Here is a 143,932-nt window from a genome sequence, read left to right on the forward strand (position 1 = left end):
TTCCCAAGAAGACTCATGGCTGTACTAGCGCAAAAGCACTGTAAGGTCCCACCTGCTGATTGGCTGTCCCGCCAAGGGCGTGGACTGGAGGAAAAGGCCCTGTGATAGGCCTAAAATTGTGCAGGGATAGTGCACTGGCAGTGACGCGATTGCGAGGGGCATGACCCGGTATCAACAGAGGAGAGGGAGAGCAAGACTAGCTCTCATTGGACTAAAAAGCATGCGATATGGAAAGCACATGCTAAATGGACGGCGAGATGGGAAGGGGGAGTGGCTAAAGGTCCTCCAATGGGGGACCGTGGGGAGGACCCAGACGTACATCAAAAGTGAGTACCAAATCCTTCTTCACCCTTGAGGATGATGTCAGGATCCTCTGGGTGGATGAGGGTTCTGGGATATGGCATCCTCCTTCCTGCACCGCCAGTCCAGATGGTGCAGAAGACTGTGTCAACCCCTAAAAAGGGGGAAGTCCAGAAACATGTGACCACCGTCATCCTCCTGGACCGCTGAGGAGAGGGTTTCGGGGGAAAGGGCTAGGCCGAGCCACCAGGAATCACCCCTAAGCACCGTGAGGTGACACTGGATTAGGTCCTGCACTGCAGGTCCGAGAGTGGGCGATACCACATTGCTCTCTTGTGAGAAAACTGGGAGAAACCTGAAAGAAAAAGGGGAAAGGATTTATTGAAAATGACAGGGTGACCGGAAAAGACTGATCTGGGATCAGACCCAGGTCTGCCTCCTACTGACACTAAGCTTAAACTGTTGAGATTTGTGCCAGTCGATGGGTGTATACTGCTGAATAGCTGCTATTTTCCTTTACTTGCCTAGTGTCAGCCTCCTAGCAACACCAGCATACACCCGTGGTTACCGGAGTCTCTCAATGAAGCGATAATGAAATAAGACATGCGTTATCAACATCTCCTCGACTTATCAGTCACCTGGCACCCCCATTCATATTTGAGAATGGAGTGAGAAAGTTCTTGTGTAGGGCAGAGTAAGGGAATTAGCTGCCGGGTAAAGCATTGTTCAGGAACAGGCATCTAGAGTGTATGGGGGGCTTAAGATCCAGCTCAACACTAGCTTCTCCCTATTCTAAATTGAATATTGTTCTGTTGAAGTCACTTTATTTGGACTCATTAAAAAGGTCAGGACACACAAAGGACACTACACAGACATCGCTGCATGTGCAGCAGGACACTAGATCCATGCTAACATAGCTTTGGATATTGAAAAATGATCCCTATTATTTTCAAATTAAATCCCACTGATTAAATTTTAAGGAAATGCATATTGGAGAAACCGTGGTAGCCTAAACCTTGTGTGCGCTGAATTTTTCTATCTTGATGGAGTGACTTTTAATAGAACATATTAAAAAGACTGGAAAAGGGAGAGTTTAGTGTTTATCTGTATCATACACCCGTACCCAGACACAATATAACGCAGCGTGATGGGAGATCATTGACCAAGATCAATACTGTTGCCCTCACTACAAACTGTTTTGGATTTTGGCCAGCGTTGCTCTATTTGTCATTTCAGACTACTTCATATTTTTTTGGTTGCCTTTTTAATTCAGGAGTTCAGAATTGCTGGTAGTTGTCGTGACTATTATCCCATTTCTTATTCATTATTTCAGATACATTGATGACGTCCCTTTCAGAAGATCCTGGTCCTTGGGCGCAGTTTGTTATATACAGTCATGGCCAAAAGTATTGACACCCCTGCAATTCTGTCAGATAATACTCAGTTTCTTCTTGAAAATGATTGCAAACACAAATTCTTTGGTATTATCTTCATTTAATTTGTCTTAAATGAAAAAAACACAAAAAGAATTGTTCTAAAGCCAAATTGGATATAATTCCATACCAAACATCAAAAAGGGGGTGGACAAAAATATTGGCACTGTTCGAAAAATCATGTGATGCTTCTCTAATTTGTGTAATTAACAGCACCTGTAACTTACCTGTGGCACCTAACAGGTGTTGGCAATAACTAAATCACAATTGCAGCCAGTTAACATGGATTAAAGTTGACTCAACCTCTGTCCTTGTGTGTACCACATTGAGAATGGAGAAAAGAAAGACCAAAGAACTGTCTGAGGACTTAAAAAAACAAATTGTGAGGAAGCATGAGCAATCTCAAGGCTACAAGTCCAACTCCAAAGACCTGAATGTTCCTGTGTCTACCGTGCGCAGTGTCATCAAGATTAAAGCCCATGGCACTGTGGCTAACCTCCCTCGATGTGGACGGAAAAGAAAAATTGACAAGAGATTTCAACACAAGATTGTGCGGATGTTGGATAAAGAACCTCGACTAACATCCAAACAAGTTCAAGCTGCCCTGCAGTCCGAGGGTACAACAGTGTCAACCCTTACTATCCGTCAGCGTCTGAATGAAAAGGGACTGTATGGTAGCAGACCCAGGAAGACCCCACTTCTTACCCCGAGACATAAAAAAGCCAGGCTGGAGTTTGCCAAAACTTACCTGAAAAAGCCTAAAATGTTTTGGAAGAATGTTCTCGAAGAATGTTCTCTGACCCCTGGACGAAGCAACTTCATGCGAAACGCGCGTTGGGTGTGGTGGACTCCTGGTTCTTGCTCCATTGGTCGGTAAATATGTGCTGGTGTGTCACTTAACATGCCAGATAAGTATTTGTATAACTGATTATGCTTTTGTGGGATACTTGTTATATGTGGCTCTATGTGGCATATCAGCCCTCTAGCGTCTTCACAGAGGAAGAGCACTTTAACTCTAATGCCACCTTTTCGAAGAAGCAATCCTAAAAGTTAAAACGAGCAGAGTCAAATGCAGAGGCTCTTTGGAAGTCCGACTTCCAGCGCCAGTTTGCAAAGAGGGATGCAGGATCTTTAGGACAGATATTCCATGTGACAGTGCAGGGGGCTCCATAAAAAAAAAAAAAAAAAAAAAAGTATATTTTTAAGGATTCTAGACCAGGGAGTAAAATAGCTGCCATCCGGTCCTATCCCGGCTCCCTTGGCACTTACCGCTTCATCAACCCCCTACCTGGCTTCCTGGCTCAAATTTAGTCCCAGCTCCGGCCTTCTACAGGGCTAGGCCACCCAAACACTTGGCCTATCAGCACGGTCCTTTCTCCCTGGACCCTTGCCTCACCGAGCGGGAAATCTGCTGCACCCACGATCCGGCATCATCTTCACGCCGTCTGCAGCATCACACCACAGCTCTCAGGCTCCAACCTGCATCCCTGTGGCTCTGCTTATCTTTTCTTCCGGCCAGGATCCAGGTCTGTAAGCTCTGTCACGGTGGGGGCGGGGGGGATGTCAGCTCATCCCCGGAAGCTCTCCCCTGGCACAGATAAGATGAGGGAGGGAGATTAAGAGACTATGTCTAAGGGTACCGTCTCACAGTGGTACTTTTGTCCCTACGACGGTACGATCCGTGACGTTCCAGCGATATCCATACGATATCGCTGTGTCTGACAAGCAGCAGCGATCAGGGACCCCGCTGAGAATCGTACGTCGTAGCAGATCGTTTGGAACTTTATTTCGTCGCTGGATCTCCCGCTGTCATTGGTGAATCGGTGTGTTTGACACCGATCCAGCGATGCGTTCGCTTGTAACCAGGGTAAACATCGGGTTACTAAGCGCAGGGCCGCGCTTAGTAACCCGATGTTTACCCTGGTTACCATCGTAAATGTAAAAAACAAACAAACAGTACATACTCACATTCCGGTGTCCGTCAGGTCCCTCGCCTTCAGCTTCCCGCACTGACTGAGCGCCGGCCGGAAAGCAGGGCACAGCGGTGACCTCACCGCTGTGCTCTGCTTTTACTTTACGGCCGGCACTCACAGTCAGTGCGGGAAGCTGACGGCGAGGGACGTGGCAGACACCGGAATGTGAGTATGTACTGTTTGTTTTTTTTTACATTTATGATGGTAACCAGGGTAAACATCAAGTTACTAAGCGCGGCCCTGCGCTTAGTAACCCGATTTTTACCCTGGTTACCCGGGGACTTCGGCATCGTTGGTCGCTGGAGAGCTGTCTGTGTGACAGCTCCCCAGCGACCAGACAACGACTTACCAATGATCATGGCCAGGTCGTATCGCTTGTCGTGATCGTTGGTAAATCGTTTAGTGTAACGGTACCCTAACTCTAGGGAGTCTCACTTCCATCCTCCTCCCATCGTAGTACACTTCGCCCGTTCCTCCTGTAACAAGAAGTTACCCTCTGGTCAGACCTCATCCCTCTGCCATAATTGCAAACAATCTGTCTTCCCAGGAGCCCCCCCCCCCCCCCCAACGCTCGCAAAACAAGAGAGTGGCCCTTCCTGAGTGGGTGACCACTATCTCAGTTGGTAGTTGACCTAACCAAAGTATCTCACACTTTGGTCTCGGTTTTGGAAAGGCTTCCTAATCCTGCCCCTGCCGGCGGGTCACAATTACCCTCCTCGGATGCGTCGGCTGTTAACCCCTCGCATACCCAAAATTCCAAAAAAGCGCACCCGCATTAGTTCACCGTCCAGCACAACATCTCCATCACCGTCCTCCAGCTCTCTCCCTCATCAGACGCTCCAGAGGCGCTAGAGTCAGACCTACGTTCTGAGTCAGATTCAGATCTGGACTCCGCACAGGTCTCCAAACTGCATGGCACAATGGATAGTTTAATTGTCCTCGTTAATGAGATTCTTAACATTAAGGACTCAGAGATTGCTCCCTCTGAGCAGACTGTCTTTCAGGAAAATGAAGCACCCTCCCCGTGCCTTTGCCAGCCACGAGTTCAACAGGATCTTTGCAGTGGAATGGCAGTACCTAGACAACCGTTTTGAGAGACGAAAACACATGAGCATCCTGTATCCTTTTGAACCTGACCTGCTTAACAAGTGACAGCGTCTCCTTCGGTGGACCCTCCGATCTCCCAGCTGTCCACAAATGCTATACTTCATCTGTCTGACGGTTCCTCCTTAAAGGAACCCTCCGACAGACACATTGAAGCTCTGGCCAAGTCCGCCTTTGAGGCATCGGGTTCTTCCCTCTGCCCGCCCTTTGCGGCTCACTGGGTAGCCAAGGCAATCTACTCTCCGCCTGGGCGAAACATGTCAGGGTATCGTCGATGGTGCGCCTGCAGATGAGCTGGCAGACCAAATCGGCCACGTGGGAAAATACCTCTTGATCGCATCCCTCGATGCAGCCGCCTGTTCAGCCCCTTCCTTTCCATGGTTCTCGTCTCTATGGAGAAGAGCTGGACTAGACAATTTCCAATGCCACGGGAGGAAAGAGTACATCTCTACCCCAACAGAGTCAAAAGTACACCCCGTCGCACAGTTCTTTTTCACTCCTTTCGGAGGTTCCCACCACCACCACAAAGTAACCCCCGACAAGACATATCCCCAGTGCATCAAAGGAAAAGACCCTCTTTTAAGCCAACCTCAACCTGGCGTTCAAGGTTAGGCACCAACAGAATCTCCTCAGCATGACGGGTCATCCCCAAGTGGGAAGTCTCTCACAGTGGGCGGTCTCCTCCTTCAGTTTTGGGACGAGTGGCTATCCGCAGTAGACGACACCAGGGTCCGACACGTTGTCTCCTATGGATAAAAGATAGTTTTCTACTCTCCCTCGATTTCGTTTTTTTTTTGAGTCCCGTCCACTGAAGAATGCCTCTCTCATTCCGGGTTTTTTCAAGGTCATCAACTCCCTCCTCAAGGCCGGCGTTATCACCTCCGTTCCCACACGAGAGCGCTTCTCAGGTTTTTATTCAAACCTGTTTGTGGTTCCAAAAAAGGATGGCTCAGCTTGTCCCATCCTGGACCTCAAATTACTAAACAAATATGTGCGTCTGTGTCAGTTCAAGATGGAGTCCCTTCGATCCTTAATAGCCTCCATGGAGCCAGAGGAATTTCTCTGCTCGGTGCATATTCCCATTTTTTCCCCCACACCAGAGATTCCTTCAATTTGCCATTCAGGGTCTTCATTTCCAATTCACAGTGCTGCCGTTTGGCTTAGCCAACACCCTCAGAGTTTTTACGAAAGTAATGGCAACAGCGATGGCCATTCTACACAGCAGGGGCCATCCTCGTCATTCCCTATCTGGACGACATCCTCCTCAAGGCCGCAACCCCCTCGGAGTGCAAGGAGAGTCTGCAGATCACTCTGGACACTCTTTCTCGTCTCGGTTGGATTGTCAACACCGTGAAGACTCTCTAATCCCAGTCTAAAGTCTTGTTTTTCTGGGAATGCTTTTCGACAAGCAAAGATTTTCCTACCCAAGGAAAAGTCTCTAGCACTTATGCGCGGAGTTCGGTCCCTCAGAGGCTGCTCTCGCCGCTTCTGCATGAGCATTCTAGGCAAGATGGTTGCTTCAATGTAAGCCGTTTCATTTGCTCAGTTTCACACACGTCCACTCCAACTCTTCCTTCTGACGAGATGGGACAAGTCGACCTGTTCCCTGGATCGGTTTGTCTCAATCCACCCACGGATAAAGCAGTCCCTGAAATGGTGGGAGTGTTCCCAGTCGGTCCATCTCGGGAGGTCTTTTCTTCCCATTCGTTGGAAGATAGTAACAACGGATGCCAGCCTTCTTGGCTGGGGAGCAGTATTCCAAGATTTGACAGTCCAGGGTCAGTGGTCATCTCAGGAATTATCCCTTCCGATCAACATTCTGGAACTCCGAGCAATATTTATCGCCTTGCTTCATTGGCAGGATCTTCTTCACGGATATCCGATTCGAGTTCAGTCCGACATGCCACTGTGGTGGCGTATGTCAACCATCAAGGGGGAACTAAAAGTAGGGCTGTGATGTCAGAGGTCGCTCAGATCCTGTCCTGGGCCGAGCAGAATGTCCCAGCAGTTTCCGAGGTGCACATCCCAGGAATCGAAAATTGGGCGGCAGACTTTCTCAGCCGAGAGGGTCTCGCCGCAGGCGAATGGTGGTCACTGAATCTGTCAGTCTTTCACATGATCTATCTGAAATGGGAGACTCCAGAAGTCGACCTCATGGTGCCCAGACTCAACCACAAGGTTCGTTAGTTTGTGTCCAGATCTCGCAATCTGCTAGCGATCGGATCCGATGCACTAGCGATGCCCTGGGCACAGTTCTCCCTTCCATTTCCACCTCTACAACTGATCCCCAGGGTAATTAAAAAGATAAACGCGGAGGGAATACCCTTCATACTCATTGCCCCGGCTTGGCCACAAAGATCCTGGTATGCAGAGTTGGTCAACCTTCTAGCTGACACGTCGTGTAGACTTACGGACCTTTTGTCACAGGGGCCCCTCTTCCACCTGAGTTCTCAGTCGCTCAATTTAAGGCATGGCTGTTGAAGCCGCAGTTTTGAAGTCGGCTGGGTTCTCTGATCAGGTCGTCCAGACCATGATTAAAGCAAGGAAGCCTTCATCCTCTCGCATCTACAACTGTACATGGAAAGCATTTTTTTGCTGGTGTGAGTCCCATCGGATCGCTCCAATGGTTTTTCACCTCCCACCCATTTTGTCTTTTCTGCAGTCGGGTCTGGAATCCAGACTGTCCCTTAGATCTATTAAGGGACAATCTTTGGCTCTGTCCATTTTGTTCCAGAGGAATTTGGCGATTGGCCAATAGCTCAAAACACTCATTCAGGGAGCTGCTCACTCCGCTCCCCCCTACCAGCCCCCAGTGGATCCCTTGGGATCTTAATTTGGTACTCGATGTCTTACAGGATTCTCTTATCTGTTACAGTCGTGTTGTTATGCTCTCTACTTCTCCTACAGCTTTCTCACCAACTGATTAGATTTCTGCCAGTTAGGGGGTATATACTGCTGGGGAGGAGCCAACCCTTTTTTTTGCATAGTGTCAACCTCCTAGTGGCAGCAGCATACACCCATGGTTTCCCGTGTCCTTCCCAATGAAGGCTCCGAGAAAGATTTTACGGTGAGTACCCAAAATCTTACTTTTTTTTTTAAACACCTACATTTTGAAGAGCAACAGAGGAACGGCAAAATACAAAGTTTTAAGAAAAAATGTTTTAACATTGCTAGATCATGGACAACATAAGCATTTAGTAACACAGATGTCAGGAAACTTATAAAGACTAAGCGCACATATCAAATATATACATTTTAATGTTGAATTATATACAGAATAAGCCTTTAATGGCTTGACAATTTCCAAATGCAAGTTGTCTGGCAATCGGATCACAGCTTCCACATTAGACAAACCAATGTTTTTTGTTTGTTTTTTTTTAAATACAATAACTGATATCGCAGCAGTTTTACAATAAAAAAAACAGCAGTTTTAGGTTCAATGGTTAATCCGTCCCAATAGAAAATAAATATTGGTCAGCTGTACAATACGACTATATAGAGAGATCTAGCAACTCATCTCTGAATGGGGATTACAATGTTTATCCTGAGCACATGCTGATGGACGCAAGCCGATAACTGACTGCATGAGGGGCATTTCCCCAAAAGTACTGTACCAAAAGAGAAGAGCACTAGATTTTACAGCAGGTTACTTAATAGATACCGATCCGTGTACGAGTCACACGGCAGCATTGAGAAGCGCCCCCCTCCATCCCAAACACTTATTTTCCTTTTCAGGGGGTCAATCAGGATAAAATAAAAATCTTATTTATGTTCCAGAGTTATTGCCAAATACATCCAATGGAAATCTGTGACTAATGATTTAACAAACATACACATATCTGTGAAAAAATAAAATGGTCTTGATATTCAGCTTTTTTCGGTTGCTCATTAAATGATGGATATTAAAAAGGGAGTAAAAATGCCAAGAGAAAAAAAGTGTCTATATAAGACAACAGGTTGCAGCCCTTTTCCAAGGTATTACAACAAATGAAACAGGTGGTTTATCAGATGAAAAAAAAAAAAGCAGCTCCGATGCACTCGCTCAGTTTTGAGGTTTCTTTTTCCTTATAAGCCAAATCCAAAACAAAAATCTGCAAAACAGTACTGTGTGAACAAAGGTTATGTCTTAAAGTGACAAAATGTTGCCTTATTTTGACCTTAGGCATATAGCGATATGTATCACAACTGCAAGAAAACTGTATACTATAGAAACACCAGAGGGAGAGACAGCCTCAACATCGGCATATTACATCGCGTGGATCCAGTCCCATAGAGAACAAGAGTCTTTACACCTCTTCATGTTTGATTCGGTAGAGACAACATGTAAGATTACCACATATCAGAATAAAGTAGGGGTTGTGTAAAATCAGGAAAGCAGACCAGTCTTCAAATGCTAAAAATCACAAGTGAATCAGAAGTCTGTTCTTCATATGTACAAGAGGCATGGAGCATAAGTGCAAACAGTTTGGAAAATTGGAAGTTTTAATATGAACATGGACTTGAAAAAATGCCAGGAGATGCTACTTTACAGCAGCTGTAGTTTTTTTTTTTTTTTTTTTTTAACCGTACCAGTTGTCACGCTGGTTTACTTGTAAGCCTAAATACTGTGATGACGATCTTTAAGAGTCCAATAGCTGAGAGGTTACTATTAAATGGGGGGGGGAGAGGCAGGAATAAAAATCACATTGTCTACACGAAAGGCCCAATCTTACAGGAGTCTGAAAACTGTGGAGCTCTGAGCATCTCTGCAGAAATCTGGGACTGCAATATACTTGCTCCTCAATGTTCAAATTACGACAAAGATGTCATTTCAGAATATGAATTTTTTAAAATTATGCGCCAATGTGCTTTATTTCACAAGACCAATTTTCTTTGCTTCCGTTTCGTATATTAGTAGCCTCCACATTTTTACTATGAATACTTCTGCTTCTTCATCTAGCACCTGTGGGACAGGAAGAGAAAAAAAAACAAACAAAAACGGTTACACAAAAAATAGAAAAAAAAATCTGCAAATAAGGAATAAATAATTGCCATTAACAGATTTCTAAACAATTATGAACTTAAACATGTGCAATCATACAGGGAAAAAAAATACTTACCATGGCAACATCGTCTAGAATGCTTTGAGGTGAACTGTGAGCCATTACCTATCAAGTGAAAAAAAAAAACACAGCAGTCAAATATCCATAATGTAATATTAGTTACCCGACTTCCCCAATAAACATTTCATAAGAACCTTTGGGGTTGAAACTAAGGGTGCTTTCACAATTACAGATTTTGTAACTAAACGCCCGCTGATCGGCAAATATTCATCAATCAGTGTTCGCTTAACAGTCCATTTATACAGGCGGAACAAGCATCAGATGCAAACTGGGTGGTCTGTAACAGGCCGCTTGGTGCGCACAGGCCGAATCCGGTTTATATAGGGACATGTGCAGCCGGGACTGACTCTTTTGGGCGAACCTAAAGATCATGTCACCACACAAATAAGCATGTGGCTGATTTATCAGGCAATCGGCAGCCTGTTTAAACTGCACGGTTATCATAAAACTATAGTTATGCACATTAAACATTAACAACCCTGATATACAGATAGGTCAGCAATATTAATTAGCGGGGTGTCATCTGATAATAAAAGCCAATCTGCACGATCCGGAAGTGGATAGTAGATCATGTGATGAAGAGTTGGCGTTCTTTATATCCAGCGCCTGCTGGAGCTGCAAAAACAGCTGATTAGTGGGGGTGTCGGGGTGTCAGAACCCCTACTGATCTGAAAATAATGATTTATCAATAGCACAGTGGAGGAAAACTTTTGTAATGACTCTGAAAGGTTGAACTTCAGTAAAGGTTCTACCCAATCATTTCTTATTACAGAACAGGACGTATATGAAAGGCCAGTCAATCATCAGAGACTTAGTTGCACCTTAGGAACAATTTAAAATCAAATTCAAGAAAAAAAAAAAAAAACAACTAAGGGCCAACATTAACATTTTGATATTAAACCATTGTACAGTATTATCGAATAACCACAGTAATTTACTTGGGAATCTCAGTACTAAGACTTGGCAATAATAGAAAACTTATGCAGCGGAGATAAGCAGCGTTCCTTCACAAGTTATCATGCAGTAACAAAACTGTCAAAAAGACAGCTGTGGAGAGTACAACTCTAGGTTCCAAAAACAAGCGGACTCTACAAATTATTAAAAACAGGATTTTAGGTTGCTTACCGTAAAATCTTTCTCGGAGCCTCCATTGGGGGACACAGGAACCATGAGCTGTGTCCCCCAATGAAAGGCGATAGAGAAAAGAAAAATATCCAAGGCACTTGTAGAAGAGAAGGAGCAATTGCTTAGTTTTACTTACTTTGGAACACACAAAATCTACTAGGGTAGCTTCTTCTTCGCCAATATATTCAATGATCTTCTTATTAATCCAGGGCCTAATTCTTCGCTCCATTAATGTCTAAACAGGTCACAAATTAAGAGAAATTGTATCACAAATTATTAAAAGTCATCTGTATAACCAGGACTGAAAATACTTGTGAGCGAACGTGCACTGATAAGGTGTTATCAGGATATGCTTGTGTGCTAACCGAGTGACTTCACCGTGCTCGGAAAATATGTTTTGAGTCCCAGCGGCTGCATGTCTCGCCGCTGTTTGGAATCCGCAACGCATGCAGGGATTACCTAACAGACAATCCCTGCAATGTGTTGCGGCTATCGAACAGCAGCAGGGACATGAACATATATTTTGAGCATGCTACAGACACTGTTAGCACTGAAGCTCGCTCGAGTAACACCTTGTTCGAGCACATTTGCTCATCACTACTTGCCAACACTCTTGGGATGCAATAGGTTCAAGTACAGGTGCTTCTCACTAAACTAAAATATCAAAAAGTTAATTTCAGTTCTTCAATACAAAAAGTGAAACTATATTTAGAGTCATTACAGAGTGATCTATTTCAAGTGTTTATTTCTGTTAATGATTATGGCTTACAGCCAATGAAATCCAAAAAGTCATTATCTCAGTAAATTAGAAATCCAAAATGTTGGCCTACTGAAACATATGTTTAGCAAATACACACAATACTTGGAAGGGGCTCCTTTGGCATCAATTATTGCATCACTGCGGTGTGGCATGAAAGCGATCAGCCTGTGGCACTGCTGAGGTGTTATGGAAGCCCAGGTTGCTTTGATAGCAGCCTCCAGCTCGTCTGCATTGTTGGATCAGGCAAGTTTCCTGGCCAATCAAGCACAGTGATACTGTTGTTTGTAAACCAGGTATTGGTACTTTTGGCAGTGTGGACAGGTGCCAAGTGCTGCTGAAGTATGAACGTTCCATCTCCAAAAAGCTTGTCGGCAGAGGGAAGCATGAAGTGCTCTAAAATTTCCTGGTAGACTGCTGCGCTAACTTTGGTTTTGATAAAACACAGTGGACCTACACCAGCAGATCACATGGCTCCCCAAACCATCATTGATTGTGGAAACTTCACACTAGACCTCAAGCAGCTTGGATTGTGCCTCTCCACTCTTCCTCCAGACTCTGGGACCTTGATTTCCAAATGAAATGCAAAATTTACTTTCATCTGAAAACAACACCTTGGACCACTGAGCAACAGTCCCGTTCTTTTTCTCCTTGGCCCAGGTAAGACACTTCTGGCGTTGTCTATTGGTCATGAGTGGCTTTACACAATGAATGCGACACTTGCAGCCCATGTCCTGTATACGTCTGTGTGTGGTGGCTCTTCAAGCAATGACTCCAGCAGCAGTCCACTCCTTGTGAATCTCCCCCAAATTTTTTAATGGCCTTTTCTAAAATCATCCTTTCTAATCTGTGGTTATCCCGGTTGCTTGATCACCTTTTTTAACCAAACTTTTTCCTTCCCCTTAACTTTCCATTAATATGCTTGGATGCAGCACTCTGAACAGCCAGCTTCTTTAGCAATGACCTTTTGTGGCTTACCCTCCTTGTGGAGTGTGTCAAAGAATGCCTTCTGGACATCTGTCAAGTCAGCCAGTCTTCGCCATAATTGTGGAGCCTACTGAAACAGACTAAGGGTACCGTCACACAGTGCCATTTTCATCGCTACGACGGTACGATTCGTGACGTTCTAGCGATATCGTTACGATATCGCAGTGTCTGACATGCAGCAGCGATCAGGGACCCTGCTGAGAATCGTACGTCGTAGCAGATCGTTTGGAACTTTCTTTCGTCGCTTGATCACCCGCTGACATCGCTGGATCGTTGTGTGTGACACCGATCCAGCGATGTGTTCGCTTGTAACCAGGGTAAACATCAGGTAACTAAGCGCAGGGCCGTGCTTAGTAACCCGATGTTTACCCTGGTTACCAGCGTAAACGTAAAAAAAACAAACAGTACATACTCACATTCTGGTGTCTGTCCTCCGGCGTCTCAGCTTCTCTGCACTGTGAGCGCCTGCCGGCCGGAAAGCGAGCACAGCGGTGACGTCACCGCTCTGCTTTCCGGCTATGGTGCTTACACAGTGCAGAGAAGCAGAACGCCGGGGGACAGACACCGGAATGTAAGTATGTACTGTTTTTTTTTTTTACGTTTACGCTGGTAACCAGGGTAAACATCGGGTTACTAAGCGCGGCCCTGCGCTTAGTAACCCGATGTTTACCCTGGTTACCCGGGGACTTCGGCATCGCTCCAGCGCCGTGATTGCAAAGTGTGACCACAGTCTACGACGCTGGAGCGATAATCATACGACGCTGAGACGTCACGGATCGTGCCGTCGTAGCGATGAAAATGGCACTGTGTGACGGTACCCTAAGGGACCTTTTTAAATGCTTAGGAAGCCTTCACAGGTGTTTTATGTTAATTATTCTACATTACTGAGACAATGAATTTTGGGTTCTCGTTGGCTGTAAGCCATAATCATCAACATTAACAAATAAACACTTGAAATAGATCACTGTCTGTAATGACTCAATAGAATATATGAGATTCACTTTTTGTATTGAAGAACTGAAATTAAATTTTTGATGAAATTCTAATTTAGTAAGAAGCACTTACATATGTTAAGCATATGTACAGTTTATGAATGAAGAGCCCAGTTTTAATCCACATTAAAACGGGTTAAATCATTTTTTTGAAAGACAAAAACAAAAAAAAGTGCTATTGGCTACGCTTCAACCTATACAATTATCAACAAGTGGAGGAGTAATCGAACATACATGGTTTTAATGAACTAAAGAGGATTCAATATAAACTTTTAATTTATTATTTTTTGATCCAATTCTCTGCTCCTTCAAGCTCAGGAGTCCAGTGGGTGGACCTAACAATTTTATGTATTTATGGTCAAAATGACCTTGTTGTTAAGCCCGGAATAAGATGAGATCAGTAAACTACACAGAATCTTACCCCATAAAACTATACATCAATAGGTTCTGTTCCTCCTGCCTTATAATATGCCACTGGCAGATTCATCAAGTCATTTAACCTGTCAGCAGGATTTAGGCCAATAAACTAAAGGCATGGCCATAATGGCGCTGTGCTGGCGATTAATCTAATACCTGATGTGAAGGGACCCGCTCAGTGGCTGATGAATACGACCCTTGTGAAGTTTTCATAAAATGACAGTCTTGTCTGCTTCAGGGTGGTACGTGGGGGCAGGGTCGTCTTTTGGTTATCCGCCCCCCATCAGCTGCCTCTGCTTCTTGTACAGGTCACTGATTGTTCAGTGACCTGCCTTCTTTTTAAAATTCTGTGCCGCCATCAGAGGGTGGCGCATTTCCAGTGAGAGTTTGCGTCCTGTGTGCCTGATTTCAATAAAATGGTGCCAGATGCGCAGATTGAGAATTCCGCTTTTTGAAAGATTTACTGAGCTGAAACCTCAATCTGCGCATACGCCACCTCCGGCGCCAATTTTATTGAAGCCTTGCACACAGGACACAGACTCACACTGCACACGTGCCGCCCACACAGTGATGGCACTGCAGAGATTTAAAAACGAAGCAGGTCACTGAATAATTAGAGAACTGTACAAGAAGCAGAAAAGGCTGATGGGGGGCGGAGACCCAGAAGAAGATCCTGCCTCCATGTCCTGCCCCAAAGCACACAAAACGTCATTTTATGAAAACTTCACAAGGTGCGTATTCATCAGCCACAGAGCGGGTCCCTTCACATCAGGCATCAGATTAATCAGCATCTCAGAACCATTATGGCCGTGCCTTTAGTTTATACAGCCAAATCATGCTGACAGATTCTTTTTAAAGCGACCGGATCTGTTAGGGCTCAGGTTTGTCCTATTGCTATATTACTGCTGGTGACTTGCCTTGCAGAGGCGTGTCACAATCATTATTTAAGGGGTATTCCTATCACCAAGATCCTATCCCAATATGTAGTAGGTGTAATAATATTAGCAAATACCTCCAATTAGAAATGTTTAGTTCTTCTGATTTGTCATGTCACTTACCCCATGTGCAGGGAATTGCAGGAATCCATGGTTACGAACAGGTCAGAGTAAATTAGTGAGATGCTAGTGTTTATAACTATGGATACCTAAGATATCCTATGTGCAGGGCATGATAGTGATAGAGAATCAGAAGAACTATACTACATTTCTAATCAGCGGCATTTGCTAATATTACACCTGCTACATATTGAGATAAAGGGTATTTCTAATCTCCAACATTCTAAGTAAAGATCAGATATTTAAATATGTTGAAGTAATATCAAGCATTGCTAAAAGGGACGTTTCACTAATCTATTGTATAGAAGGACCCCTACTCAGGATAAGGCTTAATGAGTTGCACAGTATCAGTCTGTCGAAATGGCCGTCACGTAACGGTGATGTCATACGTATGACCGGACATGTAGGAGTCCAGTTCACAGTAGAGACTGAAGGCTTCTAACCACATAAATTGTGTGCAGAGTTTTGTAGGGCACAAACTTCATATAACGGTCAATAAAAAGGCACTCACAGTGTCTACAATGGACCAGTCCAGAGGATAAGCAAACAGCTCTGGTTTAGCAGTGGGAATTTTCTCTATGAGACTCTTGATATGTTTGCGTTTCTCTTCAGTGTTTACATTATTTTTGGCAGCGGATTTGTCGTCATCGCCATAATCCAACGGCACCAGTTTCCTTTTTCGAGGTACCTCATCGCTATCTTCGTCCTCAAATTTGTTGAAAACACTATCTACTGGTAGTTTCTTCCTTTTAGTAGCACTTGTTTGGCTGGGACTACTGGAAGCGCCTATATGTGAAAGCAGGATAGTAAAAGATTATAGAATGCAAGTATCGCAGAAGAAAAATAGCCAAAGCGATTATTGCTGTTATTCTCTACATTTGTAGAGACAAAGCACAACTTGTTTGATAAAAAAAAAAAAAAAACTAGCTTTAAGTGTAACCGTTTTAATTTTGTACATCAATAATTCACGTGAAATAGGGATTTTTGTGTACTCACCGTAAAATCCTTTTCTCCTAGCCATTCATTGGGGGACACAGACCGTGGGTGTATGCTGCTGCCACTAAGTGATACAAAGAAAGTTAGCTAATCCCCTGCAGTATACACCCTCCTGCTGGCTCTCAGCTAACCAGTTCGGTGCAAAAGCAGTAGGAGATCAATAACATATGAGCGTATAGCATGTCATATTATATATGAGAGTATAGCATGTCAGATTATAAAAACAAGCATAAGCTAATAACAGGGTGGGAGCTGTGTTCCCCAATGAATGGCTCGGAGAAAAGGATTTTACGGTGAGTACACAAAAATCCCTATTTCTCCTTCGCCTCATTGGGGGACACAGACAGTGGGACGTCCCAAAGCAGTCCATGGGTGGGGACAACATCAGATCAGACCCTGTGTAACCGCTACTTACAAGTATGCCACCGAGGCCTGCAGAGTCCGCCTGCCCAGACTCACATCTGTGGAAGTGTGGGAATTATAGTGCTTCAACAATGCATGCGGACTGGACGAATCCGCAAGCTTGCAGGCGTGCCTTGCCGGCGCCTGGTGCCTAGAACCCTTGATAGACAGGGAGATAGGCTGACATCTAGCATGGAAGGACTCCTGGATGGTGAAACGGATTCACCATGTTATCATGGCCGATGAGACGGCTAAACCCTTCCTGAAAACATCAGGAAGCCTTCCTCTACCGTCAGGAAGCCCAAATAAAGCGTCCAACAGTCGGAAGGACGCCGTCCTCGAGACGTACCTACTCAGAGCACTCACTTTGTCCAGAATATGGGGAACTCATTCCATTTTGTGGACTGGTGCCGAAAGAGATGAGGGAAGATCTATGCCCTCATAACAGTGGTAATACATTACCACCTTGGTAACAAGGGATGGGGATGGCCTGAGGACAACCTTGCCTTGAAGGTAATAAGGGAAAAAAGCCTGAAAGAGCAGAGCAGCTAGCTCCAAAGACTTGTCAGAGTCAGGATATCGCAGAGAAAAAAGGGCGACTTTCCCTGATAGTAAAGTGTGCCCGGATGAAAAGGAGTCTACTGTAAGGCTCCTAGGATCATTAAGGTCCCAATGATCTAAAGGTATGCGATAGGGAAGAACTACGTGTGAAAACTTCCAGTGAGAAAGTCCCTACTTGCAGTTTTGCTGCGATAAGGCGGGAAGATACTAGCTACGCAAACAAAAACTGACGTGGTCAGTGCGGATCTCGGGGGATCACTGGGGCCCCTTTCTGCTTCCGAAAGGCTTTCGGAAGTAGTGGAAGGGGAGGAATGGAAACTGGTACCACGGCAGAACCAGAGCATGGAATGCGATGGCTCTTGGATCTCGAGGCCGAACCACGAACACGAGTACATTGGCATTCAGTCTGGACGTCATCCGACCTACAACTGGAGAGCTCCAGTGAAGGCAGATGGAAGATCTTGGGGAGAAGCTCCCACTGACTTGAGGCGGAACCCTGACGGCTGAATTTGTTTGCCACCCAGAGTTCTACTCCGGGGATATATACTGCCGAGATCACTGAATGATAGCTCTCGGCCCATCAGAGAATGTGAGGCACCTGACCATGGGTACCTGCTAGATGATTGAAGTATGGCACCACCGTGGCATTATCCAATTGAATTTGGATAGGGTGACCCACCAGAAGGCAGTGGACCTGCTGTAGGACTACCGTTCGGATCTCCAGAGCAATGATAGGGAGAAGACTGGCATTGGTAGTTACGAAGGACCATTGACCCGGGAGAAAGGCCCTGGATGAAGAAGGAGCTCAGAGACTATCGCCTGAAAGTCTGTTTGACTTGCTGAAAACTAGCGGAGCGAAGGAAACCGCTTCCATTGTCGTCACCATTTTTCCTCAGAACTCTCCTAGCAAATCGAATGAAATGAGGGGGAGAGTAATCAAGCCCTCAGAACTCTCCTTGCGCGAGCTCCCTATTGAAGGGCCATGACCTTGTCTCGAGGGAGAATTACCATCCTTCTAGAAGTGTGCAGGATCATTCCTCAAAAAGGATATCTGCTGGGCTGGAAATGAGGAGAACTTGTCTAAGTGTAGCTGCCAGCCCAGGTGAGGGTATAGCAAGTGATATAGACGAGTCAGCGAAGTCCTGGAAGGGCGGCTAGACAGTCGACCAAACAGGGCAGGACGAGCACGCCTCTAGAGTGCAAGAGAAAACAGGATATCCGCCATGACCTGTGCGAACACTCTGGGTGCGGAAGCAAGGCCGAAGGACAAGGTCGTGACTTGAAAATGCTGTTCACGAATGGAAAGGCAAAGGGATTTTTGAAGAGGGTAAGCATCCCGAGTGTCGATGGATGCCGGAAACTGCACCTTGTTCTGTTGAAGTAATGACTGAGCGGAGGAACTCCATCCGAAGAAGGAGGACCATGTCAAAGGTTGTTAGAAGTTTGAGGTCCAGGGTCGGTCTTACATTTCGTTCCCCTTTTTGGAACCAAGATCCCTTAGATCTAGACTGTGCTGGACAATCCTTATACAATCCTTTGTCAGTCTCCCGCTCAAAAGATTTAATTGGCCAGTTATTACTGGTGTGAATCAAGGTAGTTAAGGTCTCCAGCCAGGAGACCATTGCTCTAGCAATCCATGCGGCGGCTAGGGAGGATAAAGAGCTGAACCCGAAGCCGCAAGAGGGGACGAACCAGATTTGCTATCTGACAGTCCATGGTATTTTTAATTGATGACCCATCAGGTAGGGATACTGGTAGGTATACCACAGGAGATTCTACCCGGTTAATATGCCCTGTGGCGGAATGTGCGGCTGCATCCAGCAGGTCATAGTCTCTTGCCATCGCCGCTCTCTTTTGACGGTACAGAGATAAAAATTAGGAACCCTCGATCCATCAACCTTTTAATAGTGAAGTGGAGAGGAATTGTCCGCCTTCTTGCATCATCCGCTAAATGGTGGTGATGCAGAGGGGGGTGCTCGTACGCCAAAAAAGGGTGCCTCTACATCCACATAGTTCAGGTCTCCGGGTGGACAGGACAGGTTGTCTGGCGTTAGGCCTGGATGCAGAAGAGGAAACATGGAGGCGACACTCCATGTTCTAGTCTGTTGATTTTGTGGGGAGATCGGTGCCCTTTAAAGGACCAGTCGCCCTTAAAAATCAGGCCAGGCATGGCATCCCACGTAGAGGCTTCTGTCCAATGAATCGCTTATCCGAACTGAATGGCAAATGCTCTACGAGGGAGTTTAGTCTCCTTATGAGGGACACTGCGTAGTCTAGAGCAGAACCAGAGTCTTCGTCAATGTACCGAGATTGGTTACTCTTCTCTGAAGCTCTGGCAAGTTCAGGCAATATCCAATCCATATTCAGAGCCTTGTTGTCATCAAATCATTGGTGAGGGAGCAGGAAACGAAAACTTCCGTTTTCTAGATGCCTGTATGTTTCTAGACGCCTGTACATTTCTAGAATACTTGCGGCCCCTGCTAGCCGACGGCTCCCATGTAGGATAGGGACCATGTATATCGGTCCTGCGAGCACGCCGAGCCACAGAGGGTACACAGATGGATTCAATCTCTTGGTCAGAGAACCATGGATTGCGGTCAGTGACGAAGTCCACTGAGGGGAACTAGAGGATAAGCTGGGGTTGGCGGCGGAGGGCTCCTCGGATTGATCATGCGCCCTTAAGACCAGTGAATACTGGTCATGCGCCTTTAAGACCAGGGAATACTGGTCATGCGCCTTTAAGAACAGAGAATACTGGACATGTGCCTTTAAGACCAAAGAATACTGGACATGCGCCTTTAAGACCAAGGAATACTTGTCATACGCCTTTAAGACCAAGGAATACTGGTCGTGTGCCTTTAAGACCAGGGAATACTGGTCGTGTGCCTTTAAGACCAGGGAATACTGGTCATGTGCCTTTAAGACCAGGGAATACTGGTCGTGTGCCTTTAAGACCAGGGAATACTGGTCGTGTGCCTTTAAGACCAAGGAATACTGGTCGTGTGCCTTTAAGACCAGGGAATACTGGTCGTGTGCCTTTAAGACCAGGGAATACTGGTCGTGTGCCTTTAAGACCAGGGAATACTGGTCGTGTGCCTTTAAGACCAGGGAATACTGGTCGTGTGCCTTTAAGACCAGGGAATACTGGTCGTGTGCCTTTAAGACCAGGGAATACTGGTCGTGTGCCTTTAAGACCAGGGAATACTGGTCATGTGCCTTTAAGACTAGGGAATACTGGTCATGTGCCTTTAAGACCAGGGAATACTGGTTGTGTGCCTTTAAAGGGACTGGTCAGGTACTTCCTTACACGGGTACGAATGTAGAGTCGATGTGCCCCTTAAATGCTTAAAAACCGTCGCCCCAGTGTGAGCCGGCCGGGTGGACCAAGATTTGATAAAATCTCACAGAGCGAGAAGCGCCAATTCGGGGGGGCGGAGCCAGGGATACGATGTTGAATAGGCCCAAGCCGGGGCCTAAAGTTCTGTAGCCGGCGGGCGACACCAGCGGGGCGTTCGAGGCGAGACTTCCAGGATGCGGCCTACACATTGGCTGAAGCCGGGGGCTAAATTTTTGCAGCCGGCCAGCGCGTTACCTCAGCGAGGTGGGCCACAGGAAAGTGGCTGAGGCTGCCTGTCAGCATGTGGATATCCCTCTGAAGATGGATCCACTCACCATCGGTGCGCGTCCCGGCATGGAGCCGCCGCGGATGTGGGTTTCAGCGCTGTTCTGTGCAGCGTGGACGGTGCAGGGATAAACCTCAATCCACAATCCCCTTGTTAGGGAGGTGGAGAGGAACCGTCCGCCTCCTTGTGCCATCCGCTTTCACATTGGTGGGACAGTGGGGGCTGCTCGGACACCATAGAGAGGGGCCTCTGTACATCCACAGAGTTTAGCCCCCGGGTGGACAGGGCCAGTTGTCCGGCATTAGGCCTGGCTCCAGGAGAGGATACATGGAGGCGACACTATGTGGTCGCCTGTTGCTGGTGTGGGGAGATCGGGAGCGTGAAGGAACCGTCGCCCCTGAAGTGAGCTCAGGCATGGCTTCCTGCGTCGCAGGAGAGGGTACGGGGAGGTATACTCGGCATGCTCGCCTGTTGATGGTTCGGGGAGATCGGAACCTTGAAAGGAACCGTTGCCCCCTTCACTCCGTTAATTTAAAAAATAAAAATGTACAGAAAAGTAAAAAATAAAATAAAAACGTTGGGGTCTGAAACAGATCTAAGTGCCTCCTACAGACACTAAGCAAGAACAGGTTAGCTGAGAGCCAGCAGGAGGGTGTATACTGCAGAGTAGGAGTGAACTTTCTTTGTATCACTTAGTGTCGCCTCCTAGTGGCAGCAGCATACACCACGCTCTGTGTCCCCCACGGTCTGTGTCCCCCAATGAGGCGAAGGAGAAAATAAGAAACATTGTAATACATCTTCTTATCAGATATATTTGCTTCAATCTCCTCCTGGATTGATCGATCAGTCTCCAAACTTTCAGTTCTCGGATAAAAGAGCTTCGCAATGAGATCGGAGATGACAGTTGGTGCTCAGATAGTTCTATGGAGAACCTTAAAGGGACCTTCTCATTTAGAACCAGCTGTTAGTCAGTTTCTAGGGCCAGGTTACAGCCACCACTCTATGTGTAGATCGGTGACTGAAATGACGCCAGCTGTATCACTATGACTGAAAGCCTGAGGCTGCCGGGGGAAATAAAGTTAATGTCCTCTAGGTAGTGGGGCTTTCAGTATCAGAACGCTATTAACCTGCAGACTAACCCATTATCTGCAGGATAATACAGTTCTTTTTATATCACATGTTCCCTTTAAATATACTGTAAATTACAGGAGAGCTTGAAGCAGAATGTCTGTCGACCTCTAGCTCCTTCCCTGGCCATAGAATGTTACAAGCACAAACTGTCATCTATCTGCACCGTATACACATTTTACCCATGAATTGAGAGCGAAAGTTCAATCCTGAAAGACAAAGAAGCAGATGCCTCTCATAAGATATATTACAAATTAACAGTGAATATTGAAAGGCGCTAATGTAGTGGAAAAGTTATTAGCTGCAAATAGAACACCATCACGAGGTTGTCAATAGATAAATCAAAAATAATCATATAATATTTGTGCTTTAAATACCTCCCATAAAGAATGAACTACCGTATTTTCCGGCGTATAAGACGACTTTTTAACCCCTGAAAATCTTCTTAAAAGTCGGGGGTCGTCTTATACGCCGGGTATCGCCTTGTACGCCGGGTGTATATGGTGGGGGGGGGGGGGGGGGGGGGGAGTGTCCTGATGACGACGAGGGGGCGTCTCACAGGAAAGTGAGTATCCCCCATTACCTCATCATAGCGCTGCAGCGTGGGGTCTCTGTGCTGGGAGCGGCGGCTGCTGCTGTGCTGTGGGGCGGCGGCTCCTCTTCTGCAGTGTGGGGCCCCCTCGTCGTCATCAGGACCACTCTCCCCCCCCCCCCCCCCCCAAAAGGCACATTCACCGGCCCTATAAGACGACATAGGGTGTATAAGAAGACCCCCGACTTTTAAGAAGATTTTATATTTTAACTGGTAAAGTTGGGGGGTCGTCTTATACGCCCAGTCGTCTTGTACGCCAGAAAATACGGTAGGTTTTAATAGAAGAAAATCACTAAATATAGATGCTGGATATTGCGTAAAAATACCCTAAGGAAGTATCTATTGAAACAATCCTACAGGGTAATCAACAAACAAATGAATAAATTAATCACAGTTATAAAACAGCATAAATGGCACTGTGAGTCACTAGTTAATATAAAGTTACAGGATTAGCTATACACTCATAGGTAGCCTGATATAGGATGGCAGGGTGGATTACCTTTAGTCCACTTGATGCAAGCACTAGTGGTAATCCCCACATGTACTTATGCAGGCTAACAGATGTAAATCATTCAGCTGAGGTGAGGAAAACTAAATCTCTGAGCACTAAAAAATACTCGGAGGACACCCGAGCATGCTCAGGAAATCTCGAGTAACGAGTATATTCGCTCATCACTAGCTAGCACCTTTACCATGTCCAATGGGGGATAATCGATGGATGACTACCCCTTAGAATATGCTTGCAGCAGCTCACCGGTATTTGTAACAGCTCTAAGTTGTATGTAGCAGCTCGCAGTTGAAGGAAACCAAGCTTTTCTGAAACATGTAGGAAGGAATTGGTCCCAATTGTGCATCCTACTCCTGTCGGTCACACACGTCACAAAGGTTCTGCTGGTTATGCTCAACATCGCAGGTCTTTACCACACTTGCGTACCGCTAGAGAAGAGGCTGGGGAAGCGCTGGCCACCGGCCAGGACGGCACCCTGAAGAATCTCAACTGAGAGCTGCTACATATAACTTAGAGCTGCTACAAATACCAGTGAGCTGCTGCAAGCATATACTAAGTGGGTCATCCATCCATTATCCCCCAATGGACATGGTAAACGTGCCTGCATCAAGTAGACTAAAGGTAATCCACCCTGCCACCCTATATCAGGCTACCTATGAGTGTATAGCTAATCCTGTAACTTTATATTAACTAGTGACTCACAGTGCCATTTATGCTGTTTTATACCTGTGATTCATTTATTCATTTGTTTATTGATTACACCGCAGGATTGTTCCAATTGATACTTCCTTAAGATATATTACAAACTAGCTTACTTTCATGGGTTCTTCTAATTTATGAAACAAAAGTTAAAACGGTGGTTTTACTGTTTAAATAAAAAGTCTAGAAAAAAATATTAAAATAAAATACAATTAAAACTATTATATATAGATAGAATTCTTTCTATCTCTGTAAATAATAAGCATGTCATTGTATATTGTCTATGGAGGGGAGTTAGAACTCTATAATATAAAGTAGATTCAACTATACAAATCTGTATACCGTTTAATTCCTTCATATAATGTTGGACCTATCCCCCCCTCCCCAACACTAAAAAAAAAGAAAAAAAAAAGTGCTGATGTCAAAGACTGCACACTCACTTTCAGCTGTCTTAAACAGAAGAAAGTTCTCGCACTCACCTAATTTGAGGCTGAGACCTATTTTTGGTCGGTATTCCTCTTGTGGTAGCTGCTCTGGGGAATTTTCATGGGGAATAATAATACCACACGGAGACTCATCCCCTGGGGAGTTAGGGGTGGCATGGCCACTACCAGAAGAGACAGATGGGGCAGAACTTATAGGCCGCATGGTGGGCTTAAGGCAGGGTTTTGGCTCAGGCTCTTCCTCCTCCTCAATAGGTTCCTCATGTTTCTCCTCTTTGATAGGTTTCTCCTCTTCCTCCTCTTCAGACTCTGGTTGTGGTTTAATCTGTGGTGGTTGTCTTCGCCTTTCGGCTTCTTGTTCCATCTGCATTTAGCAAACAGACATGGATATTACACAGTGAAATTACTAAGCGTTCTCTGAATATGTAAGATTTCCAAGGTCATTTAACCCCTTATAGCAAAAGTCCTTGCTAAAAGTAACAGAAACAGCATTTTATCATTAAGCTACAGGTACATGTGAAGAAAGAATTAGGTTAAAGTCCTAAAACACAAATTGTAGCATCTACCTATCATTAATTAGCAGGGAAGTTAATATTTTAGCCCCATCCCACCTTCGGCTTACATAAGACAAAAAAAAAAACCTTACTAACACCAGGTCAGCAGACAAATGCACTAGCACTTGTATAGTGCTGGACAACCCACCAGATTTAATAGTATGGGTGTCATCAATAGGCTGTAAGCCAGACACTGTGCATAACACCCATCTGTGTGACTGGCACCCTATACAAGCCTCATTTGTGTGGAAACCACCCCTTTCATGAATTAGTAGGTCCTGAATAGCTGTTTCATCAATATTATGCACCTGTGCTGCCCCCACCATTATCATGGGGTCTGCTGCATCCCATTAGTTGATTGGCATTCTGATCTGTTGTTGGTAATGTTGTCTCTCTTTCTGCGAGCCCATTCCCACCTTCCTAACAGACCCATTTTTCAAATCCGACATTGTACTTCACGTTAGTGGTTAATTTACGCCAATACAAATTTCTTTTATTTAATATCAAAATTAATTCCAAAGTTATACCGATAGGGAATTTAGATTGAGAGCCCCATCAGGGACAGTGTTAATAATGTCTGTAAAGCACTGAGGAATATATTGGGGCTATATAAAGAGATTGTTATTGTTATTATATTATTATTATTATCAGGTTTGGAGAAAATTCAGAAAAAAAAAAAAGATGTGTTTAATACAAACCCGCTGAAGCTCAGCATCCGGGTCTGGATGTCCCTCTGCTAACAGCCGCTGTCTGATTTCTTCTAGCTCTTCTTTCTCTCGTTTACGGTCACGTTCATCTATCTCAATTTCTTTTTCCCTGTCTCTTAATCTTTTCTGGAGTGCGCTACCTCTGCACAAAACATACGCAGCACATTAGTAAACTCATCAACATAACAATTCTTCTTACATAAGTTTTGATGTATATGATACGTCTCACTGTATGCCTAGACAGTGGAATAAACAGTAACCTTCATTCTGAGCTACCGTATATACTCGAGTATAAGCCGACTCGAGTATAAGCCGAGGCACCGAATTTTGCCACGAAAAACTGGGTATGCTTATTGACTCGAGAATAAGCCGGGTATGCCTTGTCCCCTCATCACTGTCCTGCTATGTGTGGCTTACCCGGTCTTCTAGTTGTAGGGATGGCTCGGCGTCCTCCCCCCTTGTAGGCATGGCTCGGCGTCCTCCCCCTTGTAGGCATGGCTCGGCGTCCTCCCCCCTTGTAGGCATGGCTCGGCGTCCTCGTGCGGTCGCTGCACGTCCCTGCATCTTCGTTGTCCGGGTGCGGCACCTCTTCCTGAGCCGAGCGGTCACATGGTACCGCTTATTAAGGTAATGAATATGCGCTCCAGGCCTATGGAAGAGGAGACGCGTGCATATTCATTACCTTAATGAGCGGTACCACGTGACCGCTGAGCACAGGAAGAGCTGCCGACGCTGGTACAACAGAGATGTAGGGACGTGCAGCGACCGTGCAAGGAGGGTGAGTATGATGTCACAGCCGCCGGCTTCTGCCACTGCTCCGCGGCTCCCCCTCCCCTGCTGGCTTTATGGACAATGACTCATGCATAAGCCGAGGGGGGCGTTTTCAGCACAAAAAAATGTGCTGAAAAGCTCGGCTTACACACAAGTATATACGGTAAATAAAACTTTCCCCTCTATATATGTAACAAAGTGCCGTAGTGTCATGAAAACATAGAACTTTAGTTTGTGTGCCTTCTCAAATCATACCATACATGCAAAAATAAAATACCTATAATACTTGGGATCATCTCTGTCATCATCATAATCTTCTAAAAATTCCTTTAATCTTTTTGCTTCTTTTGCCTGTTAGGACGGCAGGAATGAAAAAAAAAAATCAATTTTGAAACGAAAGGAAGGAATGGATGGAATCGACTAAATACGTGGTGGCACATCACAGAGCAACATACCATATCTCTGCGTTTTTCTTCCTCTCGCTCAGCTTCCTTTTCATAATCTCTAGCTTTTTTCCTTTCTCGGATCTCCCAATTTTTAAGACGCTAAAAAGGAAAAAAAAAAAAAAGTTTACAGAAGGATATTTTGCAATGCAATTATTAAAACAAAAGGGAACCTCCTTAAACATTTACCTCTTGGTAAGCAGCTTCCTTTTCTCGCAGTTTTCTTTCTAGTTTTCGTCGCTCATAGGTTTCTTCTTCATCTTCCTCCCGGTCTCTTTTTTTCTCTTTTTCTCTGTCCCTTTCTCTGTCTCGTTCCCTTTCTCGTTCACGCTCCCTGTCTCGGTCCCTGTCTCTACTTTTCTCCCTGAAAAAAAATATCCAAAACAAACAATTTATTTAGCTATAAAAGATTTTTCTTTATCGCTTCATTGGGGGACACAGGACAACCATGGGTGTATGCTGCTGCTGCTAGGAGGCTGACACTATGCAAAAAAGGAAAAGGCGTAGCTCCTCCCCGGCAGTATACACCCACCGACAGGCACCAAGCACCTCAGTTTGTGCTTAGTGTCTGTAGGAGGCGGACCTGGATCTTCAGATCCGCTGCTAATCTTGATTCCTTTACAGGTTTTGTTGTTTTTATTAACGTTTTGGCTTTTTCTTTTCAGATACACCATTCAGGGATTCAGGGTACAATCTTCCACCCTGCCTCCCCAGGAGGGCGGCTGAGCGAGCAGTGTGGTGTCGTCCGCATCGCAGCTCTCAGACCGCCGGCAGGACATTATCCCCTGTCACCCTCCCAGGTGCTCCAGGGTCTTTATGGTGGCGGTCCTTGCCAAACAGTCCTCCTCACCCCTCTCCTCGGAGAGGGCTGAGAGGAAGACGGTGGTCACCAGCGGTGACCCTCCCGCTTGTTTTGGGGTCGAGGCCGTCTTCTGGACGAAGGATTCTGTTTCCAGCGACCCCTCTCTCATTGGGCCCCTGGTTGATCCTCTCTCCCTCTACCTGTGGAACGGGAACATGCAGGTGCCAGCGCTTCAGCAGCCGCTCCCCCGCAGAAGTATTTCCCTGTCTAAATGTACAGTGCTTTCACACAGTCACGGACGGTTTTTTTACTTTCACTTTCACCGCTGCGGCCGGCCACGCCCCCTCCTCGGGCGTGCTTTTTCACCGCTCTTTTCCTCCTCCACTCAGAGGGGCTTTTACATCCCGGGCACACCCTTCCCTTTCGGTGCGGCCCTATCAGGAGCCTTGGCTTATTCCTCTCAGTACAGCACCGCCCCTTCTCCACTGGCACTTCCTGCTTCAGCAGCTCCGTGCACAGGAGACATCGTGTGTTGGGGGACACGGACAACTCTGCTCTGCGGTGCGGTAGGATTGCAACGCTATATTGGCCCCTCCCTGGTATTATCCATACCACTGCAGGCCCTTTAGTCTTTTCTGTAGTATAGTGCTGCAGAATATCCTTATGTCCAACTCTTCTGTAGCCTTCCTTACAAAACCTACCATAACTCACTACGCCTGTGCTCGTAAGATAAAGTGGTCTGTAGGCCAATCGTCGCCTCTCTGCCAGTCCTGCAGTCCTCCTGCCATGTCTGCCCCGCAGGAAGCTTCTGACTCTCGGGATGGGGGCGCTCCCCCTCCCCCTGAGTGGGCCGTTGCTATCTCGCAGTTGGTCTCTGATTTGACTAAGGCATCTCAGTCCCTGGTCCAGGCGCTTGAATGTCTTCCACAGCCTCCTTCAGCCACCAGCGCTCCGACCGTCTTCCATGGCGAGTCGGCCGCACCTGACCCTGAACCACAGGGAGACAAATCAGCCAGCTGCTCTAGAAAGAGGACTCTGGCTATTCGTCTGGTTCTCCAGGTCCCTCCGCAGCGCTCAAGCTGCTCTCCTCCTCCCAATTCCCCTCTTCGGAGGAGGACATTGGGTCTGATGTGGATTCCCAGTCCGGTTCGGACTCCGATTCAGACCAGGCTTCTAGCATGCAGGCTGTCGTAGATAGTCTTATTTCGGCTATATCGCTAACCCTCAAACTAAAACAAGACGAGGTTTCCCCCCAGGATTCCTCTGTCTCCTTTAAGAGGGTGAAGCGTCCCTCTCGCTCCTTTCCTACCCATGAGGAGTTTGAGTCTACCCTGTCTAAACACTGGGAACATCCTAAAAAACATTTTTCGGGTAGAAAACATCTAGACGTGCTCTATCCCTTTAGCGCCGATCTTCTCTCCAAGTGGGCTGAATCTCCCAAGGTCGATCCACCGATCTCCCGTCTTTCCTCCAAGACTGTTCTCTCCTTACCGGACGGTGCGTCGCTTAAGGACGCATCGGACAGACAAATTGAGGCGCTGGCCAAATCAGCTTTTGAGGGAACGGGTGCTTCCCTCTGCCCCAGCTTTGCTTCCACCTGGGTGGCTAAGGCCATATCTGCCTGGGCCAAGATTCTCCGCTTGGGCATTTTGGCTTTGGCCTCCCCTACCGAGCTGGCTGACCTCGCAGACCAGATTAACCATGCAGGGAAATACCTTCTCACTGCCTCCTTAGATGCAGCAGCCTGTTCAGCCAGGGCAAGCAGCAACAGTCGCTATTTGCCGCATTCTTTGGCTCAAAGCATGGAATGCAGATGCTACTTCCAAAAAGTCTCTCACCAACTTGGCGTTTCAAGGTTCCAGGCTTTTTGGCGCTCGTCTGGATCAAATTATCTCAGACGCGACCGGGGGCAAGATTACCTCCCTCCCCCAGTCCAAGCCAAAACGCTTCTTTAACCCAAAGGCTCCTCGAACATTTTGCCCCTTTCGTCCGTTTGCAGCCTCAGATTCCTCTTCGCAACAAGAGCGACCCGCTACAACGGGTGAACGTAGAAAACCCTCTTACAAGCCAGCTCCCATGTGGAGATGCGGGGCTCCACCTCCCAGGTCTTCCGGACCTCGTTCCAACAGATACCGTTCCAAGTGACGGGTCGCCACCACCTGGGAGTCTTTCCAGGGTGGGAGGCAGGCTTCTTCTCTTCAAAGACACCTGGCTGTCAGTGATCAGCGACGCCTGGGTCAGAGAGATTATCACCTCCGGGTACAAGATCGAATTTTCTACCCTCCCGGAAAATCGCTTCTTTCTCTCTCGCCCCCCAAAGCAACCGTCCTATTTACCTGGCTTGCTTCAAGCCATAACGTCTCTGGTCGCCGGAGTCGTAGTTCCCGTTCCTTCCGAAGAACATTTTTCCAGGTTCTACTCGAACCTTTTTGTAGTCCCAAAGAAGGACGGGTCTCTTCGCCCTATCCTGGATTTGAAGCTTCTGAACCGCCACGTCCGACCTCGCCACTTCAGAATGGAATCCCTGCGGTCAGTGATCGCCGCCATGGAACCCGGGGAGTTCCTCTGCTCGGTCGACATCCAAGATGCGTACCTTCATGTCCCCATCTGCGTACGGCATCAGAGATTCCTTCGGTTTGCTGTCGGGGACAATCACTACCAGTTCACGGCTCTCCCCTTCGGTTTAGCATCTGCCCCCAGGGTCTTCACCAAAATCATGGCGGCGGTCATGGCCCTCCTTCGTTCCAGGGAGATCCTCGTTATCCCCTACCTGGACGATCTGTTGATCAAGGGGTCCTCTCGTCTAGACTGTGCCCACAGTCTCCAGGTCTCCCTGGACACCCTGACCCATCTCGGCTGGATTATCAACCGGACCAAGTCCTCTCGGATTCCATCCCAACGACTGTCCTTTCTGGGCATGGTGTTCGACACGAACTTAGCTCGGGTCTTCCTCCCAGAGGACAAGTTCTCAGTACTCCTCAAGGCGGTCCGCCTTTTTAAACGCACAGTCCCTCAGTCACTTCGTTTCTGCATGGGAGTCCTGGGAAAGATGGTGGCCTCCATGGAGGCTTTTCCTTTCGCCCAGTTCCACACCCGCCCCCTCCACTATTCCTCCTATCCACCTGGAACAGGTCCTTGGACTCCCTGGACCGTCCCGTCCACCTTCCTCTCCAGGTCCGTCAGTCCCTAACCTGGTGGACGCTGTCCTCTCTCCTGAGAGAAGATCATTTCTTCCCCTTCAGTGGCAGGTCATCACCACCGATGCCAGCCTTCTCGGGTGGGGAGCAGTCTTCCGACAACACACGGCTCAGGGCCGTTGGATCACCCAGGAAGCTCTCCTTCCCATCAACCTTCTGGAGATCAGGGCAATCTTCCTTGCGTTAATCCACTGGCAGTCTCTTCTGTTGAATCTTCCCTTCAACATCCAGTCGGACAATGCCGCGGCCGTGGCGTACTTAAACCACCAGGGCGGGACTCGCAGCGGCCAAGTAATGGCAGAAGTGGCAAAGATTCTTCGGTGGGCGGAACGCCACGTTCCAGCCATATCAGCCGTTCATATCCCCGGGGTCGAAAACTGGGCAGCCGACTTTCTCAGTCGCCAGGGCCTAGCAGCGGGCGAGTGGTCTCTCCACCCCGCAGTCTTCAATCAAATTTGCCTCCGCTGGGGTACGCCAGACGTCGATCTTATGGCGTCCCGGATGAACCACAAGGTCCCTCAGTTTGTCGCCAGGTCCCGGGATCCTCTTGCCGTTGGCCATGACGCCCTGGTAATTCCATGGTCCCAGTTTCAGTTTCCCTACCTGTTCCCACCCCTCCTCTTGATTCCAAGGGTGGTAAAGAAGATCAAGTTGGAAGGGATTCCAGTCATACTGATAGCGCCGGACTAGCCAAGGCGGCCGTGGTACGCCGAGCTCATAAACATGCTCGCGGAATCTCCTTGGAGACTCCCGGATCGGCCAGACCTCCTCTCGCAGGGACCTCTCTACCACCAGAGTTCTCAGTCGCTGCGTTTAATGGCATGGCCGTTGAGGCCGCAGTCTTGAAAAACTCTGATCTCTCTTCCCAGGTCATACAGACCATGATCAGAGCCAGAAAACCGGCTTCTTCCCGTATCTACCACAGGTACTGGAAAGCGTTCTTTCGGTGGTGCGAAACCAATGAAGTTTTTCCAATGTCCTTTTCTCTTCCAGATCTTCTCGGTTTCCTCCAGTCTGGTCTCGATTCGGGCTTATCCCTCAGCACACTCAAGGGACAAGTGTCCGCTCTGTCGATTCTCTTCCAGAGTGACCTTTCCTCCATTCACCAGGTTTGGACTTTTCTACAGGGAGTTGCGCATATCGCCCCTCCTTTCCGTCCTCCCTTGGAACCTTGGGTCCTTAACCTGGTCCTTGGCGCTCTTCAGGCTGCTCCCTTTGAGCCTCTTCATGACGTGCCCTTTTCCCTTCTCTCTTGGAAGGTCGCCTTCCTCATTGCTATTACATCCTTCAGGAGGGTCTCCGAGTTGGCAGCCCTGTCATGTCGTTCCCCTTTCCTGATTCTTCATCAGGATAAGGTCGTTCTGCGACCGGTTCCCGAATTCCTTCCCAAGGTGGTCTCGGCTTTCCACATCAACGAAGACATTGTCCTTCCATCATTTTGCCCTTCTCCAGCTCATCCTTTGGAGAAGTCCCTTCACAAGCTTGACGTGGTCAGGGCCATTCGGGTCTATCTTTCTAGAACAGCTCCTTTCCGTCAATCCGATTCTCTCCGTCGTTTCTGAGGGTCGTCGGAAGGGCTTTCAAGCGTCTAAATCCACCATTTCGCACTGGATTCGCTCGGCAATTTCAGAATCGTACCGTGTTCATGAGGCACGTCCTCCTCTGGGGGTGTGAGCTCACTCCACCAGAGCTGTTGGAGCTTCTTGGGCTGTTCACCACCAGGCCTCCGCCTTACAAGTTTGCAAGGCCGCAACCTGGTTGTCTTTGCACACGTTTACGAGGTTCTATCGGGTTCATACCCAAGCCTCGTCCAATGCAGGTCTTGGTAGGAAGGTACTGCAGGCGGCGGTCGCACACCAGCCGACCTGAGACCTTTTCTCATTTCCTTTCTACCCACCCTTTTCCGGGACTGCTTTTGGACGTCCCATGGTTGTCCTGTGTCCCCCAATGAAGCGATAAAGAAAGAGGGATTTTTGGTACTTACCGTAAAATCTCTTTCTTGGAGCCTTCATTGGGGGACACAGCACCCTCCCTACTGGTTTGTTCTGGTACCGTGTTTGGGGCCTGGAGACCTTAGTTGAGTTGGTACTTTTACTGTTATGAGTTCTGTCGCTTCTCCTACTGCTTTTTGCACTAACTGAGGTGCTTGGTGCCTGTCGGTGGGTGTATACTGCCGGGGAGGAGCTAAGCCTTTTCCTTTTTTGCATAGTGTCAGCCTCCTAGCAGCAGCAGCATACACCCATGGTTGTCCTGTGTCCCCCAATGAAGGCTCCAAGAAAGATTTTACGGTAAGTACCAAAAATCCCTCTATTGCAGAAGTTTCTGCAACTAAGAAAATCTATTACATGCATCTGAATGGATTTCTCCTGGTTTTGTTCTAATGAATGAGACAGAAGTTGATATTTCTGAGGCAAGTATGCGAGTATACTTCATTTCTTGTACTTTTAACCTTTAATCAATACTAAAAAAAAATGCACAAACACATATAGGGATTTTTGTGTACTCACAGTAAAATCCTTTTCTCCGAGCCATTCATTGGGGGACACAGACTGTGGGTGTATGCTGCTACCACTAGGAGGCTGACACTAAGTGATACAAAGAAAGTTAGCTCCTCCTCTGCAGTATACACCCTCTTGCTGGCTCTCAGCTAAGGCTACTTTCACATTAGCGTTGTGCACTGCACATCGCAATGCGACGTTGCAGCGCACCGACGCATACAGTGAATGCGCCGCACAACGGGGACAGCGGATGCTGTTTTTCAACGCATCCACTGCCCCATTGTGAGGTGCTGGGAGGCGGGGCGGAGTTCCCGCCGCGCATGCGCGGTCGGAAAAGACGGGAACAACGCACTAAAAAACGTTACACGCAACGTTTTTTGGTGGCGACGGTCCGACGCAACAGTCGCACGACGGTTGCGACGTGTGGCAATGCGTCGCACTGCATCGCTAATGCAAGTCAATGGAAAAAAAACGCATCCTGTAAGCACTTTTGCAGGATGCGTTTTTTCTCCAAAATGACGCATAGCGATGTGCAGTGCACGACGCTAGTGTGAAAGTAGCCTAACCAGTTCAGTGCATAAGCAGTAGGAGATCAATATCAACATATGAGAGTATAACAGTTCAAATCATAAAACTAGCACAAACTAATAACAGGGTGGGAGCTGTGTCCCCCCAATAAATGGCTCGGAGAAAAGGATTTTACGTCGAGTGCACAAAAATCCCTATTTCTCCTTCGCCTCATTGGGGACACAGACCGTGGGACGTCCCAAAGCAGTCCCTGGGTGGGGATAACATCAGATCAGGCCCTGTGTAACCGCTACTTGTACAAGTGCGCCACCGCGGCTTGCAGCGTCCTCCTGCCCAGACTCACATCTGCAGAAGTCTGGGAATTATAGTGCTTCAAAAATGCATGCAGACTGGACGAACCGCAAGCTTGCAAGAGTGTTTTGCTGACGCCTGGTGCCTAGAACCCAAGAAACCACGATAGACAGGGTTGGAGATAGGCTGACATCTAACACGGAAGGACTCCTGGATGGTGAAATGAATCCACCAAGCTAACATGGCAGATGAAACGGCTAAACCCTTCCTGTAACCATCAGGAAGCCTTCCTCTTACCATCAGGAAGCCCAAATAAAGTGTCCAACCTTCGGAAGGATGCCATCCTAGATACGTACCTACTCAGAGCACTCACTTCGTCCAGAATATGGGGAACCCATTCCGTTTTGTGGACTGGAGCCGAAAGAGATGAGGGAAGGATGATGTCCTCGTAACAGTGAGAAAACGATAACAGCTTGGCAACAAGGGACGGGGGATGGCCTGTGGACAACCTTGCCTTGATGGTAATAAGGAAAAAAGTCTGAAAGAACAGAGCGGCTAGCTCCGAAGACTCGTCAGGATGACGAGATCGCAGACAAAAAAGGGGGAAGTTCCCAGATAGTAAAGTCTGTCCGGAACAAAAGGAGTCCACTGTAAGACTCCCAGAACCATTAAGGACCCAAAGATCTAACGGTATGCGATAGGGAAGAACCACATGTGAAAACTCCCTGAGAGAAAGTCCCTACTTGCAGTTAGCTCCACAAACGAAAAACCTGACGTGGTCAGTGCGGATCTCCCAGGATCACTGGTACCCTTCCTACTTCCGAAAGGCTCTTGGAAGTAATGGAAGAGGGGTTATGGAAACTGGTACCAAGAAGAACCAGAGCATGCACTGCAATGGCTTTTGGATCTCGAGGCAGAACAATGAACTTGAGTACACTGGCGTTCAGTCTGGACGCCATCCGGTCTACATCTAGAGTGCTCCAGTGAAGGCAGATCTGATGGAAGACATCCGGGTGAAGTTCCCACTCACTTGAGGCGGGACCCTGACGGCTGAAGAAGTCTGCTGCCCAGAGTTCTACTCCTGGGATATGTACTGCCGAGATCACCGAATGCTAGATCTCGGCCCATCAGAGAATGTGAGGTACCTCGGTCATGGCGCCTGACCGTGTGTACCATCTAGATGATTGACAGCCGTGGAAGTATCCGATTGAATTCGGATGGGGTGACCCGCCAGAAGGCAGTGGACCTGCTGTAGGACTAGCTGTACCGTTCGGATCCCCAGAATAATGATCGGGAGAAGAAGACTGGCATCGGTAGTCACTAATAACCATTGAATCGGGAGAAAGGATCTTCCCTAGATGGGGTAGGAGCTCAGAGACTACCCTCTGAAAGCCTGTTTGACCTGCAGAAATCGAGCGGAGCGAAGGAAACTGCTTCCATTGCCGTCACCATTTTTCCTCAGAACCCTCCTAGCAAATAGAATGGAATGAGGGGATGAGTGATCAAGTGCGCAAGCTCCCTGTTGAAGGGCCACGGCCTTGTCTCAAGTGAGAATTACCAACCTTCTGGATGTGTCCAGGATCATCCTCATAAAGGATATCTGCTGTAGTGGAAATGAGGAGAATTTGTCTAAGTTTAGCTGCCAGCCCAAGCGAGAGAGGGTATCGCAAGTGATATAGATGACTCAAAGCAGTCCTGGAAAAGCAGCTAGAAAGTCGACCAGATTAGGGCAGGACGACCACGCCTCTAGGGTGCAAGAGGAACATGACAGCCGCCATGAAGGGCAAGGTCATGACTTAAAAATGCTCTTCGCGAATAGAAAACCAAAGGAATTTTTGAAGAGGGGAAAAATAGGAATGTGAAGGTAAGCATGCCGAACGTCGATGGATGCCAGGAACTCCACCTTTTTCCGTTGAAGTAATGGCTGAGCGGAGGAACTCCATCTGAAGAAGGAGGACCTTGTCAAGCTTGATAGAAGTTTGAGGTCCAGGATCGGTCTTACTTTTCGGTCCCCTTTTTTCAACCAACATCCCTTAGATCTAGACTGTCCTGGACAAAGCTTCCACTACTGGATGGGTCTATAGGAAACATGCCATCCTTTGTTCCTGCATGGGAAACGCTCCCAACTTCTCACCGAATAACCAACCACTCTGTTAAGGGAGTGGCGTCACAGGCTTTTTGAACGCAGAGTACGCTTCCATTCTGTGAGCTATAATGCCCTTCTGAGTGTAATGGCATTTGCTGCTGACAGCGCCGGGCAACTTGCCACATCCAAGAGGCGTGAACCACAGTCTCTCTCTCAAGAGATTTGATTGCCCAGCTGTACTGTCTACGGGAAAAGGTTACTGTTGTGAATCAAAGTAGTTAAGGTCTCCGACCAGGAGACCATCGCTCTAGCAACCCATGCGGCGGCTAAGGAAGGGTAGAGCGCTGAACCCGAGGCACAAGACGGAATAAACCAGATTTGCTATCTGACAGTCCATGGTATTTTTAATTGATGACCCATCGGGCAGGGATACTAGTAGGTATACCACAGGAGATTCTACCCGGTTAATCTGCCATGTGGCAGAGTGCGTGGCTGCATCCAGCAGGTCAGGAAAAAACAGTCTCTTGACGGTGCAGTTTTAAAATGATGAACCCTCGATCCACCATCCTCTTAACAGGGAAGTGGAGAGGGATCGTCGGCTTTCTTGCATCATCTGCTAAATAGTGGTGTTGCAGAGTGGGGTGCTCGGACGCCAAAAAGGGTGCCTCTGTACATCCACAGTTCAGATCCCTGGGTGGACAGGGCTTGTTGTCTGGGGTTAGGCCTGGCTGCAGAAGAGGCTACATGGAGGCGACACTCCATGTGCTCGTCTGTTGACGGTGTGGGGACATTTGAAGGGACCCGTCGCCCCTAAAAATCAGACCAGGCATGGCATCCCACGTCGTAGGGGGGTATATGTGGAGGGGACACCCCACGTGTTTGCATATTGGCTGAAAAGGGATAGAGCGCTTGAAGAGGCTTCTGTCCAATGAATCGCTTATCCGGACGCTCCCTGTCCGGGTGAATGGCAAATGCTCTACGAGGGAGTTTAGTCTCCTTATGAGGGACACTGCATGATCTAGAGCAGAACCAGAGTCCTCAATCTAGAGATTGGTTGATTATATAAATAGGTGAATCCATCCTTTTCTGAAGATCGGGCGAGACCAGATCCAAGGCAATATCAGATCCATACTCAGTCTTGTTTTCAGCAAATCATTGGTGAGGGAGATCAGGAAATGAAGCTTCAGTTTTCTAGGCGCCTGAACGTTTCTAGGCGCCTGAACGTTTCTAGAATACTTGTGGGCCCTGCTAGCCGATGGCTCCCATGTAGGAGAGGGACCATCAATATCGCTCCTGCGAGCACTCTGAGCCACAGAGGGTTCACGGAGGGATTCAATCTCTTGGTCCGAGAAGCCAGGGATTGCGGTCTCTGGGATAAGCTGGAATCAGCGGTGGAGGCTCCTGAGCTCATTGAGGGTGACCGGCTTAGGACCGGTCATGTGCCTTTAAAACAAGGGAATACTGGTCATGTGACTAAGACTAGGGAATATTGGTCATAAGCCTTTAAGAACAGGGAATACTGGTGCTGTGCATTTAAGACCAGGTAATACTGGTTCTGTGAATTTAAGACCAGGTAATACTGGTCATGTGCCTTTAAGACCAGGTAATACTGGTCATGTGCCTTTAAGACCAGGGAATACTGGTCGTGTGCCTGAAAGACCAGGAAATACTGGTCATGTGCCTTTAAGACCAGGAAATACTGGTCATGTGCCTTTAAGTACAGGTGAAAAATGCAGGGGGAGAGAGCAGTACTTCCTTACCTGGGTATCTGATGCTGCAGTCGTTGTACCCCTTTAACGCAAAGTCATCGCCCCTGTGTGAGCTGGCCGGGTGCACCGGGAGTTGCAGAGGTGGTAAAGTCTCGCAGAGAGCGAGAGGCACCAATTCGAGAGGCGAAGACACAGACTCAATGTGGGCGGAGCCTTGTGACTTCCATGAATAGGCCCAAGCCGGGGCTGAAATTTCTGCAGCCGGTGGGTAGAAGTGAGGGGCGTTGGGAGTGGCCAAGAAAAACGAGCGCTCCCGTGCCAGGCGAGAAGCGCTAGAAAAGTGGGCAGAGCCGCCTTAGCGCGCTCTAGTGTGGGCGCGGCTTCCAGGATGCGGCCTACACATTGGCCGAAGCCGGGGTCTAAATTTTTGCAGCCGGAGCGTTACCTCAGGGAGGTGGGTCACAGGGAAGCCATGGCTGAAGCTGCCTGTCAGCCTGTGAATATCCCACTGCAGAAGCCCACCGCTGACTGGATCCACTCACCATCGGTGTGCGTCCCGGTATGGAGCCGCCGCGGATGACTGGGTTTCAGCCCCGAGGAAAGCGCGCGCACTCTACTGTTCTGCTGCAGGTCGGGTATTGCAGCGTGGACAGTACAGGGATAGAGGGGTAAACCTCAATCCACCATCCCTTTGTTAGGGAGGTGGAGAGGAACCATCCGCCTCCTTGTGCCATCCGCTTTAACAGTGGTGTGACAGTGGGGGACTGCTCAAACGCCAAAGAGAGGGTGCCTCTGTACCCAGGGCCAGTTGTCCAGCAATAGGCCTGGCTGCAGAAGAGGCAACACTCCATGTGCTGGTCCGTTGAAGGTGCGGGGAGATCGGTGCCCTTGAAGGGACCCGTTGCCCCTATGAATCAGCTCAGGAGTGTAATCCCACGTCAAAGGAGAGAATACGGAGAGGCGACTCTCCATGCTCGCCTGTTGATGGTTCAGGGAGATCGGAACCTTGAAAGGATCCGTCGCCCCATTCGTACGTGGAAAGATTAAAAATCAAAAAGGTAAAATAATAAAGAGTTTTGGGTCTGAATAGCAGACCCGTGCGTGTGCCTCCTACAGACACTAAGCAAGAACTGGTCCTCAGAGCCAGCAGGAGGGTGTATACTGCAGAGGAGGAGGTAATCTTTTTTTTGTATTCACTTAGCGTCAGCAGCATACACCCACAGTCTACGTCCCCCAATGAGGCGAAGACGAAAAGGAGTCTTGAGAAGGAATGACATGATCTGGAGCCAGAAGGGAATCATGAAACATAAGGATTAGTGATGAGCGAATATACTCGTTATTCGAGATTTCCCGAGCACGCTCGGGTGTCCTCAGAGTATTTTTTAGTGCTCGGAGATTTAGTTTTTAGCACCGCAGCTGAATGATTTACATCTGTTAGCCAGCATAAGTACATGTGGGGATTCCCTAGCAACCACCACATGTACTTATGCTGGCTAACAGATGTAAATCATTCAGCTGCGGCACTAAAAACTAAAACTCCGAGCACTAAAAAAAATACTCGGAGGACACCCGAGCGTGCTCGGGAAATCTCGAGTAACGAGTATATTCGATTATCTCTAATAAGGATCAGCTGTTATTTTGTAGCCTTAAGTATAATAAGCATAGATGTACCTTGATCGGCTGCGATCTTTACTATGATCTCTTCCACGGTCTCTATCCTTTTCACGATCTCTTTCTCTATCACGATCCCGGTCTCTGTCTCGCTCTCTCTCTTTGTTTCTGTCACGATCCCGTTGCTCTCTCTCTTTTTCCTTCTCACGCTCTTTGTCTTGTTCCCGTTCGCGCTCTCTTCTCTCTCGCTCACGTTCCCTCTGCCTTTCCCTCCGTTCTTTCTCAAACTCTTGTCTCTCCTTTTCCTTTTTGCCCTTCTCCTCTTCCAGTTTCTATGAATAGAGATACTGATTGTTAATGCAAAATTATCTATAAAAAAAAGCAACAAACATTTAAAATAAAAAATTGATAAAAAAAACGACAATTAAAATGTGTTGCAAAAATAAAATATAAAAAAGGCACAAGACTAGATTCCGTGCAAGAAGTATTTAGCTACAAGGACCAGCAATCTCCAACCATGGTTTCTAAGGGATCCAGGGCTCACGGTAAAGCAGCAATTCATATCCCAGAAGGAGAAAAAAAAAAAAAGACTAGAAAAATAAAAGGACATTGAATACATTGTGGCTTAGCTACAAGGCGTGACTACTGAAGTGTTTTAGTCCCAGTAACAATTTTATTACTGAAGATGCCACTAAAAGAAGAGCAGCATGAACGGTGAACCTTTCACCTTTACATATACCATTGACCTACATAGTGTTAATCTGCAGGTAAATAGTGTCTACATTTTGTTAGCCAGGTGTACTGAAGCACCGGCTTGCAGGGAGGAAATCACTACATTGTGCACACACAATGTAGAGCAGGTTGTCAATCAAGGTGCAAGAGCGCAATAACAACAGCGAGCTCAATGTTTAGTGAATAACTTCTCCTTTCACCACCCCGACAACTGGAAGAAAGAACAGCTGCAGGGAAAACAGCTTCATTTTCTCCCTGTATCCATTGCTCCAGTAAACCAGAACAATTTGATGAGAACGCCATTTACCTGCACATTACTACTAAAATTGCAGGTAAAATGTGGTCTTTCAAAATGACCGGTTCTCTTTAAATTAAAAAAAAAAACAAACAAAAACAAAATTGGACTTTGATGCACAGACAGGAAGCAAGTCTGACCGGAACTTGGCAGCCTCATATATGCCTATGAGGAAGCAGAGGTTTGGTTCAAGAGACCTGCGGCTTGTCTGTGCATCATGGTCCAAGTACTGATTGAGAAACCTGGCTGTGTGCAACAGGCCTTAGTCTAAATAGCTGGTGATGAGGTAGATTAGATGTCACTTGTTCAGAGACATCTTTTTTGGATAGTACTCCAATAAAAAATAAGTAAAATTGCAAACATGAAATGCTGCTTTAAAGAGTAAAATAAAACACAAGAAAATAGAGAGCGTGTACTTGTCAACATTTACAGCTTCAAGTACGCCATCTGAGACCAAATTCTACTGGGAAAGATTGGTGGGCATATGTGGATTTAAAAAAAAAAAAAAAGACGCAAAGGCAACATTTACCTACAACAAGACTAGGAATGTCGGCAAACTTACAAAATGTTGGTTTAGCTCTTCACAGAATGACGCTAAACATAAACTGCAGGAAGGTTGGAAATCAGGTGCGACATGGAATCTACAGGGAGGTATCCACTTGTTCCATAGTATTGGCCAAAAAAATATCAATTATTTTATTGTGGGTAAAAAAAAATAAAAAGTGTGTCTATGCCCCAAAATACCTTGAACACACTGGAAATAAAGACATCCACAGATCATATATCCATCCTTGTTAGCAATTGTTTTGAATTAACTTACAGATGATGTGCTAGGACATGGCTCTCCAACACGGGATTAACTTTGCCTACAAGCTATGATTCTGGGAGGAAGAGCAAGTACATTTTCAAAGACAGACAAGACCATTCTAGGTGCACAAATGTCTACGCATCACAGTTCAGATCTGATGGCAATTTACCAACAAATGAGTTTGCACCCCTTCAATCTCATGTTTTGTTTTGTTTTTTCAGATAATTAAAACTACAAATATACAAACATGGCATTGTAAAAAGAAAACAAAAAAAATACATTCAAATAAAAAAAAAATCATTGAAAGATATCTTACCTTTACAAATGAGCAGTCGTTGGATCCCGGGAAAGAGTATGTACAGGTAAGGGGGAATAGAGCAAGGAGGATACAGACAGGAGGGAAGACATTTACAATGCAAATGCAGGAGGTCATGACTCAGTGAGATTAACCCTGCACATTTTAGCAGTACAAGCATGACAAGAAATGAAGGGGGAAAAAAACAAACAAAGTGCATCACACTAAAGGGCCCTATATAGTCTGTATTGTGTCATTGCTACTTTTGTAACTGAACTGTATCATCTTTGGAAACTTACCTCTTCCAGGCATTACAAACTGTAAAAGTTACTCCACCAGGGTTAATACTTACATTTTAATTTCTAGAAGATCCAAGTTTCATGATGATCCAAATATCACATGAAAGGGATTATAATATATTGTATGTGTAAGGAAATAACGCTAGATCCTCAGCCTAGTAATGTACAGTATATAGGAAGCCAAAAATAGTTAATATTTAAGGTGTAGTTTTCCTTGCACTTTGTTAGTATTAAAAAAAAGGGGGGAAAAAAGTGTAGGGAAAAATAGAAATCACATCACGCATAGACAGAAGGTGGAATGCAATAAGAAAAGAGGGGGGAAAAAAAAATCTTACCTTCTGATCTTCAGATTCATCAGTGCTGTAAATGGACACCCCCTACATTACTCATACCCTGACAGCCATAAGGGGGCTGCAGTGTTATTTTACACATCCCTACCAAAACATGCAAAGGTTCACTGTGCTACATAAGCTGTTAATAACCACAACACAGCCTTTACACTACTCTACAACTTAAGACAAGGAAAGTCTGTGTACATAGATTAAACCCAATGCACTTTCGTAAGATAGAAGCATACATACAAAATAGTTGTGCAAAAGGTTTACACACCTTCAATGTGACCATAATAAAGCCAATTAGATTAAATATAAAAACTTCTAAAAGCATAAAATACTGGCCGGGAATGAAAGGATTCACTTACAAAAGATCTTTAAAAAAAAATACAGTGCAGTAGAGATGCACAACTTATAGAAAATTATCAGGAAAAACTTAATAACCAAGCCAGTTGCCACTTTGCACATTTTTTTTCAGAGGGGGTATCCGAAAAATATAGTAAAAAAAACAGGAGCTCATACTTACATTCTTATTCCATGTTACTTTCCAAGCTGAGTTTCATCTTGCATTAGTCACCATATGATCTCTATCATAATGGTGGGGGTCAATGAATAGATTAGCTTTATAGGGAATTTACAAATCTTCCATGCATCTTAACTGTGGCACATTTGGAAACCACTGATCTATTTTGATTTTTTTTTTTATAAAAGCATATAGAAAGCTTTTTATACTCATTTAGCGCTTAAAGTGTGATGTTGGTAAGGTATATAGTGGTGAGGTGGCTACAAATATTTTAATGCTCTTTTAGTTAGCTTTTTTTTTGGTTGCTGAGAGCACAACTGACAGCAACAGCGCATTACAATGGTTAATGCCAATTACTACTTAGGAAAGATACACAATGATGAATTTCACTGTCTACATTTATCTTCTCTGACATATTAGGCGTTAAGCCTGTGTTAAAAAAAAAACAAAAAAACTATGTGGCTCTGGAATCTGTAGGGAGCAGGATTTATCAGAAAGAAGCGAAAACAAACGTTACCTTGTGTGTATCTCTGAATTTACTGATCTCGCGTGATATCAGGTCTCTCTTGTCATCTTCCATTTCTATGGCATTTATGTCTTCCTGCTATAAAGAAATTTATAGAATTTAAGTACTTAAGACTTCTTATTTCTATGGGATGATAGTTAGGCTAGGACTAACACAGTGATGGACAAACTGAGATGCCCAACAAATTGCAAAAAATACAGCAGGTTTTGGCTCTCTAGTGATACAAAGGAGTTTTGTGAAATCTTATTTCTCGTAGCTTTCATTGGGGAGGACACAACTGTCCCTCAAGGAAGCAACCAAGAACTATAACCAGCAATAATATTCATTGTAGCATTGCATCACCGTGTTTCCAAAGTAGTCATAAAGCCCAAGACCTTAAAGTGGTTGTCTGATCTTAATTGGGAAAATTGCAAAGTGCTTGAAAAAACAAGACATTTTTTCAATTTGTTAATCAAGAATACAGTGAGATTTAATTTCTCTGACACTTCATCGGGAGACACAGGAAACCATGGGTGTATGCTGCTGCCACGAGGCAGAAATAAGGCCAACTCCTCCCAAGCTAACCAGTTTTTGCTTAGTGTCCAAGGAGGCAGACCAGTCTCTACAATTGTGTTGTGTTTTGCTAATGATTTCCCTTTTTTTCTTTCAGATACAGCTTGTGACATCGAGCAACAGGGTATAACTTACCCCGATTTCCAAAATAAGAAACAGAACAGTGTGTTGCAGTCCACATCGTAACCTCTCTAGTCTGACAGGCACGACCCTATCTCCCTAACACTTCAAGCGTATCTTGGGGCAGCTAACGGTGAAGGTCCTGTCTCCCCCCACCACCACCAGCAGCTTACTCCTCTGGAGTGGGCCAGGAGGAAGACTGTTCACACCCCCCAAACTCATGCAGGGTCAACACCGTCTTCTGCATTGTTCAGGACCACGACGGTGTGAGAAATTCCCTATTCCAGCAACTCCCTCCCTCACCCAGGGGCTCCTGATGTAGTCTTCAGGACAGTGGAGAATGAGTCGGGACCACGTTTGGAATCAGGTTCTCCTCCCTTCCACAGTCCCTCTTCATGGCGGTGGGGGCTTCTCAGGATAGTGCTGACCTCAGACCCTCAAAGCGAATGTCAGAAAGATTTTGCTTAGTAAATTACAGTGTCAGTTTGGTGCCGTTATACCGATTAAAATGATACCTTGGTTGGTTAAATCTGTCCTGTGGTGGTTGTTTAATCTGTATTTGCAGTTTCCAGTTAAAGAGAATATCCGGGACTTCATAAAAAAGGCATGTAGTTGCTAACACAGACAACCACCTGTCAGATGTACCTGGTGCTGGTCATTGACAGCTCCTGACAGATTCAGCTACTCCCTGTCAGAGAAGCAGTTTCTCTTCCTGTTGACAGGACAGGGCAGGACTACTGGTGTCATGCTGATTGACTGCCGGCTTCCCCCAATTAGGCAGTGGGGAGCCGGCTGTCAATCAGCATGACACCAGTAGTCCCGTCCCAACAACAGGTAGAGAAACTGCTGCTCAGTTGACAGGGAGTAGGTGAAAATGGCAGGAGCGGTCAATCATTGGTGCCGGGTACAACAGGCAGGTAGTTGCCTCTTTTAGCAACTATATATTTTTTTTAAAAGTCCCATATATCCCCTTTAATGAGATTATCGTGCTTCAGGGCAGCCTGTGGGCAGGGCTTTATATGGTACTCTGTTCACTTATGACAGGTCACTGATCCTTCAGTGATCTGCCCCCCATTTTACATAATGCATATAAAATAGTGCTGGCTTAGAGAAAAAAAACCAAAACAACTTCAACTAAATGATGCCGGCACATGTGCAGTAGCATTCCATCTATCCATTTTGCTGCAGCTCAATTTTTGTTCTTCCAACAAAATAGCGCCGCTTGTGCAGTAGCATCTATCGGCAAGCAATAGATGGTAATGTGCATGTGCCCCAGCGTCATTTTGCTGATGAAATTTTTTTCTAAGCTAACAATATTAATTGTAGTATGCAAGATAGGAGACAGGTCAGTGAAGGATCAGTGACATGTCTAAGGATGCAAATGTAAGCAGAGCCCACTGGCCGCCCAGAAGTATGAGAATCTCAATAACTTAAAACCGCCAGGGTGTTTTGTTTCTCCGACCACGAAGAATCTGAAGGAGTGACCCTGCAGAATGAGTACACTCAGGAAGTTGTGTCCAGAGAGGTTAACGTTTCTAAAATCTTTTTTTTCATTCTCTCTTAAGGATCCCACGGTTTCTTCCGCAGCCTACAGTCACCGTTAAGTTAATTTCCCTGTCCTGACAGGGTGCACCATAGCATATACAGGAGTCTCATACCTGTTCCTATGGACAGGTCCACAAATCCACTAGCGATGTGCTGTAGCCTGATTAAATAAAGCTAGCGATATGTCGAGGCAATATGTCACCAGACCCCTACCAGTTATTAATTTTAGACATTATGACAACCGCCTTTTTCTCTGTCCACCTCCTAAGTGAGTCAGATCCACCTGATTCCCTAAAGCCAGCTATGGAGTGATTACCAATGCGTCCATCGTCTGGCACTCTGTCCATGCTCTGCAGTATGTCAGACACCAACCTATATGTCCAAAAGTTTTAGAGCGGCCTTCTCGTATGGCATCAACCGTTTGGTGCTCCAACAGCTTCATGACCACCGCTGTGGAACGGTTACCCATGCCGATTACCGCCTGCTCACTGTCCACTTTCTATATAGTGTCAGACCTACTAGAATCCATTTTCACACCTATATAGTATAGTGGTTGTCTTTCCCATCAACCGTCTAGTCCTCAACCCACAGATTTTTTTTATCCGCAGAAACCGACTACCTCGAGACTTTCAACAGACGGTATTACAGTCAAGGTTCAAGTCAATATACAGGCTTCTGTTCCTCATGGGAACGGATCGCTCTCATCCTGCAGATCCTGTATCCTTTTTCTAAGATCCTTGATGTTTTCTGACACGTTATCCCCACACTATTGTCCTCAGGTTCAACACAGCCCCACCTGGACAGTCCACCATCTTTGTTGGGACTGCCGGGTACCTCTGCGCTTGCAGGGACAGCCCTCAAGACTAGCCTCACCAATTTTAGTCGAGCAGGATTGTCTGTTTGCCCATGTTTCTGTGACAGGTTTCTCCCTGGGGCTCATGCAGGCATTATTGTGCCATCTCTGGATCAGACCTTAGTTCTCACCTCTCAGACGAAGCATCTCCTGACCGGGAGGAGCCTGCCCCCCACCCCTCTTTTGACGTTCCTGATCAGTGGTAGGCAGTGTCCTTGGATACTTGCATCCCAGGTTAAAGCTCATGACAGATGGAACTACCAGGAGTCCTCCCCTCAACCAACCTTTCGAAGTTCAGTGTCCGCCCCATCTGAAATAACCGTGACTTACATAATCCCCAGGGCAGTAGTGTGTTTTTTTTTTTAAATTTATTTATTTTTAAGGCCAAACTCAATGTCCCGATAATCCCCATGGCTTCACTCCTGGTGTCAGCCTCAGACTGGGCCGGGAGTCCCAGTATCCGTCCCATGGACGCTCCCAGATTGTCGAGAAAGGACTTAACAGGTTTCCCTCTTGTACAGACCTTTCTTTTCAGGGTCCCTTCTTCTTCTAGTATTCTTATCTTCATAGTTCGTGTCATGGCTGCAGAAACCGAAGCCTGGTAGACAATAATAATAATCTTATAATAATCTTTTTATTTATATAGCACCAACATATTCCGCAGCGCTTTACAGTTTGCACACATTATCATCGCTGTCCCCGATGGGGCTCACAATCTAAATGCCCTTTCAGTATGTCTTTGGAGTGTGGGAGGAAACCGGAGTACCAGAGGAAACCCAAGCAAACACGGGGAAAACATACAAACTCCTTGTAGATGTTGTCCTTGGTGGGATTTGAACCCAGGACCCCAGCACTGCAGGGATGCAGTGCTAACCACTGAGCCACTGTGCTGCCCTAAGACAGCTTGTAGTCTTCAATGAGGCTCTTTATACCATAGAAACAGCGAGGCAATTACCTTGCTTCCGCATAACCGTCAGGTCACACCACTGTCCTATTTTTCTTCCCTCCTTCCTGGTTTTTTCTACAGTCAGGCATCGACACCATTCTGTCCCTCTCATCTTTAAAGGGCCAGGCAACCTTTATATCACCTTCCAGAAGATCTGGGCCCTTGTCCAATATGGAAGTCCTCCTTCCTTCCTAATGTGTGGCTTATATCCTCGTCCAGAAGTACTTGGCTCTTCGTTCCACATGGATAGAGGGGTCCTATGCTGGTCCCATCTCTCCCTTTTAAAGTGGCTGCTCAATTTCCTTCCTTAGTTACTACGTACTTCTTTCCTCTCTGGCATGGCCTCTTCTCAACCGGAATCTCGCCAGATCTGCGACGCTATATTTCCAGGAAAGGACTCCTCAGATGTTCGGACTCTCCTGTTTGTGATTTCTGAAGGAGGTCGACCCATTTCATAGACCTCTATTGTCTGGTGCACATGTTTCGTACCGAGTGAAGAAAACAGGATTTTTGGCTGCTTACCGTAAAATCTGTTTCTTAGAGCCTTCATTGGGGGACACTTGAAAAATGGGTGTATGCTGTGCCACTAGGAGGCTGATACTAAGCACAAAAAAAGATAGATCCTCCTCCGCACTGTACATCCCACCGACTGGCATTAGGATAATCAGTGAGAAAGCAGTAGAAGAAGCAACAAGATAAAGAGTATAAACAGACAATCAAAGTATCAGTAGAACACAGAAAAAAAGCTGATAAAAATGGGAGGGTGCTGTGTCCTCCAATGAAGGCTCAGAGAAACAGATTTTACTGTAAGCAACCAAAAATCCTGTTTTCTCCATCGCTTCATTGGGGGACACAGGAACCATGGGACGTCCCCAAAGCAGTCCATGGGGAGGGAACAGCCGAAGCTTTGTTCAGGTATGAGAACTCACCACTGCTGCCTGCAAGATCCTTCTGCCTAGGCTGGCGCCCGCCGAGGCGTCGGTATGGACCTTATAAAATATGGCGAACGTGTGGATGGAAAACCAAGTTGCCGCTTTGCAAAGTTGTAGAGCGGAAGCCCTATGGTGCACCGCCCAGGAAGCACCCACTGCCCGGGTAGAGTGAGCCATAATCCCAGGGGGAGGCACTCTGTTCTTGACCCGGTAAGCCTCCAAAATTGACGTTCTGATCCAGTGAGCAATCGTAGCCTTGGAGGCCAGCAGGCCTATTCACACACCATCTAGAATGACAAAAAAGTAGTCAGTCTTCCTAAATGGGGTGGTCCTAGCCAGATAGACCCTCCCCACCCTGACCAGGTCTAGCCTGTTCAATGAATGCTCCAGAGGATGAGCCGGAGCAGGACAAAAAGAAGGGATGATAATATCCTCGTTTAGGTGAAGAGCGGACACCACCTTTAGAAGGAAGGCGGAGGCCGCAAAACCACCTTATCCTGGTAAATAACCAAGAAAAAAGGGTGATAGGGAAGGGCCGCCAACTCTGAAACGCGCCTAATGATGGCCACCAGAAACGCCACCTTCCAAGACAGAAAGGACAGGGAAACCTCTCGGAGCGGTTGAAAGGGAGAACTCCTCAGGGCCTCCAGAACTAGATTGAGGTCCCAGGGGTCCACAGGTGTCCGGTACGGGAGAACCACATCTGCAACGCCCTGAAAAAAAGTTCTGACCTGAGAGAGGGAGGATAGATTCTTCTGGAAAAGAATGGAAAGTGCTGACAACTGGCCCTTTAGCGAACTAGGGGCCAGACCAGCGTCAAATCCCAACTGGAGACATGCCAGAAGGGGAGGGAGAGAAAAGGACATAGGCAGGATGTGATTAGACTCACACCAGCTGAAATAGGCTTTCCAGGTCCGATAAACCCTGGAAGATGACGGCTTCCTAGCATGGATCATGGTGAGAATCACCAGATCTGAAAAACTGGACGCTCTCAGCACCACGGTTTCAACAGCCATGCCGTTAAATTGAGCGACCGAGAATTCTGGTGGCAGATTGGTCCTTGGAACAGACGATCCGGTCTGTCTGGCGTCTGTCGTCACCACCTGCCAGTGAACGGAAAGGAAGGACCGGCCCTGGAGGATGAAAGGGGATGACAGCCACCAATTGAGAGACCGTTTGACTAGGGAAGAGTCGAATCAGACAAGCCGGGGACAGAACAGACCTGTCCAACTGCGAAAGGATGGCCAGCTGAAGTGGTCTGGAATGGAATTGCGCAAAGGGGATCGCTTTCGACGATGCCACCATCCTCTCAAGGACCTTCATTGCTGACGGAGAGAAGGAAGCCGGGGACATTAAAGAAAGCTAACTCCCTTGCTGAAGGATTGCTCTGGGTGTTGAGGATGACGGACAGGCTCTCCTGGGCCTGAGAAAAGGACGGAGCCTTGATGAGGATGTCATCAAGGTACAGGATTGGCACTAGGCCTCTGATCCTCAAAATGGCCATCAATTCTGCCATGATTTTTGTGAAGACCCTGGGAGCGGTTGCGAGTCCAAACGGCAGGGTGACAAACTGAAAATGGTCCTGCTGTACCACGAAACGCAGGAATCTCTGATGTCCTGGGAAAATCGAGACATGGACATAGGCGTCTTAAATGTCTATGGAGCACAGGAATTCCTGCGCCTCCATGGAAGCAATCACTGAACAAAGGGACCCCATCCTGAAATGTCGCAGGCGGACCTATTTGTTCAGTAACTTCAGATCCAGGATGGCCTGAACTGCGTCATCTTGCTTCGGCACCACAAACAGGTTTGAATAGAAACCTGTGACGCATTCTCGTTCTGGCACAGGGATGCGCTGGATGCAGAGAAACCCGGAACCAAAGGACAGATTCGAAGAATCGATCTCGGGGCAGCGCAGCGAACACTATTTTGTATCCTGAGGAAACAACCCACGCGTTCTCTACTAAGGCGAGCCAGAAGTCCCTGAAAAAATAAAAATTAAAAAATGATGAATGCCTAGCTTGGGAGATACGCTGGGCTCTTGACACGAGTCATGCCAAGGAAGATCTACCAGGTCTAGGCCTAGTGGATCTACGACGGGTGTTACGGGAACGCCAGGAAGGGATGGGTTTGAAGGAAGACCTTTTCCTATCCTGTCGAGCCTGCGGCCTCCGCTGGTGGGGAACATCCTCCGTCGCCGCGAAGCCACGAAAGGACCGAAACTGCCGCTTCGGAGGAGGCCAGCGAGGTTTGGACTGGGGAAGGAGAAAACTCGTGCCTCCGGTGGCCTCCTTGATAATTTGGTCCAACATGGAGCCAAACAGACGGGAACCCTGGAATAGCAAGCTGGTAAGGGACGACTTTGATGACAAGTCCACCTGATAGGCATTAAGCCAAATAGTCCGTCGGATGGCCACAATGTTGCTGGATGCCTGAGCTGCGCAAGATGCAGCATCCAGGGAGGCAGATACCATGTACTTGCTTGCATGAGAGATCTGGTCGGCAAGATCGGCCACTTCCTCCGGACGAGCTCCAACAAGGATGCCCTGACGAAGTTGTTTTGCCCATGCAGCCTATGGACTTTGACACCAAGGTAACGGCAAAGGTCGGGCATAAAGTGGAGTGGCCGCTTCAAAGGCTGATTTTGTGAAAGATTCAATGATCCTGTCATTGGAATCTTTGAGGGATGTTCCATTAGAAAGCGGGAGGACAGTGTTGGTGGACAGTCTGGAAACTGGCAGATCCACGGCCGGAGAGACTGTCCAGTTAGCAATGAGCTCCGAAGAGAAGGGATAAAGGATGCCGAGGCGCTTCCCTCTTTGAAAGCGTCTGGTCGGGTTCTCCCTTTCCCTGGCAAAAACCTCGTCACATTATGAGGGGCAAAAGCCTTGGGAGGTGGCTTCGACCATCTAAACAAAACCACCTGATTTACGGGTTCCGTAAAGGTATCCTTAACATTAAAGGTCTGGTTGTTCGCCACAATGAGACTTTGGACCATGTCTCATGTTAGAGGCTTGGTCCGAATCCAGGTCAGAGTCATCCTCTGAAAGTGCGTCCGAAACCGCCTTGCCTGAGTCGGGAGAGGAGGACCGGGAAGAGACAGTCTGTCGAGAGGGACGAGGGGAGGTAATGGAGCGGGAAGAGGACCTAGAACGACATGCCTGTCTGGATCTCTTGCGGCCAGTGTTAGGGGGCCCCGACGGTGAATTCTGAGACCCACTAGCTAATGCGGGGGCCGAAAAGGGCAACGTGTCAAGCACGGACACCATGGTCTGAGACACCTTAGTGAGATCCACCACGGACTGTGACAGAGAGGAAGCTCACACTGGGATAGGGGCCTCACTCTCAACTGGGGCAGAAGGGGGGCTCCTGGACGGTGGGCACCGTGGGGTTACTGCAGTCCTGACAGAGGGGAGAGGACTGACCTGAAGGAAGCTTGCTTTTACACAAGGAACATACAAAGTGTCTGACAAGAGCAGAGGAAGAAGAGGAGAAGGCAGCAGGGCGAGAACGCTCTCCTTTGGGATTAGGCATGATGAGCAGACCCACTAACTGGTGCAAGAAGGTTAGGGGACAGGAAGAATGCAGAGGAGAGTGTCAGTCTGCAGAGCAGAGCCACTCACGGTAATTGCAGGCTGCCTCCAGGCTGTAGGACTGAAAAGCTGTAGGACCCACAGGAAAAGGGTCACCATCCGGATCTCAAGCCAGAAAAAATGCCCGCAGGATAGCGCAGGGACCAGGTGGATTCACTGCAGGGACACTCGCTGCAGGGACGCATGCTGCCAAAAAAACCCGCTCTGAAGCCGGAAGAGGGGGGCGGGACCAAATGCCAGGTCCAGGAGGAGAAAGATGGCGCCAGCTCCAAGCATGAAGATATGGGGGGGGGGGGGGCGGAGTTAGCCGCAGGGCGGAAGAGTGCCGGGCGGGAAGTGCAGGGAAGAAGGGGCGGAGCCAACTCCGCAACTAGGGCCAAGAGAAGCCGGGATATAAATTACAGATGGTGACCGCCGAAGCATGGGGGAGCGGCGCGGAGGTCCCAAAACGTCACACAAGGTAGCCCCAGTGCCCCAAATCACCCCCAACCCTAAAATAAAAAAACTCATCTTTCTGTTTTTATCTTCTTTACTTGGATCTTCTCCTTGTCACCTCTGGAAGGGACCTGGGGGGAGAGAGCGAAATATCTCCCTATCCAGGAAAAAAATCGGACGTACGAAAATCCAATGCTGCGCCTCCACGCCTCCTCAAACTGACACTCTCTGGTGGGCGAGTGGGTAGGAGACGGGTGTCAGCACCGGATCCGGATCACCTGAACACTCTTCTGTGTTAGGGGGTTTGGGTCCTGCCAACTAGACTTATGAGGATACGGGGTGGCAGTACACGCCATTCTCATAGTCTCTACATGGGAGTACAAATGTGACTTCACACTGTATCCCACCGAAGGAAAAGGGAGAAGATCCATCTGATAAGGAACGAAGAACATTGAGGTAGATATGGGTCTAATGAAAGACCTGTGTCCCCCTCCTACTGACACTAAGCTAAAACTGATTATCCTAATACTAGTCGGTGGAATGTACACTGCGGGGGAGGAGCTAACTTTTTTTGTGCATAGTGTCAGCCTCCTAGTGGCAGCAGCATACACCCATGGTTCCTGTGTCTCCCAATGAAGAGATAGAGAAAAGACCGATCTCGCTTAGGATCACGGCCCTCCCCACTTGAGGAGCTTCATGGGCTCTTCGCCCTTGGACCAGCTAGGCTGCTTCCTAGTCTTTGGTCCACATCTTCTCTTAGTCCTACACAGTTCTCACCTATGCTTCAGTGATCGCCACCCTGGACAGGAAGGTTCTGCGTGCAGCAGTGGACCGGCCTTACATTTTGGCATAGCTCGTTCTTCCCACCCTAGGGACTGCTTTAGGATGTCCCATGGGTTTCTTTGTCACCCAATGAAACGATAGAGAAACGATTTTGGGTACTTACCATAAAGTATTTTTTTCTGGGAGTCTTCATTGGAGGGACACTGCACCCGCCTTGTTTTTACCATTGTTGGTTTAATTTAGAGTGGTCTCCTTTTCTACTGCTTTCTCACAAACTGCTTAGCTCTCTGCTAGTCAGTGAGTGTAGACTGCAGGGGGGAAAAGTTAACTTTTTTCTGCCTAGTGGCAGCAGCATACACCAATTGTTTCACATGTCCCCGCAATGAAGGCTCCGAGAAAAAGATTTTACAGTAAGTACCAAAAATCTTCGTTTTGATGTTTACTGCTCATTGCCTAGGTTGTGAGCCACCTTTGCAGTATATCAGGTGGCCAGTATTCTAGGCAATGAGGGCTGCATTTACAAGCTCTCCATCTGCTAAAGAGTTTGTAAGCACTAAGATGAAGCTGGGGTCAGACGCCTGGAGAGCACCTTTGACTTCGGATTCCAGCCAGCTTGTGTGCTAATGTGCTCCGGCAAAGCTGCCTCTGCTTGTAGTATGCAAGAAAGCACAGTTTGGACCAATGGGGCAAACATATCTCTGGTCCATAGCATCAATCCAACAACGCCTTTATTGCAACTAGACTTTCATTTACAAACTATATAGTCTACTTACTGACAATTCTTCCTTTTTGTCCTTTCTTTTCTTTTTTGGATGTGACTCCGAGTCCAGAGATGGAGCATTCAGCTCACTGGCATACTCTTTTATTAGCACATCAATTGAACTTCTAAAAATGGCATCACGTCTTTTTGTTTCTTCATCAAGGTCATCATCTTCATCGCCAGTTGGTTCAGGACGGGCATTCTAAAAAAAATAATTGACAAGGCCACATTTGTTTCTCGGCCTACTAGAAGGCAACAACTATTGATCATCTCCACGTAAGAAAAAAAAAAATATTATATATATATATATATATATATATATATATATATATATATATATATATATATATATATAGACACACACACACACAGTGGGGCAAAAAAGTATTTAGTCATTCAGCAATAGTGCAAGTTCCACCACTTAAAAAGATGAGAGGCGTCTGTAATTTACATCATAGGTAGACCTCAACTATGGGAGACAAACTGAGAAAAAAAAAATCCAGAAAATCACATTGTCTGTTTTTTTATCATTTTATTTGCATATTATGGTGGAAAATAAGTATTTGGTCAGGAACAAACAATCAAGATTTCTGGCTCTCACAGACCTGTAACGTCTTCTTCTTTAAGAGTCTCCTCTTTCCTCCACTCATTACCTGTAGTAATGGCACCTGTTTAAACTTGTTATCAGTATAAAAAGACACCTGTGCACACCCTCAAACAGTCTGACTCCAAACTCCACTATGGTGAAGACCAAAGAGCTGTCAAAGGACACCAGAAACAAAATTGTAGCCCTGCACCAGGCTGGGAAGACTGAATCTGCAATAGCCAACCAGCTTGGAGTGAAGAAATCAACAGTGGGAGCAATAATTAGAAAATGGAAGACATTCAAGACTACTGATAATCTCCCTCGATCTGGGGCTCCACGCAAAATCCCACCCCGTGGGGTCAGAATGATCACAAGAACGGTGAGCAAAAATCCCAGAACCACGCGGGGGGACCTAGTGAATGAACTGCAGAGAGCTGGGACCAATGTAACAAGGCCTACCATAAGTAACACACTACGCCACCATGGACTCAGATCCTGCAGTGCCAGACGTGTCCCACTGCTTAAGCCAGTACATGTCCGGGCCCGTCTGAAGTTTGCTAGAGAGCATTTGGATGATCCAGAGGAGTTTTGGGAGAATGTCCTATGGTCTGATGAAACCAAATTGGAACTGTTTGGTAGAAACACAACTTGTCGTGTTTGGAGGAAAAAGAATACTGAGTTGCATCCATCCAACACCATACCTACTGTAAAGCATGGTGGTGGAAACATCATGCTTTGGGGCTGTTTCTCTGCAAAGGGGCCAGGACGACTGATCCGGGTACATGAAAGAATGAATGGGGCCATGTATCGTGAGATTTTGAGTGCAAACCTCCTTCCATCAGCAAGGGCATTGAAGATGAAACGTGGCTGGGTCTTTGAACATGACAATGATCCAAAGCACACCGTCAGGGCAACGAAGGAGTGGCTTCGTAAGAAGCATTTCAAGGTCCTGGAGTGGTCTAGCCAGTCTCCAGATCTCAACCCTATAGAAAACCTTTGGAGGGAGTTGAAAGTCCGTGTTGCCAAGCGAAAAGCCAAAAACATCACTGCTCTAGAGGAGATCTGCATGGAGGAATGGGCCAACATACCAACAACAGTGTGTGGCAACCTTGTGAAGACTTACAGAAAACGTTTGACCTCTGTCATTGCCAACAAAGGAAATATTACAAAGTATTGAGATGAAATTTTGTTTCTGACCAAATACTTATTTTCCACCATAATATGCAAATAAAATGATAAAAAAAACAGACAATGATTTTCTGGATTTTTTTTTCTCAGCTTGTCTCCCATAGTTGAGGTCTACCTATGATGTAAATTACAGACGCCTCTCATCTTTTTAAGTGGTGGAACTTGCACTATTGCTGAATGACTAAATACTTTTTTGCGTGCGTGCGTGTATTATATATATATATATATACACACATATATACACACACATACACACACACGCACGCACATTTTTTACATTGTCTACAATAAATGAAGGTAGAGTCAGAAATGCATATAATTTAAGTAACCAACTTTTTTTATGCTGCTCACCCCATTAGAAGACTTTCTGCTTGCTTTCCACTCATCCAATTGAGCTTTTGTCTTAGCGTCTACTTTAACAAGTAGCTTCTTTTCACCAATCTGTAAGTCATGGAGTAACCGCAGTGCTCGAAGGGTAGATTCAGGCTCTTTATACTCACAAAACCCAAAAGCTGTATGGGAAAACAAGAAAAGGAAAAGATTAACGGTTGTAAAAGGATATCATTTCTTATATTCACTCAATGTGAAAAGCTATATGTACAGCACGGCAGCAGAAGGATAAGAAACTAATTACCCACATATGGTAAATCACAAAAATGAGTACACCCCTCACATTTTTGTAAATTTTTATGAGACAACACTGAAGATATGACACTTTGATACAATGTAAAGTTGCCCGTGTACAGCTTTTATAACAGTGTAAACTTGGTGCACCCTCTAAATAACACAGCCATTAACCCCTTCACCCCCAAGGGTGGTTTGCACGTTATGGACCGGGCCAATTATTACAATTCTGACCACTGTCCCTTTATGAGGTTATAACTCTGGAACGCTTCAACGGATCCTGGTGATTCTGACATTGTTTTCTCGTGACATATTGTACTTCATGATAGTGGTAAAATTTCTTTGATATTACCTGCGTTTATTTGTGAAAAAAATGTAAATTTGGCAAAAATTTTGAAAATTTCGCAATTTTCCAAATTTGAATTTTTATGCAATTAAATCACAGTGATCTGTCACACAAAATACTTAATAAGTAACATTTCCCACATGTCTACTTTACATCAGCACCATTTTGGAACCAAAATTTTTTTTTGTTAGGGAGTTATAAGGGTTAAAAGTTGACCAGCAATTTCTCATTTTTACAACACCATTTTTTTTTAGGGACCACATCTCATTTGAAGTCATTTTGAGGGGTCTATATGATAGAAAATACCCAAGTGTGACACCATTCTAAAAACTGCACCCCTCAAGGTGCTCAAAACCACATTCAAAAAGTTTATTAACCCTTCAGGTGTTTCACAGGAATTTTTGGAATGTTTAAATAAAAATGAACATTTAACTTTTTTTCACACAAAATTTACTTCAGCTCCAATTTGTTTTATTTTACCAAGGGTAAAAGGAAAAAATGGACCCCAAAAGATGTTATACAATTTGTCCCGAGTACGCCGATACTCCATATGTAGGGGTAAACCACTGTTTGGGCGCATGACAGAGCTCGGAAGCGAAGGAGCGCCATTTGACTTTTCAATGCAAAATTGACTGGAATTGAGATGGGACGCCATGTTGCGTTTGGAGAGCCACTGATGTGCCTAAACATTGAAACCCCCCACAAGTGACACCATTTTGGAAAGTAGACCCCCTAAGGAACTTATCTAGATGTGTGGTGAGCACTTTGACCCACCAAGTGCTTCACAGAAGTTTATAATGCAGAACCGTAAAAATAAAAAATCATATTTTTTCACAAAAATGATCTTTTCGCCCCCAACTATTTATTTTCTAAAGGGTAAGAGAAGAAATTGGACCCCAAAAGTTGTTGTACAATTTGTCCTGAGTACGCTGATACCCCATATGTGGGGGTAAACCACTGTTTGGGCGCATGGGAGAGCTCGGAAGGGAAGGAGCGCCGTTTGACTTTTCACTGCAAAATTGACAGGAATTGAGATGGGACGCCATGTTGCATTTGGAGAGCCACTGAGGTGCCTAAACATTGAAGCCCCCCCACAAGTGACAACATTTTGGAAAGTAGACCCCTAAGGAACTTATCTAGAGGTGTGGTGAGCACTTTGACCCACCAAGTGCTTCACAGAAGATTATAATGCAGAGCCATAAAAATAAAACAAAATTTTTTTCACACAAAAATTATTTTTTAGCCCCCAGTTTTGTATTTTCCCGAGGGTAACAGGAGAAATTGGACCCCAAAAGTTGTTGTCCAATTTGTCCTGAGTACGCTGATACCCCATATGTGGGGGGGAACCACCGTTTGGGCACATGGGAGGGCTCGGAAGGGATGGAGCGCCATTTGGAATGCAGACTTAGATGGAATGGTCTGCAGGCATCACATTGCGTTTGCAGAGCCCATAATGTACCTAAACAGTAAAACCCCCCCACAAGTGACACCATTTTGGAAAGTAGACCCCCTAAGGAACTCATCTAGGTGTGTTGTGAGAGCTTTGAACCCCCAAGTGTTTCACTACAGTTTATAACGCAGAGCCGTGCAAATAAAAAATATTTTTTTTCCACAAAAATTATTTTTTAGCCCCCAGTTTTGTATTTTTCCAAGGGTAAAGGCCCCGTCTCACTAAGCGATTTACCAACGATCACGACCAGCGATACGACCTGGCCGTGATCGTTGGTAAGTCGTTGTGTGGTCGCTGGGGAGCTGTCACACAGACCGCTCTCCAGCGACCAACGATCAGGGGAACGACTTCGGCATCGTTGAAACTGTCTTCAACGATGCCGAAGTCCCCCCCCTGCAGCACCCGGGTAACCAGGGTAAACATCGGGTTACTAAGCGCAGGGCCGCGCTTAGTAACCCGATGTTTGTTTTTTTTGGTAACCAGGGTAAACATCGGGTTACTAAGCGCGGCCCTGCGCTTAGTAACCCGATGTTTACCCTGGTTACCAAAAAAAACAAACAGTACATACTCGCCTTTCGGTGTCCAGGTCCCTTGCCGTCTGCTTCCTGCTCTGACTGAGATCCGGCCGTACAGTGAGAGCAGAGCGCAGCGGTAACGTCACTGCTGTGCTCTCACTTCTCACTGTACGGCCGGCAGTCAGTGAGAGCAGGAAGCAGACGGCAAGGGACCTGGACACCGAAAGGCGAGTATGTACTGTTTGTTTTTTTTTACATTTACGCTGGTAACCAGGGTAAACATCGGGTTACTAAGCGCGGCCCTGCGCTTAGTAACCCGATGTTTACCCTGGTTACCAGTGAAGACATCGCTGGATCGGTGTCACACACACCGATTCAGCGATGTCAGCGGGGCCTCAACGACCAAAAAAAGGTCCAGGCCATTCCGACACGACCAGCGATCTCGCAGCAGGGGCCTGATCGCTGGTACGTGTCACACATAGCGAGATCGCTATGGAGGTCGCTGTTGCGTCACAAAACTTGTGACTCAGCAGCGATCTCGCTAGCGATCTCGCTATGTGAGACGGGGCCTTAACAGGAGAAATTGGACCCTATATATTGTTGTCCAATTTGTCCTGAGTACGCTGATACTTGATATCTGGGGGGGGGAACCACCGTTTGAGCGCATGGCAGAGCTCGGAAGGGAAGGATCATCATTTGCAATGCAGACTTAGATGGATTGGTCTACAGGCATCACATTGCGTTTGCAGAGCCCCTAATGTACCTAAACAGTATAAACCCCCCATAAGTGACCCAATATTGGAAACTAGACCCCCCAAGGAACTTATCTAGTTGTGTTGTGAGAACTTTGAACCCCCAAGTGTTTCACTACAGTTTATAACGCAGAGCCGTGCAAATAAAAAATATTTTTTTTCCACAAAAATTATTTTTTAGCCCCCAGTTTTGTATTTTTCCAAGGGTAACAGGAGAAATTGGACCCTATATATTGTTGTCCAATTTGTCTTGAGTACGCTGATACCCCATATGTGGGGGGGAACCACCGTTTGGGCGCATGGGAGGGCTCGGAAAGGAAGGAGCGCCATTTGGAATGCAGACTTAGATGGAATGGTCTGCAGGCGTCACATTGCGTTTGCAGAGCCCCTAATGTACCTAAACAGTAGAAACCCCCCACAAGTGACACGATTTTGGAAAGTAGAACCCCTAAGGAACTCATCTAGATGTGTTGTGAGAGCTTTGAACCCCCAAGTGTTTCACTACAGTTTATAACACAGATCCATGCAAATAAAAAAAAAATTTTTTTCCACAAAAATTATTTTTTAGCCCCTAGTTTTGTATTTTCCCAAGGGTAACAGGAGAAATTGGACCCCAAAAGTTGTTCTCCAATGTGTTCCGAGTACGCTCATACCCCATATGTTGGGGTAAACCCCTGTTTGGGCGCACGGGAGAGCTTGGAAGGGAAGAAGCACTGTTTTACTTTTTCAACGCAGAATTGGCTGGAATTGAAATCGGACGCCATGTCACGTTTGGAGAGCCCCTGATGTGCCTAAACAGTGGAAACCCCCCAATTATAACTGAAACCCTAATCCAAACACACCCCTAACCCTAATCCCAACGGTAACCCTAACCACACCTCTAACCCAGACACACCCCTAACCCTAATCCCAACCCTATTCCCAACCGTAAATGTAATCCAAACCCTAACCCTAACTTTAGCCCCAACTCTAGCCCTAACCCTAGCCCTAACCCTATTGGGAAAATGGAAATAAATACATTTTTTACATTTTTTTTAATTTTTCCCTAACTAAGCGGGTGATGAAGGGGGGTTTGATTTACTTTTATAGCGGGTTATTTAGCGGATTTTTATGATTGGCAGCCATCACACACTGAAAGACGCTTTTTATTGCAAAAAATATTTTTTGCGTTACCACATTTTGAGAGCTATAATTTTTCCATATTTGAGACCACAGAGTCATGTGAGGTCTTGTTTTTTGTGGGACGAGTTGACGTTTTTATTGGTAACATGTTCGGGCACGGGATATTTTTTTGATCGCTGTTTATTCCGATTTTTGTGAGGCAGAATGACCAAAAACCAGCTATTCATGAATTTCTTTTGGGGGAGGCGTTTATACTGTTCCACGTTTGGTAAAATTGATAAAGCAGTTTTATTCTTCGGGTCAGTACGATTACAGCGATATCTCATTTATATAATTTTTTTTTGTTTTGGCGCTTTTATACGATAAAAGCTATTTTATAGAAAAAATAATTATTTTGGCATCGCTTTATTCTGAGGACTATAACTTTTTTATTTTTTCGCTCATGATGGTGTATGGCGGCTCGTTTTTTGCGGGACAAGATTACGTTTTCAGCGGTACCATGGCAATTTATATCCGTCTTTTTGATCGCGTGTTATTCCACTTTTTGTTTGGCGGTATGAGAATAAAGCGTTGTTTTTTGCCTCTTTTTTTTTTTTTTTTACGGTGTTCACTGAAGGGGTTAACCAGTGATATAGTTTTATAGGTGGGGTCGTTACGGACGCGGCGATACTAAATATGTGTACTTTTATTGTTTGATATTTTTTTTATTTAGATAAAGAAATGTATTTATGGGAATAATTTTTTTTTTTTAATTTATTTAGGAAATTTTTTTTTATTTTTTTTTCTACACATGTGGACATTTTTTTTAAACTTTTTTACTTTGTCCCAGGGGGGGACATTACAGATCGATGATCTGATAGTGTGCACAGCACTCTGTCAGATCATTGATCTCACTTACATCGGTGCAGGCTTACCAGTGCCTGCTCTGAGCAGGCACTCGGTAAGCCACCTCCCTCCCTGCAGGACCCGGATGCCGCGGCCATCTTGGATCCGGGACCTGCGGCGAGGAGGGAGGTAGGAGACCCTCGGAGCAACGCGATCACATCGCGTTGCTCCGGCGGTCTCAGGGAAGCACGCAGGGAGCCCCCTCCCTGCGCGATGCTTCCCTATACCGCCGGCACACCGCGATCATGTTTGATCGCAGTGTGCCGGGGGTTAATGTGCCGGGGGCGGTCCGTGACCGCTCCTGGCACATAGTGCCGGATGTCAGCTGCGATAGTCAGCTGACACCCGGCCGCGATCGGCCGCGCTCCCCCCGTGAGCGCGGCCGATCGCGTATGACGTACTATTCCGTCCTTGGGAAGTAGGGCCCACCCCACATGGACGGAATAGTACGTCTAATGACAGAAAGGGGTTAATGTCTAAACTGTTGGCATATTTTGTGTGGCCATCATTATTTTCAATCACTACCTTAACTCTTGGGCATGAACTTCACAGGTAGCCCACTATGGGCTGACATTTTAATTTGCTAGAGTCAAGTATCTGAACACGACACATACTCAATGCAAATACGGCAGCCCCAAGCCATAGGAGACTGCCGTTGGTGTCCGACCACATCTTCAACACTGTGGCTGCCTCAGGGCTGGGCATACCACCTGGGCTGCCTAGTGCACAGTTGTGCTCTGAGCTTCAATTTCTCCATCATCACTCACCAAGCGTTCAGCGGCGACAACGACAGGAGTGTTCAGAGTACAGCCTCGGAAAAACTCCTTTGCGAAGGTATTCTGTGGATGCTCCCACTGCCAATTCTAGTGGACCAGATTGCCCATTAGGGGGAAGTACCTTCTGTCGGATTCTCGTCACATTTTGGACACCACGGGGGGGGGGGGGGGGTTTGGGGTCAAACTTCGCTTCGACAACAGAGGGACAAATGTCCACCTCCCAAGACTCAGTTTAGCTCCTTTTAAAAATTCTCAGTCTGGAACAGCAATTGCCAAGTAAATCTCTAGCCCACCAAGGAAGAAAAAAAAAAAAAAAAGAAAAAGAAAAAAAAAAAAAAACAGTCTAAGGCTGATGGAATGCGCAAATCATCCTTTCTAATCAGAATTTTGGAACTCAGGGCAACCTTTTTGGATCTTCTTTATTGGCAGGACCTTCTCTCAAGTCGTCTGATCCAAGTCCAATCTGACAATGCCACGGCAATGGCATACATCAACCATGGAGGAACTTGAATTTGAGCAGTGATGTTAGAAGTGTCTCAGATACAGTGATGTGCTGAACAGAATGTGCCAGCAATCTTAACGGTACCAAACTCTGGTGTTGACAACTGGGCCACTGACTCTCAGCCGTAAGGGCCTCCCCGCGGATGAATGGTCTCTGAACCAGTTTTTGATAAGATCTGCTTCAGTTGGGGAATTCCTGATGTCTGTTTGATAGCGTCCAGACTGAACCACAATGTTCCCCACTTTGTGTCCAGATCTCATGACCCCCTAACGATCGCCTACAACGCACTGGCGATATCCTGGTCCCAGGTTCAAACATCTCATACCTGTTTCCCCCTCTACCACTGATCCTCAGACAGGTCAAAATCAAGGCAAAAGGAGTACCTGCCATACTCATGGATCCAGACTGGCCCAGAAAACCTTGGTATGTGGAGGCTATCAAGCTGCTTGCATACACTCCGTGGAAACTTCTGGATCTTCTAGAATTAACGGCACAGCTGTTGAAGTACCGAGGTTCGCTAGTTTCTCCAATCAGGTCATCCAGACCATGATCAGGGTGAGGACGCCTTCTTCCTCTTGAACTTACCTGTCATGATTCATTTTTGGATTTGTGGCAGCTCTGGTTCCAGTATAATTTAAATTTAGCCATTTTCCTTTCGGTCCAGCAAGGGTTAAAGTCAGTTTCCTTGCTGGCAGCTGCTTTGTTGCTAGTCAGCTGATGTGGGTGGTGACCACTTCGACAATCCGTTTAAAAGTCACATGACCATTCAGCTGGCTGTCGGTGATAGAGTTATCTATGATGACCAGCCAGGAGTAAAGAGCTCCCTGGCTTCAGTGGTGAACCTGTGTTCGTGGAGTTCACGGTCCTGGTGCCTTATCCTCTGCTGTGTGGTGCTTTACAGCAGGGATACTGCTATGTACTAATTTCCCTTTTTCTGTCTGTCTTGTTGTTGTCCCCCTCCCTGTGTTGCTCACCATCTTCAGTGGTGAGGCTAGCGTCCCTGTCGCGGCCAGTGCACTAGCCAGGGAATAGCGAGGTGACAATCAGGGACTAGGCACATGACAGCTGGGGGGGGGGCCCCACTTAGGGGAGTTTAGGGACAGGCACAGGTTGGAGTTCAGGAGGCTCCCCATCCCCCGGATCCCTACGATTAGGGCCTTCCTCACCCCTTTCCATCCCGTTGTTGGTATTTGTTGTGTCATCCGCTGGACCTAACTGTGTCGGTCATATAATTACCATAGTACATGGAAGGCCTTCTTCCACAGGTGCAGAGCCAATTAGGACACCCCTACAGTTTTTGTACTACTATCCCTTTTGGCCTTCTTGCAGTCAGGCTTTGAACCTGGCCTGTACCACAGTTCTCTCAAGGATTAGGTTTTAAGACCTTTCTTCAGAAGGTCGCATACTCTCTGTTCCTCCTTACTGGCCCCCGGTAGAAACTTAGGACCTCAACCTACTTCAGGACACCCTTTGCTAAGAGAAATCAATACTTTCCATTCCTGGAAGGTTGCCTTCCTTGTAGCCATAACCGAGATCAGAGAAAAGTCCGATCTTACTGCCCTTTCTTGCCGTTCCCCCTACCTGGTGTTCCACCAGGACAAGGTGGTCCTGCATCTGATCCCTTCCTTTCTTCCTAAGATTGTTTCCTCATTTCACCAAAATGAAGACATCATACTTCCTTAGTTTTGTCCGTTTACCTCTTATCCTTGGGAGCCGTTATTAAACAAGCTAGACCTTGTGAGAACACTACGCCTTTATCTCTCCAGGATGGCACCCTTCAGACAGGTAGACTCTCTCCTTCTCTTTCCTGACGGTTCTCGCAGAGGCCTCTCTGCTTCCAGATATGCCATTGCCTAGTGGATCTGTTTCGCCATTCTGGAAGTTTAACGGTTAAAGGACAGAGCGTGTCCACTCAGGGTCACGGCTCACTCTGCCCAGCAATGGGGGCCTCCTAAGCTATCCGTCACCAGGCATCAGCCTTGCAAAGCTGCTATGGTCTTCTATTCATACCTTCGCAAAGTTCTACAGTCCTGTCAGATGTGAACCTAGGCAGAAGGGTCCTGCAAGACCCAGTGGCCAGAGATCAGACTTGAGGGTACTGTCCTTTTGCCCACCCCTGGGACTGCTTTTGGACGCTCCATGGTTTTGTGCCAGTTTGCAGGTATATACTGCTGGAAGGAGCTAACTTTTTTTTTCCACAGTGTCAACCTCCTAGTGGCAGCAGCATACACCACCCATGGTCTCCCGTGTCCCCCAATGAAGTGAGAGGGAAAATAATAATTTGGGTACTCACCGTAAAATCTCTTTCGGAGCCGTCATTAGGGGATACTGCACCCACCCTTATGTAAAGTTAAGTTGGTTGTGCTATGTTGTTTTCAGCTATGTTCTTACCTCTTTGTTGCTTCTCCTACTGCTTTCTCACTAACTGATGGGGTGGACAATGCCGGGGAGGAATTCATTTTTTGTGCATAATGTCAGACAACTAGAGGCACAAAAATTAAACGACTGACCATTGCTTCCTAAACAGAAAACAGGTGTGTATAGGTGATTACTAAGAGTAGCCTTCTCCATATATAACCAACAAATAAAGGAGCACTCTGTAGTGCTATAGCATTAAAACATGAAACATATGAAATCTGAATTGCATTACTGCTCTAGAAAATTGGAAAAATTGTGAATACTTTGCGCATAAATTGGCCAAATTATGTGTATCTGGCAGCCACAATAAGGCGATCCTCGTTGCTGGGAACCTGCCTAATGTGAATCCTGCCGGGTACACAAATTGACCAATTTATGCTCTAGGTAATCTAAATTTTTCCAATTTTCAAGAGCAGTAATAAAATTCAAATGTAATTTAATTTTTGCATGCTATAGCGCTACAGAGTGCTACTTTTTTGTTGATTATATATGGATATGGCTACTCTTAGTATGCACCTGTACACACCTGTTTACTGTTTAGGAAGGGACAGTCAGTTTTTTATATTTGTATACATAGGCTCCATGACTGAGCATGCCACCCCCCTCAGCCTCAGGCGTTTTGAATTACAGCAGGATCCTATCTTCCCATGTAAATGTAGGCTTCAGCAAAAGAGAAGATTCACATTAGGCAGGTCCCCAGCAGTGAGAATCGTTTCATCGTAGTTGCCGGGTATACATGAATTGGCCAACTCATGCGTTAAGTGTTTTCAATTTTTTCAATTTTCTAGAGCAGTAATGCAATTCCAATTTCATGTTTGCATGCTACTTTATTTATTAGCCTCCTAGCGGCAGCAGCATACACCCATGGCTTCTTGTGTTCCCAAAATGAAGGCTCTGAGAAAGATTTTATGGTGATTAGCCAAAATCTTTTAGCATTTGTCAAATTTATACCATAAAAAATGTAATACTTTTTCAAAAATAAAAGACTAATAATTTACATTTTCACAATTGCTAAAAAAATCTGATGACTCATTCCCTTTATGGGGTGATATCAAATACAGACAAAAAAGAAAAAAACACAGTAAAGTGTGTGTGTGTGTGTGTGTGTGTGTGTGTGTGTGTGTGTGTGTGTGTGTGTGTGTGTGTGTGTATAAAAGGACCGTTATTAAAGTGCAACTGTTTTATTAATATGGAGAAAAATTAGAAAAGATTTACATACCACACTTACCTTGAAGCTTCCCAGACGCCCCTTGGACTCTTTTCCAGCTCAATACTAAACCGCATTTCTTTAGAGAGGAAAAGAAAAGAGTTTTTTACCATTATAAATCCTGATAATTATAATAGATTGCAATTCATCTTTATAATGGCATGAGTGCAATTACCGTAAGTTTTAACCAAAACATATAGTAAATATATCTCTATATCCATCATAAGTAACTGTGGGGAAAAAAAATATATATATAAATATACTTACGGCTAGTAGCTGCCTGATAAGCATGTCAGAGGCCTTATCTGAAATATTTCCTACAAAAACAGTGGTGGTCGGACCGCTGTTCTCATCATTTTCCTTATTTTTCATACCCATTAAGTCTTTCCTAGGACCCATATGTTTCCCGATCATAGGTACAGTTGGCAACAAAACCTTGAGATTGGAAAACGAATGAAAAAAAGAAAAAAGTTAGGAAAGGAATAAAAACTAACTTCTGAAATGAGCAGAAACAGATTTTAGTTATTATGGGAACCCTTATAGCACAAAGAGTCAAAAATATAGGAAAATGTAATTTTTCACACAAACTTACCATCGGATAAGCATTTTTATTGTGGTATCTATAAGAAGGACATCTTGCCAGCATAAGCAGTTGTTCCAAAGCGCAAGAACTAAAATCATTGCAAACCAAAACTCTGGATCTCTGATATTTGTTCCATAAAAATGGATGTCAGTATGAATACTGGGGATAAAAGTAAAAAGTGAACCTGTCAGAAGGACTGTGCTCACTAAACTACAGGCACTGTCAGGTTGGTCCCATTATACGGATTACAATGATACCAGGGTGATGACATCCGTCTTGTGGTTGATTAATCTGTATTTGCAAAATGCCTAAATAAAATGAATATATGCATATTATACATTGTATCATGCTACAGCGCCTGCATGATGAATGCTATTTTTTTTCTTCAAACAATAGTATATTCAGTAAGTAAAATAGGGGGCAGGTTAGTGAAGGATCAGTAAGCCCATACACACGCATATGTAAGCAGAGCACCACATAAAGACCCACCCCACAGGCTGCCCCTAAGCACCATAAATTCATAAACTGCAAATACAGATTACACAACAACCACAAGATGGATTTCATCAGCAGGTATCATTTTAATCAGTTTAACGGCACCAACCTGACACTGCAGGTTCCTAGGCACAATCCTGCTGACAGGTTCCCTTTAAGTACTCTAATGTGTATGGACAGCTTGAAACTGTTACGAAATATTTATGCATCCATAAAACCCATTAAATCGTTGTCATACACAAAGTAAACTTACGGTTGGTCCTGGAGCCATTAAACCCATTGGTACAGGAATCATTTGTGTTCCTGCAAAATAAATGTCACAAATTAGGAATTTTTGTGTACTCACCGTAAAATCCTTTTCTCCGAGCCACTCTTTGGGGGACACAGGACCGTGGTTGTATGCTGCTGCCACTAGGAGGCTGACACTAAGTGAATACAAAAAAGGGTTAGCTCCACCTCTGTAGTATTCACCACCCACTAGCTCTGGACAGAACCAGTTCAGTAACCAAGCAGGAGGAGATTAACAATATTAACAGTAGGTACAACATGTCAAATAGAAAACCATCATAGGCAACAGGCCAAAAGGGTGGGTGCTGTGTCCCCCCAATGAGTGGCTCGGAGAAAAGGATTTTACAGTGAGTACACAAAAATCCCTATTTCTCCTTCGCCACATTGGGGGACACAGGACCGTGGGACGTCCAAAAGCAGTCCCTGGTTGGGAAATATAAAGAGAGTAAACTCCCGGCACCCGCTGTCTTAATTGCGCTACCGCTGCCTGCAAAATTTGTTTACCCAGGCCACATCTGCCGATGCCTGAGTATCAACATTATAATGCTTTGAGAAAGTGTGCAGGCTAGACCAGGTCGCAGCTTTGCAAACCTGCTCCATAGACGCTTGGTGCCGAATGGCCCACAAACCACCTACCGAGTTGAGTGTGCCTTGATCCCTGCTGATATAGGCTTGCCTCTGACACGGTAAGCTTCTTGAATAGCCGACCGAATCCATCTGGCTATTGTAGACTTAGAAACGGCCGATGCACAAACAGGGCATCCGTCTGTAGAAACGGCACCGTACCTTCTGAAAGCCCTCACAAGATCCAAAGAGTGAAGAGCTTTCTCCACACGGTGCACCAGATCTGGACAAAATGAGGGTAGAACAATATCCTCGTTAAGGTTGAAAGAAGATACCACTTTTGGAAGGAAGGGCGGAGACGACCTGAGGACTACTTTGTCTCAGTGAAAGGGAGCTCAGCAGGAAAGAGGAGCTAAACTCCAAGACCCTTCTGATCGAAGTAATCGCGACTAGGAAGGCGACCTTCCATGAGAAACTGAAGGAATTCCAAAACAGTGGGAATGTTGAAAAACAGCGGAGGCCGACATCTGCTTTTGTCCCATTCGAAAAAGATTTTCCAGATCGGGTGAAGAGATGCGCCCTGACACCAGTTTTCGAGCATTAATCATGGTGGAAACTACCTCACAGAAAAAACCCGCTTGGGTCAAAACCCAGAATTCAACGGCCAAGCCGTCAAACACAGGGACCCTGAGTTCCGGTGGTAAATCTGACCCTGAGAAAGCAGATCCGGTCGATCTGGAAGTCGCTAAGGAACCTCTGCGACCTGTTGGACCAGTTCAGCATATCATGCTCGGCGTGGCCAATCCGAAGCAACTAGGATCACCGGTATCCCCTCGGCCTTGATCTTCCTGATGACCTTCAGAAGAAAGGGCAACGGGGGAAACAGGTAGGGAAAACGGAAGCGACTCCAGGGGAGGACCAGCGCGTCCACCTCGATGGCTCTCTGGACCGGGCCACAAACTCTGGCACCTTGGCATTGAACGAAGGCAGATCTGCTGGAAAATCTCCTGATGGAGAGACCACTCTACCGAGGCCAGGCCTTGATGGCTGAGAAAATCCGCCGCCCAGTTTTCCACTCCTAGAATGTGAACAGCCGAGATAACCGAGTGTTTTTTTTTCTTCGGCCCAGCGAAGGATGTGTTCCATCTCGCGCATTGCAGCTTTGCTGTAAGTGCCCCCTTGATGATTGATACAAGCCACAGCCGTGGCATGTCCGACTGGACACGGATGCGGGGTGGCCTGTTAGGAGACTATGGAACAGCCGCAAGGACAGTCGAATAGCTCGGATCTCCAGGACATTGATGGGAAGACTTGACTCCTGAAGAGACCAACTCCCCTGGGCAGTGTGGCGACGAAAAACAGCTTCCCAGCCGAGGAGGCTGGCATCGGTAGTGACCAGCAGCCAATGGACCAGGAGAAAGGACTTCCCTTGGAGGAGGGAGGACGGGAGCGTCCACCACTGGAGTACCTGCTTGACCCGAGGGGTCAGCCGACACTGTCGATCGAGGGAAAAGGGACTCTTGTCCCATGCGCCCAAAAGTGCCTGTTGTAGGGGACGAAGATGCAGCTGCGCAAATGGAATTGCTTCTATTGCGGCTACAATCTTCCCGAGGATCCTCATGCCGAAACGGATGGAACAAGGAGACTGTTGACAGAGCTCCCGGACTCCCTGCTGAAGAGCTAAGACCTTGTCCCGAGGGAGAATCACCAACCCTCGAGAAGTGTCCAGAATCACGGCCAGCAAGGAAATCTGCTGACCTGTAACGGAAAAAGATTTGTTCAGGTTGATCAACCAGTCTAGCCGAGAAAGAGTATCCAATGAAATGCTGATGCACGCCTCGCAGGCTTGGAAGGATGGCCCTTTGATCAGTAGGTTGTCTAGGTAAGGTAAGATAACTAAGCCCCGAGAGTGTAAAATGGACATGACAGCTGCCATGACCTTTGTGAACACCCTGGGGCCAGTGGGCGAGGCTGAAGGGCAAAGCCATGAACTGAAAATGTTCTCTGAGAATGGCAAAGCGAAGGAACCTTTGGTGAGAGGGAAAGATTGGCATGTCCATCCCAAAAATCGATGGTGGCTAGGAAATCCCCTTGCTCCATTGAAGAGATGACAGAAAGGAGAGATTCCATCCTGAAATGCAAGACTCTGACAAATTTGTTTAGAAGCTTTAGGTCCATGATGGACCTGACTTGTACCATCCTTTTTTTGGACCACAAACAGATTTGAATAGAAACCCTTGAACCTTTCGCTCTCCAGGACCAGGGTAATGACTCAGTCTTGGCAGAGTGATTATGGCTTGGTAAAAGGATAGTGCCCTCGTTCCTGCTTTGAGGGGATTGGAGGCAAAAAAAACGGGTTGGAGGAGAGAAAGAAAATTCTATTTTGTATCCGGAGGACACCAGATCCCTGACCCACTCGTCGTGAAGACTGCGAGACAGACATGGCGAAACAAGAATAGGCGGCCAACTACTCTGCTGGTGTCGTCTGGACAGTGTTGCAAATCATTTAGCCGAGGATCTTTGGGGCCTGGATCCCCTAGATCTGGCCTGCTTGGAGCTGGCCTTCCACGAGTGGTTGGGTTTGTACGAGGCCTGTGGGCTCTTGTCCCTGCGAGCGGGGCGCACCGAACTGGGGGAACTGGCCGTAGGGGACCACCCGTAATTGCTGTGAAAGGACCGGAATCGTGTCTGCTGCTGTCGGAGGATAGGGCGCCTAATTCTCTGCTGGGGAAATTATTTACTCTTCCCGCCAGTAGTGTCCGAAATAAGCTGATCCAGCTTTTCTCCGAATAAGCGACCGCTGAGATAGGGGAGGGAGATTAAAGAATTTTTGGATGCAGAGCCCGCTCGCCAGTCCCTGAGCCATAGTGCCATTGTTTGAGGAGGTCAGGTGAGAACAGTTTTCTGGTTTCAAGAGATCTCTGACCTGCAAAACGTTTGTCTGTCCTCTCACTATGTCACCGAACTACAGTCATGGCCAAAACTATTCACACCCCTGCAATTCTGTCAGATAATACTCAGTTTCTTCCTGAAAATGATTGCAAACACAAATTATTTGGTATTGATTTATCTTCATTTAATTTGTCTTGAAAAAAACTAAAAGAATTGTTCTAAAGCCAAATTGGATATAATTCCACACCAAACATAAAAAAGGGGGTGGACAAAAGTATTGGCACTGTTCGAAAAATCATGTGATGCTTCTCTAATTTGTGTAATTAACAGCACCTGTAACTTACCTGTGGCACCTAACAGGTGTTGGCAATAACTAAATCACACTTGCAGCCTGTTGACATGGATTAAAGTTGACTCAACCTCTGTCCTGTGTCCTTGTGTGTTCCACATTGAGCATGGAGAAAAGAAAGAAGACCAAAGAACTGTCTGAGGACTTGAGAAACCAAATTGTGAGGAAGCATGAGCAATCTCAAGGCTACAAGTCCATCTCCAAAGACCTGAATGCTCCTGTGTCTACCGTGCGCAGTGTCATCAAGAAGTTTAAAGCCCATGGCACTGTGGCTAACCTCCCTAGATGTGGATGGAAAAGAAAAATTGACAAGAGATTTCAACGCAAGATTGTGCGGATGTTGGATAAAGAACCTCGACTAACATCCAAACAAGTTCAAGCTGCCCTGCAGTCCGAGGGTACAACAGTGTCAACCCTTACTATCCGTCGGCGTCTGAATGAAAAGGGACTGTATGGTAGGAGACCCAGGAAGACCCCACTTCTTACCCCGAGACATAAGAAAGCCAGGCTGGAGTTTGCCAAAACTTACCTGAAAAAGCCTAAAACATTTTGGAAGAATGTTCTCCGGTCAGATGAGACAAAAGTAGAGCTTTTTGGGCAAAGGCATCAATATAGAGTTTACAGGAGAAAAAAAGAGGCATTCAAAGAAAAGAACACGGACCCTACAGTCAAACATGGTGGAGGTTCCCTGATGTTTTGGGGTTGCTTTGCTGCCTCTGGCACTGGACTGCTTGACCGTGTGCATGGCATTATTTGCAGCATAATGTAGGGCCCAGTGTGAGAAAGCTGGGTCTCCCTCAGAGGTCATGGGTCTTCCAGCAGGACAATGACCCAAAACACACTTCAAAAAGCACTAGAAAATGGTTTGAGAGAAAGCACTGGAGACTTCTAAGGTGGCCAGCAATGAATCCAGACCTGAATCCCATAGAACACCTGTGGAGAGATCTAAAAATGTCAGTTTGGAGAAGGCACCCTTCAAATATCAGGGACCTGGAGCAGTTTGACAAAGAAGAATGGTCTAAAATTCCAGCAGAGCATTGTAAGAAACTCATTGATGGTTACCGGAAGAGGTTGGTCGCAGTTATTTTGGCTAAAGGTTGTGCAACCAAGTATTAGGCTGAGGGTGCCAATACTTTTGTCTGGCCCATTTTTGGAGTTTTGTGTGAAATGATCAATGCTTTGCTTTTTGCTTCATTCTCTTTTGTGTTTTTTCATTTAAGACAAATTAAATGAAGATAATAATACCAAAGAATTTGTGATTGCAATCATTTTCAGGAAGAAACTGAGTATTATTTGTCAGAATTGCAGGGGTGTGAATACTTTTGGCCATGACTATGTCCTGGAACTCAGGGTGATTGACAAATACCCTATGAGGACGTTGGATCCTTTTAAAGGACACTGCGTTATCCGTGTGGGAGGTAGTAGGCTCTTCATCGATCTGCTGCAACTGGTTGATGGCTTCAATGAGGCTATCCACTGTAGCCCGATAATCTGGCGACTCTAGGTCAAGGGGCCCATCAGACTCGGAGTCTGAGTCGTGTTCATTATAAGCCCCTGGAAAGGGAGAGCGAGAAACAGAGCCATCGACAAGATGCCGAGGTGCCAGAGGGCCTGTGGGACGAGGTATGTACTCATTTCCTAGATGCCTGTGTTTTAAACGAGAACGGCCCCTGCAGGCCGATGGCTCCCCTGATGTAGGGGAATTCTCTGAGACAGGTGGATTAGGGCTCCTGCTCCTGGAGGGATCCTGACGGGATTCAATCGCCTTAGTTAAAGCCATAGATTGTGATAATGACGAAACCCACTCAGGGGGACTAGTCACTGTGGGGGTCGGTCGCGGTGGGGGGCTCCTGAGTATGCCCCCTTGGTAACGCAGCCTGACAGGAAGTGCATGAAGCAAAAAACACTGTTTTAGTGGACTTTTTGGAGGTTTTAGATGGGGACACGCTGAACCCCTGTTATCTCCCAATATACTGCAGGAAGGGCTATGTGTTTGCAGCTGAGGAACAGCAGAGCACTTTGTGTGGAAAGGAGGGGCCTGAGGGCAGTGTAGCAGAGCACTTACCCAGGTTCTGTGCCCCTGAGAAGCCTGGTCCCCAAGCGGTCAGAGACGGAGCTAACCGTTCTATGGGCTCCTGCTGAAAATGGCCGCAGAGATTAGGAAGGCGATTCTCGCAGTGTGCGAGAAGCGCCAGGCAGGTGGGCGGGACCGCCAGCGTGACACGCGGTCGTGGGTGGGGTTACCGGCTTGTGGTCTAGCAAGGGCAGAAGCCAGGGACTAAATTTTAGGTGCCCGGCCCAAAAAAGCGACCAGGCCCACGACACGCTAAGGAGCCCCCTCCCCCCCCCCCATGCAAAAAATAAAAAATAAATCACCGCCGGTAGCCTGGAGAGAGTGAAGAGCAGACCTGCCACTCTGCATGCAGGTTAGGATTGCGACAGGAACGGTGAAGGAACCCTCAATCCACCATCCCCTTTGGGGGAGGAGGTGGAGAGGGAACATCCAGCTCCCTGCAGCACCGCTGTTCCATTAGTGGTGGTGCAGTGGGACCAGCACGGACGCCATAGGGGCCTCTGTGTATCCTAAGTGTTCACTTCCCTAGGATTTCACAGGGCTGTGTCCGGCTGTAGCCTGGCTCAGAACACTCCATGTTCCCGTCTGTTGCTGCTGCGGGGAGATCGGCGCCCTTAAAGGAACAGTTGCCCCTAGTGTAGCTCAGGCATGGCGTCCCACGTTGCAGGAGAGGATAAGGGGAAGTGACACTCACCGTGCTCACCTGTTGATGGTTTGGGGAGATCGGCCACTTGAAAGGGTCCGTCGCCCCAGTCTTCCTTGTAAAAAAAAAGGTTTAAAAAAAAAAAGTAAAAAACTTGAAAAATAAAATAAAGTATGGTCTGAATAGCAGACCCCAGTGTGCCTCCTATAGACATGAAGCATGAACTGGTTCTGTCCGGAGCCAATGTGTGGTATATACTACACAGGAGGAGCTAACCCTTTTTTGTATTCACTTACTGTCATACTCCTAGTGGCAGCAGCATACACCCACGGTCCTGTGTCCCCCAATGTGACGAAGGAGAAAATAGTTATGTTTTAACAAAAAAAAGGAGCAACACAATATGATTAGATGGCAAGCACAAGATGAGTATTACCGTATTTTTCAGACTACAAGACGCACTTTCCCCCCCCCCCCCCCAAAAAAAGGGGGGGAAATAGGGGGTGCGTCTAATAGTCATAATGCAGGCTTACCTGTGGTGGTGCGGCGGCAGAGGTGCGGTATGGCGCGCGCAGGGTCCCTTCCACAGGTGAGGTCGTCCGCAGAGGCCCGGAATGCAATGTGAACAGCAGAGCCGGGTTGATCACCGGTTTATCGGTGGTGGCGGCCATCTTCCGGAGGCCGCGCGTGTGCAGATTGAGTGCCCTGCTTCCCGGGGCTTCAGGAAAATGGCCGTGGGATGCCGCGCGTGCGCAGATGGAGATGGCGGCGGCCATTTTCCTGAAGCAGAGTTTGCAGATTTAGATCTCACCTGTGGACGACCTCACCTGTGGACGGGACCCTGCGCACACCATACCGCTCATTATCCCAGCACCTCTGCCGTCGCCACACCACTGCTGCAACCCCCCCATGGACACCAGGCCGTGGGGTCGCCCACCTACGCAGGAAGGGACCCTGCTCAGGTGCACGCCGTACCGCATCACCCCACCTCTGCCGACACCATGCCTCCTGTGACCCTGCTCTGCCACCGCCAGCCCTCAGGTAAGATACTGTAAATTCGGACAATAAGACGGACCTCCATCTTCTAAAAAAAAAAATCTTTTTTTCTGCAATTTTCACCCCAAATTTGGGGTGCTTCTTATGGTCCGGTGCGCCTCATAGTCCGAAAAATAAGGTAGTTGCCGACTTCCCACAAGGATTTTCCAGTGGGATACAACAAATCACAAGTTGCAGATATTATCTGCAAGTAAAATGACATCCGGAGCCAGTTTTTCAGAATTAATTTGGATTTTATTTGTGCGATGATTGTAAGGATGAAGTCTGCAGCAAATCCACAATAAACTCATTGCAAAACCCATGTAACACAGGGAAATTTTTCAGCGAATTTTCACAGATTTAGGAGTGCAATGCACAGTATGTAGTCTTGCCGGTCAGAAAAACAAGACAAGTCTGGTATAAATGTAATAAACCTAATTAACAATAATAAGTAAATATTAAATTTACTTTAAATACTGATAAATAGTTACAGAAAAATAAGCTTATTTTCAGTACAATTAAATCCCATAAAAAAAAACGGTACGCTCTTTCAAACCCCTTCCCGACATGGTGATTTTTCATTTTTGCACTTAATTTTTTCCTCTTCTTCCAACTTACATAATTTTTTTGCCCACACAGCCATACTGAGAACTTGTTTTTTACACCAGGAGTTGTATTTTTCAAGGACACTATACATTTTACCATATAATATATTGAAAAACAGGGAAAAGATCAGAGTGCAGTGAAATCAAGCAAAGATGATTTTTTTTGACGCTTATTGTGGGTAAAAAATACTCTAGGTCACTACAATTACAGCGATTATAACATGTATAATTTTGTTTGTTTGTTTCTTTCACAGGGGAAGGGGGAGGAGAAATGGAGGATGGGAGAGAGATGGCGTTTAAGGCTGTAAAAAAATTTTTGTATTTCCTTGTGTCACCTTTTTTCCAAGATCTGTAACATTTTTATTTTTCAGTTGAATAAGCTGTAAGGGCTTACCGTATATACTCGAGTATAAGCTGAGTTTTTCCAACACATTTTTTGTTCTGAAAATGCCCCCCTCGGCTTATACTTGAGTGAGGGTCCCAGAAGATGGAGGGAAGTAGCAACGGGTCACAGGGGCAGGGGTCGGCTGCTGCGGCTAAAGAGAAATAAATATCCACTGCGCTGGCACTGAATATTCATTTCTCTTTAGCATCAGGCACAGGAGTGGCAGCCACCGGCTTTTTGCCTCCTGTGAACATGGGAGTGGAGAGAACTGAATATTAATTCTACTTAAGTAGTGGGCACACGTGACTGCCCAGCAGCTGCAGGAAGCCATTGGCAGCTGCTACTGTGCGCACTACTAAATAGCAATAAATACTCACTGCTCTCCACGCGCAAAGTCCCTGCGTGGAGAGCAGTGAGTATTCTGGCAGCTGTCGTCTCCTTGTAAGTAGCGCATGACGTCACTACCGTGTGCTGCTTACAAGTATAAAGCAGCTGCTTGAACAGGAACAAGACGCTGCGAGGGAGCACAGGAAGGTATGTAGGATGTTTTTTTTACGGGGGCCATGCATACAAGGATGGGGATGAGGATCCATGCATACCAGGATACGGATGAGGGGGCCATGCATACCAGGATAGGGATGAGGAGTCATGCATACCAGGATGGGGAAGAGCGGACAATGCATACACTGCTTATACTAGAATCAGTAAGTTTCCCAAGTTTTCTGTGGTATAATTAGGTGCCTAGGCTTATATTCGGGTCGGCTTATACTCTGGCAAGATTACTTGTTTTATATACTATTTGAGGTGAAAACATTTCAATCTTCTTATTGCATTGCTTTGGGATGATAAATAAACCCCCAAGCAATTGTAATATTTTTTTTCTCTTTATGGTATTTTCTGATAGGGTTAATGAATTGTAGACTTTGGTAACACTGGGATTTTACAGCTGGAATGATACCAAATATATTTATTTTCAAATGGGGATAAAGGATGGCGATTTCAATTATAATATGTATATATGCTTTATTCTTTAGTCCCTTTTGGAGACTTGAACCCAGAATTATCCAATCTCTAAACTGCAAAATCACAGTATTTCAGTGCATAGTCTCCTATAAAGCCCAATCACTATCAGATGTTCACAGGAGCACCATAATGGCAGGCATGGGGGACTTCAGCAGACCCACCCTTCCCCCCCATCTGCTATAGCAACCCAATAGCACCCTGCAATCGCATTGTGCAGTGTGTTTTCAATGCCACAATAGTAGATCGATGGTGGCTCCACTTTCTGCTGTTATTCAGCCATCATCTGCTGGTGTCTGCTGGGCTCAGTTCCTGAGCTTGCATCACAGAAGGAGACCCAACATTGGACATACCAGTATAAAGCCAGGAAAGGGTTAGATACCCGATCGGTCGTTGTATACCCTAGACAAATGTTTGCTTGAATTTTATGGTTTTTACCCCCAGTGGGTATAATTTTCTTTTGGCTCCTAGTGGATATAGAGTTCTCAGCTTTCTACCCAAAAACCCTTCATAAAATTGTCACTTACCAGGTGGGGGAGGAAAACCTGGAAACTGTGGTGGAGGCATACCAGGAGGGAGAGTAGGAATCCCCATAGGGGGACGGTTAAGATGCGGTGGGTATGACATATTTACAATACCAACCTGTTGAATAAATGGAAAAAGAAAATGTCAGGGTTAAACAGTAAATTAGCAACCACAAAAAATATTGGTCTGAGTAATGTCTCTACCCATAAAAAAAACTTCAAGGTTCAATTTCTGCATTACACATCTTATGGCTAATAGTAAGAAGAATAGCGAGGCCTCATTCACTCATATTCCCAAGTTTTGTTCAGTATTTTGCAAGATACTATGAAGCTCTCATGTTTTGGACTCAGCTTTTGTTCTGACTTATGATGCAAAGCACAAAATATGCTAGGGCTGATTGAGGCCTAACATTAATACCAAACTCACCCCTTCTCCCGCCAATCATTAACATTACGGGGAAAACATTACATGGGGTTAAAATGTGCGTTGTGATATAACATGTCCGATCTTTGATTCCCGTGTGCAATAAGAACAGGGGTCAGAAATAACCAGAGTAAATATGCAGCTTAATTCAACATGTACCGTAACTCTTACTACAGTCCTTACTACGCTAGAAAAAAAAAATCTGGCTGATAAATTACCCCCACGAAAATAAGTCCCTGACCAGTTACTGACAAATTGTAGGGCATACAATCCTGCTCATAGTTATCGGTACCCATGAAGTGTAAGTACATAATGTGGAATATCTCCTGAAAAAAATAATAAAGCGAAAGTTTTTTTTTTGTAGAGCACTCGTGTTAAATACAAAAAAGCAAATGATCAACAATTTTAAACAAAAAACAATTGGGAGGGAAAAATAGAAAAACATAAAGCTTGCTGTGACAATTTACATTAAATTAGTATGGAAAACATTTTGACCCACTGACTTGTATTGAGTCGGGCACTTCTGCTGCAAAACCAGAGATATAAAAAAGATCTGCGGTTTAGCTGTGGGTGAAACGCTGCAGATCGGGAGGGGGGGGGGGGGGGGGGGGGGGGAAGACTGTGGGCGGAGACTGTGCGTCTGTGTGCGGGCCTCTCGGGGGGCCTGTGCGGGCCTCTCGGGGATCTTTGTGTGTGTGTGCAGGCATCGTCCGATGGGACTACAAACTACATACATACAACATGCTACATACAACATACTACATACAACATACAACATACTACACACAACATACTACACACAACATACTACATACACCATACTACATACACCATACTACATACACCATACTACATACACCATACTACATACACCATACTACATACACCATACTACATACACCATACTACATACACCATACTACATACACCATACTACATACACCATACAACATACTACATACAACATACTACATGGGGGGGGGGGGGGACTGTGGGCGGAGACTGTGCGTCTTTGTGTGCGGGCCTCTCGGGGGGCCTGTGCGGGCCTCTCGGGGATCTTTGTGTGCGTGTGTGCAGGCATCGTCCGATGGGACTACAAACTACATACATACTACATACAACATACTACATACTACATACAACATACTACAAACAACATACTACATACAACATACTACATACAACATACTACATACAACATACAACATACTACATACAACATACTACATACAACATACTACATACAACAACATACTACATACAACATACTACATACTACATACTACATACTACATACAACATACTACATACTACACACTACACATTCATACATTACCTACAATACATACATATAACATACAGTACATATAACAGAGTAGATACTCGCCCTCACTTGTCACTTTGATCCCCGAAGCCAGTGTTACCTGTAAAAAATATTAAAATAATAAACAAACACTATACTCCTGATCCGCAGAAATCCAATAAAAACGAGTGTCCCACGACAACCTCCCGTGGAGAGCAGCAGCTTCAGCTGATGCGACCGCTCTCTAGGGGCTCCAGGAAGACAATGACGGAAGATATCCTTCTGCAGTGTATTCCTCCGCCACTGTAAAAAATAGTCCCTAGTCTCACTTGTGGCACTGCTGTGTGAGAAATTTCCCACACAGCAATGGCATAAAGTGAGACCAGTGAACTAAGGTAACCTTTCAGTGATGCACTGCAGGAGCCATTGTCTCCTGTCAGTGTGTCACTGGAGGTCTATAGAGCAGTGACATCACCCGATGTCACTGTTCTATAGGGGAGATCGTCGTGGGACACTCCTAATTATACTGCGTCAGACTGGGAGTATACGGTTTATTATTTTACGTTTTTTGGGAAGTATCGTTAAATTAAGAAAGTACTTTTTTCTGGATGTGTCTATTTTTATTTTTTTTTAACTCTTTCACTACTCTTGGATTAATAATGGATAGGCGTCTTATTGACGCCTCCCCATTATTAACCGGGCTTACTGTCACCTTACAATAGCAAGGTGACATTAACCCCTTATTACCCCATATCCCGCTCCTAACCGGGAGTGGGAAGAGAGGGGGCTAAGTGCCAGAATTGGCGCATCTCACAGATGCGCCATTTCTGGGACGGCTGCGGACTGGTATTTGTAGCCGGGGGTGCCAATATCCATGGCCCCTCTCTAGGCTATGAATATCAGCCCGCTGTCTGTGTAGCCTTTCTGGCTATAAAATATATGGGAACCTACGTCTTTTTTGGGGTGGGGGGGTCCCCCTATTTTAATAGACAGTAAAGGCTACGCAGACAGCTGCGGGATGATATTCATAGCCTGGGAGGGGCCATGGGTATTAACCCCTTCCCAGGCTACAAATTTTTTTTTCTGCTTTTTTTTTTTTTTTTTTTTAATTAAACGCTCATTAAGAAACATCGGCCTTTCTATTATATATCTATGGCTTTATCGATCTACCATCCATATATCTGGCTGCTTTCACACATCAGGTTTTTGCTGTCAGGCACAATCCGGCGAGTTTTGAAAAAAACAGATCCATTTTTTTCCGCCGGATCCGATTTTTCTCATAGAGTTGTATTAGCGCCGGCTGGCGCCTGATGGCCACAAGTTTCATCCATTTTTTGCCGGATCCTTCAGAAAAGCTGTTTCCGGCAGACGGAGAAAACATACAGAAGAACGGTTTTTCTGAATGAATGGTCACATGAATTTAATATCTTTTTACATCAAATAAGGAATTTGTTCCTCAGACATTGTGGGGGCATCACAACACAGAACAGACCCCAATCAGGACAATAAAACATTCACATTCCTTATATATGAACTGTTCCAATATTTATGGACACAACTGTTTATCACTCTCTCATATTGGTAGTTCTGCTTCACGTCACCTGTCTTATCTATGGCATTATTTCTGGGCTGTGTTGTGCATAAATATGTGATTCTTCAGATTTTGTATTAGTCTATGCCTGATGAAGAGACCTGAGTAGTCTCGAAAGCTTGCAATTTGTTACCATCTTTTCAGTTAGCCATTAAAAGGTATCAACCACTGAGGACTCTCAATTCTAAATATTTTTCAAGATCTGAAGACTCAGGTCACAGTCTCTGCGGGACAGCCCCTTGATCAGAAGATCGTCCAAGTGAGTGATTATGAGAATCCCCTTGGAACGAAGGATCGCCAAGACCGCTGACATGACCTTCGTGAATAATCTGGTGGCATAGGCCAGGCCACTGGGGAGAGCCGTGAACGGATAGTGGTCCTCCTGGATGGCAAACCGTGGGAATCTCTGACACTGAACACAAACAGGAGTATGAATTACAGCATTCTGAATGTCCACAGAGCAAAGAAATTCTCCCGGTTCCATGGGAGCGATTACAGAACGTAAGGACTGAAAAGACATTCTGAAATGACGGATCCGAACGTGACAGTTCAGTCGCTTGAGGACCAAAATCGGACGGAGCGATCCGTTCTTCTTTGGGACTACAGAATGATTGAAGTAGAACCCTGAAAATCATTGGTTTCGGGGAACGGGTACGATTACTCCCGTGCTTAGTAGGGAAGAGACGGCCTGAAGAATCCCTGGGCCCCGAGACAGAAGTCTTCATGGGCGAAGTAAAGAATCGACTTCCTGGGGGGAGGGGGGGGGGGGGGGGGGAGAAAAGTCAATTTTGTAACCGGATGTAACTATCTCTCTGACCCATGCATCGTCGACCAAAGCCAACCATGCGTCCCGGAAGAGAAGAAGCCAGCCTCCCGCCCTAGAGAAAATCCCAGGTGGGGGTAATTAGTCATGCCGAGGACAGCCTGTTGGCACGGGACCCTTAAGGCTTTGAAGAGCGACCCTTTGGTCGCCAGTGAGGAGCTGGTTTGAAGGATGGCTTCTTCCTTTCCCTTTGGGTGGAAGAGCGGTCCTCCTGGGAGGAGGTCCCTGAAGAATAGAAGGGCCGAAAGGAAGCGCCCTTTTCCTATTGAAAGAACGTTTAGGCTTGCACTGGGGAAAAGAGGTACTTTTCCTGCCAGAAGCATCTGAAATAATTTGATCCAGTTTGAACCCAAAAGGTCTAGAGCCTTGAATGGCAAGGTTAGTGAGACTTTTTTGAGGGTGGATCTGCATTCCATGCTTTCAACCAGAGAATGCGGAACAATCGGCTGAATGCAAGGAAGCAGCCAGGAGATTTGCCGGCATGGGTAATCTGGTCTGCCAAATCTGCCATCTCATCCGGAGGAGCTGCCACCAGGATACCTTGGCGAAGCATTCTTGCCCAGGCAAACATGGACACCCAGGTGGATGCAAAAAAAGGGGCAGAGGGAGGGCCAGCTGCTTCAAAAGCTGATTTAGCTAAGCACAACCAGTAGATACCGTGCTTAAGGATGCATAAATGGATAACAAAGTGGAAGACTTAAGTATGGCCTTTCTGGATATTTTTCATGTGTTCCTTCAGTCGGGTCATAAGGCACCGCTTCGTCCGCCCCACATATAGTTATCACATGGGCATCGGATCACATAGATGACCCCTGTAGAGAAGCACGAGATCCTATCCTTTATAATAAATTCCTCTTTTCCACTGGCATCTTTAAAAGAGGTCTGTAATGTTTTCCTAAAATTGGTATGGATGCAGCTGAAGCAACTGCAGCAAGGCACAAAACCTGCATTTAATTGTAGAGTGGATTTGGGTTTCCTCCTTCCACTACTAATTGCCAATGCGGTAGTAGGGGCTATGATATGGCCCAAAGATTTGGCTTTTTTGTATATAAACCTTGGGGCCCTAGGTAGATATTCTCCCACCGTTTTGTCCCCTTGTTGTACTGCCCAATGTTTTGCTATTATTTTCCTAAACTGTTTGTGGCCCGTATGGAACTGAGATATAAGTGGAAGTTGATTGATTTGTTCCCTAACATTGATATCCTGAGTTGTGGTTGTTTTAGCGGGATAGACCAACTCACTTCTTGGTACATGTTCCATATTGCGTTTTGCTTCCTTTACTAGATGCTTCGGATAACCCTTTTCCAGAAACTGCTGTGACAGGAATTCTGCCTGTTTTAAGGTAGGAGCCCGTCCACTTTATTAAAACTCATCTGAAGGGACAATAACACTACTCTGCATTCCATCCTTAATTTGCAAATACACAGTATTGGTATGGGAGTTCCCATGAGAACCGGGTAATCTGAGGTTAAATAAAGGGCGATGCGCAGTGATGGCCAGATACTATTTATAATAGGGTGAGCCAGGGGAGCGGTAACCCTGAGGAAGAAGAGCGCCGCTCTTTGAAACACGTTGGTTTATTCCTCTCCCCTCCTTTGAGCGTCCGAGCGCTCCTTACTGCAGGTGACGTCACTAGGTAGGAGGAGCCTATTGGCCATCTTTTTTTGCGCACGGTATCCAGGGAACGCTACCGGCCGGGTCTTCCCTGGTCCATGCTGCCCAGTGCCATCCGATACACACCGCACCGTAATCCCGGTGACATATACCGGACGGGTGAACACCGGTTCACATCCAGCACGGGCCCGCATTGAACTGTAGCAGCCTCACTCAAGGTAAGCCTCAAGCTATCGGCACCTTATAAAGTGATAGATTGGCTGTGCTACTCGTGGCAGGTTGTGCTGGGGCGGTGTGATTTCATCAGTTCAGGGAGGTTTTTTGGCACTGAGGATCCATAGGGGGGTCTTGTTCCATTCGCATACTTAAGTCTTCCACTTTATGTTATCCATTTATGCATCCTTAAGCATGGTATCTACTGGTTGTACTGATCTATATTGATATACAGGGGGGCATTAACCTGATTGATCCCAGCAGCTGAGGACTGCCATTTTTTGGGTGAGCGCCAGTGTTTGTTTTGTATTCTATTGATTTAGCTAAGCGTTCAATCTGCCTATCCGTAACATCCTTAAGAGATGCACCATCCGGTAGAGACAAGTCTGTCTTGGAAGACAGGCGAGAAACCGGCGGGTCCACCTTAGGGGGACTCTGCCCAACTACCAACAATGTCTGGGTTAAAGGGATAAATGTCTAGATGCTCCCTTCCTGGGAAGCGCTTTTCGGGATGTTCCCAGTGTTTAGACATAATTGCCTCAAATTCCCTGTGATTGGGAAAAGTCTGGGAAGGACACTTAACCCACTTGAAGGAAACTGAGTGCTCCTGAGCAGGTGCCTCGTCCTCCTTTAGGTTAAGAGTTTGGGTAATAGCCAAGATAAGGCTATTGATCATTCCATATCAAAAGAAGAAGACAGCGCCACACCAATCAGTGAAAAATAACTTACAGATTTAATCTGCCATCTGCGGCGACGTTTCGGTATAACAACCTTTATCAAGCACAGTCTGACACATGTTTCCAACCACCATTATATACTTCAAGCACCACCCCCCAATTCCATAATCCACCAATGGGAGTGAAGCACCATAATAGAAAATCCACATAAATACATATAAAACAGTTAAACATACAAAAATACAATACCAATACACAGACGATAATACTATGTCATCTAACAGAGATATACTTGCCCTGATCGCTAAAAAGCTAAAGAACCAGCCCTCTACAATGCAATCAACATTCCCCATATCGCATTATTAACAAACCGCAATCCTCCAATAGATCTACAGCATCCCATGTAACCAGGAGACAAGCCCACCCTCCGAATGATGTCATAACGGCCGCAGTCCAATCTGAAGTTGATCCTGAATCAGGTAAACACGGAAGTGGAGGAGATTACTGCGCAAGTCCTGTTCCTAGGTCTCTACTGCGCATGACACAGAGTATCCAGGATATAGTTCAACCCCCAGCATATTGCCAAGGTGACCGCCGTCCAATCAGGTTCTCGGTTGTCCGTCACATGGTCGCAGGAGTAAAGTAGGTTACTGCGCAGGCCCAACTTGATCTCCCCGTGCATAGAGAAAACAGCGTCCAGAGGGGTCCATATATATAACGCTACTGCGCAAATTCACCATCTTCAGACAGCGCTCGCTTAATCAGATATATCAGGACATCAATATGTGTGTCCCATACAGCTTCCATGCGCTTAACGATTGTGGATCCACAATAGCTCCTCCAAAGTACATGGTAATCCTGCACATAAGTCTATTAAAAAACTGAGACTCATGAGAAAATTGGGGATAAGACATCTGCATATTGTACAGCACGAATCACCTAGGCATTATATCTAAACTATAACATAGCATATCTACACAGATATCCCAGAAATAACCAACCCAAATGTCATAACGGTGACCCAGGGCATCCATATCATAGAGCACAACCTCCCAAAACTACATGAATTTCCCTATATATGCTACTTAACCCTTTCAATATAACCAAGTACAATGAACTAACAGGGCACATCATACGTGGCTACATTAAAAAGTACAACAGCTCCCCTGAAAAAGAGAAAAATCATAAAATAACCAAACTGGAACACACAAATCCACATTCCACATCTTGGTTACTAAAAATCGGGGGAATAATTAGTCATGTGCATTACAATAAATGGGGGGCTGGTCTAACCAGTATTGGTATAAATACAGCATATAAATAAAACATAAAAAAGGAAACTTATATAATTGTGAAAGAATATATAAAAAATGGTTAAAAACAATATACCACAAGAATACCGCAAGAAATATAAAAAGACCACTAGAGACAACAACTTTGCTGGTACTCCAGTAATCTCCTCCACTTCCGTGTTTACCTGATTCAGGATCAACTTCAGATTGGACTGCGGCCGTTAGGACATCATTCGGAGGGTGGGCTTGTCTCCTGGTTACATGGGATGCTGTAGATCTATTGGAGGATTGCGGTTTGTTTATAATGCGATATGGGGAATGTTGATTGCATTGTAGAGGGCTGGTTCTTTAGCTTTTTAGCGATCAGGGCAAGTATATCTCTGTTAGATGACATAGTATTATCGTCTGTGTATTGGTATTGTATTTTTGTATGTTTAACTGTTTTTATATGTATTTATGTGGATTTTCTATTATGGTGCTTCACTCCCATTGGTGGATTATGGAATTGGGGGGTGGTGCTTGAAGTATATAATGGTGGTTGGAAACATGTGTCAGACTGTGCTTGATAAAGGTTGTTATACCGAAACGTCGCCGCAGATGGCAGATTAAATCTGTAAGTTATTTTTCACTGATTGGTGTGGCGCTGTCTTCTTCTTTTGATATGGAATGGACTATGCAGCTGGGTTGACCCCCTGGCACTGACGTGCGCTACTAAAAGGCCCATGGAAGCCGTATGGGTATAGGGTGCGGTTTAATGACTTTTTTGGATTTCTACATGTTGTGGGTCTTGTTTTACCGGCACCTTACCCCTGACGTATAATGGATACATTTGCTAGTACTAGTGGCAGTGAGCTAGCACCTGCCTGTTTTTACTATACCGATGAAGATGCTGCTAGAATTATTTCTGATACTGGAGTGGACAATTCATTTTTGAACCAACCTTCTCCTGAGATGTTGAAAAACAGATGGGAGATTGAGAGGAAAAAACTTATTTCGTTGGAATTACATGCTGGGACATTGGTGGAGTACTATAAGGCAAAGAGAATCCCGAGGGGATTGAGGCCTAATCTAAGACCCACCTTAATGCCAAATAACACTCAATTTTGTGCCAAGTTTGAGGCCATTGGTAACAAGTACGCATTTGATATTATGCTGCTCAATATAGAGTTTTTGAAAAAGGAAATTGAATCCTATAAAACCAAGGTGGAAGAGATTAGGAAGGATCTCACACCATTGGTTTCAGCTACGGACTTTGGTTCAATTAACTCTAAGATCGAAGAGAACCTTGTGAAATATCGGACCGGCTTGGAAGACACTAAGAGGTCCAAGTGGTTCAGAGATCTTGAAGACTACAACAATGGCAGAGTGTATGGCTGGCAATTTAGAAATTCCTTGCCTAACAAAATGAAGTTGGGCGCTGGGCGGTCCAAGAATTACCCTAAGAGGTGGAGAAGACCCCAGAAACAATCAGCCCAACAGAACACATTTGGCTTTACAGGTGGGGAATCGGATTCCACTGATGATGGTGGTACCACGAATACTGGTCCTGCTGGTTTTTTAGCCAGAGAGGTGGGACCTGCATCCCAAGAAGGCGCAGTGGCCACAGGGGCGGTAGGAGACACAAGAAAAGGGAGCCAAGGCTTGACAACGAGATCCAAGGGGAGAATGAAATGAGTGCTCCGACATCTTTGGTGGTAAATATATCTTCACTTTCTCTCTCAGACATCCAGATTAAGCTTTTATCCAAGGGGTTATCATTTTGCCCTACCAGTCGGACTGACTGGTTTGTTTTGGATAATGATCTGTTCTCTTTTTTTAGACGGTTAAAACTGACATTGTTCTTTTCAGGTAAAAAGGGTTCTGTGCCCTCGATTCCACGGGAGGGCTTTTCACTCAGCAAATTAGGTCTCTACAACAAGAGTGATTTTGTTCCTCCTGAACATGATCCGGTTGTTGAGACGTTTTCCAAATTTGTTAAGGCTGATATAGCCAAATTGAGGAAAAGTGACTTAAAATTTGGTAAATCCAATTTAACATTTGCTGAGCGGAAAGAGATTGGAGCACTGAGGAAGAACAAATCCATCACCATCAAGCCAGCCGACAAGGGCGGGGCTTTGGTGGTGATGGACACTTCGCAATATGTCAGTGAGATAAGGTCACAACTTTCTGATGGTAATGTTTATGAGAGGTTGCGTGTGAACCCCATTCAGGAATTTAAATTTGAGTTGGAGACAATCATTGATGAAGCCTTGGATATGGGTATTATTGATGGTAAATTGGCAGAGTTTCTCAAGGTGGAGCATCCGGTAGTCCCTATACTGTATACGTTACCTAAGATCCATAAGGATCTGCGGAGACCTCCTGGCCGACCGATTGTGTCGGGCAGGGGGTCTCTGGGCAATAAAGTGGCTATTTTTCTTGATCGGCTGCTGAGAGATTATGCTGTGTCTGCTCCCTCATATGTAAGGGACACAAGTGATTTCATCAAGTCCCTGGAAGGTATACATGTGGTTGATTCCACGTGGTTGGTTTCTTTTGATGTGTCTTCCTTGTATACTTCCATCGAGCATGCCAGAGGTTTGTATGCCGTCGGTGTGGCGCTCGCCGGCTCCGACATGGCCCCGAGCTGTACGCGTTTCATCCTGGCGCTGCTGGAGTTCATCCTGGGGAGGAATTTTTTTCTCTTCGGTGATGATTACTTCCTGCAGCGCCGCGGGACGGCCATGGGGTCCAATGTGGCCCCCACTTATGCTAATATCTATATGGCCGTCCTGGAGGATGAATACGTTTACAGTTCACGATTTTGGTGCCATGTCAGGGGTTGGCGACGCTACATCGACGACATTTTCCTGGTATGGGATGCTGATAGGAATGAACTCGAATCCTTTCTTTCCCATCTGAACAGTGTCCATCCTGGCCTTGGTTTTACCATGGAGTGTTCTCAGGACAGGATCCAATTCCTGGATACATGTGTTTACAAAACTGGGGGGTGTTTACACACTGATTTGTACGTTAAAGAGACGGATAGGAACAATCTTCTTTACTTCTCCAGTGAGCATCCGCGCAAGATGGTTGAGTCGTTGCCCTGGAGTCAGCTGTTGAGAGTGAGGAGGATTGTGTCTTGTGAAACCTCTGTTGATGGGAGATTGGAGGAAATGTGCCGTAAATTTTTACTAAGGGGCTACCCTAGGGCTGACCTTGAGAAATATAAGCAACAGGCTTTGGTTACCAGACGTGAGGACCTTTTGGTTCCAAAGGATAAGGTTGAGTCTAATAAGAGGATCCCTTTTGTGAGAACATATAATAACATGAGTTCGAGGGTCTCGGGTATTATAAGGAAACACTGGTCCCTGCTGAATAAGGGTCATTCTAGTGTTGTTGAATTTCAAACACCTCCATTATTCTCATATAGGAGAAATAAAAACCTGAAAGATGAACTAGTTTTTTCTGACATTGGCAGCTCAAAGAGGGATTTACAAACAACATTGAGTCGACCTAGTCTCGGCAATTTTCCGTGTTTGGGTTGTGCTTGCTGCAGTAACATGCTCAAGGGGGCCTTCTTTTGCCATCCCTATACCGGTAAAAGATATGACATCAGGAGACGGTATACGTGTAGGAGCAGTTATGTTGTGTATATCCTGACCTGCCCTTGTGGTATCTTCTATGTGGGGGAGACCACAATGGAGGTCAGAGCGAGAATTAGCAAGCACAAAAGCACGATCAGGACTAAATTATTGGACTTACCTGTACCAAGACACTTTCATGATAAGGGACATTCGGTCAACCAATTAAGGTATAGGGTGATTGATGATGTACCAGTGATGCGACGTGGTGGTGATCGCATTACCCTTCTGAAAAGGAAAGAATAAAAATGGATTTTTGAGCTAGATACCCTATACCCTAGGGGGATGAATTTGGAGTACCAGCAAAGTTGTTGTCTCTAGTGGTCTTTTTATATTTCTTGCGGTATTCTTCTGGTATATTGTTTTTAACCATTTTTTATATATTCATTCACAATTATATAAGTTTCCTTTTTTATGTTTTATTTATATGCTGTATTTATACCAATACTGGTTAGACCAGCCCCCCATTTATTGTAATGCACATGACTAATTATTCCCCCGATTTTTAGTAACCAAGATGTGGAATGTGGATTTGTGTGTTCCAGTTTGGTTATTTTATGATTTTTCTCTTTTTCAGGGGAGCTGTTGTACTTTTTAATGTAGCCACGTATGATGTGCCCTGTTAGTTCATTGTACTTGGTTATATTGAAAGGGTTAAGTAGCATATATAGGGAAATTCATGTAGTTTTGGGAGGTTGTGCTCTATGATATGGATGCCCTGGGTCACCGTTATGACATTTGGGTTGGTTATTTCTGGGATATCTGTGTAGATATGCTATGTTATAGTTTAGATATAATGCCTAGGTGATTCGTGCTGTACAATATGCAGATGTCTTATCCCCAATTTTCTCATGAGTCTCAGTTTTTTAATAGACTTATGTGCAGGATTACCATGTACTTTGGAGGAGCTATTGTGGATCCACAATCGTTAAGCGCATGGAAGCTGTATGGGACACACATATTGATGTCCTGATATATCTGATTAAGCGAGCGCTGTCTGAAGATGGTGAATTTGCGCAGTAGCGTTATATATATGGACCCCTCTGGACGCTGTTTTCTCTATGCACGGGGAGATCAAGTTGGGCCTGCGCAGTAACCTACTTTACTCCTGCGACCATGTGACGGACAACCGAGAACCTGATTGGACGGCGGTCACCTTGGCAATATGCTGGGGGTTGAACTATATCCTGGATACTCTATGTGTCATGCGCAGTAGAGACCTAGGAACAGGACTTGCGCAGTAATCTCCTCCACTTCCGTGTTTACCTGATTCAGGATCAACTTCAGATTGGACTGCGGCCGTTATGACATCATTCGGAGGGTGGGCTTGTCTCCTGGTTACATGGGATGCTGTAGATCTATTGGAGGATTGCGGTTTGTTTATAATGCGATATGGGGAATGTTGATTGCATTGTAGAGGGCTGGTTCTTTAGCTTTTTAGCGATCAGGGCAAGTATATCTCTGTTAGATGACATAGTATTATCGTCTGTGTATTGGTATTGTATTTTTGTATGTTTAACTGTTTTTATATGTATTTATGTGGATTTTCTATTATGGTGCTTCACTCCCATTGGTGGATTATGGAATTGGGGGGTGGTGCTTGAAGTATATAATGGTGGTTGGAAACATGTGTCAGACTGTGCTTGATAAAGGTTGTTATACCGAAACGTCGCCGCAGATGGCAGATTAAATCTGTAAGTTATTTTTCACTGATTGGTGTGGCGCTGTCTTCTTCTTTTGATATGGAATGGACTATGCAGCTGGGTTGACCCCCTGGCACTGACGTGCGCTATTAAAAGGCCCATGGAAGCTGTATGGGTATAGGGTGCGGTTTAATGACTTTTTAAGGCTATTGATCATATCCTGCATTTTTGAGACCCAGTCTGCATCTGACCCAATAGCAGCCTCCGAGGAGGGGGAATGGGGAGAGGAGGGCATCCTAGATGATGCAGGGTGACCCAGGGAACTGGATGAGGAACTGGAAAGAGCCCACTTCCTTTGCTTTGTGCCCAATCTGTCCCTGCGAAGGTTGTGGTCAGGTGCTTGCGAATCACCGCGAGAGGCGTTCGGAGCACTGGTGGCAGCAGACAAATGTGGAAAATGCTCCAGTTCCTGGGAATGTAATACTTTAGTCAGGTCAGAGACGGACTGTGACAGGCAACAGCCCACTCCAGAGCGAGGGTGTGCTCTCATCTCGGGCGTTAGGGTGCTCCTGTGGGGAAGACATGGTGGAAGGACTGCAGGAAAGGCAGAAAGGGGGAAGGCTAACCTGAAGACCACTTTCTTTTGCAGAGGGCGCAGGCGTAATGAATCACAGTAGGCTTAGAGGGGGGACAAGAAGCCTCTGCAGGGATGGACATAAGTCAAGCGTTAGTGATACTGCTGAGAAGGGCTATATAGAGTGACAGAAGAAAGGAAGGAGAGAGGGCAGAGCCTACTCTGTCAGTGACGGTCAGCAGATGACTGAGATTAGTTGTGTCCCCCTTGTCAGATATATGCAAGTAAATGCAGCGAGGTCTGATGCCAAATGAGCAGGAAAAGTGCGGATAAAGCCAGTGAAACAAAGTATGCCTCTGATTGGCTGACATGCCGGGGAGCGTGAACAGCTGAGAAGATTTGCCGGCCAGCAAGAAACAGAATGCGCCCATCCAATTGGCGAATCGCCAGGAACGTGTACCGGCAGGGAGAGGGAGCACCATAACAGGAGCAGAAATAGGGCACCGAAGGTGGCTGTGGCAGACCCACTGCCTGTGGGTCTGAGAGTAGGCAATGTGTGTGACACCAAATTGCTCTCTCAGTTGCATAAGTAAGGGAAAACAGGGTGAGAAATTACACCCTGTTACCCTAAGGAAGAAGAACCTGAAAGACTAAGAAAGTATTAATAAAAACACACAAGCTACCTGAAAAGGAAAATGAGGATCTGGGATCAGATCCAGGTCCGCCTCCTACAGACACTAACCTTAAACAGAAGTTCTTGGTGCCTGTCGGTGGGTGGATACTGCTGAGGAGGGGCTATTTTCCTTTTTTGCCTAGTGTCAGCCTCTTAGCGACAGCAGCATATACCCATAGTTACCTGTGTCCCCCAATGAAGGGGCGACAAATAAATAGAGCTTTTTGGCAACACAAAGTAACAGTTTGATTACAGATGGCGCAATGAAGCTTAGAATTAAAATAACACAGGTACCAAAAGTTAAGCATGGTGGAGGATCCATAATGCTGTGGTGTTACTTTTCTGCGTCTTGGACTAGATGCCTTGACCGTATGACAGAAATCATGAAACCGGAAAATTAGCAAGAGATTTTAAAGCGAAATGTCCTACCCAGTGTAAGAAAACACTGCAAGACAAGGACTCAAATGACTCATCTAAACATACATAGGAAAGGTTGAAAAAGAAAAAATGGACTGTTTTTAAAATGGCCAGCAGTGAGTCCTGACCTGAATCCCATTGAAAATCTTTGTGGTGAGCTGAAATCTGCCATTGGCCAAATTGCAGAAAATCCAGCAGGCTGAGCTCACAAAATTATCAAATGTGATCCCTTGGCTGTGCTCTGTAGAAGGCTACCTTTTTTTGACCGATGATGCAGATTCAGGCAGCCATTCATAGCGGAGAGAAAAAAAAAAACAGTGACTGGGATGAGGTACAATATTAAAACTTGGCCAGCCGCAGAGCCCCAACCTCAACACCATCTAACACCTTTGAGATGAACTATAACGGAGTTTGAAGCCAGACCTGACCTCACAAATACTCTTTCAGATGAATGGACAAAAATTCCCACAGACACCTTCAAAACCTTGCTAGAAAGCCTTCCCAGAGGAGTGGAAGCAGTTATATCTGCAAAGGGGTTAAGAGAAAAGCCATATCAATACCTATGGAAACAGGATGGGGTGTTATAGAAGCTCCTGTAGGTGTAATGTTTATTTATAAGCACTAATCATTTTCTCTGTAGAGTGTACCTAACCACTCCACAATCTTTGCACCCCTACTGCAATTGTTACAAGATATCCAATCATGTCCAAGAATGGCCATTATCATGTAATAATGGATTGCAAGTGTCTTTTTTAATCTCTTCTCTGCAATGTCATACCAACCCATCAGCGACCCGCGGTTATATGACATGGGTGCGGATGGGCAGGATTAGTGACGCGCTTCCAGCACGATCACATTAAATGCCGCTGTCTCTCTCCCCATTTGCGCGCTCCATCCCGCTGTGCCTGGTCTCTCTTCCCATGTGTTCTCTCTATCCCCCTGTGCCTGGTGGTCGCCCTCCTATGCACTCCTCTCCCCTGCATGTCTCTCTCCCAAAGGTCGCTCTCCCTCATATGCACTCCTCTCCCCCTGCATGTCTCTCCCCATGGGTCGCTCTTCCTCCTATGCACTCCTCTCCACCCTGCATGTCTCTCTCCCCATGGGTTGCTCTCCCTCCTATGCACTCCTCTCCCCCTACATGTCTGTCTCCCCATGGGTCGCTCTTCCTCCTATGCACTCCTCTCCCCCTACATGTCTCTCTCCCGATGGGTCGCTCTCCCTCCTATGCACTCCTCTCCACCCTGCATGTGTCTCTCCCCATGGGTCGCTCTCTCCTATGCACTCCTCTCCACCCTGCATGTCTCTCTCCCCATGGGTGGCTCTCCCTCCTATGCACTCCTCTCCCCCTACATGTCTGTCTCCCCATGGGTCGCTCTTCCTCCTATGCACTCCTCTCCCCCTACATGTCTCTCTCCCGATGGGTCGCTCTCCCTCCTATGCACTCCTCTCCACCCTGCATGTGTCTCTCCCCATGGGTCGCTCTCTCCTATGCACTCCTCTCCCCCCTGCATATGTGTCTCCCCATGGGTGACTCCCTCCTATGCACTCCTCTCCACCCTGCATGTGTCTCTCCCCATGGGTCGCTCTCCCTCCTATGCACTCCTCTCCCCCCTGCATGTCTTTCCCCATTGCACACACAGCTCAGTGCGTGCGATAACAGGAGCTGCGGGGGTCATGCTGTCACATCTCAGCATTACCCCACAGCTGTGACTGTCCCGAAGTAACACTACCGCCGGTAGTGTTGGTCACAGAGATGTGGGATCATGCTGGCAGATGTCAGCATGATTCCGCAGCTGACTGACCTGTGGTAAAAAAACATTATGGATTATCTTCACGGTGGACAGGTGAGGAATATTTGTGGTTTATGATTTTTGTTGCACGAGACGAGGGAGTCGGGTAATTAGGCGTTCGACAAGTATGGTTTAATTAAGATTAATAAAGGACTTTATTCTGGCTGTGTCTTTGCCATACAACTATAGGATTAGTAATATATAGGTGTCTAATAGATGCCTCTCCATTACTAAGCCGTGGGCTTGATGTCACAGTACAATGCAAAGGTGACATCAACCCTAAAAATATGAACTCCACTTGCCACCGCTACAGGGCAAGTTGGAAGAGCCAGGCAAAGGCGCATCTAATAGATGCACCATTTCTGGGGAAGCTGAGAGCTGATGTTTTAGCCTGGGGGGGGGGGGCAATATCCATGGCCCCTTCCTAGGCTATTAATATCAGCCCGCAGCTGTCTGCATAGCCTTTGCTGGTTATTAATGATAGGGGTACCCCACTATCTTTTTTTTTTTGACTGGGAGGTCCCCCATTTTAATAGCCAGTAAAGGCCAAGTATACAGTTGTGAGTGTGTGCGTCAGCATGTGAATGTGAGCACACTCCCCCCCAAAGACCAGCACACTGCTCTCCTGAAATACTATGTGCTGCTGTAACCCTGCCCCTTCCCCCATATATCTCTCTCTGTGACACCCCCCAGATCAGCACACCGCTCTCCTGAAATGCTCTGTGCTCCTGTCACCCTGCTCCCTCCTCCATATATCTCTCTCTGTGACCCCCCACAGACCAGCACACTGTTTTTGCCATCATTTATCGGGTCCGCTGCACCCTGATAGTGCATTTGTTTGCAGGCTTCAGCAGGTAATCATCTCTGCTTTTTTTCTCTGTGATTTTTTTCAATTTTTTTGAGGATTTAAGGCCTTTTTGTGTCTGTGAGCTTTCACAACAAAGTATTAAGTTAAAGGGGCCGAAAGATATTGCACGCCCCACTTTTCAGTTTTTGAATTTCCAGATATTTTACTAAATTCTAAACAAATGATATTTTTTAAGAGAATTTAAACATTAATTCTTTACATTTTTTTTGAATTGCTGGGAAAAAAAATGTTTTGATGGCACCTTCCCTTTAACCCACAAGGGTGGTTTGCATGTTAACGACCGGACCAATTTTTACAATTCTGACCAATGTCCCCTTATGAGGTAGTAACTCTGGAACACTTCCATGGATCCCGGTGATTCTGACATTGTTTTCTTGGGACATATTGTGCTTCATGATAGTGGTAAAATTTATTTGATATGACTTGCGTTTTTTTTTGTAAAAAAAAAAAATAAAAAATGGAAATTTGACGAAAATTTCGCAATTTTCCAACTTTGAATTTTCATGCCCTTAAATCACTGAGATATGTCACACAAAATACTTAATAAGTAACATTTCCCACATGTCTACTTTACATCAGCACAATTTTGGAACCAACATTTTTTTTTGTTAGGGAGTTATAAGGGTTAAAAGTTGACCAGCGGGTTCTCATTTTTACACCTTTTTTAGGGACCACATCACATTTGAAGTCACTTTGAGGGGTCTATATGATAGAAAATACCCAAGTGTGACACCATTCTAAAAACTGCACCCTTCAAGGTGCTCAAAACCACATTCAAGAAGTTTATTAACCCTTCAGGTGCTTCACAGGAATTTTTGGAATGATTTAAAAAAAAAATGAACATTTAACTTTTTTTTTTTTTTTTAATTGAATTCAGATCCAATTTGTTTTATTTTACCAAGGGTAACAGGAGAAATTGGACCCAAAAAGTTGTTGTACAATTTGTCCTGAGTACGCCAATACCCCATATGTGGGGGGGTAAAGCACTGTTTGGGACTCAGGGATGTGGAGTCGGTAAGCCACAGTTGCGAGACTCAGACTCAGACTCAGACTCAGACTCAGACTCAGACTCAGACTCAGACTCAGACTCAGACTCAGACTCAGACTCAGACTCAGACTCAGACTCAGACTCAGACTCAGACTCAGACTCAGACTCAGACTCAGACTCAGACTCAGACTCAGACTCAGACTCAGACTCAGACTCTCATAAATGGCCAATTCGTAACAATAAACTTTAAACTTTTATAAACTTTTCTAAACTCTTGTAAGTAAATATGCAATAAACACTGTTAGGCTACGTTCACATTTGCGTTGTTGGGTGCAGTTTCGGCGACGCAACCAACAACGCATGTACACAACGCAGCGTTTTGCGACGCATGCGTTGTCATAAGATCCTACAGATCGGGACTTTCGGCGCAGGGAAAACGCTACAAGTAGCGTCCCCTGCGCCCTGTCTTGTGCGTCTATATGACGCATGCGTCGTAAAACGCAGTACAACGCATACCAGCGCATGTCCATGCGCCCCCCATGTTAAAGATAGGGGCGCATGACGCATGCGTCGACGACACTGCGCTCAGCAACGCAAATGTGAACGTAGCCTTATGCAGTTAATAAGAAGAAATCTATAAATTTGTCCTCAGAAAAAGTATTGCCTCTGTCAAATCCTCCTTCATGGATGCCCTCAAATCTGATCTAATTATTTTGAGAGCAGAGAACAACCTCTTTACATTAACTTGGGTTGGTGGGAAAGCAGTAACCACTCGGGCAACATCTCTGACAATGTCAGGATACAGAGGAATAGCTTGTTGCACTGTTATTTTTGATGAACAGTCAAATTTCTCAATTTCTTTTAGTGCACATGAAAAATTCTGCTGAAATGTACTGGCTGTGTTCTTTGATGGGGATGACTCTTCTATGCGGGAATGCTTTGCACAGTCCTTGTGATCCAAATATTTTTTGAAATTAAATTCTTCATCAGTTGGTGAGGGTAAAGATGTGGCAGGACGACCAAATTCTTCTTGTTCCTCCTGTTCTGCAACCCTTTCATCCTTACTGCTATTTCAAACAGAGCTTCTTTTCCTTTAGTTAGCTGTTGATCATCTAGAAGAATCCGATGCATTGGGTCTACATAAACAGCTGCCAAAAGAATGTTATTTTCTAATAGTAGCTCCTCTCTCCGTTTCATTGATGTAGCAATGCCACTTGCAATTAACCCTCCTCTTTGGGACAGGCGAAACATCAGGATCTTCCGCTCATTTAAGAAATAACCTGGAGTTAAGTCCTCTGCTTGTAATTTTTTAGTCACTGTAAATAGGTGCTCTAGCAATTTTTCCAGCTCAGTCACCTGATTCCACTGACTTTCATTTAGCGTCAGTTGAGGGTTAGCCATGTCTACAAGAAAGGTTTTCAGTTCAACCAAGCGCTGAATCATTAAGTAAGTACTGCCCCATCGTGTGGCTTGATCAATAATTGCCCCTTTCCCAGCACGTCTCTTCAAAATTGAGTCAACTTTAGGGGTTCTGGCAACAGTAGCCAATTTTCTCACCTTGCCAATCAGTGCAGCAGCATGTCCTTCTTGCAGACTGTCTCTTATAGCCAGCTGTAGCGCATGCACAACATATGCACAACACAGCGCATGTGATGAATGAAAGAACGTATTGACACAGTTTCAACAAGATCATCTAAACTATCGTGTTGCTGTTCATCTGAAGCAACTTCAGTTTGCTCCTCAGTTACAATACTGTGTTCCTTTATTTCAAACATTTCTGTGTCTGTGGACCCAGAATGTTCTTCTAGCTGCTGCTGGTCACCATCATTAGTCTCATTCATTAGCTTAATAGTACTTATATTTGAAGCATTGTCAGTTACGACAGAAAGAACTTGCTCTTTTTTAAGCTCATAGTCTTGCAGAACCTTTTCCACCAAGACCTGGAGAAACTCACTGGTGTGATGAGCTTTGGTGTCTTTCACTGCCAATGTCTTGGTAACGATTTCATTTTTGTCACAAACAAATCGGACATTGATGGCAAAATAGTTCACTCTGTGACGTGTGCAGGCATCCATTTTAAGAAACAGAAAGCGTCCCTTGAGAGCTTTTTTAAGTTCTTCCTTTTGTTTAAAAGCTTCTTCGATTACTAAATTTCTAATACTCTCTCTCTCTCTCTCCAGAGAAACACCAAGCTTGCGGGCCATTTCCCCATTCAGACACATAGAAGCTGGTCGTGAAAATAATGAAATAGGCACACTATCCTTTACAACAAGCTCTATGATCTGTTTTTTAAATGTATCTACTGTCATTGTCACAGTAACTGTCACTGAAAATATCTTACAACTGATGGCTGCAAAGTTCTCTGCTCCTTTGTTTGGCTGGAAGAGCTGGGCACTGGTTCATTGGTTTGGATGCAGTCTCTCATCCACTGCTTTCAGTACTTCTGGATGAAAGTGCTGTAAATGTCTCTTTAGATTAGAAGCTCTGGTAGGAGCATTTTTATCTTTGCCTGAATATGCACTGATCTTGGCTTCACAGCATTTGTTTTCGTGCATGGCAGAGCTCGGAAGGGAAGGAGCGCCATTTGACTTTTCAATGCAAAATTGGCTGGAATTGAGATAGGACGCCATGTCACATTTGGAGAGGCCCTGATGTGCCTTAACAGTGGAAACCCCCCACTAGTAACCCCATTTTGGAAAGTAGACCCCCTAAGGAACATATCTAGAAGTGTGTTGAGCACTTTGACCCACCAAGTGCTTCACAGAAGTTTATAATGTTGAGTCGTAAATATAAATATTAATTTTTTTCACAATAGTGACCTTTTCGCCCCCATTTTTTTTTATTTTCCCAAGGGTAACAGGAGATATTGGACCCCAAAAGAAGTTGTTCAATTTGTCCCGAGTATGCTGATACCCCATATGTGGGGATAAACCACTGTGTGGGTGCATGGCAGAGTCAGAGGGGAAGGAGTGCCGTTTTGGAATGCAGAAAGACGGAATGGTCTGCGGGTGTCGTGTTGCGTTTGCAGAGCCCCTGATGTGCCTAAACAGTAGAAAACCCCCACAAGTGACTGACCCCATATTGAAAACTAGACCCCCCCCCCCCAAGGAACTTACAGTGCCTTGTGAACGTATTCAGCCCCTGGAACTTTTCAACCTTTTCCCACATATCATACTTCAAACAAAGATGCCAAATGTACATTTTTGGTGAAGAATCAACAAGTGGAACACAATTGTGAAGTTAAACGAAATTTATTGGTTATTTTAAATTTTCTTGGAAATTCAAAAACTGAGAAGTGGGGCGTACAATATCTTTCGGCCCTTTTAACTAAATACTTTGTTGTGAAAGCTCACAGACATAAAAAGGCCTTAAAAATCCTCCAAAAAATTGAAAAAAAAAAAATCAGAGAAAAAAGCAGAGATGATTACCTGCTGAAGCCTCCAAACAAATGCACTATCAGGGTGCAGCGGACCCGATAAATGATGGCAAAAACACAAAAAAATACAGATGAAACAACCACTTTCAATCCAGTGTTGGCTGTTTGGCATTAGTGCACAAAAAGATAAGCGATAGTAGTCTGTATGTGGCACTGTTCACACAGGCAATGCAGAGCATCTGGTTTACGGCCTATTACTAAAGGTACTGTCACATTAAACGACGCTGCAGCGATATCGACAACGATGCCGATCGCTGCAGCGTCGCTGTGTGGTCGCTGGAGAGCTGTCACACAGACCGCTCTCCAGCGACCAACGATGCCGAGGTCCCCGGGTAACCAGGGTAAACATCGGGTTACTAAGCGCAGGGCCGCGCTTAGTAACCCGATGTTTACCCTGGTTACCAGTGTAAATGCAAAAAAAAACAAACACTACATACTTACATTGCCGTGTCTGTCGCGTCCCCCGGCGTCCGCTTCCCTGCACTGTGTGAGCGCCGGCCCTAACAGCAGAGCGGTGACGTCACCGCTGTGCTTTGCTTTACGGCCGGCACTGACACATTCAGTGCAGGAAGCTCTGAGCAGCAGCGCGGACGCCGGGGGACGTGACAGACATCAGAGGGTGAGTATGCAGTGTTTTTTTTTTTTACTTTTACAATGGTAACCAGGGTAAATATCGGGTTACTAAGCGCGGCCCTGCGCTTAGTAACCCGATATTTACCCTGGTTACCATTGTAAAACATTGCTGGCATCGTTGCTTTTGCTGTCAAACACGACGATACACGCCGATCTGACGACCAAATAAAGTTCTGGACTTTCAGCAATGACCAGCGATATCACAGCGGGATCCAGATCGCTGCTGCGTGTCAAACAGAACGATATCGCTATCCAGGACGCTGCAACGTCATGGATCGTTGTCGTTCTCTTTGCAAAGTCGTTTAGTGTGAAGATACCTTAACGCACATACAGGTGGGCCGCCCAGTGCTACAAAATGCATGCTGTGTGAATAGAGGCCTACAGTTTACAGAGCCATCTTGGTCCGATTGCACCCTGCTAGATAAAGTGCAAAAAAAACACATATCAATGTATGTAAGGTATTAGTTTATATTGGGGCCTCAATACGTAAGCTGGCAACCCGCGTCAAGGGTCCTTACATTTTGCCAGTCCTAACGCTAAACATTGAGCCTCTATTCACACATGCATTTTGTAGCACTGGGCGGCCCGTCTGTATGTGCGTTAGTAATAGGCCGTAAACCAGATGCTCTGCATTGCCTGTGTGAACAGTGCCACATACAGACTATCACTACTTATCTTTTTGTGCACTAATGCCAAACAGCCAACACTGGATTGAAAGTGGTTGTTTCATCGGTATTTTTTGCACCTGTTTTTGCCATCATTTATCGGGTCCGTTGCACCCTGAGTGCATTTGTTTGGAGGCTTCAGCAGGTAATCATCTCTGCTTTTTTCTCTGTGATTTTTTTAATTACTTTGTTGTGCCACCTTTTGCTGCTTTTACAGCTGCAAGTCACTTGGGGTATGTCTCTATCAGTTTTGTACATCGAGAGACTGAAATTCTTGCCCATTTTTCCTTGGCAAACAGCTCGAGCTCAGTGAGGTTTGATGGAGATCATTTGTGAACAGCAGTCTTCAGCTCTTTCCATAGATTCTCGATTGGATTGAGGTTTGGACTTTGACTTGGCCATTCTAACACCTTGATACGTTTATTTGTGAACCATTCCATTGTCGATTTTGCTTTATGTTTGGAATCATTGTCTTGTTGGAAGACAAATCTCCGTCCCAGTCTCAGGTCTTTTGCCGACTCCAACAGGTTTTCTTCAAGAATGATCCTGTATTTGGCTCCATCCATCTTCCCTGTACCTGCTGAAGAAAAGCAGGCCCAAACTATGATGCTGACACCACCATGTTTGACAGTGGGGACGGTGTGTTCAGGGTGATGAGCTGTGTTGCCTTGACACCAAACATATCGTTTGGCATTGTTGCCAAAAAGTTCGATTTTGGTTTTATCTGACCAGAACACCTTCTTCCACATGTTTGGTGTGTCTCCCAGGTGGCTTGTTGCAAACTTTAAACGAAACTTTTTATGGATATCTCTTGCAAAATGGCTTTCTTCTTGCCACTCTTCCATAAAGGCCAGATTTGTGCAGTGTATGACTGATTGTTGTCGTATGGACAGACTGTCCCACCTCAGCTGTAGATCTCTGCAGTTCATCCAGAGTGATCATGGGCCTCTTGGCTGCATCTCTGATCAGTCTTCTCCTTGTTTGAGATGAAAGTTTAGAGGGACGGCCGAGTCTTGGTAGATTTGTAGTGGTATGATACGCCTAACATTTCAATATGATCGCTTGCACAGTGCTCCTTGGGATGTTTAAAGTTTTGGAAATCATTTTGTATCCAAATCCAGCTTTAAACTTCTCAACAGTATCACGGACCTGCGTGTTGTGTTCCTTGGTCTTCATGATGCTCTCTGTGCTTCAAACAGAACCCTGAGACTATCACAGAGCAGGTGCATCTATACGGAGACTTGATTACACACAGGTGGATTATATTTATCATCATTAGGCATTTAGGACAACATTGGATCATTCAGAGATCCACAATGAGCTTCTGGAGTGAGTTTGCTGCACTGAAAGTAAAGGGGCCAAATAATATTGGACGCCCCACTTTTCAGTTTTTGAATTTCCACAAAAATTTAAAATAACCAATAAATGTTTAACTTCACAATTGTGTTCCACTTGTTGATTCTTCACCAAAAATGTATATTTGGTATCTTTATGTTTGAAGCATGACATGTGGGAAAAGTATGAAAAGTTCCAGGGGGCCGAATACTTTCACAAGGCACTGTATCTAGATGTATTGTGAGAACTTTGAACCCCCATGTGTTTCACTAAAGTTTATGACGCAGCGCCGTGAAAATAAACAAAAATCATGATTTTTTTAGCCCCCAGTTTTGTATTTTCCCCAAGGGTAACAGGAGAAATTGGACACCAAAAACTGTTGTCCAATTTGTCCTGAGTACCCTGATACACCATATGTGGGAGAAATCTACTGTTTGGGCACACTTCGGGGCTCGGAAGAGAAGTAGTGGTGTTTTGGAATGCAAACTTTCATGGAATGGTCTGTGTGCGTCATGTTGCGTTTGCAGAGCCACTGATGTGTCTAAACAGTAGAGAACCCCCCCCCCCCGTGACCCCATTTTGGAAACTAGATCCCCCAAGGAACTTATCTAGATGTGTTGTGAGAACTTTGAACCTCCTTGTGTTTCACTAAAGTTTATAACGCAGAGACATGAAAATAAAAAAATTCCCACAAAAATGATTTTTTAGCTCCCAAATTTTTATTTTCCCAAGGGTAACAGGAGAAATTGGACCTCAAAAGTTGTTGTCCAATTTGTCCTGAGTACGCGGATACCCCATATGTGGGGGTAAACCCCTGTTTGGGTGCATGGCAGAGCTCGGAAGGGAAGGAGCACTGGTTTACTTTTTCAACGCAGAATTGGCTAGAATTGAGATTGGATGCCATGTCGCGTTTGGCAAGCTCCTGATGTGCCTAAACAGTGAAAACCCCCCAATTCTAACTCCAACCCTAACCCGAACACACTACTAACCCTAATCCCAACCATAACCCTAACCACACCCCTAATCTGAACATGCCCCTAACCCTAATCCCAACCCTAGCCACACCCCTAACCCCAACACACCCCTAGCCCTAATCCGCAAATGTAATCCAAACCCTAACTTTAGCCCCAGCCCTAACATTAGCCCCAGCCCTAACCAGGGCTGTGGAGTCGGAGTTAGTTTTGGTTGGGGTCGGAAGAAATGTACCGACTCCGACTTTTTTTTTAAAGTATTAATATTTCATAATTGAACTTTCATATGAATTTTATAAATGTAACTCAAATATATATATGTTCTATCAAACTATGAACAACAGTGATAAGCAGTTCTGCTGGAGATAGAGACATTTCTTAGGGTACTGTCACACTCTGCAACTTTCCAACGATCACGACCAGCGATACGACCTGGCCGTGATCGTTGGAAAGTCGTTGTGTGGTCGCTGGGGAGCTGTCACACAGACAGCTCTCCAGCGACCAACGATGCCGAAGGCCCCGGGTAACCAGGGAAAACATCGGGTTACTCAGCGCAGGGCCGCGCTTAGTAACCCGATGTTTACCCTGGTTACCATCGTAAAAGTAAAAACAAACAAACAGTACATACTCACATTCCGGTGTCCGTCAGGTCCCTTGCCGTCTGCTTCCCGCTCTGACTGAGTGCCGCCGTAAAGTGAAAGCACAGCACAGCGGTGACCTCACCGCTGTGCTCTGCTCTTAATTTACGGCCAGAGCGATGGTAACCAGGGTAAATATCGGGTTACTAAGCGCGGCCCTGCGCTTAGTAACCCGATGTTTACCCTGGTTACAAGCGAACGCATCGTTGGATCGGTGTCACACACAACGATCCAGCGATGTCAGCGGGTGATCAAGCGACGAAAGAAAGTTCCAAACGATCTGCTACGACGTACGATTCTCAGCAGGATCCCTGATCGCTGCTGCGTGACTGCGATATTGTAACGATATCGCTAGAACGTCACGAATCGTACCGTCGTAGCGATGAAAATGGTACTGTGTGACGGTACCCCAACAGTATTACTGACCACTATATCAGTTGTACGACCTGGCAATAATTATGTACAATTGTTTTTAGGAAAAACAATTGTAATTTGGATTGTGAATGCAGAATTAAAAACCTGAGAATGTCAAAGAAGCGTCACATTAAATCAGCTGTATTTGAACATTTCACCATCACTCAAGATAGAAAACATTATGTCGTCAGTCTATGACAAATGATCCAGACGAAAACAAATGCTGTGAAGCCAAGATCAGGGCATATTCAGGCAAAGATAAAAATGCTCCTACCAGAGCTTCTAATCTAAAGAGACATTTACAGCACTTTCATCCAGAAGTACTGAAAGCAGTGGATGAGAAAGACTGCATCCAAACCAATGAACCAGTGCCCAGCTCTTCCAGCCAAACAAAGGAGCAGAGAACTGTGCAGCCATCAGTTGCAAGATATTTTGTCAGTGACAGTTACTGTGACAATGACAGTAGACACATTTAAAAAACAGATCATAGAGCTTGTTGTAAAGGATAGTGTGCCTATTTCATTATTTTCACAACCAGCTTTTGTGTGTCTGAATGGGGAAATGGCCCGCAAGCTTGGTGATTCTCTGGAGAGAGAGAGAGAGAGTATTAGAAAATTAGTAATCGAAGAAGCTTTTAAACAAAAGGAAGAACTTAACCCCTTCAAGTCGCTGCCCTTTTTCGTTTTTACGTTTTCGTTTTTCATTCCCCTCCTTCCCAAAGCCATAACTTTTTTATTTTTCCGTCAATATGGCCATGTGAGGGCTTATTTTTTGTGGGACGAGTTGTACTTTTGAACGACACCATTGGTTTTACCATGTCTTTTACTAGAAAACGGGAAAAAAATTCCAAGTGCGGTGAAATTGCAAAAAAAGTGCAATCCCACACTTGTTTTTTGTTGGGCTTTTTTGCTAGGTTCACTAAATGCTAAAACTGACTTGCCATTATGATTCTCTAGGTCATTACGAGTTCATAGACACCTAATATGTCTAGGTTATTTTTTATCCAAGTGGCGAAAAAAAATTCAAAACTTTTTTTTTTTTTTTTTTTTAAGCAAAAAGTGCCATTTTCCGATACCCGAAGCGTCTCCATTTTTCGTGATCTGGGGTCGGGGGAGGGCTTATTTTTTGCGTGCCGAGCTGACGTTTTTAATAATATCACTTTTGTTCAGATACGTTCTTTTGATCGCCTGTTATTGCATTTTAATGCAATGTCGCGGCGACCAAAAAAACGTAATTCTGGCGTTTTGAATTTTTTTCTCGCTACGCTGTTTAGCGATCAGGTTAATGCTTTTTTTTTTAATTGATAGATCGGGCGATTCTGAACGCGGCAATACCAAATATGTGTAGGTTTGATTATTGTTTTAGTTAGAATTGGGCGAAAGGGGGGTGATTTAAACTTTTATGTTTTTTACATTTTTTTTCATATTTTTAAAAACTTTTTTTTTTACCTGTGCCATGCTTCAATAGCCTCCATGGGAGGCTAGAAGCTGGCACAACTCGATTGGCTCTGCTACATAGCAGCGATCATCAGATCGCTGCTATGTAGCTGAAATGCAGGTGTGCTGTGAGCGCCAACCACAGGGGGGCGCTCACAGCAGGCCGGCATCAGTAACCATAGAGGTCTCAAGGACCTCTATGGTTACTGTCCTGACATCGCCGACCCCCGATCATGTGACGGGGGTCGGCGATGACATCATTTCCTTTAGTTAAATGCCGCTGTCAGCGTTTCACAGCGGCATTTAACAGGTTAATAGCGGCAGGTGAATATGGATTTCACCCGCCACTATTGAGCGCACATGTCAGCTGTACAAAACAGCTGACATGTCGCGACTTTGATGTGGGCTCAGCGCCGGAGCCCACATCAAAGGGGGATTCACGGCATGCGCAGTACATGTACGGCGCATGTCGTGAAAGGGTTAAAAAAGCTCTCAAGGGACGCTTTCTGTTTCTTAAAATGGATGCCTGCACACGTCAGAGTGAACTATTTTTCCTTCAATGTCCGATTTGTTTGTGACAAAAATGAAATAGTTACCAAGACATTGGCAGTAAAAGACACCAAAGTAGGGTTGAGCGACTTACTTTTTTAGGATCGAGTCGGGTTTTGTTAAAACCCGACTTTGTCAAAAGTCAAGTCGAGTGAAATCGGCCGATTATCGCGCAAAGTCGGGGATCGACCGGGCCCAGGGCCCCTCATGTTACGACGGTGTGTCTGACGTTGGGTGTGCACCACCACCGCCAGAGACACTTCATTGTACTATGAGGGACCCTGTGCCAGTGCCGTCGCCCAAAAGTGGGCACACCCACCTGTTCAGCCAAACGGCACTCGCACGGGTGCTTGCGCCAAGTGGTGACCACGGCCCCGTGGGGGGAGTCAGCCCATTTAGGGAGGTGTAAAAATGGCCTATGGTGAACATACAGCAGCTGCAAATGGAGAAATTGGAGCAGTCAGTAAGACGAGTCCAAAAGCAAGACCTTTTTACAGGAAAGCTAGGTGTCAGCAGGGAAAGGTGGGGCAAAATAATTAGAAATCCATGATTGGTTCATTTTAATGAAGGTTAGATCATCAACATTTTGGGTAGCCAGACGAGTCCTTTTTTCGGTCAGTATTGAACCAGCAGCACTGAATACTCTTTCTGATAGCACACTAGCAGCTGGGCAAGCAAGCTCCTGTAATGCATATTCTGCCAATTCAGGCCAGGTGTCTATTTTGGATGCCCAGTAATCAAATGGGAATGACGTGTGAGGGAGAACATCGATAAGGGAGGAAAAATAGTTAGTAACCATACTGGACAAATGTTGTCTCCTGTCACTTTGAATTGATGCTGCAGTACCTGTCGTGTCTGCGGTCATTGCAAAATCACTCCACAACCTGGTTATAAAACCCCTCTGTCCAACGCCACTTCTGATTTGTGCACCTCTAACACCTCACCGCCGCTGTGTGCTGGGAATGCCTGAACCAAACGGTCTACAAGAGTTGCTTGTTTGGTAGCCAATATTTGCTCAAGGTTCTCATGTGGCATGATATTTTGTTATTTTCCTTTATATCGTGGACCAGGAGGCAGGCCAACCAGTAATCGTCATCGGTCATCATTTTGATAATGCGGGGGTCCCTTTTTAGGATACGCAAGGAATAATCCGCCATGTGGGCCAATGTTCCAGGTGTCAATTCACTGCTTGTGCTGGGTTGAGGAGCACTTTCTGGCAAATCAACATCACTTGTCTCCCTCAAAAACCCTGTACCTGACCTTGCAACGCCACCAGTTTCTATTGCCCCCTGAGAAGCTTCCTCCTCCCATAAATATTCATCCTCATCATCCTCCTCCTCTTCGTCCACCACCTCGTCCAGACTTCCCTGAGCAGACAATGGCTGACTGTCATCAAGGCTTCCCTCGTCCTCGGCTGCAGACGCCTGCTCCTTTATGTGCGTCAAACTTTGTGTCATCAGACGCATTAGGGGGATGCTCATGCTTATGATAGAGTCGTCTGCACTAACCAGGCGTGTGCATTCCTCAAAACACTGAAGGACTTGACAAAGGTCTTGTAGCTTCGACCACTGCACACCTGACAACTCCATGTCTGCCATCCAACTGCCTGCCCGTGTATGAGTATCCTCCCACAAATACATAACAGCACGCCTCTGTTCGCACAGCCTCTGAAGCATGTGCAGTGTGGAGTTCCACCTTGTTGCAACGTCGATTATTAGGCGGTGCTGGGGAAGCTGCAAAGATCGCTGATGGTTCTACATACGGCTGGAGTGTACGGGCGAACAGCGGATGTGCGAGCAAAGTCTTCGCACCTTCAGGAGCAGGGCGGGTAACCCCGGATAACTTTTCAGGAAGCACTGCACCACCAGGTTCAAGGTGTGAGCCAGGCAAGGAATGTGTTTGTTGTGAAAGGGCTATGGCAGCCATAAAATTCCTTCCGTTATCACTGACTACCTTGCCTGCCTCAAGATGTACACTGCCCAGCCATGACTGAGTTTCTTGCTGCAAGAACTCGGACAGAACTTCCACGGTGTGTCTGTTGTCGCCCAAACACTTCATTTCCAACACAGCCTGCTGACGCTTACCACTAGCTGTTCCATAATGGGACACCTCGTGTGCAACACTGGCAGCTGCGGATGGAGTGGTCGTGCGACTGCGGTCTGTGGACGAGCTCTCGCTTCTGCTGGAGGACGAGGAGGAGGGGTGGCGAACACCTACAGCCAACTGTTTCCTAGACCGTGGGCTAGGCAGAACTGTCCCAATATGGCTGTCCCCTGTGGACCCTGCATCCACCACATTAACCCAGTGTGCCATGATGGACACGTAATGTCCCTGGCCATGCATCTGTTGTGAGGTGCACCTTTCCACTGACTGATTGCCTCAGTGCATGGACAATGCGGTCTTTGACATGCTGGTGGAGGGCTGGGATGGGTTTTCTCGCAAAGAAGTGTCGACTGGGTAGGTCATAGCATGGTACCGAGTAGGCCATCAGGGCTTTGAAAGCTTCGCTTTCAACCAACCGGTAGGGCATCATCTCTAAAGAGATTAGTCTAGCAATGTGGGCGTTCAAACCCTGTGTACGCGGATGAGAGGACGAGTACTTCCTTTTCCTAACGAGAGTCTCTTGTAGGGTGAGCTGGACTGGAGAGCTGCATATGGTGGAACTAGCGGGGGTGGTGGTGGACATGGCAGACAGAGAGGGTTGGTGATGGTATTCTTGCTGTTGGCCTACATACAGTGTTTCCTACCAAGAACCTGGTGATTCCCTGACTGCTTTGGCCTTGCGACGATACCTCATTTGCTGCTGGTGGTGTCGTAAACGGTGGGCTTACAGTGAGGGAAGGAATGTAGCGTTGCTGACTAGCTTCATTGTGAGCGGGTGCAACAACGTTATGGGACGTTTGGTAGTTAGTCCAGGCTTGCAAGTGCATGGTGGTTAAATGTCTACACATGCAAGTTGTATTTAAATTTTTGACATTCTGACCTCTGCTAAAGGTCCTTGAGCATTTCTTACAGATCACTTTGCACTGATCATTCGGATCTTGGTTAAAAAATTGACAGACTGCACTCTTCCTACTATCGAATACCTTTTCAGGCATTGCATACTGTGCTACTTTAACCGGATGGCCACGCTGTCCTACAACTGTTTTTGGTTTTGACACACGTTTTTGGCCAGATACGGGCCTGCCAGATGAAAGCTGTTGCGATGTTGATGCCTGCTGCGGCTCCTCCTCCGCTTCAGAGCTACTGCCAGCGGCACCCTGTTCCCCCAATGGCTGCCAATCGGGGTCAACAACTGGGTCATCTATCACCTCCTCTTCTATGTCCTGTGCAACTTCCTCTGTGTCACCGTGTAAGCCGGTGCTATAGCGTTCGGGACGGGGCACCATAGTCTCATCAGAGTCAGATTCTGGCTCAGTACACTGCGAGGGCAATGTTGTGATCTGAGTCAATGGAACAGCATAATAATCTAGCTGTGGCTGTGCATCTGTGCACTCCATGTCCGATTCATCTTGTAATGGCAATGGCCTGTTAACAATTTCCCTTTCTAACCCAGGCACGGTATGTGTAAAGACCTCCATGGAGTAACCTGTTGTGTCGCCTGACGCATACTTCACTGTTGTTCTGGGTGAAGGACACAAAGAAGCAACTTGTTTCTGACCGGGAGCATCCACTGACGACGCGCTGCTTTTAAATTTTGCACTTTCTGAAGAGGAGGCGAAAGAGCTAGAGGCAGAGTCAGCAAGGAAAGCCAAAACTTTTTCCTGCTGCTCCGGCTTTAAAAGCGGTTTTCCTACTCCCAGAAAAGGGAGCGTTCGAGGCCTTGTGTAGCCAGACGATGATGCTGGCTCAACAACTCGAGACTTAGGTGCTATTTTGCTTTTCCCACGACCACCTGATGCTCCACCACCACTACCATCATTACCAGCTGGCAATGACTGCCCACGGCCTCTTCCACCAGACTTCCTCATTCTTGGAAAAATGTAACCAAACTAACAACCGTTATATGGTACTGTAAAACCAGGTAGAAGGTGTACGTAAACTTGTTGTGAATTTAAATCTCCCTTTATAGGTGTGGGAGACTGCTGAGAAAATCAGGCCCACTGTGTTACACTACACAGTTTCAGTGTCAGAAAGTGGCTGACAGATATGCCACAAACAGGACTGACGCAGATGCACTTAGTGGCAATAGAAATTTCCCTTTATAGGTGTGGGAGAATGCAGAAAGAAATCAGGCCCACTGTATTACACTACACAGTTTGAGTGGCAGAAAGTGGCTGGCAGATATATCAAAAAAATACAAGGGCTGTAGTAGAATTTCAATCTCCCTACAATGATCAAAGGACAAGTATGGCAGCAATAAAAAGGACTGCTGCACACAAGAGTGTGGACAAAGAAACAAGAGAACAGTGCAGAAAGAAGCAACAGGACTTTTTCTTTGAAAAAAGCAGTTGGTTTGCACAGCGGCGTACAAACAGCAACGCAGCTATCAGGGAGCCTTATAAGCTACAGAGCTGATGCACAGAAATCTAGCCTCCAATGTCCCTGCAAAGAAAAGGTGGTGTTGGACCGTGGAAATCGCTACAGCACAAGCGGTTTTGGGGTTAATCTTTCCTCCCTAACAATATCCCTGCTTCTGACGAAGCTGCAGCAACCTCTTCCTATGCTACGATCGATCGGCAGAAGATGGCGGTCGGCGTGCACGCCCCTTTATAGACCCTGTGACGCCGCTGAAAGCAAGCCAATCACCGTAATTTATATGTTTTGTTTTTGCACGTATATCTTTTTGCAGGGTGCAGCTGGGCCCAATTGGTTCTGTACACTGTGGCCTCTGTTCACACGGGATGCATTTTGGCACTGGGCAGCCCGCCATAGGGCGTTATTAATAGGCTGGAGCCAGATGCCTGCATTCCCTGTGTGAACACGCCACATACAGTTTTTATCTTAGTGCACGGGTGCACCACACGGCCAAACCCTTATTGAAGGCTGGCTGTCTCATCAGGTATTGCACCTGTGCATTTGCTATTTCATTTGGGTCCGCTGCATCCTGCTTGTGCATTAGTATTGAGGCCTATTCAGACAGGTAAGCATCTCTGCCTGTTTTTGGTGTTTTTTCTTGGATTGTTCCTTTTTTGGTGTTTTTCATGTTAGTGTAGGACTGGCAATAAGTAAGGACCCTTGACGTGGGTTGCCAGCTTCCATATTATGGCCAGAATATCAACCAATACCTTACATATATTTATATGTTTTGTTTTTGCACGTATATCTTTTTGCAGGGTGCAGCTGGGCCCAATTGGTTCTGTACACTGTGGCCTCTGTTCACACGGGATGCATTTTGGCACTGGGCAGCCCGCCATAGGGCGTTATTAATAGGCTGGAGCCAGATGCCTGCATTCCCTGTGTGAACACGCCACATACAGTTTTTATCTTAGTGCACGGGTGCACCACACGGCCAAACCCTTATTGAAGGCTGGCTGTCTCATCAGGTATTGCACCTGTGCATTTGCTATTTCATTTGGGTCCGCTGCATCCTGCTTGTGCATTAGTATTGAGGCCTATTCAGACAGGTAAGCATCTCTGCCTGTTTTTGGTGTTTTTTCTTGGATTGTTCCTTTTTTGGTGTTTTTCATGTTAGTGTAGGACTGGCAATAAGTAAGGACCCTTGACGTGGGTTGCCAGCTTCCATATTATGGCCAGAATATCAACCAATACCTTACATATATTTATATGTTTTGTTTTTGCACGTATATCTTTTTGCAGGGTGCAGCTGGGCCCAATTGGTTCTGTACACTGTGGCCTCTGTTCACACGGGATGCATTTTGGCACTGGGCAGCCCGCCATAGGGCGTTATTAATAGGCTGGAGCCAGATGCCTGCATTCCCTGTGTGAACACGCCACATACAGTTTTTATCTTAGTGCACGGGTGCACCACACGGCCAAACCCTTATTGAAGGCTGGCTGTCTCATCAGGTATTGCACCTGTGCATTTGCTATTTCATTTGGGTCCGCTGCATCCTGCTTGTGCATTAGTATTGAGGCCTATTCAGACAGGTAAGCATCTCTGCCTGTTTTTGGTGTTTTTTCTTGGATTGTTCCTTTTTTGGTGTTTTTCAATCACCGTAATGCCCTTCTCTAAGATGGTGGGGACCGAGACCTATGTCATCACGCTGCCCACACTCTGCGTCCACCTTCATTGGCTGAGAAATGGCGCTGAACGCGTCATATGAAACGCGACTTTGGCGCGAAGATCGCCGACCGCATGGCCGATCCCACACTGGGATCGGCTCGGATTTCACGAAACCCGACTTTGCCGAAAGTCGGCGATTTATGAAATTGACCGATCCGTTTCGCTCAACCCTACACCAAAGCTCATCACACCAGTGAGTTTCTCCAGGTCTTGGTGGAAAAGGTTCTGCAAGACTATGAACTTAAAAAAAGAGAAAATTCTTTCTGTCGTAATTGACAATGCTTCAAATATGATAAATACTATTAAGCTAATGAATGAGAGTAATGATGGTGACCACCAGCAGCTAGAAGAACATTCTGGGTCCACAGACACAGAAATGTTTGAAATAGAGGAACACAGTATTGTAACTGAGGAGCAAACTGAAGTTGCTTCAGAAGAACAGCAACACGATAGTTTAGATGATCTTGTTGAAACTGTGTCAATACGTTCTTTCATTCATCACATGCGCTGTGTTGTGCATATGTTGTGCATACAGACAGTCTGCAAGAAGGACATGCTGCTGCACTGATTGGCAAGGTGAGAAAATTGGCTACTGTTGCCAGAACCCCTAAAGTTGACTCAATTTTGAAGAGACGTGCTGGAAAAGGGGCAATTATTGATCAAGCCACACGATGGGGCAGTACTTACTTAATGATTCAGCGCTTGGTTGAACTGAAAACCTTTCTTGTAGACATGGCTAACCCTCAACTGATGCTAAATGAAAGTCAGTGAAATAAGGTGACTGAGCTGGAAAAATTGCTAGAGCACCCATTTACAGTGACTAAAAAATTACAAGCAGAGGACTTAACTCCAGGTATTTTCTTAAAGGAGTGGAAGAACCTAATGTTTCGCCTGTCCCAAAGAGGAGGGTTAATTGCAAGAGGCATTGCTACATCAATGAAACGGAGAGAGGAGCTACTATTACAAAATAACATTCTTTTGGCAGCTGTTTATGTAGACCCAATGCATCGGATTCTTCTAGATGATCAACAGCTAACTACTGGAAAAGAAGCTCTGTTTGAAATAGCAGTAAGGATGAAAGGGTTGCAGAACAGTCAGGAGGAACAAGAAGAATTTGGTCGTCCTGCCACATCTTCACCCTCATCAACTGATGAAGAATTTAATTTCGAAAAATATTTGGATTACAAGGACCGTGCAAAGCGTTCCCGCATAGAAGAGTCATCCCCATCAAAGAACACAGCCAGTACATTTCGGCAGAATTTTTCATGTGCACTAAAAGAAACTGAGAAATTTGACCGTTCATCAAAAATAACAGTGCAACAAGCGATTCCTCTGTATCCTGACATTGTCAGATGTTGCCCGAGTGGTTACTGCTTTGCCACCAACCCAAGTTAGGCTATGTGCACACGCTGCGGATTAGGCTTAGGAATTTCTGGTGCGGATTCTGCCTCTCCTGGCAGAAAACGCACCTGCGGATTTATCGCGTTTTTTGTGCGGTTCCGTAGCGTTTTTTTTGTGCGTATTTGCTGCGGTTTTCTTGCGGATTTGCTGCGTTTTTTACCCCTGCGGTTTTCTATAATGGAATGGGTACAAAAACGCTGCAGATGCACAAAAAAGAAGAAGTGACATGCTACTTCATTTAAACCGCAGCGGATTTTCCGCAAAGTGTGCACAGCATTTTTTTTTTCTCATTGATTTACATTGTACTGTAAATCAATTGCGGATCTCCAGCGTTTCTGCACCTCAAAAAACGCTGCGGATCCGCAGAGAATCAGCAACGTGTGCACATACCCTAAGTGTAGAGAGGTTGTTCTCTGCTCTCAAAATAATCAGATGAGGGCATCCATGAAGGAGGATCTGACAGGCAATACTTTTTCTGAGGACAAATTTATAGATTTCTTCTTATTAACTGCATAACAGTGTTTATTGCATATTTGCTTACAAGAGTTTAGAAAAGTTTATAAAAGTTATTTGCTATATTCTAAATGTATTCTAATAAATATAGTTTTTGCTCTAAGTGGTCTGATTACTTATTCAGTTTCTCACCATCATATAAGCACGATGTTAATATTTTACAACAGTAAATTTAATGTTACGAATTGGCCATTTATTTATGAAGGAGTTGGAGCCGGAACCTGATAAAATCCAGGAGTCGGCGTCGCAACTGTGGCTTACCAACTCCACAGCCCTGGCAGTAACCCTAACTTTAGCCCCAGCCCTAACGGGAAAATGGAAATAGTTTTATTATTTTTCCCTAAGGGGGTGATAAAGGGGGGGTTGATTTACTATTTATAGCGGGGGGGGGGGGGGTTTAGCGGGTTTTTATGTTTGGCAGCTGTCACACTAAAAGACGCTTTTTATTGCAAAAAATACTTTTTGCATCACTACATTTTGAGAGATAATTTTTCCATATTTTGGCCCACAGTCATGTGAGCTCTTGTTTTTTGCGGGGCGAGTTGATGTTTTTATTGGTACCATTTTCGGGCACATGACATTTTTTTCATCGCTTTTTATTATGATTTTTGGGAGGCAGAATGAACAAAAACCAGCAATTTATGAATTTCTTTTGTGTGGGGCGTTTATACTGTTCCGCGTGTGGTAAAATTGATAAAGCAGTTTTTCTTTGGGTTAGTACAATTACAGCGATACCTCATTTATATCATTTTTTTATGTTTTGACACTTTTATACAATAAAAACTATTTTATATAAAAAATAATTATTTTTGCATCACTTTATTCTGAGGGCTATAACTTTTTTAATTTTTTTGCTGATGATGTATGGCAGCTTGCTTTTTGAGGGACAAGATGACGTTTTCAGCGGTACCATGTTTATTTATATCCGTCTTTTTGATCACGTGTCACTTTTTGTTCGGCAGTATGATAAAGTATTGTTTTTTGCCTCGTTTTTATTTTTTTTACGGTGTTCACTGAAGGGGTTAACTAGTGGGACAGTTTTATAAGTCTGGGCACTACGGATGCGGCTATACTAAATAAAAAAAACAGTAAAAGTACATATATTTACATAAAGAAATGTATGTTTTGGAAAAATATATTTTTTTCTTTATTCAAGATTTTTTTAAAAAAAAATATATATATTTTTACACGTTATTTTTTTTTTATTTTTTTTTTTACATTGTCCCAGAGTGGGACATCACCATATAGTGTCAGATCGCTGATCTGACACTTTGCACAGCATTGTGTCAGATCAGCGATCTGACAGGCAGTGTAGTAGGCTTCTCAGCGCCTGCTCTCAGCAAGCACTGAGAAGCCACCTCCCTGCAGGACCCAGAAGGACCCTGCGGCCATCTTGGATCCGGGGGCCTGCAGGGAGGAGACCCTCAGAACAACGCGATCACATCATGTTGTTCTGAGGGAAGCACGCAGGGATCCCCCTCCCTGCACGATGCTTCCCTATGCCACCGGAACGCTGCGATCTTGTTTGATCGCAGTGTCTCGGGGGTTAAAATGCCGGGAGCAGTCCATGACTGACTCATCGCGCATGACGTACTATCCCGTCCATGGGAATTAAGTTCCAGGTCACATGGATGGGATAGTACGTCCGATGGCAGAAAGGGGTTAAGCAGGGCATACATCCGCAGCTTAATTTTTTTCTGCACATGATCCAGAAGTCATACACTTGACTGAACCAATATCCAGGGTCACCCTCAGCTGTTACTCACCCCCTCCTTGCTCCAGTGACACTTGGCATATGATCATTGAGTCTAGTGATTGACAACTATCTCAACACTACCACTGAGCTCAGTGATTGTCTGAAGCAGTAACGAGCGCTATGGTAATGACGTTACCAATAGAGCCTGTAACAAGAAAAAAAAAAATACTATGAGAATAGCGGCTGAGATACATTGCTCGACCTGGAGAGGTGTGAGTAACATCTGGGTATTATCTTCTCCTTGAGCAAGTCCAAAGCCAATAAAAAAAAACTAAAATTAGAAACAAAACACCATTAAAGGTTTCTTTCGTTCTTCCTTCAATGCAAAGCTCTCCAGCCTTCCTAATGCCCAATTGTTGGGACGAGCTGGATGGTGAGTGTCTGATCCTAAATGAAAAAGTGTGAATAGCATCGTCAGGGAGCTAAACAGTGCGCTCTATGAAAGTGCTTGCATGCACCTCCTAGTAATGAAGTACATGTGCAGGCAGTGGTAAATGCATTGCACAGGCATACAAACCACGGATGAAACAGCCGAAGTAATGTAAGCTCATACATCTGCAGAGTAACATCCTGAAGAGCACATGGTGTCCAGCTACAGTCAGCGGACCATCACAGGCCATCAGGTGATGGAAGGATGTCACGGCTTCCTGTCTCAGAACTGGGGTTACAATTGGAGAGTATGCTGAATTTAACTTTTTCAAATCTATTCCTGCGGTTTGCAATTACCTTTTTTTTTTCTTTTAGATGACAACCCCTTTAAATGGCACATGCAGAGGGGCATTCTTATGTTATGACCCCTTTAAAGGAACATGCATCTGTAACATTGACCTCCTTAAAGGCACATGCATTGATTTTGTCTGATAATCCCTATAACAGAAAGCACACCAGTGCCATCATCCTAACGTTACAGCCTCTTTTACAGCACGTACACCAAGGCCCTCCTAACCCCCTGAAAAGCATGTGTGCGGGGCCTTCCTGACGTTACACTCCAGTTAGTGGAACCTATGGAGGAGCCATCCTGATGTTACAACACTTTTAAAGGCACAGGCGCTGTCCTGATGATACGACACCTTTAACGGCACGTGAGTCGAGCGATCCCGAAATTAAGACACCTTTAAAGGTAACCTGTCATCAGGATTAACACTGTTAACCTGCAGATATGGGGTTAATCTGCAGGTTAACAGCATTATTTTGCTGCCCGACGCATGCATGTAGACGAATGCAGCGAGGAGAAAATTATATTTATTCTCCTTGCCAGCATTCACTTTCAGTAATGGGGGCAACGCTGGTTCAGTCACCGCTCTGAGTATACAGAGTGGCCGCTGTATCTACATCGCCGGTCCTGACAGCCGGCCGCAACGTAGAGCCAGTGTCGGTCAGGGCCGGAGACGCGGTACAGCCGCGGCTCTGTGTACTCAGAGCGTGACTGAACCAGCGCCGCTCCGCCCACATGACTGAATAACGAATGCTGGCGAGAATAAATATTTTCTCCTCGCTGCTTTAGGCAGCAAAATAATGCTGTTAACCTGCAGATTAACCCCATATCTGCAGGTTAACCCCGGTGACAGGTTACCTTAAACACCGTGTGAGCCAAGGCAGGCCTGATGTTACAACACCTTTAACGGCACGTGAGCCGGGGCCGTCCCCTTTAAACCTCTATGGACCCCATATGTATTACAAAAATAGATAATCCATGCTGCTGCCCTTAGCAACCAGCCATCTCCCGGCTCTTCTCATGCTGGTTGCTATGGGCAGCGGCTATCCTCTCCTGCCCAGCAGTGTGGCCTCCACACACGAGTGACCTCTGCTCCCGGCCCGCACGTCAGACACGGGGCAGCGAGACAATGGAGGAAACAAGCTGCTGTTAGTTCCCGCCAGGACACAATGGCGGCCAGGGTGCTCGCATTACCAGTCATAGAGATGCGGGACGAAACCCACCCAACCACCTCACCCAGCCCGCGTGAGGGCCGCCGTACTCACCCGCCCCCGCTGGGTATGGGTCACCGCACTACACACACAGGCTACCGCTTCGCAGACGGTGAAGAAAGCTCCGGTGCACGCTTCGCTCCGTCCGCAGCCGTTCAAGAAAAAAAGGATTGCGCTCCACGACTAGGCCGCACTCACGCCGCACAGCCGCTCTCTGCTCCCAGCATGCACCGCGGCTGTGGAGGGTGTGGCCTGAGCGCTCAGTCAATCAGCAGCGGCGGCGGATGACGTCACTCGGAGGGGCGGCGGGCGGTGGTGGTCTCAATGGCTGTTTGTTGTCTCCCTAAGTTCACACCAGCCAGTGTCTCCATGATGAAGCCTGTACAATGTGAAAGCTGAAACCAACCCTCTCCTTGGGATCCGTTCACATTTGTATTTATCATACAGCAGCGGAAATACCCAACTCACAGCACTGCCGGACCCCCGCCTGCGCTACAGACCCTCATTGGCTATAATCACATTTTGTAATGGTCGTGGTCACTTTACGGCACTGTTTGTCCAGGTGACACGTGATACCCCAATAGAGGGTGGAACGTGTGAGACCCCCGATAGAGGGTGGAACGTGTGAGACTCCTGATAGAGAGTGGAACGTGTGAGACCCCGATAGAGGGTGAAACGTATGAGACCCCGATAGAGGGTGAAACGTGTGAGACCCCGATAGAGGGTGGAACGTGTGAGACCCCCGATAGAGGGTGAAACGTGTGAGACCCCGATAGAGGGTGGAACGTGTGAGACCCCCGATAGTTAGTGGAACGTGTGAGACCCCGATAGAGGGTGGAACGTGTGAGACTCCCGATAGAGGGTGGAACGTGTGAGACCCCCGATAGTTAGTGGAACGTGTGAGACCCCGATAGAGGGTGGAACGTGTGAGACTCCTGATAGAGGGTGAAACGTGTGAGACCCCGATAGAGGGTGGAACGTGTGAGACTCCTGATAGAGGGTGAAATGCGTGAGACCCCAATAGAGGGTGGAACGTGTGAGACTCCCGATAGAGGGTGGAACGTGTGAGACTCCCGATAGAGGGTGGAACGTGTGAGACCCCCGATAGTGGGTGGAACGTGTGACACTCCTGATAGAGGGTGGAACGTGTGAGACTCCTGATAGAGGGTGGAACGTGTGAGACCCCCGATAGAGGGTGGAACGTGTGAGACCCCCGATAGTGGGTGGAACGTGTGACACTCCTGATAGAGGGTGGAACGTGTGAGACTCCCGATAGAGGGTGGAACGTGTGAGACTCCCGATAGAGGGTGGAACGTGTGAGACCCCTGATAGAGGGTGGAACGTGTGAGACTCCTGATAGAGGGTGGAACGTGTGAGACCCCCGATAGTGGGTGCAACTTGTGAGACTCCTGGTAGAGGGTGGAACGTGTGAGACCCCCGATAGTGGGTGGAACGTGTGAGACTCCTGATAGAGGGTGAAGTGCGTGAGACCCCAGTAGAGGGTGGAACGTGTGAGACCCCAGATAGTGGGTGAAACGCGTTAGACGCTGATAGAGGGTGGAACGTGTGAGATTCCCGATAGTTGGTGAAACGCGTTAGACCCTGATAGTGGGTGGAACGTGTGAGACCCCAGATAGTGGGTGAAACGCGTTAGACCCTGATAGAGGGTGGAATGTGTGAGATCCCCGATAGTTGGTGAAACGTGTTAGACCCTGATAGTGGGTGGAACGTGTGAGACTCCTGATAGAGGGTGAACCCCCAATAGAGAGTGGAACGTGAGAGACCCCAGATAGTGGGTGAAACACGAGACCCCAGATAGAAGGTGGAATGTGAGAGACTCCAGATAGAGGGTGGAACGCGTGAGACCCCGATAGTGGGTGAAAGGCATGAGACCCCTGATAGAGGGTGGAACACGTGAGACCCCCGATAGTGTGTGAAACGCATGAGACCCCAATAGCTGGAACGTGAGAGACCCCAGATAGAGGGTAGAAAGCGTGAGACCCCCGTTAGAGGGTGGAACGCGTGAGACCCCGATAGAGGGTGGAACGTGTCAGACCCCCGATAGAGCAGAAATACCCTCAGATTTTTGTGATAAAATTTACACACAGGAAAGAAATCTGAGAGCAACAAAACTGCACTGTGTACACAGACCCTCTGACATCATCATCATTTATTCCAGCTTTATTTTCTTTTTTGTTAAAATAATACATGAGCTATATAAAAGCAAACGAGAAAGTATTCACTGAATTACGCATCAGGCACATTCAGCCCTTGGTCACTATGACTGGAAGCACATAAAGTGCTTTTGATTTGTTGATGTTGCCTTCTCCTATCTTTGGATTTTGTTATAAAGTAGGTGAGTTACTGTTAGACATTTTGGTCAAAATACGCAGGCTCACAACCCGACAAAACCTCATTGTCTTACGAGTTCCTACAGAAAAATTCAAATAATCATATGCAGGCTCGGACTGGCCCAAAGAAGAATAGGTGAATCCATTGGAGGACCTCTCTGCTCTAGTGGGCACCACTTTATATGAGCAGTAGTTGGCACAAAATACTTGATCTGCTTAGTACAGACAAACGCAACAATATTAATTTAGCAAACTACCCAATGAAGTATACACTGCTCAAAAAAATAAAGGGAACACTAAAATCCCACATCCTAGATATCACTGAATGAAATATTCCAGTTGTAAATCTTTATTCATTACAAAGTGGAATGTGTTGAAAACAACAAAAACCTAAAACTGATCAACGTAAATCACAACTAATATCCCACGGAGGCCTGGAGTTGGAATAATGCTAAAAATCAAAGTGGAAAATTAAGTTACAGGCTGATCCAACTTCAGTGGAAATGCCTCAAGACAAGGACCTGATGCTCAGTAGTGTGTGTGGCCTCCACCTGCCTGTTTGACCTCCCTACAATGCCTGGGCATGCTCCTGATGAGGCGGCGGATGGTCTCCTGAGGGTTCTCCTCCCAGACCTGGACTAAAGCATCCGCCAACTCCTGGACAGTCTGTGGTGCAACATGACGTTGGTAGATGGTGTGAGACATGATGTCCCAGATGTGTTCAATTGGATTCATGTCTGGGGTACGGGTGGACCAGTCCGTAGCTTCAATGCCTTCATCTTGCAGGAACTGCTGACACACACCAGCTACATGAGGTTTGGCATTGTCCTGCATTAGGTGAAACCCAGGGCCAACCGCACCAGCATACGGTCTCACAAGGGGTCTGAGGATCTCATCTCAGTACCTAATGGCAGTCAGGCTACCTCTGTCGGGCACATGGAGGGCTGTGCGGCCCTCCAAAGAAATGCCACCCCACACTATTACTGACCCACTGCCAAACCGGTCATGCTAAAGGATGTTGCAGGCAGCCGATCGCTCTCCACGGCATCTCCAGACAGTCACATCTGTCACATGTGATTAGTGGGAATCTGCTTTCATCTGTGAAAAGCACAGGGCGCCAGTGGCGAATTTGCCAATCCTGTTGTTCTGTGGCGAGTGCCAAGCGTCCTGCACGGTGTTAGGCTGTGAGCACAAACCCCATCTGTGGACGACGGGCACTCAGACATCCTCATGGAGTCGGTTTCTAACAGTTTGTGCAGACACATGCACATTTGTGGCCTGCTGGAGGTCATTTGGCAGGGCTCTGGCAATGCTCCTCCTGTTCCCCCTTGCACAAAGGCTGAGGTAGCTGTCCTGCTGCTGGGATGTTGCCCTCCTACGGCCCACTCCTCGTCTCCTGGTGTACTGGCCTGTCTCCTGGTAGCGCCTCCAGCCTCTGGACACTACGCTGACAGACACAGCAAACCACTTTGCCACAGCTCGCATTGATGTGCCATCCTGGATGAGCTGCAGTACCTGAGCCACTTGTGTGGGTTGTAGAGTCCATCTCATGCTACCACAAGTGTGAAAGCACAACCAACATTCAAAAGTGACCAAAACACCAGCCAGAAAGCATTGGTACTGAGATGTGGTCTGTGGTCCCTGTTATGACCTGGTGGTTAAGAGGCCACACTGACATGACCTGGTGGCTAAAACGCAACATGGGACGAGCTCTGAGAAGGTGGTATCTCTACTGACCGCAGTCCCTAATCCTAACAACAACACTAGTAATAGCCGTGGGATGTTCCTGACTCTCCCTAGACACCTCTTCACAGCCTAAGAACTAACTACCCCTAAAGAAGGAAATAGAAAGCTATCTTGCCTCAGAGAAAACCCCAAAAGGAAAGACAGCCCCCCACAAATATTGACTGTGAGTGAAGAGGTAAATGACGTACACAGAAATGAAATCAGATTTCAGCAAAGGAGGCCAATACTAACTTGATAGACAGAGAGAAAAGGATACTGTGCGGTCAGTATTAAAAACTACAAAATCCACGCAGAGTTTACAAAAATGAACTCCACACCGACTCACGGTGTGGAGGGGCAAATCTGCTTTCCCAGAGCTTCCAGCTAGACTGAATATGACATAGTGACAAGCTGGACAAAAAGAGACATATTTGCAGAGCAATAGAGTCCAAGCAAATGGACAAAACAAAACTAGCAAAAACTTATCTTTTGCTGACAAGGACAGGCCATATGAGAAATCCAAGGAGAGAACCAAATCCAACCAAGAACATTGACAGCTGGCATGAACTAAAGCCCAGAGCAGGTTTAAATAACAAACTCAGGCAAGGCGATTAGTGAAGGCAGCTGCCACAGCTACCCAAAGGAGCAGCAGTTCCACTCGAAACCACCAGAGGGAGCCCAAGGGCAGAACTCACAAAAATACCATTAGCAACCACAGGAGGGAGCTCCAGAACGGAATTCACAACAGGTCCCCACCTGCAGAACCACTCCTTTATTGAGGGTGTCTTGATAATTGCCAATAATTTCCATCTTCTTGAGAAAGAAATGAACTTTTTTGAATTTACCAAATGGCTACAATGAAACAAAGAGTGAAAAATGTAAAGGGGTCTGAATACTTTCCATACCCACTGTAGGTAATGGGCTATATATGAAAATACTTAGATTAGGGAACGTGATAGACTGCCCTAAACAGAAGTGTTTTTAGGGAGCACCTAAAATTGTGTAAGTTGTGGTTAGTCCTAATTTAATGGGTTAGAGCATTCTAGAGAATTGGTGCAGCTCAGAAGTCTTGGAGCCGAAAGTGGGAGGTACAGATCAGTGCGGATATTAGTCAAAAGTCGCTTGCGCAGCGTAACAAGCTAGTGGGCTGACAAACAGAACTGAGGGAGGAGATGTAGGGGGTGCCACACTGTGGGGAGCTTTGTGGGTGAGAATAAGCAGTTTAAATTGGATCCTATAATATATGGGCAGCCAGTGCAATGACTGACACAGAGCGAGGAATGATTAGCCAGATAGGTGACCATGTCCATGGCTGCTGAATTAATGATAGTGGTTTTTCTACCCTTGAAGTGATTTTTTCAGGCTTAAAAATTCTCTAAGCTGCCTAGGTAGTGAAAAAAAAAATCTAAATAACAGTGAGACCATTATGGGCATTGACTGGCATGAAGTGATGGGAGATAGAGTGCAGTTCCTGGGAGTCACCACTAATGTACAGCGCTGGGTTGCTCTGGGTGTTGTTCCCAGCTGATCGGTGGGGTGCCATGTACACCAGAAGCCCATCCCTCACAACACAAGTTGTCTATGCCACTGTACAATGGGTGATATGTACAATCCCTTTTCTTATTTTAGTTTAAAATAAGTTACACTGTAGAAAATGGTTGTGGTTGATAAAGAATTTCAGAAGGGAAATATTTGCCCTGAGTGAAGGACAGGCTATGTTTCTGCATACTACCACACACCGACATTCCGGTCCATTAATCCCCACCAAATCAAGAGTTCCCCTTTACTACAAAGTTAAACCTCTCAAAGCAGCACATCCCTATATACCTGACATTATTCCTCTTCCTTCCCTGAACACATGTACCTTTTTTTTCTCACTATATGTTTAGCACATTGTTTCCCCCATAGCAGCTGCACCTCATATTCATTACCTTTCTGCCCTGGTCACTCATGTAGTTTATAAAAAAACATGCACCAAAACAATTTTGCAGCAGATGCTTTATACTGAATACAGCATCCTAGAAAGGCCTTGCCATTGCTTTGTCTGTGTCATTGTAATTTTATTACCTCTATCCTTTATGTGATTTAAAGCAATGCAGCATGAGGGCAGAGACCCTGATTCCAACAATGTGTCACTTATTAGACACCTTGTTTTCTCTGTTGCAGATGTAGCAGTGCTCAAATGCTGAGCTGTGTATAACCCCGCCCACACTCCTGATTGGCAGCTTCCTGGGTACACTGTCAGCAAGCTACCAATCAGTGACGGGGGCGGGGTTACACATATTAGCTGGACTTCCTGGCACGTGACACCTAGTCTTGAACTGATAATCTCCTGCTCATAAATGACCATAGAGTAAGCTGCTAAGCAAGTGACAACTTTGAGTTGCGCAAAAATATTGCGTCTCTTGGAGTTTTCATTCTAGTTTCTCTCAGCTATGTCAAAATGGGAGGAGCTTGAGATGCCATGATGCCACAGCTCGTCTAATTCATGACGAGCTGTGGCGTTCCTTAATCCAATGAGGGACAGGAGTAAGATTTATGGCAAGGTTTACATCACTCATCAGACGCTGCTGATGCTCCTCTTAATGAATCAAGAACATCTGACTCCTACACGCTCCTGGTCAAGATAGGCAAGAAGATCATCTTGTCTTCTGGCAGTTTCTTCCACTACAATACCCTCAATATCCTGTATGGGTTGTCCGGGCTTATCACAAAAGTCTGAAAGGATGCGCATTTCTGTTTGGAATATGGCTGGGAGAATGCATATCATATACTTGTGGTTATATGAGAGGCTCGGTCTCACCGCAGACACCAGAGAAAAATTACAGTGCGCAATGCCGGCAATGTGAGGTTTCACAAGTCTACTTTTTTGTGACTACTTAATTTTGTGATAGACCCGGAAAACCCCTTTAATCGTCTGCAGGGCTCTTTTTCCCAAGAGCAGATTTGAACTCTTTCCAAAGATTTTTAATTGGATTGAGATCAGAACCCATTGCTGTACAATTTATCATTTTAAACCAAATTTTGTCCAGTTTTTTCATCAATTTTCCTCTTCCACCATCTCAGAAGTTTGCGTTCCATCAGTAGAAACCTTCTTGCTAACATTTGGAACTGTTGAAGCCCGGATAAGTATTCCTGATCACAAACTCTACAACTGTCAGTGAGAAAAAAAAGCAAATGTTACTGGGCAGCTTCACTTACAGTACTTTGCAGCAAAATGAGATATAAAGTTTCCCTGCAACTAATAAAAGACTGACCGTCACTTCCAAACAGAAAACAGGTGTGTACGGGTGCATACTAAGAGTCGTCATCTCCATACGTAACTAACAAAGTAGCACTATGTAGCTGTAACGTTCGCGCCCAGACTGGATGGCGCGGGTGTGGGATTGTGGCCCCACTGTGCCACAATCCAGACTACCCTGGAAGGGGCATGACTAAGCAGCTACCTTGATGTTCACTGGAGCCTCTGATGGTGAGGTCAGGCTTGTGCGGCAGGTAGCTGCAAGGTACCACTCCAGGGCGGTGTCTGGCTGTGGCAGCTGATCCCACTGAGGGACTGAACAGTAATAGCAAGTGCGGGCAAGTACAGACGAGGACGGCTGGTACTCTGGTGGGCACGGCTGACACTTGGCAGGCAGGTGGGCACAGCTGGCACTGTTGGGAGGCAGGCGGGCACGGCTAGCGGGACTGGAACTGGTTCGGGTAAGACAGGAACATAGGCAGGTACGAGTGGGAAAAGGGAACAGGTAGGAACCAGTTCAGACTGGAGGGACAGGAACTAGTAGGAGCCAGTACAGACAAAAGAGACAGGAACCGCAGGGAGCGGAGTGGGAGCAGAGCAGAACCGTGGGATGTGGAGCAAAGAGCAGAGCCGCGGGATGAGGAGCAGAGCCGCAGGATGCGAAGCAAACAGCAGAGCCACAGGTTGCGGAGCAAAGAGCAGAGCCGCGGGATGCGGAGCAAAGAGCAGAGCCGTGGGATGCGGAGCAAAGAGAGCCGTGGGATGCGGAGCAAAGAGCAGAGCCGTGGGATGCGGAGCTGAGCGGCAGGATGTGGAGCAAAGAGCAGAGCGGCGGGATGCGGAGCAAAGAGCAGAGTCATGGGATGTGGAGCAAAGAGCAGAGCCACAGGATGCAGAGCAAGAGAGCAGAGTCGCAGGATGCGAAGCAAAGAGCAGAGCAGCAGGATGCTGCCCCCTGGGAGGCAGAAACGAGAGACACAGGATACAGGTACGGACCAGGGTACACAGCCCCCTGGGAGGCGGAAATTAGAGATACAGCAAGACAGGACCTGGCAACTCAGCCTCAAGGCACTGACTGAGAGAGATTGTTGCTCAGGCATCCACCTATGGGTGGGGATTCCTTAGGTACCTAAGGCCTCTTGGCAATTGACTGAGGACACCTTAGGAAGGTGCACATTGTCTCTATAAGAACCAGGAAGTGCCGAAGCCGCCCTAAGCACACAGCCAGGAAGTATGCAAAGAGCAGGCAGGAGACAGAGGTTCACAACATGGAGCAGGCAGAGAGCAGAACTCACAGCATGGCCTGGAGGGGTCAGTAAGATTGTGTATCTGCCTGATGGGAAATGTGCAATGATACCGGCAGGGTTGTTACAGTAACCACCCCCCTTTACGCCCCCTCATCGTCAAGCCTGCCAGGATTATCTGCAGAAGGTGTATAGGACCACACACAGACCAGCCCACCACAACACCCTTGGGGTAGAATGAGGCAGGTGTGATATCAGGAATCCCAGAATGCCAAGTCCCTCGGTGTCCGATGAGGTCAGCTCCTACCACTGAAGATCCAATGACCTGAACCTCCTCCAGGTTGATGGAAACAGAGACTTGAAAGTTTCCGTTTTGACCTCTACATCAACTGGCCGCCTGGTAGCAGAAGGCACAATCACTGGGACCAACTTCTGCCCGTTATCCCGAGAAAACTGGACTTCTTCTTGGTTGGTGGGAAGCAGAGATGCAAAAACTTCCGTTTCGTCATTTTCATCAACCGGCCACATGGAAGCTGAAGGTACCCTCACAGGATCCATCTTCTGCCCACTATCCAAAGAAAAATTTCCCAGAGGCAGGAATGTTCCTGGGAACTGGACACTGGTATAGTCGTTGGAGATGTGTGGCGAGAATGCCACCACCTCACTTTCTTTGTGTGATGTGGCTGCAGTGCAGTTTAGCGCCACTCTACCAGGGGTGCTGGTGAGGGAAGAGAGGTTGCACACTCACAGCGTAGCAACACTGAATAGCCGCACAGGTATCACAGGTAACGAAAGAGTGGTAAAACCAGCAGAGTCAGAAACTGTCAGGAGCAGAAGTACCAGAAGTAACAGCAGTGATCGAAGTCAGAGAAAAGCCAGAAGTCAGAGCCAAGCGGGAGCGCAATATCCAAAATGAGAGACGTAAGACGGAGTCGGGGTACAAGCCAGAAATCAAAGCCAGTCGGGGAACGAGGTATCAGAGACGGAAAGCAAGAGGCAGGGTACAGAGATCAGGCAGAGTCATGCACTGTTAAGCAAACCACCAGACGAACACTAATTCAGGGATAGGGAACGGGTCTCACACAAATACGGGAAGTCAGAGGCAGAAGGATCACAAGGGTATACGGGTCAGCTGCCCTAGCCTGGAAGCATGAACTATCACTGACACAGTGTCATGGTTAGGACATGGATAATGTCCTGTTCTCTCAGGGTTAATTTTGCTGGCCTCCCTTTCGATCTGGGAGGGGTATTTATCTTCACTCCAGACTAGGATTCGCTGTCAGCTATACTTTCTATTCTAGTCTGTGTGCCTGACCTCTGGAGTGTGTGCTCGGTTTACAGTTGTTTTCCTTGCTCTCCGTGCGTTATTCTGTTTGTTCTGGATTTCTGACCCCTGGCTTCACTTCTGACAATCCTCTATCTGACCCCTTTGGTATGTTGTGATCTCCTGGCTCCGATTTTAGTTTGTTTGACTACTCTCTTGTGTTTGTCCTTTGTTCCCCGGTGTCTGGCTCCGCCCCGATCACCTCCCACTCTGTCACATGGTTCAGGTCCTGTTTGTACCTGGTTAGTAACCCGGCGCTTTGCTCAGCTCCATTGCTGCTGTGTGCAGCGTTTCCCACGGCAGTATTACCTGGGAGCCATGACATAATAGCTGTCCGTACAGTCTTTTCCCTGGTGGGGGGTGTTGGTATGCCATGGATCCAGTACAGGCTCTCACGGGGCAGATTAATGAGCTCTCCCAGCTTATGCAGAAGCTGTCCATGGAGCAGCAAGCCCTGGCTGACTCACACCAACAGATGTAGAGAGATGTGGCAGGTGCTTTATAGAGGTCTGCTCCATTGCGGTTCCGGGAGGGGGGCCCCACTAACGTATTCCTAGTGGACCCCGAGCCACCGGTAAAGTTACCCGACAGTTTTTCCAGAGATAAAAAATTGTTTAAGGTCTTTAAGGAGGGATGCAAGTTGTTCTTTGAGTTGTGTCCCCGGACCACTGGAAATGAAAGGCAGAGGGTGGGGGTCTTAATGTCCTTGTTAAGGGGGGCTCCACAGGCATGGGCTTTCTCTCTCTCTTCCTCTGCTCCTGAACGTATGTCTGTGAACCTGTTCTTTGAGGCTCTGGGGCACATTTATGATGAGTCTGATAGAGTGCGTCTGGCAGAGGATATGGTGATGAGTTTAGGCGTTGGGCAGCCGAAGTATCTTGGAAAGATGCCACCCAGAGGGGGTTGTTCCGCAAGGGTCTGTCTGACAGCCTGAAGGTCGCTCTGGCACTTCATCCTCCTCCTGATACCCTGGAGGACGCCATGATGCAAGCTGTCCAGATGGACCAGAGACTCCATGCAAGAGGATTGATGCAACAAGAGACTCCCTTGTACTCCAAATTGTGTGACTCTGCACCTGTATCAGAGCCCATGAAGATTGGGTCAGTCTCGGTTATGGAGAAGAGAGAGAGCACTGTAGAGACAACCAACTATGCTTTTACTGTGGAGCCTCTGGACATTGGAAAAGGAACTGCCCCTCCTACCCTTCTTCAGTGAAATCATCAGAGAAACGACTGAGTCTGGGACACAATCGAGGAGGTTGTCCAGACTCCCAGGTACATTTGTTCTCGCTTGCAAAAATTGTGCTCCAAGTGGAATTGGAACTTGCTGGCGGTCCTGTGGTGACCACTGCCTTTGTTGACTGCAGTTCTTTCATTAATTTGATTGATGCCCAAGTTGTGACTCGTAATAAGATAGGGACAGTCAGGCTGAAAGACCCTGTTAAGGTTGTGGCTGTTGATTCATCCCCTTACCCGGGATGGAATTTGTTTCAGGACTGATGTCTTTTCTCTGAAAGTGGGTTCCACTCACATGGAAAAATTAAGTTGTTTTGTTATGAATAATCTGCTTGCAGGACTGGTACTGGGGATGTCCTGGATACAACGCCACAATCCTTTCATTGATTGGGTGGCGGGGGAGATCACGCAATGGGGATGTAATGGTCTGTGTTGTAACCTGGGACCTTTTGTTAACCCGGTAAATTCTGTATCTGTGTCGTCTGTCTGTCGATCTGGAGGGTATTCCGGAGTACCTGAAAGACTTCGAAGATGTGTTTTCCAAAAGCGAGGCTGAGGCACTTCCACTACATCGACCAGGTGATTGTGCTATTAATTTAGTCCCAGGAGCCAAATTACACAAATATCGTCTGTATAATTTGTCTGGGCTTGAGCGCCAAGCCATGAAAGAGTACATCACAGAGAGCCTCCGCAAGGGGCATATTCGGTCCTCTGTCTCACCCGTGGCTGCAGGGTTTTTCTTTGTGAAGAAAAAAGATTGTGGTTTGCGACTGTGTCTCAACTTTCGGGAACTGAATAAGATTACTGTGAAGAACACGTATCCTCTTCCTCTGATTCCCGATTTATGTAATCAACTCACTGGGGCCAAATTGTTTTCTAAGCTTGACTTACAAGGGGCTTATAACTTTATAAGGATCCGAGAGGGAGATGAATGGAAAACAGCATTTCTGATGACCGAGGGCTTGTTTGAAAATTTGGTTATGCTCTTCGGTCTCACTAATGCCCCTGCTGTTTTCCAGAATTTCATTAATGTTGTTTTTTCTGACCTGTTTGGGCGCTATGTGGTCATTTACCTGGATGACAACTTGATTTACTCAGAGGACACTCAGTCACACTTACATCTACGTACGGTTCTTATGAGACTCAGGGAGAACCATTTATATGATAACCTGGAGAAGTGTTCATTCTTTATGCAACAACTGTCTTTTCTGGGTTTAATTGTATCAGGGGAGGGATTCTGCATGGATCCGGGGAATGTTCAGGCCATTTCTGATTGGGTGCAACCTCATGACCTGAAGGGGTTGCAACGATTCCTGGGCTTCACTAATTATTATAGGAAGTTCATTAAAGGGGTTTCACAGGTGTTGAAACCCTTGACGGACCTCACTCTCAAAGGGGCGGATGTGAATAATTGGTCCGTGGCCGCAAAAAAAATCCTTCCAGACACTGAAGAATGTAACAACTCTGCTGGCTTCACGACATGGCCTCTTGTCTCTCACACTATCTTACCCACTGCTCCAGGTCATGTTGCGGTTTCTGTTTCTCGCCAGCTCCATATTCTGTGTCTCTGCTCTCTGCATGCTTCCTGGCTGTGTGCATAGGGGGGCGGCGCCTGAACTCTCTGGTTCTTATAGGAATCAGGTGCATCTGTCTAATCTGTTCCAGACCAATTGCCAGGAGGCATCCAGTATTTAGTGCAGCTCCACCCAGTGGACTGGGCCTGTGCAATGTGTTAGCTCAGTTTGTGCTTAGCTTCTGAGTTTGCCAGGCCTTGCTCTGTATTACTCCCTCTCTAGAGGCTTTTCTCCTTGCCTTGCCTAGATCTTGTTGTCCGCCCTCCAGGAGGCAGAATATCCTGGTCCCTGTGTCTTTGTTCTTGTTTCTTGTCTTGTTCCATTTCCTTGTCTGAACTTAGTCTTATCTCAGTCTCCTTGTCTGTGGCTTCCTTCCCTGTTGTGTCTTTCCTTGTGTTTCTCAGTCTGCTTATGCTCCGCACTGTTGCGGCTCTGCCTGCTCTGTACCTTAGTGGCTTTACCTCTGCTCCGCACTCCTGCTCCTTTCTACTCTGCTTATCTTCTGCTGCTGCAGTAAACTCTTGCTGCAGCTCCTCTCCGCATTCCTTGCAGTTCTGCTCTGCTTTGCTGCTGCAGAAACCTCTTGTTGCAGCTCCGCTCCACATTCCTTGCGGTTCTGCTCTGCTTAGCTTTTATTGCTGCTCTATCTCTTGCTGCTCTACCGCTCCTAACCGCAGCCTTGCGGTTCTCTTCCTGTGTGAACAGGTCCCAACCGGTTTCTTCATTCTCCTTTCCTTCTGGCTTGTTTCTGTACCTGCATCTCCTGAGTGAACAGGTCCCAACCTGTTCCTTCATACCTCATTCCTTTCTGCTAGTTTCCTTTCCTGCACCTCCTGTGTGAACAGGTCCCTACCTGTTCCTCCATACTTCATATCCGTTCCTGCACCTCCTCTGTGAACAGGTCCCTAACTGTTCCTCCATACTACATAGTTACATAGTTATTAAGGTTGAAGGAAGACTGTAAGTCCATCTAGTTCAACCCATAGCCTAACCTAACATGCCCTAACATGTTGATCCAGGGGAAGGCAAAAAAACCCCATGTGGCAAAGAGTAACTCCACCATGGGGAAAAAAATTCCTTCCCGACTCCACATACGGCAATCAGACTAGTTCCCTGGATCAACGCCTTATCAAGGAATCTAGTGTATATACCCTGTAACATTATACTTTTCCAGAAAGGTATCCAGTCCCCTCTTAAATTTAATTAATGAATCACTCGTTACAACATCATACGGCAGAGAGTTCCATAGTCTCACTGCTCTTACAGTAAAGAATCTGCGTCTGTTATTATGCTTAAACCTTCTTTCCTCCAGACGTAGAGGATGCCCCCTTGTCCCTGTCCCTTGTCCCTGTCTCAGGTCTATGATTAAAAAGATCATCAGAAAGGTCTCTGTACTGTCCCCTCATATATTTATACATTAAAATAAGATCACCCCTTAGTCTTCGTTTTTCCAAACTAAATAGCCCCAAGTGTAATAACCTATCTTGGTATTGCAGACCCCCCAGTCCTCTAATAACCTTGGTCGCTCTTCTCTGCACCCGCTCCAGTTCAGCTATGTCTTTCTTATACACCGGAGACCAGAACTGTGCACAGTATTCTAAGTGTGGTCGAACTAGTGACTTGTATAGAGGTAAAATTATGTTCTCCTCATGAGCATCTATGCCTCTTTTAATACATCCCATTATTTTATTTGCCTTTGTAGCAGCTGCCTGACACTGGCCACTGAATATGAGTTTGTCATCCACCCATACACCCAGGTCTTTTTCATTGACGGTTTTGCCCAGAGTTTTAGAATTAAGCACATAGTTATACATCTTATTACTTCTACCCAAGTGCATGACCTTACATTTATCCCCATTAAAGCTCATTTGCCATTTATCAGCCCAAGCTTCTAGTTTACATAAATCATCCTGTAATATAAAATTGTCCTCCCCTGTATTGATTACCCTGCAGAGTTTAGTGTCATCTGTAAATATTGAAATTCTACTCTGAATGCCCCCTACAAGGTCATTAATAAATATGTTAAAAAGAAGAGGGCCCAATACTGACCCCTGTGGTACCCCACTGCTAACCGTGACCCAGTCCGAGTGTGCTCCATTAATAACCACCCTTTGTTTCCTATCCCTGAGCCAGCTCTCAACCCACTTACACATATTTTCCCCTATCCCCATTACTCTCATTTTATGTAACAACCTTTTGTGTGGCACCGTATCAAAAGCTTTGGAAAAGTCCATATATACTGCGTCCACTGGGTTCCCTTGGTCCAGTCCGGAACTTACCTCTTCATAGAAGCTGATCAAATTAGTCTGACATGAACGGTCCCTAGTAAACCCGTGCTGATACTGGGTCATGAGGTTATTCCTCTTCAGATACTCCAGCATAGCATCCCTTAGAATGCCCTCCAGGATTTTACCCACAGTAGAGGTTAAGCTTACTGGCCTATAATTACCGAGTTCAGTTTTTGCCCCTTTTTTGAATATTGGCACCACATTTGCTATACGCCAGTCCTGTGGTACAGACCCTGTTATTATGGACTCTTTAAAGATTAAAAATAATGGTCTATCAATGACTGTACTTAGTTCCTGCAGTACTCGGGGGTGTATCCCATCCGGGCCCGGAGATTTGTCAATTTTAGTTATTTTTAGACGCCGCTGTACTTCCTGCTGGGTTAAGCAGGTGACATTTAATGGGGAATTTTTATCACTAGTCATTTTGTCTGCCATGGGATTTTCTTTTGTAAATACTGATGAAAAAAAGTCATTTAGCATATTGGCTTTTTCCTCATCCTCATCCACCATTTCACCCAGACTATTTTTAAGGGGGCCAACACTGTCATTTTTTAGTTTCTTACTATTTATATAGTTAAAGAATATTTTGGGATTATTTTTACTCTCTCTGGCAATGAGTCTCTCTGTCTCAATCTTTGCTGCCTTGATTTGCTTTATCCGTAGCTGCACCTCCAGTGTGAACAGGTCCCTACCTGTTCCTTCATACACCACATCAACCAGCCCTGTGTTCTCTGCCGTGCCTGCCAGCTGTATTCTCTGCCGTGCCTGCCAGCTCTGTGTTCTCTGCCGTGTCTACCAGCCCTGTGTTCTCTGCCATGTCTCTGCCAGCCCTGTGTCTCAGCCGTGCTCTTCTGCCAGTCCTGCCTGATGCCCGCACCAATCCTGGTGTTCCTGTCTCCCAAGTGGGATCAGCAGCCACAGCCAGACACCACCCTGGAGTAGCACCTGGCAGCTGCCTGCTGCACAAGCCTGACCTCACCATCAGAGGCTCCAGTGAAAACCCAGGCAGCTGTCATAGTCACGCCCTTTCCAGGGTATTCTAGTTTGTGGCACAGTGGGGCCACAAACCCCTCCGAGCTCACGCCCACCAGTCAGGGCACGAGCGTGACAAAGAAATGTTTTACTTCAGCATCCGTGTTGCTACAACCCGATCCGTCAAGACCTTTTATCATGGAATTCGACCCTTCAGAGGTGAGGGTGGGAGCAGTGTTGTCCCAGGGTCCTGCCACCCTTACTAACCTTAAACCCGGTGCCTTTTTCTCTAAAAAATTCTCTTCGGCCGATAGAAATTATGATGTCAGCAACAGGGAATTGTTGGCGGTTAAATGAGCCTTCGAAGATTGGAGTCATTTTCTGGACGGGGCTGTTCATCCCGTTACGGTCATCACTGATCATAAAAACCTGTCCTATATCGAGTCCACTAAGAGATTGACCCCCATACAGGCTCGGTGGGCACTTTTTTTTTCTCGGTTTCATTTTACCATTTCGTTCCAACCAGGGTCTAAAAATGTAAAGGCGGATGCCTTATTCTGAAGTTATGATTCTGTGTCCCCTCCAGAACCCCCTTCTTCCATTTTTCAACCAGGAGTGGTTGTGGCAGAATTCTCATCTGAGTTACAGAGAGATATTGGAAGCACAAGCTCCCAGGAATAAACCCCCAGGTAAATTGTACCCGAACATTTCCGTCTCACACTCCTGCAAGAATTTCATGATTCTGTGTAGAGTGCACACCCTGGCATTGCAGCTACACGGGGGGCAGTAGCTAGGAGTTTTTGGTTGCCCTCTATGGGTATTGATATCAAAAGGTTTGTAAATACTTGTGGGGTGTGTGCTCGCTCTAAGAGCTCTCTGGTCCAGCTGGCCGGGGAATTGGTACCTTGGCCAATTCTGGATAAACCATGGACACATCTGTCTATGGACTTTATTACCAATCTTCCGTCTGCCAAGGGCAACTCAGTAGTATGGGTAGTGGTTGATAGGTTTTCGAAGCAAGCCCACTTTGTGCCGTTACCTGCGTTACCTTCTGCTGAAACCTTGGCTCGCTTGTTTATTCAGCACATAGTTCGGTTGCATGGGGTACCTGTGAATGTAGTGTCTGAAAGGGGTGTGCACTTTGTGGCCAGGTTTTGATGGGCTTTTTGTAAGAAGTTGGGGGTTACATACATTGTAATTCTCCTCCGTTTATCAACCGGAATCTAACAGACAGACTGAACGCACCAACCAGTCGATGGAACAAATTTTGAGATGCCTGGCCTTTTCCAGACAGGAGGACTGGTGTGAGGTATTGCCCATGGCAGAATTTGTGTTAAATTGTTGTATTAATCAGTCTACTGGCAAATCTCCCTTTCAGGTCAATTATGGGTTTGTTCCACAGTTTGAAGAATTTTCCTGCATGGATTCTGGTTGCCCTGGTGCCGAGGGTTTGGTGCAACAGTTAAGAACCCTTTGGAAGGAGGTTCAGGGGAACATCTCCAAAGCCCAGAAGAGGTACAAACATTTTGCGGACAGGAGGAGGGGGTCAGCTCCTTCGTTGGCTGTGGGGGAGAAGGTGTGGTTGTCTACCCGTAACATCAAACTTAAGATACCCTCTATGAAGTTGGGCCCCAGGTTTATAGCTCCAAGATTATAGAGGTGATCAACCCAGTGGCCTATAGATTACAGTTGCCCACCTCCTTCAAAATATCTAATATCTTCCACAGGTCCCTATTAAAACCTGCGGGGACAGTTAGAGAAGATTCTTCATCCAATGTTCTGCCAGTGTTGGTAGAGGGTCAGCTGGAGTGTGAGGTAGGGCGCATCATTGATTCACGGTGGCTGCGCCGGAGGCTTCAGTACCTAATCCACTGGAATGGATATTCCATTGAGGATTGGTCATGGGTTCCCGCCAGTTCTGTGCATGCTGATCAACTGGTGCGGGATTTTCATGCCAGGTACCCTGAGAAGCCTGGGGGTCCAGTGGCCCCCCGTTAAGAGGGGGGTACTGTCATGGTTAGGACATGATTAATGTCCTGTTCTCTAAGGGTTAATTTTGCTGGCCTCCCTTTCGATCTGGGAGGGGTATTTATACTCACTCCAGACTAGGATTCGCTGTCAGCTATACTTTCTGTTCTAGTCTGTGTGCCTGGCTTCACTGTTCTAGTTCACTTTCTGTTCTAGTCTGGCTTAACTTCTGACAATCCTCTGTTTCACCCCTTTGGTACGTCGTGATCTCCTGGCTCCGATCTTAGATTGTTCGACTACTCTTGTGTTTATCCTTTCTCTGTTCCCCGGCATCTGGCTCCACCCCCGATCACCTCCTACTCTGTCACACTCGGAGCAAAGCAGAACCCGCAGGGTGCTGTGCAGAGCCGTAGGATGCGGAGTAGAGCAGAACCGCGGGATGCGGGGAAGAGCAGAACCGCGGGATACGGAGCAGAGCAGTACCGTCGGATGCGGAGCAGAGCAGAACTGCAAGGTGCGCAGCAGAGTAGAACCACAAGGTGTGCAGAAGAGCAGAACCGCAAGGTGCCCAGCAGAGCTGAACCGCAAGGTGCGCAGCAGAGCTGAACCGCAAGGTGCGCAGCAGAGCCACAGGATGCGGAGCAAAGAGCAGAGCAGCAGGGTGCGGAGCAAAGAGCAGAGCTGCAGGATGTGGAGCAAAGAGCAGAGCCACAGGATGCAGAGCAAAAGAGCAGAAGGAGTGAACACAAGGAAACACACAGCGGGATAGGAAAGGCTACAGAAAGGGAAACAAAACTGACACAGGTAAAGGACGTAGTTCAGACAGGGTCAGTACGGGATAAGGTACAGGAACAAAGATTCAAACCAGGGTACGCAGCCCTCTTGGAGGCGGAATGAGAGATACAGCAAGACAGGACCTGGTAACAGCCGCAAGGCACTGACTGAGAGAGATTGTTGCTCAGGCTTCCCCCTGTGGGTGGGGATGCCTTAGGTACCTGAGGCCTCTTGACAATTGGCTGGAGACACCTTAGGAAGGTGCACATTGTCTCTATAAGAACCAGGAAGTAGCACACAGCCAGAAAGTATGCAAAGGGCAGGCAGGAGACATGAGGTTCACAACATGGAGCAGACAGAGAGCAGAACTCACAGCATGGCCTGGAGTGGTAAGTAAGATGCAGGGCCGGACTGGGACTAAAATTCAGCCCTGGCATTTGAAGTCACACAGGCCCACTTGTCACATGGTGACTGTATAATATCTTTGTACACTTGTAGGCTACAAGAAGTGAGGGGAGTGTAACGACTATATAACATATAATTACAGCTGTATCCAGCATTACAGCTCAGCCCCCATAGAATGTAATACAGCACAGCCCCCATAGAATGTAATGCAGCCAGCCCCCATAGACTATAATACAGCACAGCCCCATAGAATGTAATGCTGCACAGCCCCCATAGAATGTAATGCAGCACAGCCCCCATAGAATGTAATGCAGCACAGCCCCCATAGAATGTAATGCAGCACAGCCCCCATAGAATGTAATACAGCCAGCCCCCATAGAATGTAATACAGCCAGCCCCCATAGAATGTAATGCAGCACAGCCCCCATAGAATGTAATGCAGCACAGCCCCCATAGAATGTAATGCAGCCAGACTCCATAGAATGTAATGCAGCACAGCCCCCATAGAATGTAATGCAGCACAGCCCCCATAGAATGTAATGCAGCACAGCCCCCATAGAATGTAATGCAGCACAGCCCCCATAGAATGTAATACAGCCAGCCCCCATAGACTATAATACAGCACAGCCCCATAGAATGTAATGCTGCACAGCCCCCATAGAATGTAATAGAGCACAGCCCCCATAGAATGTAATACAGCCAGCCCCCATAGACTATAATACAGCACAGCCCCATAGAATGTAATGCTGCACAGCCCCCATAGAATGTAATGCAGCACAGCCCCCATAGAATGTAATGCAGCACAGCCCCATAGAATGTAATACAGCCAGCCCCCATAGAATGTAATGCAGCACAGCCCCCATAGAATGTAATGCAGCACAGCCCCCATAGAATGTAATGCAGCCAGCCACCATAGAATGTAATGCAGCCAGCCACCATACAATATAATGCAGCACAGCCCCATAGAATGTAATGCAGCACAGCCCCCATACAATATAATGCAGCACAGCCCCATAGAATGTAATGCAGCACAGCCCCATAGAATGTAATGCAGCACAGCCCCATAGAATGTAATGCAGCACGGCCCCCATACAATATAATGCAGCACAGGCCCATAGAATGGAATGCTGCACAGCCCCATACAATATAGTGCAGCACAGCCCCATAGAATATAATGCAGCACAGCCCCATAGAATATAATGCAGCACAGGCCCATAGAATATAATGCAGCAGAGGCCCATAGAATGGAGTGCAGCCAGCCCCATAGAATATAATGCAGCAGAGGCCCATAGAATGGAATGCAGCCAGCCCCATAGAATATAATGCAGCAGAGGCCCATAGAATGGAATGCAGCCAGCCCCATAGAATATAATGCAGCAGAGGCCCATAGAATGGAATGCAGCCAGCCCCATAGAATATAATGCAGCAGAGGCCCATGGAATGGAATGCAGCCAGCCCCATAGAATATTATGCAGCAGAGGCCCATAGAATGGAATGCAGCACAGGCCCATAGAATACAATGCAGCACAGGCCCATAGAATATAATGCAGCACAGGCCCATAGAATGGAATGCAGCACAGCCCCATAGAATATAATGCAGCACACCCCCATAGAATATAATGCAGCACAGGCCCATAGAATATAATGCAGCAGAGGCCCATAGAATATAATGCAGCACAGGCCCATAGAATGGAATGCAGCACAGCCCCATAGAATATAATGCAGCAGAGGCCCATAGAATGGAATGCAGCCAGCCCCATAGAATATAATGCAGCAGAGGCCCATAGAATGGAATGCAGCCAGCCCCATAGAATATAATGCAGCAGAGGCCCATAGAATGGAATGCAGCCAGCCCCATAGAATATAATGCAGCAGAGGCCCATAGAATGGAATGCAGCCAGCCCCATAGAATATAATGCAGCAGAGGCCCATAGAATGGAATGCAGCCAGCCCCATAGAATATAATGCAGCAGAGGCCCATAGAATGGAATGCAGCACAGGCCCATAGAATGGAATGCAGCACAGGCCCATAGAATACAATGCAGCACAGGCCCATAGAATATAATGCAGCAGAGGCCCATAGAATGGAATGCAGCCAGCCCCATAGAATATACTGCAGCAGAGGCCCATAGAATGGAATGCAGCACAGGCCCATAGAATATAATGCAGCAGAGGCCCATAGAATGGAATGCAGCACAGGCCCATAGAATGGAATGCAGCACAGGCCCATAGAATATAATGCAGCAGAGGCCCATAGAATATAATGCAGCACAGGCCCCCCCCCCCCCAATAGCTCCACAATCCAGTCATCACTCATTGATTAAAAAAAAACAAAAAACACTCTACTCACCTTTCCTCCTGCCCCGCGCTGCTCTGGCTCTGGTCTCAGCAGTCGCAGTCTGCCCGCCCGGTCACACAGCAGGTGCGCGATGATATGACGTCATCGCGCACCCGCAGTGTCAGCGGCAGGCAGAGCGGGGAATGATGGGAGAGGGGGCGTCAGCAGACGCTCTCTCCTCCATCATTGCATTCAACTGTACCGGCGTCTATGACGCCGGTATAGTTGAATGCGGGGCCGGGAGTGTGCCGACAGCGGGGAGAGTGTGCCGACAGCGGCACACTCGAGCGGCCCACTACTGCCACCGGCCCTTCTGGCATTTGCCAGAACTGCCCGATGGCCAGTCCGGCCCTGGTAAGATGGTGTGTCTGCCTGATGGGAGATGGAAAGCCATGCAATGATGCCAGCAGGGTTGTTACAGTAGTGCTATAGCATGAAAACATGAAATATGAAAATTGAATTGCTTTACTGCTCTAGAAAGTAGGAAAAAACGAGAATACATTGGCCAATTATTGTATACCCAGCAGAACGATCTCTGCTGGGACCGAACCTAATGTGGTTCCTGTCCGGGGCTCATAGCCTACATTTACTGTATATGGGTAGATAGGATCCTGCTGTGATTAAAGTGAACCTGTCACCCCCAAAATCGAATTTGAGCTATGCCCTCCAGCATCAGGGGCTTATCTACAGCATTCTGTAATGCTGTAGATAAGCCCCCTATGTATTCTGAAAGATGAGAAAAAGAGGTTAGATTATACTCACCCAGGTACATGACCTTTCTGCAAAGGGGACAGGACGACTGCACCATATTGAAGGGAGGATTGATGAGGTCAAGTATAGCAAGATTTTGGCCAACAACCTCCTTCTCTCTAAGAGCATTGAAGTTGGGCCGTGGCTAGGTCTTCCAGCAAGACAATGACCCAGGGCAACTAAGGAATCTCTGTAAGAAGCATAGCCCTGGAGTGGCCTAGCCAGTCTCCAGACCTGATCCCAGTAGAAAATCTTTGGCGGGACCTGGAACTCAGTGTTGTCCAGCGACAGCCCTGAAAACTGAAAGCTCTGGAAAAGATCTGTATGGAGGAGTGGGCCAGAATCCCTGCTGCAGTGTGTGAAAACTGGGTGAAGAACTACAGGAAACATCTGACCTCTGTAATTGTAATCAAAGGTTTCTGTACCAAATATTAAGTTCTGTTTTCCTATTGTATCAAATACTTATTTCATGCAATAAAATGCAAACTAATTATGAAAAATCATGCCATGTGATTTCTGATTTTTTTTTTTAAGATTCTGTCTCTCACAGTTGAAGTGCACCCACGATAAAAATTGCAGCCTCTCCTTTCTTTGTAGGTGGGAAAACTTGCAAAATCGGCAGTGTATTAAATAATTATTTTCCCCACTGTATCTATTTTGTAATTTTGCACATTTCAGATGTAATTGACAAAGACGGCTCCCGGTCGAAACGTTGGACCATATCTGGTTTCGACTCCTTGTTGGAGCAAAATAAATTAACACTGCAGCAAGACCTTTAGTCTCATGTTCTTTTGTGGTGCTGAGGTAGTATCCCACCATTCTCCGAAACGCCCAAACCTGTTTCTTGGAGACCGGTTGTGGAAAATTTTGGATTGCCTCCACCTTGTTCACTTGCCGCTTAATTTTGCCTCTTCCAAAGACGTAGCTCAAGTATTTTTCCTTCTCTTTCCCCTTTCTCAGCGCATCCAGCATGGCCTGGACCTTCTGTAGATGACTTCCCTAATCCGGGCTGAATATCACAATATCATCAAGGTAAGCTGCAGTGTACTTTTTTGTGAGGGTCTAGGATCCAGTCCATGATCCTCTTTAAGGTAGCTGGGGCTCCTTGTAGCCCAAACGGCATTCTGGTATGGTGGAAGCAACTGTCAGGTGTAGAAAACATCTTATCTATGGCACCATGAGGAGGATTTGCCAGTACCCTTTTGTTAGGTCCAGTGTGGTGATGTATCTGGCTGACCTCAGCCTCTCTATGAATTCATCGACGTGGAGCATTGGATACCCATTGAATTTAGATACCTTATTTAGTTTCCTGTAGTCGTTGCAGAAACGCCTCTCTCCATCTGGATTTGGCACAAGCACAATGGGGCTGGACCAGCCACCGTTTCACTTCTCGCTGACACACAGGCTCAACATTCTCATCTCCTTCAAAATCACCTCCCAGTGGGGCTTGAGTATTCTATATAGCTTTTGGTTCACTCGCACATGTGGTTCTGTTAAAATTTCATGTTTATTTGCGTACGTCTTGGCAACTCTAAAGACAGTTTCCGGTTTTGCTGACGCAGTACTTGGCACTGTTGTTTCTGGGGGTGACAGTGTCTTTGCCTCTATGACATCCTCGACCTTGGCTTCAGGATTGGCCCTCTGGCACAGAGCTTCCACCGGTTCCCTGTCTCACCATGGTTTAAGGAGGTTGATATGGTACACTTGGTATGGCTTTCTTGTACCTGGCTGGTGGACCTTGTAGTTGAAGTCACTCAGCTTTTTGACTACCTCGTATGGCCCTTGCCACTTGGCCAGAAATTTACTTTCAACCACGGGGATCAACACCAACACTTGGTCTCCAGAGCCTCACCAATCGATTGTAGACCCTTGCCTCGGCCTCTTGTGCTCGAAGGATGCTTTCCTTCATGATTAGCATCACCCTTGCGATCCTGTCCAGCATCTGGGCCACATGCTCGATGATACGTCAGTGGGGTGTAACCTCTACTTCCCTGGTTTCCTTTGTAATATCCAGATGTCCCCAAGACTCCCGTCCGCATAACAATTCGAAGGGCAAGAACCTTGTAGAGGCCTGTAGAACTTCCCTAGAAGAGAACAGCAGGAATAGGGGTAGGCAATCCCAGTCTCGGCCATCCAATCTAGTCAAATGGGACGTCTATAAGGGTAACAGCACCAAGGGACTGCGGAAGTGGTAGACAGGAGCAGTTAGCTGATAGGTAAGACAGGACCGGCAATAAGTAATCTCTCGGTGACACCCGGGCCAGTAGACCCTTTGAAATACCCACTGCTGGGTTTTCTCTATGCTGTAGTGCAGCAGGGTTGGTGCAGTGTGACAGATATGCATGGACCACAGAAAAGTTCAAAGCAAATGTCTTTAATGTCCAAAAAACTCACACATAGGAGTGATGTCCTCGGGATCTCAGCCAGGTTTCCGCACAGTCCAGAACTCAAAACCCGTTGCCGTGGACAATGGCACCGCTGTGTCTCTTGGGTGCGTCAGCTGCCTGGAAGTCTCTGGCTCTGTGTTAGCTTGACACAGTCCTCCTGGGGTGCACAGAGCCTCCTGCTGTGCAGCTTGCAAACTCCAAACAGACAGACCCAAGGCAAAAACTGACAGATTTAAAGGGAACCTGTCACCCCCCAGGCGGTTTTAACTAAAAGAGCCACCTTGTGCAGCACTAATGCTGCATTCTGTCAAGGTGGCTCTTTTAGTTGAGGTCCGTGCCAACGCTGAACTATTCGTTTTTAGAATTTACCTTTCCTACCTGTAGTTTGTCAGGGGGGCATGTCTCTTCCCCCCTGACACAAACGCCTTCCAGCCATCACTCAGAGCCTCCGGGCGCCACCTCCACTTCCTTCATTATCATCCCTGACGCCTGCGCTGTAAGTTTGCGCTGCCCTTCGACTCCCATCACATGATAGGAAATTACAGTGCAGGCGCCGGGGACGTTAATGAGGGAAGTGGAGGCAGCGCCCGGCCCACGGAGGCCCCGAGTGATGGCTGGGAGGCGTTTGTGTCAGGGGGAAAAGACATGCCCCCCTGACAAACTACAGGTAGGAAGTATGTAGTACGTAGTATGTAGTATATAGCACAGCCACGTAGTATATAGCACAGCCATGTAGTATATAGCAGCCACGTAGTATATAGCACAGCCCGTAGTATATAGCACAGCCACGTAGTATATTGCAAAGCCACGTAGTATATAGCACAGCCACGTAGTATATAGCACAGCCACGTAGTATATAGCACAGCCACGTAGTATATAGCACAGCCCACGGAGTATATAGCAGCCACGTAGTATATAGCAGCCATGTAGTATATAGCAGCCACGTAGTATATAGCACAGCCCGTAGTATATAGCACAGCCACGTAGTGTATAGCACAGCAAGGTATATAGCACAGCCATGTAGTATATAGCAGCCACGTAGTATATAGCACAGCCACATAGTATATTGCACAGCCATGTAGTATATAGCACAAACTGCCCACGTAGTATATATCAGTCACGCAGTATATAACATAGCCTACATAGTATACAGCAGTGTGGGCACCATATCTCTGTTAAAAAAAAAGAATTAAAATAAAAAATAGTTATATACTCACCCTCCGGCGAGACTGCTAAGTCATCTGGGTAATTTCACAATGCATCTCTAGGAACGGAAGCTGGCGACAGCCTCGCCGCTCGCGCGCATCGGTGGACGGCGGAAGGTGAGAATAGCACCATTTTTTTTTTATTATTATTTTAACATTATATCTTTTTACTATTGATGCTCCAAAGGCAGCATCAATAGTAAAAAGTTGGTCACAGTGTTAATAGCAGC

At 46.3% G+C, this 143,932-nt stretch overlaps 1 protein-coding gene across 5 annotated transcripts; it reads right to left on the reverse strand.

Moving 5' to 3' along the window:
* Nucleotides 1-7,954: 7,954 nt before the first annotated feature.
* On the reverse strand, nt 7,955-118,165 carry RBM25 (RNA binding motif protein 25). Of its 5 annotated transcripts, XM_077261824.1 has the most exons (20): nt 117,976-118,163; nt 89,230-89,336; nt 77,552-77,666; nt 67,426-67,475; nt 66,362-66,529; nt 66,107-66,173; nt 55,849-56,009; nt 53,737-53,925; nt 46,798-46,872; nt 43,196-43,282; nt 39,455-39,726; nt 26,862-27,036; nt 26,685-26,774; nt 26,507-26,580; nt 25,450-25,600; nt 24,234-24,561; nt 15,757-16,031; nt 11,174-11,272; nt 9,910-9,957; nt 7,955-9,752 (listed from the first exon to the last, which is right to left on the reverse strand). In XM_077261824.1, the coding sequence occupies exons 3-20, from the start codon at nt 77,649-77,651 to the stop codon at nt 9,660-9,662; spliced, it is 2,502 nt and encodes an 833-aa protein (XP_077117939.1). In that variant the 5' UTR covers nt 77,652-77,666; nt 89,230-89,336; nt 117,976-118,163; the 3' UTR covers nt 7,955-9,659. The 5 variants fall into 5 exon arrangements, with proteins under 5 accessions (XP_077117939.1, XP_077117930.1, XP_077117948.1 ...); XM_077261815.1 differs by lacking the exon at nt 89,230-89,336 and having other exon boundaries at nt 117,976-118,165; XM_077261833.1 differs by lacking the exon at nt 89,230-89,336 and having other exon boundaries at nt 66,116-66,173; nt 117,976-118,162.
* Between the last annotated feature and the right edge of the window lie 25,767 nt (nt 118,166-143,932).

This window comes from Ranitomeya variabilis, chromosome 1 (genome assembly GCF_051348905.1).
Source record: "Ranitomeya variabilis isolate aRanVar5 chromosome 1, aRanVar5.hap1, whole genome shotgun sequence".
Classification (NCBI taxonomy): Eukaryota; Metazoa; Chordata; class Amphibia; order Anura; family Dendrobatidae; genus Ranitomeya; species Ranitomeya variabilis.

What these genes read in the sequence shown, in the direction of transcription:
- RBM25 (XM_077261815.1), bottom strand. Translation starts at nt 77,651, where the DNA reads ATGTCATACCCACCGCATCTTAACCGTCCCCCTATGGGGATTCCTACT. An exon ending in AGGAAGCTGCTTACCAAGAG is followed by an intron (nt 26,775 to 26,861) that starts GTAAATGTTTAA and finishes TTTCCTTTTTAG; the next exon opens with CGTCTTAAAAATTGGGAGAT. An exon ending in TTCTAGACGATGTTGCCATG is followed by an intron (nt 9,753 to 9,909) that starts GTAAGTATTTTT and finishes CCTGTCCCACAG; the next exon opens with GTGCTAGATGAAGAAGCAGA.